The sequence below is a fragment of the Danaus plexippus genome, assembly GCF_018135715.1.
Source record: "Danaus plexippus chromosome 13 unlocalized genomic scaffold, MEX_DaPlex mxdp_15, whole genome shotgun sequence".
Taxonomy (NCBI): Eukaryota; Metazoa; Arthropoda; class Insecta; order Lepidoptera; family Nymphalidae; genus Danaus; species Danaus plexippus.
The window spans coordinates 7,234,030-7,378,208 of record NW_026869849.1 but is presented as its reverse complement, the minus strand read 5'-3'; the positions used below and the strand labels follow the sequence as shown (position 1 = coordinate 7,378,208).

Sequence of the window (144,179 nt, the reverse complement as noted above, 5' to 3'; positions counted from 1 at the left end):
AATACATAGTAATTGGTAATGAATGTATTAAGGAAAACAATTGAAGTGTTTAGAGTTACATTAAATTAAATCTCGCAAAAAAATTCATAAGATATAAGTGAAAACTTTCTGCGGTTTTATGAACCCTAAAAAAATGTGCATCGCAAGTCCATCAAGCTAGAATCGCGCTATAATAGCATCATCTTTAATCTCGTGAGTGAGGTCGTCTTCGTCCGAGCCTTGTGTACGATGTTCGTGTTTTGTAGAGAGGCTCATTTAAATGAAGAAAAGTTATATAAACATATCCAACCATTTAAGTTATTTAAAGTTCTAGCCTTGTTATATTTGGAAAAACTTAACAAACACGTATTATACAATAAATATCTGTGAACTGGTACTTTTAAAGACCCCATATTTTATTGTTCAGGTGAAATCTCATGATAAAAATGTTTTTTTCGCATGAGCAAAGAGACACGTGCTGTGAAGGATGTACGTATTTCATTTAGTTGTTTTATTTATTGTACACAGACTTATCTGGAGGACTGGAGGCTGTGGTTTTCATAGTGGATATTGATGGAGTACAAAGTTATTGTTAGAATAGTTTTTTGTCTTAATATTACGTGACAATTGAATTTTTATCATACAGGTATACTCTGGTAATACTATTTTTTCAGTTAATATTCTTCCCGAGGAACGTTTATGTCGACTCAGAGCGATAAGTTGTATTTGAGATCGTACCTGGTCAAATTCTTATGTGATATATTTCCGTCAAGATGTATTCCGACCGTTTGTCAGGTTATCTTCTGTTTTGGCACAGAGGGTAAAATCTGAGAGCAAAATTTTATACGTCTATGGTTTAGGGAATAAAAGGGCTTATGTTCCAAGGCAGTAAACTACTTTTATTCGATGCGAAGAAAGAAAGACTTCTTTTATGGTGACGCTGGAGATCTTACCAGGAGAGGCTTCCTCGGAACTGATTTGAAGCATGCAAGAGAAAAGATCACCACAGACGGTTATATTAGATTCTTCTGGATGGAAAGGGTTTGCGACATTCGACTGCGCTAGCAGAAACAAACTATTTTTATTTATTTTATATTAACTTATTCATAAATATACGGATCTAAGTTTCTTCCTTGAATTATAGCTTATAAGTTTATAATATGAAAAGGCTCAGTTGAACTAGAAAATTATTGACATATTGTGTACTTGAGTAATTTTTAAATTTGTTTTATTTAAACTCTTTTCTGAGAGTCTCCTCAAAAGGAAATTCTAATTAAGTTATAGTTACTATATAAATAACACATATATAATAATTCTGTACATAATGTATCAAACTGTATATAGTTTCGCATGTTAGCGGAAGATAAGCAAAACGAACATTAAAAATACATGGGTTTGTTATATTGTTGAGTAGTGTTGGTCGCGTGCCAAGTTATCGATTGTATTGACTTACAAGGAATCAATTAACGGGACGGGATCACACGATATTACAACAACAAGTGAAATCTGCATTTCGTTTGGCAATCCTACCAAATGAGAGACTTTCATCAGTTTTTACAATTATTGTACACAAATAATAGAAGATATATCTTTTAAACGATTAAAGGAAACTTTTGAATAGGATTTTAGAGTCAAATATATTGTTTGAGATGACCAAAACCATCGTCGAAATGTGCTTATGAATGTGTTTAATGTAGTGTGTGTGTTTTTTATGTTCTTTCGGATTAAGAGATTAAAAAGGTAATCTCTAATTTTTGGGCCCTTGACTCCTGAGATCCTTAATAGTTTACATGTAAGTATTTCTACATGAAAAGTATGTCAATTTTCGCGTCATGAATAATTCATGTTATGATTTCATAATAATAACCTTTGCAACTCAAAACCCTAATATAGTATACTTTATAGCACACCATGGTTGTAGTAAATTAGTGCAAAAAAGTGTTTTAAAATTGAGGTAACCTATAAGGAGGTTTTATCGCGATCCATTCCAGACAGTCTAATTAAATGGTAAAACATAGCAAACTTATTATAAAGTATCTTAACCAATTGCGAAAAAAATATCACTTATGTTGTTAACTGTTTGTATTTTAAACATCAAATGTGAGTGGCGTTACCTACAAAACACGTACAGAATCTTGACATTTCAGATGTCCAGTGAAAATGATAAAAAACTTTGAAATTCTAAATTTGAAGACGCTATCCGCTAGTTTGCTTTTGATTAGTAAAAAAAAAAAACTATCAAGCAGATTAAAAATAATTACGTTTAGAAATCCGTGGAACATTTTTGGTTAAAGCCTAATATGTGTGTCAGTCACTAATATGTTCAATAAGACATTACTCGATTTTTTACTGGATTTGATCAACTGTGATACATTTCAGTAACAGGATAGTGATATTTTATTGAAGTTTCTAATGATATAAGATTTTATTTCAAAGTGATTTCATATATTTTTTGGTTATAAGTTTGTAAGACTTTGACTATCTTGTCACTCACCCTTACATCGAGTTCTCGTAAAACTAGATACGGAACTCTTCATCACAAACCCACATCGGTACAACAACACGAAGATATGAATGAGGAAAAGGAATTCTCTGTATTTAATGTGGAGATAAAAAACTGATACACATCGGATGTACTCGTAACGTGACGACCGCGGTTAGCTAACTGTCAAGTCCCTTTGTGTTTTAAATCATTTACATCAAAAATTTCAAAACGGAAATCAAAACTGAATGTAACGAATAAAAAAAAAAACATTCAACATGAGTTTAAATATAAGTTTAAATATTTTCACTAACGCCACCAGTTGGCGCGACAAAGTTCCACAATTTCCATTTCAATGGCTCTCCAAGTTGGTCGTACACAAGTTATAACCTTGTCACATCAGCTCCGACTGATAAGCTGCTATATTTGCTGATGTACTATTGTATTGTGTGTCTTGTAAACTGTTGAAGTAGTCTTGTAAACTGTTGAAGTACTGTTGTTGTAAACTTAAATTGAGCTGTTTTGAAGTCCTTTTTATAACATACAAATGGAGACTTGTTTAAAAGCATTTTAGTGTAAAAGAGAATAAAAGAAAAAGTAGTTACATTTAAATTCATATTTGAAATTTTGCTTAAACTAATTTATATATGTCGTGATTTTAAATATGTTTATTGAAGAAAAGACATATTTAGGTGATAATAATACATGACGTACACCAATTAAATTACAGAGTTTAGTATTAGTAAGCATCGTTTATTGAAACAGCGACAGTTTTATAATTAATAAATAAATCATTAATACCATTGCAAAGTTTCGGAGGAATATACTAAGACACTGTCAGACTGTACGTTAACCGTATGACCTTACAGTTTTCACACAGTACGTAAATTTTTCAGAGAACCATAATATTAATAGTACTGCTAACTGCTGCTGGCGTATTTTGATTTTTCTGTGAATGGGAGTAAACCTTTCACTTTAGCATAAGTGAGCTGTTAATTAAATTTCTTTACGGACAAAAGAAAATACAAACATCCGACAAGCTATCTCTCATACACGTTGCTTGTTAAAATATTAAGTAAATGTACTTAGCGTATAATTAAGAGTCCGTTAAAGTTAATTAAGTTGAACGTAATATTTTGGTTAAAATATATAATAACATATTTAAAATGACGTCAAAGGAGTCTGTAATAACAAGATTCCAAGTTAGTAGAAAGTGGTTAGGTCACCTAAGCTTTTAATCCCAAACTTCATTTATAGAGACAACGAGTGCTTTGTGCATTATAAATTCTATTGTTATTACTTAATTCATTTTATACATTATTATACATTTTGATTTATCTTTATTATATTTAGCTCTGATAAACGTTTTTGTTACTGTTAATTGGGTAGGATAAGACGTTGTTGTTAAAGTGATAACGATGTAAGTAACTGGTCAAAGAATTTTCTGAAAGCAATTTCCTAGTCTTCACGTCAACTTGTCGATGGAAACGCTTGTGCTGCTCTGATTGTTGGAGCTGTTGGTAAAATTTTTGTGCTGTCTAATTATCCAGCTCCACAGGTGTAAACTCCATACCTCTTTACCGACTTCTCGGCGCCTTGCCGTCTAAGGAACAATGCCTGTTTGTTTTTACACACCGGCCCACTGACCGACTCTGGAATCGACCGGCGCATGCGCCAACACAGCCACACATAGTGGGGGGATGCGAGTTACAATCGAGACATATAACGATTAATCGATCCCTCGAAATCGATAAAAAGGCTTTAATTGTTGATCGTGCGATTCTAGACAACATCATTAAATATGTAATGTTTCTGTTTATCTTGATGTTAGATGTTTTGTGACTTTAATATAAAAAAGGTTTTTAATTTAATTAATTTACTGAATACCAAGGAATATCATGTTAGAATGACTGACCATTCAATGTCTATTGTCTTACGTTTATCCAATTGATTATAAATTTGTATAAAAAATTTCAAAAGCAATATAAATTTGTAACTGTAATCGATGTTTCATATGATTGTTCAGTTTGCCGAAATTTGTTATGAAATCGATGAGTTCCGTAGGGCTCGGACGTCACTACAGCCGGCAGTCGCGTCTTGCGCCGCGCCCAGCACGCGCGCCTCCACTCTCAACCCCGTATAATAACCACTAATGCGATCTGTTTACATCTATTCCTCATCACGTGCTCTAGAAACTAATGGCGGACAAACAAGCACGTCACTGACAACGCAACGACCACAAATGGTACGTAATAAACGAAGTAACGTCTTTAGGACGTCCATACTACATTAATGTGTAACTCGCACAGAACACAATAGATCTCAGATGCTTTCCAGTCTTCAACCGCTTCCACGTGTCCCGAATTAGAATTCAAATTTGTATACAGCAATCGATTATTCATTATCGTAAAACGTGAAAACCAGACAGTATTTTATGTTAACATGGTAACAGTGAATAGTTTACCGTCTCGTTCTGGCGGAGGCTCTAATCAAATCAACTGCTTATCTCTTTACGGAACCTCTTTACTTGTATATTTACGATTATTCTGAGACTTATTTATTTCATTGAGATGATGTTTATATTAAATTCATTCAATTAAGTATGAGTTATGTAGATTTGGATTGTGATAGCGTAAGTCTAAAAAGGGTACTATTAAGATATATCTTACAAGAAAATAATTTTGTTTTAATTAAATTTTTAAGAAAATTGATGACGTGTTGAAAACTAAAAGTGAAAGAAATTTTTGTAGCGGACAATCACACACGATAAAATTAACTGTATTTTAATGTTAATTGACTTGTATGAAAAGTATTAAACAGAATACGATGTAGTTGTTTACATTAAATAGCTTAAATTAATGAACTTGTTATAATTAATAATAATTTAACGTTAAACTAGTCATTAAATGTATATTTAACGGGTTACCGGTTAGATTCAACTTATATATCGACTACATAATAGTTTATTTGTTTATAGAAGTTAAAATTCATTAATAAAAGTCGTAGAAATACGAGATTTTAGAAGTCTTTTGAAGTTTATTATGAAGGTAGCTTAATATCATATCAAAATCGGTTCAGCAATTTTACACAATTCACAATATACACCAGTAAAACTTAGAAATTAAAATAAAATTATCTTATATACAAATGGAGTATAAAATAGTAGCAATACATTGTTAGCAAGAATATTTGTTGTCTTGTTACGAGTATATGTTCTAAGACAGGAATATAGTATACAAATTGTTCGTAAACTTTGACAAGTATTATCATACGTTTCATTAAGGATGTACTTTGCGGGTTATGTCTGCTGTGAGAACACGAGAGATCTGTAAAAGGCAGTGAGTCAAACGAAACGGACATGTATTAGGGGATTGTCTCTCAAGTTACAAGTATATCTTATATTATATTTTGGTTTCATATGAACATTATGTTCAGTAATTAAAAAATTTATTATCGAATTTTAGAACATTGTTTGTCGTAGGAAAAGAGAATTATAAACATAAGTTTTGGGAGAAGGTAATTGTTGAAGCGATTTCGGGTGACTTAGAAAATAGTGTAAAAAATATAAGTCAAATAGTAATTATTTTAATTATTTTATTGAGGCTATGAGCTTTTTCTTATCTAAACGTCATATTTATTGCTAGGACTGAGGCAGAACAGTTAATGCTCAATGTTCAGCCTCATTAATCAATATAGCAGGCGAATATACATCACGAAAGCCTCTCATATAATTATAGTTCTATTCTTAATATTTTTATGATACCGTCGTGAACTTTAGAAAAAACAAAACCAAAACAAAAGCATAAACAAGACAGAAAACATTATCATTCTTATTGTCTATGAGAGAACTAGTGAAGTCAAATGTAAATAAAATAGCTGTTACATGAAAGGAACATAAAATCTAGAATTCAACAGTAATATTCATTTAAATATAAGATTACCAGACGGTAATAAATAAATATAATGATGTTTACCAAAATAATATTGAAAAAGAAATTTACAAATTAATAATAAGTATTGTTCAATAATTATTCTTCTAATGTTATTAAGAAAAATAAACAAAAGGAACTGAATGTGATCTCTACAATTTATTTAATAGGAATTGCGAGGGAGCAATTAAAACACAGATCTGTCTGCAATTAATCTTAAATTTAAGACTTCTCGCGCCACCTTCTCCATCCTTGGGATACTACAAATTAAAATACATTATCATTGCTATGCGTTGTACTAAACAAAGCCCTTACGTCTTTTTCTCTTATGTCTTAACAAATAAGTTATATAAATGTTTCACAAATACATTATATCGGAGTGTACAATATAGAGACAAAAAATATTCGGTAATTCACGTAAGAAGTTTTCGTAAATCTGTACCACAACTAAGTAATGAAATGGGTGTTTATTAAAAAAGAATAGAATGGCCCACAGATCATTATTTTTGATGTGATTTATGGAATTCTATTATTCTGTCTCGTTATGAAAGATTTCATCAGGTTCTTGGTTATGGCGTACTTATATCGTAGCAAACGCTTCACCATTGAAGAGATTTCCATTGAAAAGTCCTTTCGAACGATAAAAAATTTGCGAAGACCCTGTCTTATTTTGCCCACGAATTTCAAGCAATCAAAATTCCAACTCCCTATATCGTACAAATTATTCATATGTCTGAATCAGAACTGATTTATTTTGATAAAATAATGAATTAATTTAATAGTACAAGTGAACATACAACCCTCCATCTGACAAAAATGTTTTTAATTTTTTATTAAATCTTGAGTAACTAGCAACCTTCTTTACTTCGAGACAACTTAAGACAAATTTATTTCACTAAAAGATATATTTTCCGAGTGCCCCATGTCGGACCCCATTTAAGAAAATCGCTCCGACAACATTAGTATGTAAAGTCTACGACTTCTGTAGCAACCGTAGACAATCTACGAAGACTACGAAATTATAAATGTATTGTCTTTAATTTTTAATATCATTAACATCTTTACAGAAAAAAATTAAGGGTTACCTTTCTTAATTTACAATTATTATCTAAATATTAGATTTAATATATAAAACGAAGCAATCTATGTAGTTAGTACATTATGAATGTAGGGTTGTATGGAAACCCTAGCTGGTCCAGCGAGCGGTCAATTTATATAAATGTTGAACACAAAGGTCGGAATTATGAACAATATGGCGCAATTGTGAGACCAACAATTGTTATTGATTCAAGTCAGACGTATTCTTAAAACAACAATGGAGAGATTTTGATAATATTATTAATCTATATTCAAAAAGCTGAGACGAACGTTGTTCTGAGTCTAAATATTATTTAAGATAAAAGGGATGGTCAATAACACACACCTTCACAGATCGATTTGGTCAAGGTATTGGATATCTCAAAAAAACGATGTTGATCAAAAAATGAACGTAGAAGTTTTTAAATAATTACCACAAAAACTCCATTAAACGCACACAAAAAGCCTCACAAAAGTTATTTTACATTTGATTATCTTTCATGAGATTTCTGTGAGGTGTACAAAAAAAAACGTGGAGTATTTTTAGACGAGATATGAAAAGTTTTCATCTCGTCGGTCTTAAGAAAAGAGCCGAGGCTCGTAAGAAACTTGATTTGGGAGCTATTCAATATTTTAGGCTATCAAGTCTTTTATCATTTTCATTAATAACTTCAAAGAATTAATTCGTGAATTATTACATACTAATATTCTTTTTGCTTTGTTAATAACGTGTACGTATTAATTTATTTTTATAATAGTTATGTACTGACGCTGTCTTATAACATTTACTTTAATGTAATATATTTTTTGTTTCCGAGCACAGAAAGAATAATTCAATTAGTATAACAAAACAGAGAAGTGAGGGTTAATTAGGTATTTTTAATTATACATATGAGTACAATATATATTGAATTGATAATTTATTTTAAGTTTCTTATCCTTTAATAAATGTACCGATCGAATTTTTTACGAAAATATTGAGAGATTTTTAAATTAATATTGCTTTCTACATACAAGAGCAATGTATTAAGTAGGTAATTTTCAACGGACGGCTCTTAAGCCGCGTGTCGTATGGTTGTACGTGTGTGGTCTTAGCGATAGAATAGATTGACTTATATTATGCTTGTTTATTATTCTACTAAGCTATAAACCCAAGCTAATTTCAACCGACAAGACAAGAGTAGGAGATATTAGGTATGGGAGGAAGTATTTTTGAATCTTTGCTCAGAGAGTTCGGAGGGATAAACGATTTTGATAAATCGTACATTTTAGTTTTTACCCCTTTTTGGGAATGTAATCAGATAAGTATATGAAAGAACAAACAAATATCAAAGGTGGAACTCTGACGAAATAATGTGGGACATACTTTTTTTACAAAACTGTACAGTAATTAATTTAGGGATTCCGAGTAATATAAGGTGGGGTATAGATAAAAAGTTCGAAGTAATTTTATTGAAAAACCGATAAGAAACCAATAAAATACTAAGTATTTAATTATATTAAATTATGATCCGAAGGCGTTAGTTCATGAATTTTTGTATAAACGTGTTAAATACATTTATAAGAACATACTATTACTATTTGTTATCAATGCTAATTACATTACGTACACTCGAATTTAATTTTAGAAATATAATCTAGATGTTAATTCTATCTACATAAGTAATCAAAATCTAGATTACCTTAGAAAAGGTTAGATTAACGTAGGTAAATGTATACAGGTTAAATAGTATCTTTTAAAAACATTAAAGTTAAGCACTAGAACCGCTATAAAAAGAACCGAAATGCCAATAGCGTGGAGGCGTCGGGGGTTAAAATTAAGCTGGTCACCTGCGACCTGGCCTTGACACCCAAAATACGTGCGTGTCTGCGGTAATAGGATTTCCATCTAAAACTAGCTAAACACGGCATTTGCATAATTATAAGTATCAATATAAGCTCAAATCCCTGAAATAATGGCGGAATTAAAATGTATCACAATAACAATCATCATCTTTATTACTCGTAAAAATTACTTCATGTCTTTAAAAGGCGACAAGCACAATATTTCATTGTAACAAAACGAGTTTCTACATTCTGAATCTGTATCTTGCGGCTCGTATTTTAACACGCTGCGTCCTACGACAGAACAGAGAACAGTTTATACGATAAATTATATAAACCGAAATAAGTAAGGCAAATATTAAAGAATAAAACATGTTAATCAATATTATGAAGATAAAATTGCTAAATATTCAAGAGGGAGATAACATACAATAAGTGTCATACCATCACGAAAATTGAGCTGTCTAACAAGAGACTTCATCTAAGCCTTGCCACTGCTACTAGGTATGTGTACACTGCTAAGATATTATACAACGAAATTATTTATTTTTCTAATCACCCCGGTCTTATGTTGATGGAGATTATATTAGAGTCGCGGCAGAACCGGCCAGATGCCGCAACAAAGTTGAAGCAGCCTCTGGTGGTTCGCATCTTCATTTAAACTCTATATATAGTCAGGCCATTAAACCAGTCTTCAATGAAAATAAGATGCCATTCAACCGGCGTGACCCTATTTCATGCACTTTGATAAAAAAGAGTCCAAACACTCGTGTCCGGAAATGTCGAGGTCTCTAAGTCATCCTTTGAACAGTGACTTGTGTCACAATGTTTATGAAACAAAAGTTTTCAGAATGACGTCATTAATATTCAGCAAAATGAATTACGATTAAAATTCGCTGGTAATTATAACATTCGTGGAAGAATTTATTGCTAGTGTAGAATAATTCATATAGCGGAATTAACTCCATCGCATTTAAAGATACGGAAGCTGTTTTTATAATACAAAGCGAGTGTTAGTTCATAAAAATATAAAGTTTTATGTACGCCACATTTTGTTGCCAAATACAGCGGTATGGACGATTTAATTTCACATAACATTTAATTTGAGTATGCGCGAGTTATGTTCGGCCTCGCGTGAGCTTCAAATTTGTTAATTTAAAGCGATATGTGCAATTGATGGTCATTGTCGAATGTTGAATGGGTAATGTGGGCCCTTGTGTTCAGGCATCGCTCTTTTCGTCACGTTATTTATGTCTAATTAGATTAAATATTAAGTCTTAATAAAGTGACAAATTAATTACCATATCTTTATTTTAATAAAAAATAAAGCATTAACTCTAGTAATTCAAATGGATTTTGAATAAAACACATTTTTACTAGACGTATCCCACATGAAAGGAATGTGTTTCGTTCGCTTACAAATGCAAATACTCGTTTATTATTTGTTTTTCAATTATTTATTGTCCTTGGTATTTAATAATGTGTGTTCTTTTCTACACTATATATTGAGTACAATAATGATTGTATTTGTACTTAATTTTTTAAATTAAAACCGTTTCAGAAAATGATACAAAGATTTCTGACTTTGAATGTAATTTAAAAACCGGTTGATTGATTTAATATTTATTTTTGAATCTTAAGTGATAAGATAACGAGTGAGGTTTATAAGGAACCTTCTAAGTACCCCAGTACTGAGGATGTCAATGTCTCTTATTAATATACACATATCTTTGCTTTATCGCTCAATGACGATGGGAAGGTCAGGCTCAAAAACATTTAAGCTGTGCTTAAAGCAAGAGAACAAATTCAGAAGAACAAAACAGGGACCTGTTTAATGTCCATGTAAGGTATAATTTCATAGGTAACATCCACGAAGCTGTAATCGTGTCGTGACTACATCGGAAACCATATTGTAAAGTATTAAGGACGTTGTTATTTTGCTAAGAAAATGTTGATTATACTATATTTGCTCAAGTATATAGCACTCGGAAAGAAGAATGGAAGCGGTTTTAAGTGAGAAGAAGAATTATTAGCTTAGTTATTATTTTAATGGAATTTATCAACAAAAAATATGAAGTTTAAATGAAAAGGGAAGAAAAATATGTATGACATAGTGCGAGCGTTCAGAGTTGGTGTACAAATAAGTCAACCTGCGTTATAACCAGTCACTTATGGTATCCCGTCCGTCTTGTGACACCATCTCGTCCGAGGGTCTTCGATTGAAAGAGAAGACGTGCTTTTGGTTTTAATTCAAGTAATAATACTAAAGTGAAAACAAGACGAGAAAATCTAATAGGTGTAATTTGACATTGTAACCGAGAGATGTGACTGTTGAAAATTTTTTGTTACTGACATCAAGCTCAACATTGAATTGCATGTTCCAATTCCAGGGCGGAGTAAAACTTGGAAGGATTATTCCCTTCTTTCGTATCTTGTATGCAATTTCTTATGACATATTATACTATTTTTTTATGAGCGAAAGGGGCTAAACGGGCAGACGGCCTACCTGATGGTAAGTAGTTACTGTCGCCTACGGACATCTGCAACATAAGAGATGTGGTAGATAGGTTGCGGACCTTGTTTGTGGAGGAGCCACCTGAACACTTGATGTTTGAGAACCCCGCTGTTGTAGCTTACAACACGAATTTACTTCAAAGGTCTTGATTAAGATTTATATTTCATTGTATTCTGCTTGGCCAGTGACTATTTGTTTACTTAAATAAACCACTGAACTTGGAGATGTTTTAAATTAATTTGATGAAAAGAAGCATGTTTTTCTTATATCTGGGCTAGTAATGAATTCAATTATATAGTTTTATCATCGATGTCAGAGTTATTCATAATGACATCTCAGAGAATGCTGTCTAAATCAGTTAATAAACTAGTAAATGCCAGAAACGTCGCCGCATGACCTTAAAAGTAGAACAAATGATAGGCGAGCATTTACAAAGATCACACGCCTCCCTTTTATCGTGTAGTCTGATAATTTTGTAAATCTGATATTTTATTTTAGTTATCTCTCAAATCAATAAAAATATATTATCACACTTAGTGATAGTCTTACTTTATGGTTCAATTGAAACAGTTAATAATAATCAAACGTAAATTTAGTAATTTATTGAATTCAAACAGATAGAATTACACGAAAATAAAGATGTTTTAAATCTTTGTTTAGTTTATTGCGAATATCAAACGTAAATAGTCTTGTATCAAAATGATACAGAAAAATATATTATAAGGTAACAAGTAATAAGTCAGTGAATTATACTTATATGAGTGTTCATATTGTTAAAAGATGAATAAATAATATTGAGCATTCATTATATGAAAATAACTTGACAAATAATGAATTTTTTACAAGCTGTCATGCGGAGCATGTTTCTGCTTTAGATGAGAGTATCAAACAAATAAAGAATGGATATTAAATCTCTCAACCGTAACCATTCTTGTAAAAGAAGATCAAAGATATGTTAAAGATAATCAAAAATATTTTTACATTCACATACAAATAACACCGGACCAGCTCTTTAATAGGAAACAAAGAGTGTTTTTGTCTCCTATTGTCATTTAAATTCAGAGAATAAGGAATCTTATAGTAGCTATTGAAAGAAAAGGTAAAAATGAAATCTGCTGTAAGATGGTACCTTTAAGAAATTGTCATTATATGTATAAAAATTAATATCATCAAAAAAAATTATCTTTTAAACCAAATATATAAGACTGAAAGAGTTAAAAGAGAAAGTACTTCGTATTATAACGACTTAAACAGAACATTATACTATTGGAGAACCGATCGATTATAACAGCCTTTTGAGGAGTTGGAAGTAAATTTCACTAAATTAATTTATTACAATTTAACTTATGTGTACGCCAAATATTGCTTGCTCGTTTAATTATCAATGAACTAATAATTAAATTCATGATGTAAATGTTTTCTTGTGTTAAGAGGATGTCGTACAAAATAAACGATTTGTTGTCTCATTCGTTGAATTTTCAATTATGAAATCTTAAAGTATACTTTAAATGTGTGAGAAAAGAAAGATGTAATGAATGGGTAGTCAAGAATTACATATTGACCTTGTTGAGTGAAATATTTCTTATGTTAGCCATGAATTTAGACTTGATAGATATAAAAATATCCACCGACCTGGAGACGTGATAGTTCATATTAAAATAAGACCTACAAAACCTCTGTATAACTTGGTTAAATTTATTGATAATGCGTATACAGTATTATTTAAACAAAGACAACAGCGAACATTAAAAAAAAAACAGTTATTTTTGGTTCATAAGATAAAGAATCGAATAACAAGAGACAGAATAAAAGTTCAAATTCAATAGAATTATCGTAACAATGTCGTTGTATTGTTGCAACGAGTTTTTCTCGAGTCAGAGTTCAGAGCATAGCCGAATGTAAACAAAGTTGAAAGAGACTCATTTGATTCAAAATTAGCTAAATCGCTCCAGTCGTACCGAAGCTTACGGGAACAAGGAACATACATACAGAGTAATAAGAATTTCCTTTTGAAGTTTTCCTTCTATGTATACATGTGTGCATGTACAGTGAAGTGTTCTTATAACGTTATAATCTAAATCATTCCAATGGAAGTAATGTGTTCGTAAGTCGCGTGACATCTGATCCTATTACCAAGAAACTGGACATAAAGATAGCAAGCAAGCTTTGCATTCAATTATTGCAACCCTATTTTGTCAATCTATGTTAAATACATTTATATAAATAGTCGTAGATGTAATTTGTATATTTGTCGTGTATTTTATTTAACATGTACAGACGTACAGATCGCGTTTTGTTTTATATTGATATATACAAATTTAAATGATACAAATACGAAAATCATGGTTCGGAGATTGGAACATTGTTTCGTTAAACAACTACTTATCACATAATAATATGAACGAATTACAACATTTTCGTATTTAAATTGAAAGTGAAATCATAGATGAGATGGATATTTAAAAGACAATAGTTGATTTCGTTGAAAACTATTAAATAAAATGGTAGTATTCTATTTTTTTAGATTTATAACTCTCTTAATAGAAACGTATCATAACCTGTACCATACAATGTCACTGTAATTCACGCGAAATATACAACATATGTATATAATATTGTATATTTACATACTTACGTTCAATCCAATATAGTTAATACCTCGAGAACCGATAAACACACGTCAAGTTAGGTTGAAATTACCTTTATATTGTGTTTATTACGGAGGCCAGCTCACCTTGGATGATTTACAATTCTTGCAGTCGGGTTTCAGCGTTAGGTTAGTTAGTTAACTTTGTTATTATTAAAATCTTTTTATACAAATATTGATTAAATATAAAAGCGTCTTCGTTCAAGTGAAAGAGAAATTAAAACTGAGAGATATATAAGATTTAAATGTAACAAATTTGTAATAATTTTTTTGTTAAGACTAAGTACTTTTATGATTGGTATAAAATGTTTGTGAACGCGATCGTTAATGTATGATAAGAGAAGCCTTACGATGAAACTGATAGTTTTAATGTTAGATCCGCAGAAGGTCAATTAGCGTTATTCATAACTATGCTATTATTGTAATATATAATAATATTTAATTATAGGATTTGTTATTTAAAGTTTTCGCATTAGCTGTTATAATAAAATTATAACCTGGAAATAAATACAGTTCTAGAGAATTATATTTCAAATAATATTCACGATTGCTCAAAGAGTTTTATAAAATCGAACTCAGGCATAAAACTTTTAGCAAGCTAAGGAAGAAATGAATTAGAATGTTCTAGAAGTAGGATAATAATAAAACAGGAGCTATCGCATATTTTGTTCGACAGTTGCACGTGGCATGCCAGCAGTAAGTGATTTAGAGATATTTAATATGAATCAGACATACCTATGGTCGTTTGTTATGGACTTGGCCAGCCTCCCAAACGTCACAGATAACGTCATGTTTTGTTAAACAATTTGATATTTTAAATTACATATTTTTAACTTATTCTCAAACAGTACTTTGTTACAGATAAAGTATTCTCATATTTATTTCATATCATAAATGCAACGTCCCATTTTTCTTTATATGTTTTTTTAAATGGAATCTTCCGACCTTCGCTTTTTAATTAAACATAGTAATAAATTAATTAATGTGATTACTTTTCATCGGATAAAATAACAGAGCGCGATATATAGTTAGCTGGGAACGTTAAATGAAAGTCCGTTAAATTTAAGATAACCTTCCATAGACTTGTACAAACTGTTTACTGTATAATCTTCTGAAAGGTTAAAACTAAAAAAGCACTCGGTTACTGTAGCGTGCCTGCCGCCATTAGGTAGGGAACAACCCGAATATACTCTGAATGGTTCAAAAAGATTCATTTAACTAGTCTAAATAGTCTGTATTTTGCGATGTTTTAAATGTAATGCCTTACATGAATCGGGGTAATAATGTAACCTTCATTCATCTCCACATTCTCTGCATTCTTTTTTTCAGTATGAAACGCTAAATAGAGTTTAATTTATATTTTCTCCTGCTTGTGAAGCGTTTTACGTCTCTGGTTTTACAGCGGCAGGTTTTATTCTAAACTTGAACAATAAAGGCGATCGTACGGAAACTGTTATCAGAGTCTACGGTGTCAAAACAAATTCATCTCAGTTGTATTGAATGCCAGTCTGCCATTATAAAGTATGAAGGATCATCAATCTTTTTTTCTATGGAGATATTTTGCTATGCAGTATTATATGTAGATAACAATTAATGTTATAGCAGCTTCAAGATATAATGCCTAAAAATAAAGTGTATAATGTGTATTCTAATGTGAAATATTTAAATACAAGACATAAGGAAATATGAATCCTATTACATTTGTCTGTAATAATCTGTATTTTATCCATAGGTTTATTTATTTGTTAATTTTCATTATTGCAAAGTCATAAAGAATGAAATTCCCTTGAAAACATATCCCCCATAAGATAAATTATCTTCAAAAGTAAGTCAGACGGAAACTGGGATGTGTTCCGTTTATAACTCAGGCCACGCCATTATTGGTCTTAAAAAGAAATGTTCAATATTGCCAGTCGGATTTCTAAACAAAGCGTTCTGGATTCAGACGGACCATTAGGGTTACCGTGTTACTGTTAAAATTACTTAATTCTACTTAATTGTGTTACATTTATTATTTTTTTGTTACTAACACGCTTGCCTAATTCGGTTTTTCATTTAGCGACTAAATAAGTTTCCTTTAGGTATTGTATCTTTTTATTTCGAAGATATAAAGAAGTTCCTTTATATCTTCGAAATAAAGAAATTCCTTTTTTATATTATCAGTTGAATATACAATAAATGTTCCAATGTTGTTATTACATTGGATTGAATTTTAAATTATAATTTTTTTTACATTGTTTTTCGTCTGTATTATTACGTTATGAGTATTCCAGCCTACACCCTTCGATCCCATGACAGCCCTAGCCAGTTATATAAATGTCAAAAATAGAAGCGACATGGCAACCCGCTTTACGACACTCGTAAACTGACTGCGGATTCGTTCGCGAGGGGAAAAGACCACGATAATTTAATTTATATTAAGATAATTTTTAATCACACTCACAATATCAACTAATTATATGAACGCGAAAGTTTACATAGTATATGTATGTAAACGAGTTCAAACTAGTAAAGGAGTTAATTAAAATTAACAATACAATTTAGGGAACTTAGCGTTCCATAGAATATGAGCGTATTATGTGTATGTCTGACTAATAAATATTGCCTCTAGATTTATTAATTACGGTTTTGTTTGTAGAATAAATTAAAACATTAATTACATATAAATAATAACTAATTGGAGCCATTCTCCGTTTATTGTGTAATAAGTGATTTATTTTATCCGAATATTTATCACGTATTGAGTGGGTTTTATCACTATTTTTTAAGTTCTAAACGACCTATTACCTCACATTTGTAACAAACATCATCCTCTGAAATAGATTAAACTTAAAGTAAACAGAAAAATAAATTGTTATATTTTCTGCAATGAAATACTAACATTTCAATTATATAAAGACGAGTGAGGTATATTGGAATGACGAAGTTTTCAAAACCAAACTTCACCGTGCCGGGGAAGTGTATAGCGGAGCAAGTTTGATATTATTGATAGGTTTTTTTAACACTGAGAGTTATTAGCGTTGGAATGTAACAAGTGTTTGGTATTAAACATAGTTTTGCTGGCAATTACCGCTTTGAATTTACTCTTATATGATTATGTCCTATTAATAAAGGGTTGCAAACCAATCGAGGATTGATGTGATATTTTTAAATAATTTCACTGTCATAGTAAATGTTTTTTTTAACGGTTTTTTTTTATTACTTGAATTTGCGAATAAAGCATTAACTTATCTATCTATTTCAAATACTAAAACCACAGTGTAAGAATATGTTAATGAATTAACAAACAGATTTTTCAGTTCTTCCAAAATATTATATAAGTCGTGATTCAGCTGTGGAGCTGAGTGAGGGATAGTTAGCTCACGAGGCCTTTCTCCGATATAAATAGGCTGTTGCTGAGAGAGCACTACACGACGCCGTGTTTTCATTGCCATTCTGAAAGATAAAAACTTAAACAAATGTTTTCATTTCATTTATATAATGCTGGATGTGTTACTGTTTGTTGAGATGAATCAACATTATATACAATGAACGCTGGATCTAGAAGGAACTTTGTAACGTGAGTTTGTTTAACGCTATGGAACTTTGATGATGAGTTCTGGCTGTCAAAGATTCATACAAATAACTCGATTCCAATCACTAAACAATTGTCTATCCTAATTATCACAGAAGAACTAATAAACTCTATATTTATATACTTTGAATACGGAAAGATATGTGCGTTAGTTCACAAATGAAGTTATTAGAATAATTTGCATATAAAAATATGTTATAAAACAACTATTAATTTAATTAAAGCGAAATAAAACGCGCAAAAAAAGAAGTAATTGTACGATGTTTTAATACATTAAATTAATTAATCTGACTTATTAAAATGATACGTCTGTGTACTTTTCTAACTCGGTTCTGGATGCAAATGAGATTACTATGTTAGTAGAATTTCTTTCAATATTAAGTTAATAATATTAAAAGCTGAAAAGCGGTTCGTTGTAATGGAAGTACTGGGTACGTACCTCGTTTGTTGCCTCCGGTATAAAAGCGAATTTTATTTTCTAAATGGCTGGGCTAAATGCCTTGTATGTTATTCCTCTTTTGTACGTTCGGATTTTTAAAAATACCGCCATATTTCTAACGGTTTTTGCGGGTACAGATACTGGTTTGCATTTTGATTTGAGAGCTTTTTTATTTCAGTGTTCATTTTCGAAATTATTTTATAATATATTGCCTCTTTGGTAATGTAGCAGCGCGTTTAGTTATGCGGTTTTAGATTGAAATTAATGGCTGAATGCCCTAGCTTTACGGTTTGTGTTAATTGAACTTTAAAAATAAATATTTGAATGGATTCAATGCCTAGGCCTGTTATATTTAATCGTAGTTTGCGGTCGCGATATTATTTTACAATTGAATATAAACAATTATTTTGATTGATATATTATAATTGAAATAGTTTTTAGTTTTATATTAAATGTAATAATGGGATGTGTTTTAAACTGTTCGGAAACAGAAAGAGTTATGTTGTGTGTTGGAAATGTTTCGATTTAGTGGAAATAGCGATCTAATTCAAATGAATCGTTACAACCGCAAACCTGTCGTAGTGCTGGAGCGATACGCGCTATAATAAATATATCCTAATAGAAATGTTAACGCAAATATCTCTTATATATTTAATAAGTTTTTTATTTAGCTCATTATTTTTTTATTTATTATCATTCGTTTGTTTTCAATCATATTATCATATAAATTTCTATAATACGATATTTTTAACGATTTATTAGCTCTTGGATTTTCTTGGTTGGAATTAATTATTTCGTTGTATTAAGAATAGTTTTCTTCGTTTTGTTATTGAAAATGATTAGTTAATTCGTTTAAAGATACAAATTAATAGAAATATATGATCGTAAGCAATATCTATGAGGAGAATCTAAGACATCAATGGCTATTTTAAGTAATGAAACAAAATAATATATTCCCATTAAATAAATATAATTTTAAGGCACACAAAATACGAATATAAGTAAAATTTTAGTATACAAAAATTTATTTCCTATTTCACATACAAACATCATTAAAATACTCTAGAGGTAGCTTTAAGGAGGTTATTCGCCAAGAAATGGGCATTTGATGTCGTCAGATCGAATTATCCGTCTGCTACATAGCTGCTAAGATTAGTAGACTATTTGCGTGGCCAAGAATTTGATGGGGTTTGATGGGGGTAGGGTGACCAAGTGTTACATACAGTTGTCAACAAACATGAATCTATGAGAAGAGAGTATAAGAAAATATTCACACATTGATGAAGTTCATCCGGATGAACAGAAGCAGTCAAAACACAGCTGTAATAAATTAGAGAAGAGTTAATAAGGTTTTTAAATAAGTTTTTTACATACATATTACGTTAAAATCAAGAACAATTGAATCGTCCATAGTAATGATAGATGACGGAGAATAAACGATACAAAATATTGTTTCAACTTAAAGAGCTGATTTCAATGTCGTCCTAATGCAATGTCTGAGGGTTCGTAGTATAATAGAATTTTATTTTTAATCTTAATAATGTACTCAATATATATTAAATATGTTTATCAAAACTGAGCTGGAAGAAATTAAAATTTGGTCGTATATATGAGATGAAATTAAAATTTTACAAATATCTATTCAAATATGTTTGTATAAATATATTATAACGTTTCCTCTACTTATGTATAAGCTCTTTAATGTATGTCTATTTCCTAAGCCGTTCTTTTTAATGAATATGTTTGATTCAAGTCCATACCATCGTGTAAGTCGCATGTGCTCGCCTACTGTAATATATAGGTACATAATATAAAGATGTTTATCTCAGAACGGCTCTCTCTAGTATTATATATAAACACAGCGAAAAGGCACAATTCGTATTTGCCCTTAACGAGCTTGCTAATATACGTATTAATATTATAAAGTAAATAATGAATACGAAACAAAAGTTATCTTATCTGTTCTGAATTTCGTCATCAATATTCTTTGTGCCTAATAAATGGATGCCAAGAGAGGGGAATGTACACAAAATATACGAGGCATTTTGCCCACAAAGGTTTGAACGCACGCTCTCATTATGCGAAGTAATTAATTTCTCGTACATGCTCCGTAATAAGTCGAAATCTGAAATATAGGAAGTAGGCCATTGTCGGGGTCGGAATTAAAGTTTGTTAGGTTCGAGTGTACCGACGATTTGCTCGTCTTCCGACATTCCACTGAACTCGCAGATTTAAATGTATTACATGGAATTTACGGTGAGAAGGTTTTATTTGCGTCTGACTTAATATATTCCATAAAATAACATCACAGTTTTTTCTGTTTGGTTTAAACAATGGGAGGTTTTTTTTTTCAAACGAGAGGTGTAATTAATTGCCACGGGTTTTGTTAAAACAGGCGCAATTGAAACGAATTTGTTGGAGCTTATTTGTTCATCCTTAATAAGCCGGCATTTTGTTTAGGACCCGGAAGTCTTTGAGAGTTTTATAATGTAAATCCTTTTGGTTTGTTGACCCGGACCTTGTTACTATACATTTTATTAGACGAAAAAACTTTTTTAATCGCCTGAAGAATAACTTGTTTCTATATTTTATATGACCAAATTAATTAATAAAATTGCGATTTCTTTTTTTCAATTATTTTTTTATATAGTATATTTAATTATATTACATATGTATCAGAATATGGAGGTTTGTTAAAACTTTATAATATTCGTTCTGTTTCATTGGAAGCTGCCAGTCATACAAATTTAATAATTTTTAAATAATGCTCACCTTAATTTTTGAAACAACACACATGACATGAGCTTATCGTGAGCTTATTTGCTCAGGTGTTCTAAACCTGCGGTCCTCAACATGACTGAATACATTGTTGGGTACCAACTTGAATAAACATGCCCTCTGATTACTCTTTCACTCTGATTATATATATTTTTCTTCCATTATATAAAACAAATAAATAAATATATATATATAGTATTCATCTGACCGCAGACTCGAGGCTACGTTATTTCTAATTACCTTTAATCATAAAAGTCCTGTTTGTTTGACTAGCGCGGTTCAATTTTCAATCAAATTTATTTAGTGCAAACATTGTATGTCGACACAATTTGCTTTTAGTACTATCAAATTCATTAATTGTTGTATGCTTCAATAATTATATCAGCCGCTACCGAGCGGTATTGCAAACATTATATACTATTTATTGCAAATATTATATAATTTTAATTACTTAATTACTTCATACATGAGTTATTATGAGTTCGGGCACAGGTCTTTCCATGTTCATCAAGAGAAGTATAATATATTATTATAAGAATAAAACGGTATAGCTTGTTTATTTGTAGTTTATTTTAAGTTAGAATGTTGGTATATATTCTTGTTTGTGGGATATTTGAGAAGCTCCGGCTTTACAGTAAAAAGTGAACGCGTTAATCAAGCTTAAGGATAAACCTGTTTAATTGTGCCTCGGTTGTTGCTTTAAATGTTTCGGCCGACGTGACTGGCTCCTCGTATTATAATTATAATAAAATTTAATTTCTTATTTCATTGCATTCTTTTTAATTATTTTCCTTAATTTCACTTTCATTAATACAATTCAGAATTTTAATGTATATTAAGTGTTTTCTCATAATAAGTTCGACAGAAACAGTGAATAGTTAAGTTTTTATAGACGGCGATGTTTGTGCGGGCGCCAAAAGTGCATTTTAAATTCATGTTGCTATGATTATTTAAAGAACTTAAACAATTTTTTGTTTACGAAAGCTTATAGCGCTTTCTGTCGAGCTTGTTTTAAAATGTACGTCACGTTTTTTTCGGATAACGTACGTAATATAACGAGAATTACTCGGAGTGTGAAATCCAGCTATCAATCAGGACACCTGTGAGTAATCGCGAGTCCTACATCACCTTACACGAGGCAGTTATCGCTGCGACCCATCAGACACGCCAGGAGACAGATGATACGTCATTTAAATGTATCACAATTATATGATAAATAATGTATCAGTCAGTTATTGGTAATTGCATCTATAATCAGATAAAAATCTCGTATTTGAAGCTTCCTATAGCAAGCTGTTATTATTGTTATAAAATTAGTAGTAATAAAAAAGACATATTCCCCGTACATTGTTAATAAAGCTGGTAACTTTATTACCCTAAGTTAAGATCTCGCAGGGAGATAAGAGGGGTTCTTTTAAATAATGCCTTTAGAAAGTAGTCTTAATGCGTCCCTTGTTGTATTAATAGTAGCCCAGGCGACCTAACGACCGTTCTCCTTAACGTGATAACTGTATGCACTAAGAATATATACATATTTATTCATTCTGCTTTGTATGTCATGAGCACGTACTCATTGCTATGAAATATATTTTTACCTGATGTTTAATCTTCATGTTTATATAAACACACAGTATATACCGATCTGCAAATAGTCGTTTTATTGTATTTTTTTACTGATATTAAACGGATGTAGGGCTTACGTTGCAGTAAAATACTTAAAGTGAAGCGTTGTCTCAGAGATAAGAATCTATTTATTCGTCATTCTCTAAAAGATTTATTTGGATGTAGAGTCACGAATCTTGTGGTTCTGATTTGAAGACGTAGATATTTTGGGGATGTATATTTATGGTAAAATATTAAATTTATTAGGCTACTACTTCTTGAACTACTAAACTTTAATTACATGATATTTTGTCACATGGTGTGCTAAAAAGTCATGAGATTTCCTGTAACATAAAATTAGTTTTCTTGTAGAGCCCTATAGGAGACTCAAAGGTAGATAGGAGGAAAAGAGAAGGGGAAATTATTTGGTTTGGGAAAAAGGGACGGATGGATAAGTATTTCTCTTTCACACGCGTATTCAAAATCCCCTAAGCTATCTGTCTAAGCTATCAACTTACTTGAAAATCTGCGTGCCAGCAAGGTTTTAAAAATAGAAACCATTATAAAGGAATACTAACATTAACGTGGTTGGTGCGATGTTAATTTTTAATGCATTTTATTTTTTTTATTTTCATTTAAACAATTAGTGAGTGTACATAATTCTTAAATCCACCAAATAAACCTGTCTAACTTAAGTGCAGGCATTTATCAACAAGTGTGACTTGGCGCAGGGTCGTGTAAGTTTTAAGAGTTCACACTCTCCTTACGCTATTATCAACACTTTTACTTGGATTTTTATATCAAGCTACTTTTCAATTAAGACAAATGCCAGCTTACTTTTGTTGCAAAGCTAACTTCAAATGAACAACAATTCCATACTTTGTATTTTTTATATTTCGTAGTATAACTGTCATGATACCATTTATCTGATATCCAAAGAGTGAGCTGTGTGCTGTAACTATCGTGGAGTTTATCCCGGACTCGCGTTACTGAGTGTATTGATTTCATATTTAGTTTCTAAATAATAAATTAAACTCGATATATTTTAGGAACGCGCGATAACAGATTTTAGGTTGGCTTTCAAAAGTAATTACTTAAAAGGATTTTTTGGCTGTCACAAAAACGTTAAGCCGTTTTTTTTTTGACAATATTTTTCTACCTTGAATAGTTAAAGTTTTAGAAATATATTGAACGAATATGTTTTAAAGATTAACTATGGATAAAGATAATAAAAAAAAGTAAAAAAGAAAACATAGTGAAAGGAAGCAGGTGCATGGTTTTAGATTGAATGAAAACTGAATCCGTAATAATGTTTTTAACATTGTTCTATATTTGAATGTTGATTTACGACAAACGAACTACCCACGGATATGGCTCGTAAATTGTGTCTGGAGTAAGGAGCACGCAGCGACCTAACATCAAACCAGACTATAGGCTTATGAACATCAAAATTATTGTTCCACCAGCGATTCTACTTAGAGATTGAAGTGTTCAAAACAGTTATAGCTACATCTACGTTTAGGTACTGTATTTATCAAAACTATTCATTAAATTTTAATTGACACTAAAAATTATTTGCACTGCCGATGTTAGCGATACGTTTATATATATATGTATATATAATTTGGTTACAACTTATATGAAAACGTCTTAGACATAATACGAGATATTCAATTATGACATAAATATTTCCCGTAAAAAAAAAACCGTTTTATTGGAATCGGTTTTACGGACTCCCTAATTTATATAGTACCGCTGCTAATAATGTGTTGTGTTAAATTAAAACTATTTGGTGTACATCCGATAATAATAGTTTTATTTAAATTAACACTTGCGAAAGTCGTAGATATCATTACATATTCTGCTAAATATAATTTTTCTACTATATTTATTCCGAATTTTCAACAGATTAAGTCAACCTTGTCCGTTTCCTTTGTTCGTGTCTTCAATTTAAAGCAATAAATTTACGACGTACATTTCTTCGTTAATTTAATTATTTGTTATCTGGTTTTATTGTAATTTTTGTTACCTTGGGACATCTATTTTGAGATATATTAGATGCTAATACAGATACCAAGTCATCTAAACTGTGTTTGAAGTTTAAAGTCATCTTTTATGATAAGTCTGATAAAAATGACAAGTGCAATAAAACTAAGAGGAAGGAACAATATATTGATGACCATCCACGAAACGTGTAAAGATTAAATCAGTCTCTCGTAAAGCAGACGAAACTAACACAAAATGACAACAAGCATGCATCAAGACTCAACTCAGCAAAACGTGAGGCGTCTCCAGTCCCGCTATCAAGATGGCCGCTCTCCATTTTAGATTTTTGGCGGGAGACTTGGTACTGCTTGTTTTAAATTCAACTTCCGTATCGATTATGTAAGCGATAATAAATTGAAGTTGAATTTCATTTTATATTTTCATGTATAGAAGTACTCTGAGCGTGATTTATGTTGTGTAAGTTTTTGTCGAGATTAATGTTCATCGGTCTGTGATAGAGGAGAATCAAACGGTTGAGATACATGTATCACAGTAATTCATATATTATCTTGAATCATTATTCAAATACGAAACTGACTGGAGCAGGTTTAAATTAGTTCGACGCTATTGTAAACTGTAACGCGTCTCAAATACTTCCCTGGAGGGCCGAGCCTCCCATAGATATCCTTTCAGTAAGGTTCACTTTCCGAAGTAATAAGCAATAAATTGTGTACCTTTGTTTACATAATTTAGATAGAGGTATTGCTGTGGAGATGCTCATCCCCTGGGACCCCATACACGTGGATATTCACAAATATATCTACCTCTATATATGTAGTATCTTACACACCAGTTTCTTGTCATCTGTTTATCAAAAAATCAGTTTATTGAAAACAATGTAAGTGAAGTTATAGATTGTTTACGGTAAATTTAAATCGAGACATTATGAACTTTTAACGAAGAAATTTTATTCCGTGCTTAAATTTTATACACATTATATATAGCGGAAACATATGTTGACAATGCTTTAACAGTTTTTTTACTGCATTTATTTTATCTGTATTCTAAAAAAAAAAATGCAGATTAAAAACAATAAACAAATTGTAGGTTTAATTAATGCAACCTCTTTGTCATGATGAATCGATTTGGTTTATGTCTAAGATTCAAAATACCTCATATTAGTTATTAGTATAAAAATTACATTTGATTTATTATTATAATGGTGACTTGCGACATTTGTCACATTAGTTTCATATTCATACATTGTCGTGTGCATTATGAGTGACTGATTAAATTACTAGCATTCTGTTATTAATATTTCTATGTGTGACATTTTAACTATTATTTCTTTATGGCGCTTAAGCCTTATGCAATATATTGTGTTAATAATAAATTACCTCCGTTTTAATGTGGTTCAGTGTAAAAATCGAATATCCTAGAATATACTGTCAGATTCTTGATCGTTTGTACGTTTATATATTGCGCTAGCGTCAGTTTGTAACGTAAATGAAAACAAATATATAACAATAAGTTCCATATGACATTACAAATTACAAATCTTAGTGAGTTCTCGCGGGAAATAAATACAATACAATACATTTTGCTGGCTCCATATTTAACATATGCGCTGCGAGGCATAACGTTCGAGGATTGAAAACGAACACACGTCACGTACAGTCGCAAAAATATATTAATGTAAACTGTAAGATTTTGGACTGGGAATGTGAAGTGCTTGGAAACTCCTTGGAGGATCACGGATGTAACCTCCTTGGTGTCCAATACGTTTTTTTTTTATTTATGCCTGTCATGTTGGTAACTTTGATCTTATGATATTTTAAAAATATACATTACATACATTGTTCATATAAATGTAATCTTCTATTATTCACGTGCTTCTAAGTTTGGGAAATGCACTTTTAAAGCAAGATCAACATTGAATTACAATTTATGATGTCGTTTCAATATGTTTTCTAGACTATTTTATATAAAGACAGTATATTACAATAAAAATAGCCTGTTGTGTTTATTATAAATAAATGAAAAAATAAATAAACATAAGAAACCTTTTTTGTTGTATTTGTATACTATTCATCTGGTATTTTATTATTCGTAAGGAGATCTCATCTTTAAACATATTATATATTATTTATTTATTATTTGATTGTTTGTTTGGATATGTTTATTGTTATTGTAGTCATTTTAAACACTTGAATGTGATGAATATGAAACGCCAAGTACACAGATAACGTTGAAATACAGAAATCATTACATTATATTTCTTAAAAATCTTATTTCATATCAAGAAAATGTATTTCTTATTTTAAGTTCAATTCAGTTATATTTATAGGACCCGAATGTCATCCCATATTAATCTCTCTGATAAATAATATGATACATATCTCTGTAATGTGATCATAACATGTTTGATTTTATGAACAAATCCATCCATACGTCCATCCTTATCATAGTAAGACAACAATCGTGATATCTTTAGCACATTGATGACAGAATCCAGCAACAATCGTAGTTATGAGGTAATGCACTCATTTAGAATATTCTGATGTCTTAATGACTCATTAATGTAATTGAAAAAGTGCTGGTGTGAAGTTATATTAGGGAAAATTAACTTGTAAAAGAAAATTAAAAAATAATTAACGTTTGACACAACAAAAGCCGGTGCATACGGTATTTTTATATTTAGCTTTTATTCTTCAAAGCGTTTTTTTTTTAACTAAATCACTCATTACACGTTATGGCATAAATAAAAAATTGCGTAATATATATAAGTTTGTTCAATATATCCGTTTGTATGTATAAGCAATGACAGAAAATAAGTAAGTGAAATTCTTACAGCGGAAAAGTCGGCAAGTTTCGGCGGGCTTCGGAAAGTTCAGGGAATCCCAAACATTCCTGGATGTGGAATGTGAGATATGCAGGGTAGCGATGGTTTTATTACTTGTATAACGTTTGTCACAAAGGAGAGTAATGGATATTACTGTTCCGTACAGAACAGTTTGTTACTAACAATACGGAACGCTATTTTGATCTTATGGAAGAATTCTCATCTTAGGAGTTTATACTTTAGAATAAGTAACTTTTTATATAGGAGTGTATGCCAGTGAAATAATATAAAGTGATAACTAAGTAAGTGATTAAAATTAGTTACTTTATAGTAACCGGATTGGGGTTTAAATACCGACAGTTTAAGTATGTGAAACCGGTACTTATTAAATTATTATTTATAAAACAAACCGTATTCTCCATAAAATATAAATATATATGTATATATATATAGAACTTGAATCATCTAATAGTTTATTTTTTTTGGCAATTTTCCTTGCCATATCTGGAAACGTATCGTGTGATAACGAATAAAAATCTGTTGTTATCAGTACATATTCTCGTTTCTCGGGCGATATTCGTTTGTTTAATAATTACTTCTTATCACACTGATAACGCTACAATAACTCAGTATCAAAAACATATTTCCTAACTGAAGCGCCGTATCGTACCGCCGGGACTCTGTTTACGTATTTTATTCGGTTATAATTTGAGTGTTGTGTTAGAAAAAGTTAAGAATTATCCGTCGGAATGTATTACGTCGGTATGTCCATTTATTTTAAAACAATTCATCCGTGATTTTACTTAGTTCATGTTATTTTATGCATACATTAAAATAAATTTCGGTCAACATGTGTATTTTTTTTTAACATTAGATTTATTCGTTTCTTGTTTTAGTTCGTGAATTTACAGAAAATGTACTAATATTTAATAAACAAATATAAAATATGGCGATATCAGTGAAATCACCGGTAAAAAAATTTGGCGCCGCGTATAATCTGTGTTATTTTGCGAATTTATTGCCTGTGGCCTGCGAGAGTTACGTCAAAAGCAACAAAGGGAAAGTGAGCCATGCTGCCATGAAATAAATTGCTGTCTATTTTCAATATCTATGTGCTATGATAACGACTAAGTAGCCTGTTAGTCAGATCCTGATTATAGTCAATACATACGAGTGTGTTCAAATGGCTGACAATTGATTTGCCGTGTTTGTAATCTATGGTCGTTTATTAATTTTGTTATTGTTTACTTGTCTATGCTCTGTAGCTGAATATCTACAGTTCTTGTTTTATCTGTGGCTGATTCTCTTATCAGCCTAATACAGTTTGAACTTCTATATTTGCTTTCATTTTAACTTCCGCTCAACCTTATTTTATTTATTAATTCTCACTATCTCAATGACCTTGTAAGGTTTTACAGGGAAAACAGACGGAGAAAATCTCGTAGGAATATGTTTGTTAAAATATTTCTACATCAGACTCTTTCTTTCTATTGAATACAGACTATTAATGGTTTACAGTTTATGTAATTATATATTTCCTATCTCTGAATTGTTGAGTGATTATTTGACAACTAAAGCCGATTTATAATAGCCGAGGCAAAGCATCAAATGCCTGGCTGACGGCACCTTGAGGTCTTAGCCAACTTCATTGATATATGTGGGGTACAGACAGCAAGTCATTAACAAAAACAATTATAATGTGGTTCCGTACACACGTCGGTGGCAGGCTGCGGCGAGACTCAATTAAAACATATACCTGGACTGTTACATACTGTTCATAATTATGTAAAAATATGCATACGACTCTAGTTAACAGAAATAATATTTTTGCTCTAGAAAATATTATTACATGAATAAGACGGAATAATATATATAGATATATAAATTTTAGATATTTTTGAGAAGTCTTTTGTAACACGCGTCACAGTTTCTTACTCCGTTACTTTCGAGTGTCTAAGTAAGAAGATAAATGTTAAGCTGTAACACAGTATGGCGAGAGGTTTTGTCTAAAAAATCTTAAACGAACTCCAAAATTAAATTTGTGATTTCTGGACCAGTATTTGCACCATCCGCTCGTCAATAAGCGGCGCCAGTCAACAGAGTTAGTCAGCTGTTGGCAGCTCAGAGCCTGTTGTTATATACAGAGCACGTACAAAACACAAACACTGTTATCTAATATGCATTTTACTGGAACGTCAGCAGAAAAAATTTAGTGATATTAGAAGAAGTATTAACTAAAATATATATTCCATTTATAGTTTTATATAATTTATTATCGAATATGTGCTTTGCTCTGAAATTGTTTAATATTTTATCCGGTGTTATATATATTGCGGACGGTACGACGCGTAGCGGCTGTATAACGCGTAGCAAGCCTGCAAGTTTGATGACAGTCGTAGAGGACACATGCCGGCTACGGAGAGGCTACGGAACGGCTACGGAAAGGCTACGGATTATTTGTTCTCCAACTTAAGCAATTCACACACGATCTTATCGCAAAAAGCATAAAGTCTATATTAAAGAAAAAATAAAACATCTGGAATACGTTTTATGTGCATTAGAAATGAGACCTTAAATCGGGGGGAGAAGGTTTAAGATTCTAGAACGGGGTTACTTAAGAAATAAAGATTTGTGTACACGTACGTAAAACTAAGTAGCACGTGTTATATTCAATGAATTTTGAATTCAAAAAAGGTTCACATATATTTGTTAACATGGTGTACGTTGTGTTTGTTGTGTCCTCGCCTCATTAGCTCCGTGTCTGTTAAACAAATATTTAACCATCGAAATCATAATAACCGTCTCTTATATCGTTTAATATTTTGAATCAAACGTTGCCAGATTCAATATTTGCCTATTCTATATTTATTTGATGGGTAAACATAACATAGCGTAATGTACTTATTTTTTGTGTTATCTCAATATCTCTTGTGAATAAGTTACACGTCCCTGGAGCAGCGTATTGAATGAATAGATAAGTTAGATTCATAATATGTACTATTGGACTCATAACTAGACTAAGTGAACTCTCGAGAACTTAACTTCCCCAAACCTTTATTTCACCGCTAAGTTTCATGTCTTGTTGGTTGTTATAATATATGTATGTTTGTTACAGGGCGTGTAGACAGGGTGGCGGGTTACACGCGGCACGTGTACGCGGGCGGCGCAGGCGCATACCACACGCGCGCGCCCGCCGTACCACTCAACGCTAGTGAGTACAAACACAACTATATACACTGCATATATATACTCGTATTTATTTTAATCGATTTGTTTTATATGAATTACGATTGCTTGAATCTAAAACAAATAATTATAAGAATAATGGGAACCAATTTGTTATTTTTTTTTTTATTTAAAGTTATACAGCGGATAACATTGATATAAAATGCAATAATTCGTGGGCCGTTCATATTCTTGACCAGTTTTCTGTCAATCACTATTCTCATTGCCCTCGGTTTGGTCAATTTGCTTGTCCCAGAATAATGTTATGTTGGTTGGCGTATTAACTATTTGTATAAATTAATCAATCGATAAACTCGAGACATAACAGTAATGGTGATAACGTCATTTACATAAACCCGGCTAACGAAGCGCTACATCCGACAATATTACTGTTACCTGATTATTATTATAATTCAATGTAAACCCGGTGTAATGTGCTTGTATGTCTGATGGTGTTGGGCCGCGTCGATAGTTTAAAGAAAACTATATAAATGTGGAATAATCAAATCATAAATATATAATACTGTTTTCTTCTATTTTTTTTTTAATATTCAAAGCCCACAATTTTAATATATGTATGAAAAATTTTAAATTTAGAAAAACATATTGTTTTGGTTTTTCATTTTAGATTTTTAATCCTCGAAATAAAAAGGTACATATATTTTAAATTTGACGTTGTTGTATGTATGCGTGTGTGTCTGTTTGTGGTATTGTAGCTCCCAAACGGATCGACCGTTTTCGATGCGGTCTTTTTCATTTGAAAGCCAGTTTGCTTGCCGTGGTTCTTAGCTATGTTTGTTAATTATCGATATCCGTCATCGTCAGAGTATCAGCTCTCTACAATATGGTTTGCGGCATTTTTGGCGTATGATTACTCGAATGAGTGCTTCCCGGGTGCAAGTATAATTATAAGACAATTATGTAGACATTTTTTAAAAAATTAATATGTATTTTATTGATTTCATTTCATAAAACATTTCTTTGTTTATTTTTATAAATTCCAAACTCAAATACATTTTATAAGCACCATCGCTCGCCCAACATATTACTGTCATAAAAGCTCTTTTTAGCTTCCATTATGTCAATTAAATAGCTTTTATAATCTTAATTTTTATTTACTACGAATCGGCGTCAAATGAAGACGTCAAAAGTGACACCTAAAAAAAAACTTTGACATATCGAGGCGAAGATCCATCGAAGGTATGACGAACTGATGGAGTATGCCGGAGATAACGTCAACAGTCTTCGAGTATTTGGACGTGTCTGAGTTCAATAAGTTTCACAATAAAACTGCACTGACCTATTTGCTCAGGAACTTAGGTTTCAGCTAGTATGAACTTTGAAACTTAAATGGCTTGTGTCTGTATATACTTGAATAGTATTAATTTAAGTTTTATAATGTTTCGTAAGAATGATACGAGCGTTTGTTATTTAAGAAGTATATTTTTAATATTATTTATTTTATAATCTTTATACATAACAACCTTATCTTTGATATCTGTCAAAGCATAATTATTGGAACGAATGTAAGCGATTTGATTTATCCATACATAAACGTGGTCAATGTCTTTTAAATTTTTTAAACGCTTCACAGCATGCCGTTTAATGTTCAGCGGTGTGAATATATCAATGCAAAAACGCGGCGCACGTGCGTGATGCTGCAATATATCCAAGTTAAAATGGAATGCGTTATTGCCACCAACTATCCGAGGTACAGTTTGCGGTGAACGATCTCCTCGGGTGTAATTGTTATTGCTGTATGCATCTGCAATTTGACTCAGTTTAGACGAAGATTCCATTGTATTGCATAAAGCACGGCTGTTACCTACAACCCTCATTTTAACTCCGAAATTCTGGATGTTACTTTTAATTTATAGATAATTATTCGTGGGCTAGGAATATTTGTGATTTAAAATATAAAATTTCTAAGGTAAATGTTATCTAAGTTACTTTTTATTAAATGGACTATCTGCTCATGAAAGTCCCGCCAAAATCAGTGAGGCCGTTTCAGAGATTAATCAAAATAAACAGATAGATAAAAACTACAAAATATACTATTTATATAATTACAATACAATTTCATTTATTTGTGTATATTGTTTTATCTTTCAACTTACTGGTGTCGTTTTAATTAAAAAATTATAATCAAATATTCATACTTATGTGTCATCATTACTAAGATGCTACGGATAGTTTTACTAAATCATGCCAGATATTGATTAAAAGAATTGACTCGGAGTGTACCAAAACTCTCGTTAGCTGATACATACATGGAAGGCATTTTAAATTGTTGTCTGTGACTGTCACAAAAACTGGCTTATACTGTTTATACTTAGGGACTGTTTACAACTGAACTGAGATAAGCGATAGCGGATTGACGACCAGTAAATATTGATCTCGGCTTTTGTTATTTGCTTTCGTCCAATATAGGAGCTTGTTCAACTGGTTATAAAATCGCTTCCACTTCCAGTATCACTGTAAACGCAATCCTGTAGTCTAGACTCTAGACAGCGGAATAGGCCATCAGTGCATAAACAGAGATCGGAGCTAGCGAAAATAATGAGTTAGGAACTGTAATTTATTCTCGTTAAACTAACTCGTTCTTTTAACCTTTATTGTTTTAACTTGTTTACTCATCAGAAGCCTGTTCTGTAACAGCTATTTGCACCAGAAATAAAAATTCACTAGTTTAATAGTTATCTAGTAATTAAAAGATTTAGAAGACGATGTTACTTATATGTTTAACGTTTGGATAATTTAATATTCATATACTCGTACAATTTCACAGGATTCATATAAAGCATACAATAAATATTAAACAGAATATTATATTTTCAACAAATACAAATATATAATTATATTACAGATTTCAGAACGAATGTCTTAGATAATATTGGTTTTTGTACAAATAGTAAAGAATTTTTAATGAATATATATATACATAAAATCGTTCGGAAATCCATTCAAAGTTAGGGTCAAGGTGTGAAGTTTGTGATTGCAGCACACATAGCCATGTCCCTGGTTGAAGATTCCTCCTATATCTGGAGGCTGGGTTTTAATTAAGCTAAATTAGAACCGTTATCATGAATTTGCATGAGTCTGGACCTCACCTGCCGTGTAGTAACTTATTAAACAACTGTGTAAAATAACAATTTATTATGAAACTAGGTCAATAACAAACAAACTTAATTTGTGAAGCCCTTATTTATGCATGAAATATTTTTACTTGTGTATTTATGTATGTATAATAATAGTCGTTGTTTTTGAAGCAATTCATCTTATTAACTTTTAACAAAGTAGTAATTTTGTCTCTGGTTGGCGAGTTTTTTTTTTTAATGTAGTAAGTATATGTTAACAGTGACGACAAAAGTTTGATTTATGAGGCCGTGTTTTTTTTTTATTTATAAAAAAGTTTCCTTATCCATTCACAGGTCAAGCTTCAGAGCTTAGTGATTGATGTGCTTATTTAAGCGAGAGGGGTATATGTTATCTAGGACCTTACACTTCAAATCCTTCATCGATTTGAACTAAGAGGCACGTCATTTATTCATACATATATTATAATATTGTCTATAAATGTAATTCAGACAATCAGCATATTATTGACAATTAAAAATATAAGAGAAACTGTAAATTTGTTGCTCATTGTCTTTACGTAATTTTGTTTTAATTTATTATTTTTATTTTAATAGCATATAAACGATGTGATCTTGAAGGAATTATTAAAATTTAGCGCACAACGGCTGCTCAAACAGAGATAATTTCAATGTAGATAAAGGTGTTTGTGTGTCCGTATTAATTAAACGGACGATTTATTTACTTACTTCGCTTTTCTTATATTTTTGTATCATTGAATTCTCACAAAATATATTAAAATACTTTGAATTCTAAGTTTATATTTATATGAGGACGCTCTAGTTTTCTTTGGGCCATAAATGTTTTGTAGCTTTAAATAACAAGCCATCGCTAATTCTACAATTCCTTCGGCATCGCGTCCTTGCGGTCTACCTACCTGACTTCTCAAGATAACAACTTATTTAAATGCAAAAATCATTAAATCCATACAGTTTGTGCTCTATAAGCACACAGACACACATACAGTCATAATTAAATGATACAGACATACACTTTAATGTGCTAAGTGTTTATAACAGTACCTATTGGCTGAATTGCTTTTAACTATTCAGTTTGTGTATATTTGGATCGACAACCATCGAATCATTTTATAAAAATAATGTCATACAATAATATATGTTCTTTTAACAATTTATATGACAGTTAAAATTTATATTACGGTCATAAAGTGAAAATTCCAGTGTAAATAATATTAATGAAGTTTGTAAATTATCTAAAGATATAATTTTTTCCATACAACCCAATCTGTTATAGTCCTGATCAAGTTGTAAAATAAAAACGCCTTATCACGTGGTCTTTATCTCTAAAAGATAAGATTTTACTTAAAGTTAGCCTATCAAAATATATATGCCAAATAGATAAACGATTATAATATAAAATATACTATCTAACATTGAATTATTCGACCCATCTAGCTTTTCCGTGAACATGAGTGTAGCAGAATAATCAAAACGTCGACTTAAATAAATTGAGAACCGAATCCAGTTTACGCCGGTTTAATTTGGATTTGGATAGCATTTTATATAAATGTTTTAATAAGATTAAAAACACACTTCAACTGAAAATGTTCATAGATAAGAGCCTTATTTTTAACTATACAAATTAAAAATCCAACTCGACAAGGTCTAAACTGTCATTATGATTAAATTTCAGATTTCACCAACAAATTAACTTGTATGCATAACACAAGTTTGCATCGTTTAGCATTTCCCTTTTCTTATTAAATGATCTACGTTAAGACGAAAACCTCTTCCATGGATTCACCGTGCCGATACCGGCTCCATCGCGTTGCAGGGAAAGGAGCTTCAACAGTGCTTGGGGCTTGCGACCCAGGTGTAGCGTTAAGGGGCCGTATCCTACGCGCTTTAAACTCTCACCTTTACTATTCAAGTTCCTCTTTCTACCTAACCAAATTTGAAACGAACCTAATAGGGCTGCGTTCAAAGTACGTTAGTTCTGGAGAGGCCCAAGTCTTTTAGTGGATTGTAGACAGATTTGGCTGTTATACCTCTCGCCCGCACTGCTACCGCATACAAATTTACCACAAAAATATTTTTTGTGAGTTTCTAATACTTATTAACCTTGATGGCGTGGTCTATAGGGATGTTGGTTTTTTAAAGAACCGTAAGCGTTATTAATACAACGCGCTTTAAAATTCACGAATACAGAAATATATCTGGTTTGGAGGCCGACACACGAATATCCTCTGGGATTTCATATTGTTTCTCATACGTATCCATCATTATATTCCAATCCGGAACCGCTTTAAGGATAGAGTAAGGCATGACGTTTGATTTTATAGCCCCAGTGCTGTCTCTCAGAAAAACCTACTGATCGCTCTTTTGTGGTGAATTCTTTTTGCGTTCAAGATTCATGTATAGAACATTGTTAACACACCGTGTGTAGTTCGACGATGTACACTTGTAGTAAGCGCACTGTATAAACTGTTGAAAATATAAACGTATTGTATTTTCATAAGAACGGAATTGTTCCTCAATCCGCCTAATTACTTTTTTGTCTGTGGCAGCATTGTCTGTGAGATGTATTTTATAGAATGTTTCTAATAAGGAATCACCTTTGTTTACTCCACACATGCTGGAGTCATAATACGAAGTGGTTGTTAATCTTCATAACATCGGCTAGAATCGACTGTCATCGGATAGAATCGACAATTATCGGCTGAGATCGGCTGGCAAATAATAACATTTAAAGGTTATAAATAACTATTTTATTTATATAACGAAAATAAATACTTACTGTATTTATATTGACGTACAATAAATTTAAAGACGGCATAGTCCATATGTTGTATATTATATTGGCTACCTTCTCAAATCGTTATAACACGTCTACGAGTCTATCCATAAGGTCGTTAGTCGCGTGCAACGAGCCGGAATAATTGAATTACACCAACGGTTATAGCACGGATGTGACAGTTATGCAACCGGCGTGGGGACGGTAATATGGCCCTTATGTGCTAGAGAGGTGATACACTCGCTAACGTCACACGATGCGATGCCCATGTTTGATGTTTTATGATATCGTTATGTTATTTTGTTTGTAAATAAAAAAGCAATGAATAGAATGATCGTGTTGAATAAATTTTAATTAATTAATAATATCTGATATATAATATTATTTATATATAACATATATATTTTATAAATGTGTGACTTCAAATACTTTAAATTTGATTGTGATTTTTTTTTCATGATTTTCTATTTTCATGGATAATTTGACACTTAATGAATGTGGTCTTATAACCTGTTTTATTCAATTAATAAAAATAAAAAAAAAAAATTTGGGACACGAAAAGAAACATTTCAAGAAAGGTTGTTTATGTCTCGGTAAAATAAAAATAAACAAATATGAAGAAATATAGTTGCTTTGTCATTATAAATAAACAGGTTTATTATGTTATTTATAAAAAAAATAACTAATAAAAAAATCTTATAACATATGCGTAAATCATATATGTAGTTATTATATAAATATATTATATATACGTGACACGTAACAATTATGTATTATATATATATCAATTATGTAGTCTTTATAAATAGATTTATATCGAGAGGAAGCGTTCATGGAATTGTACAATTTACCTTCATTACACATCACAGGTTTTCAAGTCACGAACAGAGAGCTGAGTTGCTTAATAAATATTCGTAAAAAACTAGCATTTTATTAGACGTCTTTACGGTACGAACAACCAAATTTATCAAATAAAAATGTAATTCAGTCATTCCATTGCATATATCTGTGCAAACACGTGCATAGATTATATTAAAACAAATGTAATGTAATGTAATGTAACATATGTCTGCCAAACGTCAAAAGGAATAGCGTGGATAACGTTCGAAGAGGAAAGAAAATATAGAATAAATATGAACAGAATAAATACATTGTGTTGCCATCGTTGGGGAGATGTGAATAATGAGCATATATTTACGTATACTATTGAGAGATTGTTGTTTAATTCACGTCATTAGCTGTAAAAGATTTTAAATTTAAGGGTACTGCCAGTGTTTGTGTTACATTTCACTATTCGACAGTTCGCAAATTTAATCAAAACACCCATTTAAAATGTGGTCTGGCTTTATATTGAGTGTGACAGTTTTTAAATTTATTCAATGTAGTTTTGGTCGAAATACCGTTTTTAATATTCAACATAATAATTATAAAGCAGCTAATTAAGAAAGATTAATTTTGATTTTAATTCTAGTACTAAAATATAATAAACAAAATATTATAAAAAAAGATGTCCAAATAACAGTGCATTTACCCCAGGTTTGCGTCGCCGTACTGCATAGGAAGCGTTTCGATCTTTTCATTAATAAAACTCGTAGTAGTGTAGTGTGACGATACAAACTGGTGTCAAGGATATCGATCATAACACAACATACAAGAGGCGCTTGGGCGAACGATTGGGATTATAAATGCTACACTACAAAAGTTCTACCAGGCGTCTTTTATTTTACCCCCACTCCAAAGCTGGCTGTAACACGACATGCGATCGATGGAGGATGAAAGTTAAGGTGTAATAAAGGATTCATTTTAAAATAAATAAATAATAGCAAAATTTATTGTCAACTTCAAGCGTCGACTAATCAGCAGAAATCAGTTTAATGAAGTAATATAAGTGGTATGCATTAATTGCTTAAATTACACTTGACATATTACAAAAATATTACATATCTTCAGTACAAGTGAAATCGATAAAACTTTTGTGGCTCTAAAATACAATTCAGAGAATTCAAGGATCAAATATAAAATCGAAAAATGCCTCGCCTTAGCACAAAACCCCCGTTATATAAAGACCTATTTTTGTAAGCGTCCCCAGTTATTGTTATGATAATAAAGCCTTAATAAATCGCCTTCTATCTCTCCAGACCCTTTTAATATCAGATACAGGTTCCGTACATCTTTTATTGCAACTATATAAAAAGCAAGATAAATGGATTAAGTATATTAGTTCGTTATAAGAAGCTGCAAAATAAACGTATGTAATATGTAAATTTATTATAAAAGTTTTTATAGTGATGCGCGCAAAAAAATAATAACACAAAACCTTTCACTAAAACGAGTGTTCGCTTGTATAAGTTTGGTAGCAATTATTATAAACAGCGCCATCTGTTCACTAATATTAGAGTCGTACTGTTTTACCTACAGCCGGTGTGAGCATGCGTACTATCGGGGCCACGGTCACTACTACTTATACAGTCTGTCATCAATAACACACACAAATACATTTGCCACTGCTGTCAAACGTGCGGCTTGTCATAATGTGTTTTAAATTGTGAATTTAGTATTTATTTAAGATTAATGTGAAAAGTGTTGAAAACGTAAGTACATTAACCATTACTTTAAATTAATATTACGTGTTAATGAAAGTTTAGACGATTTTATCGCTTAACTATAACAAAAGCCTACTTATGGTTTTAGCTGTTCTTGTATGTTTGATTTTTGGTTATGAGTGAATATATTATTATCTTGCTCTTCTAATCATCTAAGATTAAATAACTTCCTTGTCATTTAATGCCATTATTGTAGTAATTATATTACTTAGTTGTATCATTTATTGAGGTTCAAATATTATGCCGCTTTGTGTATATAATAACATCGCAATATTCTCTATATATTTTTTTCAGATTCATAATGAATATTAAAGCGGCCCTTGCCATTGGCATGGTATTTGTGGGATGTTGCTCCAACGTGGTGTTTTTGGAGCTGCTCGTGAAAGAAGATCCCGGTGCTGGTAATTTGGCGACGTTCCTCCAATTCCTGTTTATAGCCGCCGGCGGATTTTGTACCGTCGGCAAATTCGGTACAGCCAAGAGGCATATACCATTCAAGAAGTATCTATTACTCGTCGGATTCTTCTGGACGAGCAGCGTAGCGAATAATTATGCATTCGATTTCAATATATCGATGCCACTCCACATGATATTCCGAGCTGGCTCACTCATGGCCAACATGGCAATGGGTGTTTGGATATTGAAGAAGCAGTATCCAGTTCTGAAGTACTTAGCGATCTTCATGATATCCGCCGGTATAGCTATATGCACGATACAATCCAGCGGAGAGGTGAAGGCGCCGCGAGAGACTCACGAGGACGCCGCTGAGGAAGAAAAGTTAAAGTTCATTGATTGGCTGTGGTGGTGCCTGGGGATAGGGATTCTAACGTTCGCGTTATTTATATCAGCTCGTATGGGAATATTCCAGGAGTCCCTATACTCCAAGTTCGGGAAGCATCCATGGGAAGCGTTATACTATGCTCACTTATTGCCTCTAGTCATATGGTTGCCCACCGCCCCGAACCTGATAAGCCATATCAAGTTGGCTATGGATACTCCACTAGTCGATTTCCTCGGATTCTCTTTACCCAGACAAGTTCTATGGCTTATTTTATACGTCCTCACTCAAGGACTGTGCATTAGCGCGGTTTACGTTTTGACTACGGAATGTGCGTCCCTCGTTGTGACGTTAACGGTCACGTTACGTAAATTCGTTTCCCTGATCTTCTCTATACTGTACTTCAGGAATCCATTCACGTTCGGCCATTGGATCGGAACACTGCTAGTTTTTATCGGAACAATGATTTTCACTGAGCTATTGCAAAAGTTCGTATACCTATTTATACCTAAAGATAAGAAAAAGGTGCAGTAGGAATAATGAAATAGTTAATTTTATACTAATTAACATTTTCGAGAATATAACACATTTATACGAAATATATTCAGATTCAACATATTGGAAATAATATGTCGATATATGAAAATCAATTACCAGAACAAACTCGCATTATGAATTTATATTAAACTGAATGATATAATTATATCTTTTTTTATTTATTATACGTGAAATCAAAATTTCGTTGCCGTGTTCCGCGTTCTCATTGAAGTACATTGTTAATATTAAGATAACTAATTAGAGCAAGTATAGCTGTACTTAGCCGTGACTTGCATTTATCAAGTTAACTATGAAGGTCGTATATAATTTATAGATAATATAAATCTATAATGAATTTTGACTTTAATGGAGGAAATTCATTATTAATAGATAATTTATAAAAAAATATCTGTTTTAAATGTACAAATAGATGCGCAGTTCTTGTTATGATTAGAATGATAAGCTTCAGATAAAAGCCCGTTTGAACATTGGCAGACAAATGATGGATCATGGCGTTAGGTGGTAATAAAATTAAAAAATAAAAATGACGCCAACCTGGAGTTGGACATTGTTGGAGCAATGGATGAATGGAATTTCGCATTCAAAACTTGTTTTTGTTTTCTAACACACAAATGTTTTCAGATTATTATAAATATTGTACATTTTTATTATTTATATTTTATACTTTTATTATTTTGAATGAAATAAAATTTATATATTTATTGTTAAAAAAAATTATGTTCATAAATGAAAAAAAAAAATGTAATGTTATAGCATTTGTTTTTTACTGACAGTTGTGTGAAATAATTGGTTCTGCTTTTTTACAGTAGTGTAAATAACGCGTCGGTGAATTGTGTAATAAAGTTAATGTGATGAATAAAATATTCTTTACTTTATACCTCCCAAAAATTATATTACCCTATAATTTTAATCACACGGCATTTTAAGTTTAAAAAAATAATTTAAAAAAGTGTTATGGAATAAAGACTACAATTTTTTATAATTATCTATACTTACTTTGATATATATATATACCATAATTTTAAATTCTAAATACTGATGATGTTATGGAGATATTTTTAGAAGTGATAACCTTATTTTTATGACCTCACAACCCACAATTTCTTGCTACCATTTTAAGCAAAAATTAACATATACGATTAAATTAAATATCAATGCCAGGGTATCAAATCTTCGACTAACATAATTTTTGCTTCTTACAGCTCCTATTACCAACATATTAAACACAAGTCTTCTTAATTTCATTATATTCAAAAGTTACTCTCTTTATAAACAGAATATATTGTTTTTCTATGTAACAGAGTACAAAAAACCGAAGATATGATATTAAAGAAGATAATCGATCGGTTTATCAATGAATTGTATTTGATAAAGTTTTTAGAGTAACTGTAATGTGATATGCCACTCACCACCTGATAATGTTAGAGCACTCCATATTGGAAACGACATACAACGCCATCTATTGGCGAAGTATTTTGTTTTTATAGTCGGTAATTATATTGTTTTAAGTAAAATAGGACATACTTTATTAACGTCTATTTTAAAGAAAAATATTAATATTTTATTGAATGTTTGCTAAAATGCGATATCAGATGTAAGCGAAGCCCGACAATATCAGTTCAACATTATGATAATTCGGGGATTAGGCATTATTTATAAATTCAATACGCTCGTTGGTTTTTATGTTATGATCCGGGTAGGTATTTGATGCTAAATTTGAGGACACAATTGTTATAACATAATTATTTTCAACCTCCCGCCATATGCAAACTAGTGCTTTCTATATTATTATTAAAATTATACTATTCACACGGTAATATATTAATCCACACGGACACAATTTGAGTCAATATAAATATAATCGAATATCGTATTTGATTGCCATCAGATTTCCAGAAAAACCTATAAAACCGTAACCTGTTACGTAGAGAATTCGGTGCATGTTACCAAGCGTCGAATATAGCGGACTCAGCGTGTCCATTAGAATAAAAAACCGAGGAAACCGAGTTATGTAAAACAAAGAAGATTCCCTCTTCAAATCGCCTCTCGAGTGAGAACAATAGGTGTCGCGACTGTTCGTTAGTGACGTCATTAGTCATGTACGCTCTTCCTACCGAAATGGGCTATGTGGAGAATTGTTAGCATTTTTTCAGGGGATTTTTCTTGAATAAATGCTTAGATAGTTTAATTTATCGTGATTTATACGATTAATGAGTACGGCGTCATCTTCTGAGTGATTATAAACGTGTACTTACTATGGGGCATAAGGATTCGTTAATTTTGTATTTGAAAAGGTACGGAATAATAAAGCACGATCTACGTGAGCTCGTTTTCCGAATCCCGTCGGAATGCTCGTCAGACCCAGGCGCTCCCGTTACCTTTTTAAGGTGAATTCTGTTTTATACTTTTCAACGGTTCCACTTTATCGAAAACCGTTCGCATTCCAAAGTATGTAATAAAATCTCAGGCTTTTTTGACATCATTAATGAATAATGGTTTTATAAACATGTTACCGATTAAGTAATTAAAAATAAAAATATGATACTTTTGCATGTGTAAAGGTAGATCAAATAATTGACGATACAAAAGTCTTGTTAATAACAAATATTTATGGAAGATTATGTTTTAATGACTTAATTATAATTTTTAAAAGATTTATAGATAAAAAACAATAATTTTCTAGATATTCATAACGTGTAAATAGAAACGTGTGGCAAACTGGTTCCGGGATTAACCTGTAACGTGCACTAATATTAAAACAGGACATGCCAAGGTACCGTGAAAACAATAAAGCGAGTAGGAACGAGGTGAAAACGGCTAGGTTTTTGGCAACATTCGTCAAGAATGTCTGCACTGCAACCAGCGTACTGGCTTAAACGAGCCGAATTACGCACTCTCAAATGAACCTTATTCCTTCGAGATAAGAACCCAATGAAGGCAGAATTACAAATGAAATCCGTAGCAATGGTCCAACTTGTTGAAATTCCGTCGCCGTCCGGTATACGGAGTTGCCAATTTGGATTGCGCTCATCTCGGTTCCTTTTAGCTCTTATGCCTCGGGGATTAGGATTATTTTGGTTAATTCTTATATACGGGGATAGTAAACAGAATTTTGTAAGGCTTGCAGGAGGGGAGAAATTTCGCAAGTTAAGCTTTTGCTTGAGCGCCCACTAATTTTGTCCGATCGTGGTTAGCGGATAACATGTAAGACATTTTTACTTTTTGCCCGGTTTTGGGTAATGCTAGTTTTCTATTTTTTTTTTTGGAAAGCACTATATATTCGATGTGGTTTAGCTCTCACTGTTCCTGCATAATTTATGTACTGCTGACCATGTATCTTGTACAACTACATGAAATGGAACGGCCTCTCTGAAAATATGCGTGGATTTAAAAACATTTCAGCTGCAAAAATTACTTTTTTAGTCTGCTTACGGGTGATTTAAAACCAAATTCGTTGTAAAATTTATTTAAAAAACTGGTTAGGGTTTTATTCAGAGAAAAGAAATGATTTTTCTTTAAATTTTCATAATTTGTCAACAGATGGAGAACCTATCAAGTTACCGGAAAATTTGGAAAGCCTACCACGAGCGGAGCATTTTGCTGCGCAGAGGCATCGATGGAACACTAACGAGGTGAGTCGTAGGAACATATCTTTGATTCATAGTCTTCCCCTCCGACCGACCTGTATGTGCCATTGAAATAAAAACGATTAATTTTATTTGATTACATCCAGGGTATGGGTGGGGTATCAATGATACGTATAGCGAAATAATCATTTTTCAAAGCCAGTGTCCCGTTGCTTGAAACTAGTTACCAAAATTGTTATATATCAAACATACAATGTATAACACATAAAAGATTAGACAAAATATGGTGTTAATACATACCGCGGTGAGAATGACGTGTTAGTTTATGTAAATTATGAGACACACACAGTTTTCATTATCATTAATTTCGCGAACGTCACAATTTACCGGCACCACGGAGTATAAATCGTGGGCTAATTCATGCATTATGCAGAAACTCAGGAGTGTCATGAGTGTCAGCAGTGTCATGAGTGTCACATATCTTTGTATCAGCCACAACGAATGGCATTGCTCTTATATTTAAAGAATTTTGGCTCATAAAAAAATATTTATGAATTTAAATCAAACTTGCTGGTGCAAAATAGAAAATTTTCTTCGCTATATCTTCCAGACGGTACATGAAGTATGTGAAAAAATTTATAATTTTGTCTAAACAAATAAGTGTACCAAAACAACAACCTTACTCCAGTAGGGAATAATTATTTGTTGGGTTTTACCATTGCTTAACCTGTTCGTAATATGTATGCATGTCAAGATAATTTGGTTACGTATGATCTAAGTATTAAATTTTATTTGAAATACCTAAAAGTACATGTATATTTGTTCGACTAAAACATGTTCTATATTGTCCATTCATTTAAGTTAAAATTTCTTTTGGCCGATTTTATATTTTTACATTGTGTCATAATAAATTTACTAATATTGTTTGAAGTGTTTTTAAATGAATGTCTCTTAAAAGAAATCAAAGTTTAATTCACGTATATAGCTGTAGGTTAATGACCTTTATTGCACAATATTAATACGGCCTTATCCTTTACATTAGATGGCAACCATTGCATGATCCCCTGCTGCAAGCTATCTGTAAGGATTTTAGGATTAGATAGAATGAGCAGAGCTACAGCGGTCTGTAGTAACCGTCTTAGATTCTAACCCTGGGTATTAATTTAGCTTTGAAGAACTAATGTAATTTGCATGCTTATTACTCCATTTAGTAATTGTTAATTACCGCTGAGAGTTCTATTTACTGGTTTCAGTTATAAATTGCTCATAACGCTTATTTCTTGAAGACTTTGTTTAATTTTCTTTGAGACAATTAAACATTGTGATATATATGTACAGTATACATTGTTTGGTTTCATACCCCAATGTCTTGTATAAAACCACTCGAAAAGCATGAACGGTCAACTTCATAGTTTTATCTTGCAGCCAAAATAATTTTTTATTGATATTCTCAATAAACATATGAGATATTTAATTCAACAGAAGTATGTTGTGGAAGATAAAACGTATATTTCATTATAATCACTAACTTCCTTTCATTATTCTATACTGTTATTGATGGATTTCATTAACTTTCTTACATTATTTAAATTTAATAACTTTATAGAACACGAGTCCTAGTGTCCCAAAATATATTGTCTCGTCATAAAATATGATATAGGCAAAGACATTTTTTTGGGTAAAGAAAGACTCACAATAACTTCAATACTGCAAAGATATTGTGCTTGGGATCTTAGACAGGCCACGGAATATATATCTGCATTAAACACACAGAATAGTTTTAGCGATGTCGGAGCTCCGCTGACATTTTTTATCTCCGATCACTTCATCCAATGCACTCCTTTGAAAGACTAAGAATTTACGATCGTGTTTGTGGGCATCATTCTTTATTCAAGATTCACGTAGACGACGGTTTGATGCGACGTAAATATTTTTCTCTATTAACTTTACGACGAATTCCGTTCGCATATTGAGGTTGGAAGGGTTTGGTTTTTTTTTTAACTATTTACTACAATGAATAAATAAATCTCAAGGTGTAAATTTCATTGCTTTTATGGGACTTTTATTTCATAGGATTTAACATTTAATCAAATATATGTGTACGTATGTTTCCTTATTACAATAAAACTTTTGTTTGCTGTTTTATAAAATTGTATGTCATTGATTTGATGAAATTTTTAACAATAGATTATATACGTTGAATGCGGTGACCTTCCCTCGCCTTCCAACCTACGACCTTCTCCCTAACCCTGTGAATCGCCAAACCAGCAATTAATCATTATAACAAACGCCATTACACAGTAACTTTATCAAGTGAAATGTTAATTTGTGTTCCCGTACTCATGGTTCACGGCTCAGAGATTAAATTCGTTCAAACGGAATAATTACGTTTTTTATTTGTTGTTATTCGAAGTTACAAAGAGCCATCAGTGAAACTATCACAAGGTTGAATCTTAAATCTTTATAAAATACCATGAAAATAATTGTCACAAAAAATTCTAATTTTGCCCAAAAAATACTGAATTGCCTTCTAATAAATTACTCCCAAGTTTATAAGCTCGTAATTTTTATACAATCTGTTTGTCCAATAACTGTCATCGTTGAGTGGAAACTGTGAGTTTAGTTCAAAGTGATTATCGTGTTACAAAGCCCAGGGTTGATGCAACGTTCTAGTATTAAATAGGTCATCGGGAAGACCGCAAACATCGGTGAAAGGAAATCCAACCTATCAACTGGCCTATTGCAAAAAGATTCTATATTCTTCATACAATCACATTGTGTGGGTCGACTTTTTCCCTGGACGTTCCAAAATACCAGTTCTCATACTGTGTACCATTGAGATAATGAAATTATAATGTAGACTTGCTAGAGCTCGGGCTCTGTCTCTGGACAGTTGCTTCAATTTGATTCGTTCATGATCGTACCTTGAGATGAATATTAAAATTACCGGCAACTTCGGAAACTTCTTTTTCGAATATCAATGTGTTTGGAAATCCTTAAAAACGAACAAATAACAATCGGTTGGATTACGTAACGTTTATTAGTGATTGTTCAGTAACATTTCAATTCAAACGTCGCCGTAATGATAGAGTTGTATAACATAACAAAGTTTTATTTTGACACAATGATTTGAAAATTTTACTAGATTTAATTTAATTTTACTGTTCATAGGATTTTAGTTAGAATTAATCGCTCTCATAAGGACTAGGATTCTTTGAATGTAGATTTATATATCAGAACATTCTTTAAATTCAGTTTCTGCAACAAAATCAAAATTGTAACAACCGGTAATACTTTCAGGAATTCCGATTTAACTGGCGCCGAATATGTTTTTTCTTTTTGATCCTCTCATATCACACATACATGTTCATTTTAACAGTAAATAGAAACGCGAATATTTAATGCCTCATTTGATATTTTGGCGTCCAATGCACTGGTTTGTGTTGGATTTATTTTTCTATATTAATGTTTATTTTGGTTCCCCTGGCGGTGCTCCGGTTATGATTCATGTGTTTTATCTGTTGCTGTTGCTAAGTAAATGAGTTTTACACACACGTAATATAGAACTTGATACTCGTGCGATATAAGGCACGCCCGAGGGCCTTCATGAATTGGATACTGTTTGTTCAAGCAGATTCGAGGATAAGATTAATTAATGTATTGTATTGTTTTGTCATTTGTTACTTACCTATTGTTTTATCCAGTATAAAGAGTGCTTAAATGGTATTAGATTTTTTTTAAATATTGAGTAAGTGTAAAAATGTCTATGACTTATTAAAGTTTGAAATAAATGCACTGCTGTTTATCACGGCCTTATTTGCTTCCTTGACCAACATACAAGGGTATAGATCAACCAGCTTTTACAGCGGAAAACTTTTAGTTGGCAACCTCTCAACGTTCGTGGCTAATAAATGTAATCCTTAGTTCAACAAATTTGATATATACACTGCTCTGACTGTTTTAATACGAGGAGACTACACAGAGAAAATTATATCAGTGGCCAGTAAAAACTCCTTTAACTGTTGGCTTTTTGATTATATTTTTTTTTTTAATTTAAATATGCCGAATGAAAAAAAAAAGAACTCGTCTCAGAATATTGAACCGTATATAAAAAATAAATTTATATTTTCCATCAAGAATTAAAATAAATGCTGCGTAGAGATGTCTTTGATCTTTACGTTTTTGAGATTATTTCAATCTCAAACATTGGAAGTCATTTGATCTGCTCATAACATGTGCTTATAAATATTTTTAGCTGAAATTAATTCTTGACAAATTTATAATTTAATTTCTACTAAAATATCATTTATGATACTTAATACATATATTATTAACATAAAATAGAGTGAAATTAATTGAAAGAAAACATTCTTTAAACTTCATTAATATAAACTATGTCTATACGCTTGCAGCTTGTTAGTCAGATATAAAAACAAAGGATTATTTATTGTTTTTTATTCTGTATTGAGTTTTTCAAAACTACGTCGCGGTGTACAGAGTAAACACATTAGCGTTTAACAGAGCACGCTTGAAGATGACGTCTATTATATTAATGCTCCTCCGTGGTCATGTCGCCCTGGTACTTAATTTTATTTTTTTATATTAACCCCGACTCGGTTTTACTTATAAGTTTGTCGACTTTTATTCCGAATATTCTCCATTCCGTTTTATTGCACGACTCATAATTTAGATATATCTACAGACGGATCGCATTATTTTGCATAGTTTATCTCACACAAATAAATACTGTTTAAATCTAGCGAAATATTATCATTATTTCTGTATAATATTTCATTTGAATCACTAAATAAATAAATGCACAAGAATATTTAAAAGTTGTCTATAATTTTATTTTGCAAGTTAACCGCTAACTGATCGTAGACTCCGCGAACTTAGCATTTTAATTTAATACTAAGAACGAGTTTAAAAAATAATTTAAAGAGGCTCTTTCTGATTCAGTCGAGTTAAAGCGGTTATAAAAATGATATTTAGAAATTCTCCGATTCAACACTTCGCAATCGCGTTTTACTTAGAAAGTACGGCTCGTTATTTGCTCCTAGAGATTTCTCCGACCCCTACAGCGCCTCAACCCCCATTTGACCCCCATTCACCCCCTTGTTTACACCTTCCGTTCGCACCGAGCCGTTTTGGTTACGTATGCAAATTTAACGATCTGACGTGAAATATGATGAAAAAATGCGATATTTGATCCTTTATGCAGATTTCTGTCAGATTACGAAGGCGTCTACCTTTTTCATATTGTTTCGGTTAGGATTTCGTTTTTTATTTACTCTCACACTGTCTGCTTCCTCCTTTTATTACAATTATGATTTCACAATTTCGTTCGCTATGAAATTTTCTTTATAAAGTTTTTTAATCGAAACTGTGACATCATAAGCTCGCGGATCACGGCGTTGTGTGGTTAATATTGTTATTAAACATTTTATAACATTGCGTGCGTCAAAAAATAAATAAAATAAGAACGTAATGAATTACAAAGGACGTTCCTACAAAAGATTTAATTCATTGAGTATAGCTAGGATTTCAATAAATTGATACGTCATTTGATTTAGAGTCAAAGTTGTATGTCTCAGTAAGATGTTGTGTTGTTTATTTATCTTAACGTCTATGTCTTCCATGTAGGAGATTGCCGGATGAGTGCTGCTTTAACACAATGCACACCAGTATATCATATATGACATTTTATTATAAGCTAAGAATGATGGAGCACCCACTAGTCGGTAGCGAACAATAGAGAAATCAAGTCGGCAACTGCACAAGATGAGACTATTTGTCTATGAACAAATAAATTGTGTTGAACATTTTATATTCGGTTCCACAAATAAAAGGTAAATGAGAAGCAATCGATCGTGCGGAACGTTCTACTGACAAAACTCCGCTATTCAAAGATTTTTTCTGAAGGAATCCAATTAGCTATAAGTAAATTTTTAAAGCAAATAAAATATTAGAAAAGTTAGGATAACTTAAAAAAAACTTCACTCCTCATTGACTACGGCGAACTCCTTTGAACACGGCACAAGTTAACGGAACTTCTGAAAGGCCGTATAAAGGCAAATTGTTTAAAACTTACCCACCGACTATGGATCCCTTTAATAATTGATATTACTTGTTATTTTGCTCTACACGCGTCATGGAAAGTTAGCTTTGATTAATTGAAATATCTGGATCAGTCCTACGAAACCTATAAAAGTTTGTAAAGTATTGTGTTACTAAAACAATCTTAACAGTTACGAATTGTTCTCAACGGTTAATAAATTTTGATAAATGTTTATATCCGGCGCACAACGTCGGAGTTAATCAAGCCCGACTTGTCCGGCATCAATATTAAATGTCCAGGATCTCAACATTACTAATTGTTGGTGATAATTTTATTGCATACATTACCCCCTAAACTTTGTAACTGTTTAGCTAAATTAGGAGCACTTGATACATTGCGTGCTCTGAATCAATTAATTCTGTTTCAGTGCGCGCCAAAACAAATCCGCCATGTTTCCGTATATTAATGGCAACTGTCACGCTAACCGGTTAGAACCGGATAGATGTGCGATGTCACTGTCTACAACCGGTTTCGGCATATTTCTTGTTTCTTTAATATTTTACGCGTATATCTAAAGTTGGGCGCGGTTCGGCCTCGTTGATGTGTTGCTAAATGACATGATGGTTTCATAGGGATGGAATAAATTTTAAATTCTTACCGTCGGTATTGTATAAAGACTTAGTTGTATAATAAATAAAATGTAAGATTTACCATATAAAAGTCCATGTGAAATATTATAAGACTTTATGAGCTCCTCGACTATATAGTGACAAATTATTTCTACATTCAGTTCCATCACTTACAATCGGTTTTAATGGACGTGCTGAGATATTGTTCATTTAAAATTTTGATGTTTTAAAGAGGTTTTGAACAGGACGGTCATCCCATGGTACTGCAGCAGGTCGACTCGAGACCGCTGGGATTTGCGCTGTTTGATTCAATTTGATTCCATCCGGTTCCAATAATAGAAAAACCGGTCAACATCGGACTGAAACAAATAGATTCCGTACCTTAGAATTCGCCGAACAAAACTTGTTTCCATTTGTTTATACTATAGAAGTTGGAGAGATGCCAGATGGAAGAGCTGTGGATCATTTTAATGTTGCTTTCTAGTACTTAAGAATGTTAGTAAAAATACGTTGTATTATCAAAGTTACAACTTATAATCACAGCATACCACGTAAAGAAAAATGTTATCTGATTAATGGATCTCAATTTACATGAAATTATTGATATCTATATGATATGAAACTTATTCATATTATTTTATTCATCTGTATGGTGAAACGAATCAGCCGTTAAGTGAATATTTAGTTTTATAACTGTATAGTGAAGGGTTCGACGTATCTCTCAATTTTCTCGACTCTGACCGTAAGCTCTAATAGCCTTAAGGTTCGATAAAGTGTTTGCTAGAAGCCTAATCCACAAAACACGACCTTCCTGAAAGCGACGCTCCAACGAGAAAAAAGAAAACATACTGCTTTTTATTGTATACGGCTCATTAGACGCGGTGGCTCCCCAATTTTTTTGTCAAGGGACATTTAATGCTCGAGGAAATTGGACCTTAATTTGAAGGTAACTAAGGTAGAAATTCAATTAGCGATCCCTAGTTCCGAGCTCCGCTCAGGGAATTGGGACACATTTTTGTTTAGGTTAGTGTTTCTTTGTTGGACATTTTGTTTTGGAAAGTATCGGACTGTAAATTGAATGTCGACTGCTTTGAACATAAATTTTAGTGCTTTTTGTTCTCATACTAATAGCAATGATAATGTCATTAAACATGTTCGGTTTATTTCGGTTACAAATGATAATTATTTATGATTCGTATGAGTTTGTTCATCTAAATATTGTAATCTCATTGGCTCACGATAGCTACTTAAAGAGACTGGATAGGCCTTACTGTTAGCAGTGATACCAACGACTGATATATTTTAAATTCAGCTAACAGATTATATTTACGCTTATACAAATCTTTTTGTAATTTTCCATAAACATCTCAGACATAATATTTAATTTTGATGTTCAAAATAAACTTTTATATAAAATGTGTTATGTGGCCATACCATGATCAAGATATGTACAACCTCTTTTAAGTCTCATTTTCTTTTCCTTCAACTTGATTTTACGATGGCTGATTTGTCTCTCATAATAATAACTGAATGATAGACGAATTTTAAGGCTATATATAGGGTATGGAAGTGTGCTATGAACCTTGAATGTATGGGAAAAGAAATAAAATAGTGTCAAAATCATACTATATTACTGGTGCTTAACAAACACACAAAATGTATTTCTTTGTATAGACTTATTTCTTATACTCTATCTGTTGAAAAATTTATTAAAATTCGCTAGTGAATTACTTCAGTGGTGAGAAGATTATCAAATCAGTCATTGAATTTAATTATAATATTCGGGGCGCAACATTACAGGTCATATTTATAAGTAGTTATAAAAAAAATTGCTTACATTTTCATAATGACGTTGAATATTTTTGGTTATTTTGATTTTGACCTTAACGACTTATCTGTTAAGGAATAACGACGGTAATTTTCCTCTTTTGCGCGTCGAAAAATTCGATTATTATGTATGAAACTAAGGGTGAAAATTTATAAATATTTATATTCTAATTTACATTTGAATTACGAAAAACAAATGTATTTCCTTCAAACTTGCTTCGCAAGACATTTATTCTTAGAAACTGATTGCCTCATGTTTTAAGTTTCAGTGACTTCATAAGTGTGCGACGCACACCAAGCTAGCACGCTAACATTAATGATTATATTCAAAATAAAAATTTTAAACTAAGGATAAACTATAGGATGCTTGAAAATAGAAAATACGAAAAGATTCATGTTAAAGTTACATTAAAAAAAAAAATCAGTATAAACCATTTTTGAAAACAAATTAAGTACGTAGTTAATATTTCTGTAATAATAATACAATATGTATAATAGTATTTTTAATGTTATTAAAACTATTTTGAGTTAAAAATATAATACGTAGCGTGAAATAATGATAAAGAGTTAAAAGCAGAATCAAAATAAAATATTATTGAAATAACATGACGAGACAGTAGTTTTTGATGTTTGTAGCATTGTTATTTTTCATATAATTATAAAACATCATGTTATTGTAACGAATTTGTTTATTGTGTATCAGATTAAGAAATGGGGCACCAAATGTATTCCTTAATGTCTCAAGCGCAGGCGAAGCGCGATTATAACGTTGATAGTGCACTGGACTTTGTTAAATAACAATATTATGACGTAATAGGATTGAATTAATGTGTTTTGAAAAGCTTTGTGTTCTTTGCAAACTGATTCAATGTAATTAACGTCACATGCGTCGACTAGGAAACGATATTATCTATTTTTACTCATAAAGTATCTATCATTATATTTGATTTTTTTTTATCATTATTCATTATAAATTAAATAATTTTATATCAAAAGTAAATTACTCTAAGTGTGTCCGCGTCCTATGCAAATATGAATGCCGCAGAGAAAAGGCTGTTTTGCAATAAAACTCGGTACAAAACACCTTTATTTTGAAATTGGATAGACGCTAACTTAGATTTGGTGCGCGATAAAATAAGCATTTTGTTATTTCCTTTTTACTTTTGAATTGTACGTTTTGTTATTATGTCTGATATGCAACAAATACGAAGCTATGTAAATAACGTTGGGTATCTATGAAAACTTGTTCTGACATTCTCTGACGACTAAACATTGTAATTACATCGAGAACCTGAATACCAATTAATTATCGATATGAAAATTTTTCATGTAACTGCCAATTGAAAGAAATGAGATCTAAGACTTTCACGAATTATTTGTATTTTGAAAAATACAGTATTTTTAAATCTCGAAAAATTACTACCTTCTTTGTAACTGTTTGACCCATATTTTTGAAAAATCAGTGATTTAATCACTTGCATCTCTTTCACGGATATTTTGTTAATAATTTTTATTTTCCTTCCTAAATATTATTTATTCGGTCATATTAGCCTTTTTTTTTGTTTCGAATATGTTACTTGTGAAAATTATAATTATTATTTATAAAATTTCCGTTCCGTAACTTCCTTCTTCTTAGCGGATAAGTACGTCATTCATAAAAGTTAGTAAACATCAATTCCCTACATACGGTACCTCCGAAAATGTCTTGAGAGTTCTCTCATTTATATTACTTTACCTTTTCCAGGGCCAATTTTTTTGACTCTAGATTTAGGATAGACATCTGGGCACGTACGACGCTATACAGTTATTTTATTATATGGTATTTTATATTTATTTCACGATAGAAAGCCAATTAAGGTCATGAAACCAATGTATCGACCTAGACCCCGCCGAGGAAATTGCATCCGGGTTTATTGAAGAATGATTTAATTTATTCGGGATCTAATAGCTTTATGGTCCCATAAAGATTTACCTGGTCTATGTAGACACCAGATGTAAGGTATAAATATAAACGATCTTGTAATGTTACAGATAGATTTCAGTTATGATATCATTTGAAATGAGGTTAAACGTTAGGTAACAATTACAACTAACCGTTTATTAAACTCAACTTGGAGTACACAAAATGATTCACAGTCTAAACACCCTGTATTCTCGACGTATGTTTTATCGGCTGTAATTACAATAAAATAAATACACAAACAGCAACCGAAACAGCGTTTAACTGAGTAATACAGAACAATTACCGAAAACAGCGTTGCAGGCGGTCTAAGTCGTTAAACGCAAAAACCGCGAACATTTCGGCCAACTAACCGCTTGTTATATGCAAATATTCTGATATTAATAACGAGAGAACTGTACACAACTAACGGAACGCAATATCGTGCGCCGCTTGTTAAACTAATGACAGTTGCTTTAAATGATTTTGAAATTCGTGTTACTCGGTTCATTACGTTTTCTTCAGCATGCGATTGGGAAGGAATTTTTAAATAGTCCTTGGCTAAGTTAGAAAAACTTAAATCAGATGCTTATTATCATTACTAGTGATTTGGTAGGTGCATGTTATTTTCAGGTCATTGCTGTTGCGTGTTTGTTGTGTTTAAAAATTACATTAGTTGAAATCTTCTCAGTTTTTTGCTTTGACACTTGCTTGAAAAGTCCAAAACACAATAGAGAATTGTTAGTCAATCTAAGGAGACGACACAATGAACATCTCATCGGTCATCATTAAAGTCTATGTAAGCTTCTGTGAAGAGTGCTCATCTAGATTGATCTCTTCAACACGTCCGATCAAAGGCATTGCCGCCAGATTAGCCTTATCTTGCGTTTTCGGTAAAGTCTTTTGTCTAAATGTTGCAAAAAAAATATATCTAGACCCAGCAAATTCAGTGTTATGGGTTAGATTATAACAGGTTTCTGTTTGTTGTCATTTTATTTAAAAGACATCTTGTATATGAAGATTGCTTAGAAACATGACCATATTAATATAAGGTCTTTTTTAAACCTAGCAAAAGTTACAGTAAATATTACAAGTGATATAAGTAATATGTAAAATTTATATCAAGTCGACGAAGTTACTGAATTTTTTTATGAAACTATATCTATTCATCTAATTCCCTTCTAAACTAATTGTTATATTCAAATTACAATAAAACATTATCTTGTTTTGTAGGTTTATTGTCGAGCGTCCGAAATCTTGCCAAGGGCTCCTTAAGCACGTCCGCGGAGTAGGCTGGATCTTATAAGTTGTTTTATAAAAAGTTATTATTATGTATACCTACTTTATTCGCTGTACAAATTTGTATCTAAAGATCGGAATACAAGTGTTTCCATTTTTATCCAGAATAAAAAGGGTTACTTTGAAACGTTATACTATTTGTTAAGGATAAAATACATATTAATTAACGGAATTTGGATTTCTTTCACTCTGTCTAATTATACCTTTAGGCCATTAGAGATCAAAACAAAGAGACTCCTTTTTCCGTACCCTAACAACGATTAATTAAAAATTTCGAATCCCAATAGATTCAGATTGTAAGAAATGCCTGAAAGATTTCTTAAATATACACGACACGTGTGAGGCATTTAATCGAGAACTCATATGCCAAAAACGCTTTACAGCATTCTGGAAAGGACCATATTTCTGAACTGTTGCACCGATATTAAATTGTAGATTATAATACCAGCAACAACCTCCTTTGGGAAACTGGCTTTTAAGTGGCAAGAAGCGTATCGAAAATGGTCGATCCGTTTGAGAGCTACGATGCCAGAGACCGATACAAACACAGCCATCATCATCAACTTACAACACCCCCTTTTTTGGTGTAGGTTAGAACTGCAATAGAATATCTTGCGAAGACCAATATGAGAATCAAAATTTGATGTTAGCGAACAAAGAAATGTATTATTTGAAGTAATCCTAAATAAGATAAATTTCAACAAACATCAATGTGATATTTGTCAGTGAGCAAACAATGTTCAAGTTGAATCTTGTTATCTCGTCAAGTTTGCGTTATCGCTTTTAAGTTTGTTTGTAACGTGTAACTTAGCGATGCCTTCAGATCTTTGAGATGACGGTGTTAGAAATAAATGGATTAAGATCTCAGCGCTTCAGCTAACTCGTTTTACTAAAAACAGGATAATTACATTTTTATTCCAGAATAAACGCTCCTTTTCTAAGAATTTGACTCTTTGATATTCTAATGTTGAAGATGGAATCCATAATAATATAAATTAATTAGTAATTTTTTGCTCGAGGGTATTCAGGAGTTCTTAGAATTTTTTATTTATAACAGGACAAAGATAAGCAACCATATTTTATGTTCTCGAATAATATTTTTCTACATTAATTATTTTTATATCTGTGGAGGTAAAAACGTTAATAGCAAAAGCTAAATTTCTTGTTTGTGTAAGAGAGTCGTCGAATTTATCTTCCTTTTAAATCTGTTCATCCGGCACATTGTACAAATGTTTCTTTATCTAAATAATATAATATTCGTACTCACTTTTATCTTTTGTAATTCTGATAATAATTCTTCATAATAACTTTCCGTAAACATAAAACTTTCCTAGTGTCGACATGTGTTCAATTGATTTAAATTTATCCGACGGTGAAGCACTATCCTAATTCCCTTAATGCCGCTGTCAGAGACACTTTACAGCCGACTGAAGAGTCCCAAGGCTTGTTTTATATCTTTATTTATTGGTGCGCAGCCTTCCTAAAAAATAGATCAATAAAACACATTGATAATGTACAGTGTGGTGTGGAATAAAATATCACTGTTAAATTAATATATGTAACTAATCTTTATACTTTATATATGACGAATGAATAAGTTTTATATAATAAATAATCAATAAAACAATGTATAAAAGAAACTTCTACGTCGTAACACCTGATAGACATGCCGCTTTACTAGTTCTAAGTCGATTGATAAAAGTCACAAACAATACTAAATGTGTACGAATGTAAAGAGGATGTTGTTGAAAAAGTTGCCAGGATCGTATATCAAGTCCTGGAATGGACTCTCGAATCACAGTGGGACTGTCTTATACATTTTCATAGTTCTTTTTAATTTTATTACCCTCTGAATTTTTAAGCTGACTTCATATACGTTATCCAAAATTAATGTGAGGAACATTTAACTTTCTACGTAAATTTTAGACTAAATGAATAAAAAGTCATAAGTTTTATATTTTTGCGATGTTGTACATGGCCTATTTTAGGCGTTACTATTCGTTAGTTAGTATCGAGCTTGCAAATGACCGGCCTTCATTTGTTAAAATAATTTTTTTCTTTGAAATATTTCTTATTTAATATTTCTTCTTATAGTTGAGAATAAGCTAAAAAGTCTAAAACCGTATAATTGAATAAGATTCTAAAATCTTTGTCTACAAATTAATAGAGGAAGCTGGCAGTGCCAAAAATATAACATAATTAAAATATCCCAGCGAGTGCCAGACTGTTTTTATTGTATCGGACATTAACAGCATAATTTTTGTAAAATTTTTTTGGGGTAGAACGGAATTGTCTTGTCAAAGTTCATGTCGCACGACGCTTAGCGCTGGAACACTATCGCGATGTAGCGAAATTGCACTCACTTTTTGTTCAGCTGCATTTGAACATAGACTTGATGCTTCCTTGTTCGGCAATGAATATAAAGCTGTTGTTTTATCAATGTTAACCCGTCTGTGAATATTTTTGACATGCACTTAAATGTAACTACGAAAACATAATATAATTATTTTGAGTGTTTTTTTTTAATATATGAATCAATATGTTATACAATTTTAATAAAATTGCAAAGTTATACAGTCACCCAATCGCGAATGTCACGTACCGAGGTATTTGGATTCATAAATTCATGAAATAATTCCATTGCACCGCGGCTCGCGTGACCGTAAAAAATGTTTGTCCTTAATACGAATGAAGAGAGAAAAATATCGTCTTTGTGAGCGCTTAATTTAGTTTTTAATAATGAAGTTTTATGAGCTTGTTTCGCATAATTTATTTTTATCAAAAAGATCTGTATTATATAATAGTTAATTAAAAGTGTTTTCATATATTTTTGGGTGTTTCTTTAAATATTCTTCAGGTTCGTGTATGTTATGTGTAGCATTATCCGAAATGATATATGGTGTTCCGAATCCGGCTTCAAATGTTTCGCCAAATTTAAGAACCTACTGGGAAGAGCTAAAATGCTGCCTTTTTTATATTTTCACATTTACAGTATTTTATTGTTTGGAATGGTTTTTATTTTCTAAGAGATTATTTATCTCATGTAGTCTTATCAAACCGTTTTAATGGAATTGTGTATCTTTTTTCGCCAAAAAGCCGTTTCAACGAGGCTATTGATGAGAAAATTTGTAATAGTAATATTTCTTGTATATACCAGCAAGGTATTACATTTTAAGTCACCTTTAATTGCCTATAAAAGTTTTACCAAATATACGTTTCTGTTAATTATATATTTCACATTTTTTGCCCCTCGAATACGATATACATTGAACCATCACACACAATTTTATTATATAAAATTGTGTTATTTCGTATAACATAAGTTGTAGAGAGGCAAATGTAATTTCAAAACTCATTACGTATTTTTCCGTCGGCAACTAAATAATAACTATTGTTTAAAACAAAACATTTAAAATGTCAAACGGGAGCTGTAGTTGCCAAGTGTGCGTATAAACATTTGAATGAGTTCCCTCGTTTTATACTTTTCATTTGTATTCGTTATTATGTTTTGAAAATGTTTGCTATAAAGCCTGTACTTCCCGTTGTGATCTCATTTTTTTTATGTGAAAGGTGTCAAACGAGCAGACGGCCTACTTGATGGGCAGTAGTGACCCTCGCCCATAGATATCCGCAACATAGATGTTGCGTTGCTAACCGTGATTTTTGAGGAAAAGAGAGGAGTGGGAATGAGGAAATGGCAGGAAAGGGTGGGAACGGGGAAAGGGAAACCGTCTCTTTCACTGATCGGTCGAAACGTAGCCACTAAAGGCTACTCTACTCCGATCTTCTGTGAGAGGGTGTTACTTCCCAGGTCGAGCCAGCCCATGTTCGAGCTGTAGTAACTTGACCCCAGCTAGGCTCTACCACCTTCAAAATAATTTACAAATATATGATAGTTAAGCGTCCCGGAAAATTTCTAGCAAAACATGTTTCGACTCAAAATCATAAGTATTATAATACAAACAAAAGGTTCCTACTGTGAATTACATTTGCCATACATCATGACGTCTTTAAGGCAATTATGTAGAAATCTTAAAAGTCATCCGGTAAGCTATGTGTCGCTGGGAGAAATGAATTTTGATACTTGAGGAAACCCGAAACGGCGCCAAAAGTCGAATCAGAATAGTATCCTTTAATCCACTAGACCGAAATGTTAGGGACTTTCGCCGTTAGAGACGTTTTAGCGGCACAACTTTGAAACTGTAGGCCTTAAAGATGATTAATGGTGTTTTAATGGCATATTGTTTAGTTTCAGGGCGTCTTTTATTATTGCCGAGATATATACATACAGCACTTAGGAGATTGGCGATTGACCGCTTGTAATTAAGGTTAGCTTGTGGTTTTTAGGCTGTTGGAGGCGGATTAAATACCTTTTGACTTTAATAACCGCTTTTACTAAAAATATAATGTGATTCGTGTTTTTTATTTCATAATATTATTCAATATACTTAAAAATTCACATAATTTTGAAACTTTATTAGGTTTAATTCGTTTAATGTTATTGAAATCAACCTGAAAAGATTCTAATTTCGCGAATACTTAATTAAGAGTTCTCCTGAAGACTATTCCTTAATTACTGTATTACCGGTCTCTCAGGACGTGGAAAAAAACTAAGTCTGTTAAAATATTTTCTAAATGAATTTCCTTACTATTCATTAAATAAATATAATATAATTGTCTAGTTGGCATGAATTGAAAATATACATATTAGAAAAAAAACAATGCTCTTAATGAAGTAAACAGTTTGCATGATTTGAAGTTTAAATTCAGAGAGAGGCGAAACGATTTATTTTCGAAATTAATTCCCTGGAGGCACACGGTGAAGGTGTGGTCGCTACGTGTTTATAAGATATTCTTTCTCAGTTAATATTATTGATAAATTTGGTTCACCTATTTTCAAAAATATTTATTTATACTCGAATCAAAATACTTTTGCAACACAATCAAGCATTATCTGCCGCTTAGACTAAGATATTATTTTTGTATACTTTACTACAAAAATTTTATGGGATTGCAAGAAAATCTTTGGGGAAATTAGCTTCTTATATTAGGACAAGAGTAATATAAATACCATAAACGAAATTCCTAATAAAATATTAACCGCCTTCAGCCTTCAAAGTTATGTTTATCTATTAATTACTTATTTAGTAAAACTAAACCACAGTATTGTCTATAGATGTGTATTATAAATACCTTTATTGTGTGCACACAGTTCGTATTCCGTATGATTAATTTGATTCGTATAAAGCTTGGTTATGTTTAAATTACAGAATGATTTTCATTCTCCGGACTGTTATTATTTCTTTTTCACAATACCGAAGTGACTTCAATGGCCAGGTCTCGTGGTCTACGTTTTGTTACTCCGTCTTTTGTCTTTAGACATTAATGTGTAGGAATTGTTTAAACGAACTTTTAATTGCTTTTTTGAATAGATCTTCAGCTATTATAACTATGTTTTGATTACTCTCATATCTTTCTTAATGGTTTTTTTTTGTAAATATGCAAATATTGTTATCCGCATAATGCTGTAATTTATTCAAACATAATTTCAATCAGCTAGATACGTAGGTATGCATTGATATAATGTAATTAATTTAAACCGCAACGCGCTTATTTAGTGATAGTTATAACAATAATTCCAAATTATTAAGGATTTCCCTTGAAATAGGGCGAATTATTTGCTAATGATGTTTTGAACACTTTAAACGGCGTCCGTCAAATTTACCACTACAGTCAACAATGAAACAAAAATTTAATTACCTTTAAAACAATACACTTTTATTACATTCGGAACCAACAATACATTAATCTTCACATGCATATGGCTGAATAAAAATCTCGAATATCAAGGAAATGATTCAGCAATATTGGGCCTTGTTATTAGAGTGGAAGGGGCGATAGTCGTAAATCAAGTTCCCAGACAGTGATGTAGAGGATATTACAGAAGTCTAGGCGGGACCCGCACTCGATTACCGACGATCGATGTGACCCGTTTGCAATTCGCATTGTTGAGCTTTTGGGTTATTTAGAGTGTAATGGAAATCATTCATATAATACACTGTGTGAGAAACATTCGGAGGAATTACTCGGAGCGACAGCAGATTGGAACCGTTCTGTGTATAGAACGTCGTTTATGTGTGATAGACGAATGATTAATGAGTGTATATTTGATTTTTTTTACCTACATTGTTATTGTTAAATTTCACCATTTCTACTTTTATCGTTGACTGCAAAAAGTGGCTTCGCAATAAATTTAGCAACCAGCCGTTAATCGCGGTTTCGTACGACTGTAATGTATTCCGAAACAAACTTGCGTGTGACAATAGCCCTTGTCAGGTCCTGTAACGGAATCAGATTTTTTTTGAAATCTCTTTAGTTCTTCCTCTCAAATATTTTTAAATAATGAAATGGTTTTAATATTCATATTTTCGTACTTTTAAATCCTCTTTTGCTTTCTTGTCACGAAATCCAATTTTACCTAAAACTTATAAGTTACGTAATTACAAGACTACATGGAAAAAATGCCTTTCCGTGCTAAGTAAATGGCTATAAGCAAAGCAAAGTTTTAGGTTTAGGTTCTGCTATTAAAAAATAAAAATATTCTTCTGGTAATAAACCTTAACTGTGTAAAATATAAGAGCGCCTTATAAAAACTTATCTAGCAAGGAACCTTGGCTGGCTGTTTATGAGGCCGTGAGCTACAATTCACCTTGAAGTAGGCAATAGGAATGAAGATTCAGCTATCAGCGAAGCCTAAGCTTTTTGCAGAGCGGAAGCGGTCTCCTGTTATCGCTACGAAACGGCTTGGGTCGGAATTGTTTTATATAGTGATTGGACATTTTGTTTATCAATTTTGCTATTTTTTGTGGCTTCCATTTAGGAATATAGGGTTCATTTATTAAATTTATTTAAAGGTTTCTTCAGGTAAAGTGAATCTTTATTTTGTGGGGCTTTTATTTGGACTTTTTTTTGGCTGGATATAAATCATTATCGTTCATTTTCTGTTTTAGTTGAAATTTTAAGCGTTTTCTTAGAAACTCACCAGCATTTACTGACATCAAATAAAATTTGATTTATTTTACAATAGCCATTTGTGTATAATCCGTTTCAGACATAACAATGGAAAAGTAACAAATTTCACTTTGACATTTTGTAAAGATTACCAAGATTGAAATAACTCAGATACGAAATATACACAAAGTTCTATTAAAGCCAAGTCAGAATAACGGAATCAAATCTATATAAAAATGTTAAATTACTTTTGTGCCAAAAAAAAAAAATAGTTTTCAAATACATGAACTATAGTTTACAAAAAAAACTTTTGCATAGAATAATCGGATTTAATTTGCAAGTTTCAAACGGAAAAATTAAACAACTTGCACCCTTTTCATTCTAATTATATCAATATTTAATTGTTTTTAGGTCATTTTACAGACGTTTTTATGTATAGACCCTACCATAACAGCGGAGATAAAATTCTCTGACCCCAATAAAAGTGCTATAAGGACAGAATTCGTGTATAGCATTTGAAAATTCTCTTAAATAATCATATAGATGGGAATTCGATTTAAAAATATGAGTTCAATTTTAACATAATTTAATTGGAGTGTCGCCATTGTGATGTTATAAATATAAGAGTATTTTTTACATTATAATAACTAACTACATATATTCAATGTTAAGCTACGTTATATGATATTTATCAGAAATCATTCACCACACACTGTCATTAATAAGTGGGATTGAATCTTAAAATCTTATAGTGAAGGATTTGAAAGCACCGAGCGTTGCCTAAAACTTACTTCATTTGTAACCGACGCCTAGGTTCGAGGTAATATTACTCACTAATTACATTTCTGATTACTCACTTTGATCTTTGTTAACAGCCACCTCGTTAACTTAAAATAACCACGTGATGTATTAATGACGTAATGAATCAAATATTGCTTTAGAGTTTATCTATTTATGGGTTATTTAAGTGTTGATATGGGAAACAAATAACTCAAGAAAATAATTCTTTAAAGTACGTTATTTTATAAATATATAAGTATGTATGCAGGATATTCATTGGAAGTGTAATGCCAGTAATTATGAGACACTATACATGACAGGTTATATGTCGACGTTCTGGGAAAGTAAATATTGCAACTTTCTATATATCCAAGGATATATGTCGTTGGGATAACGGATGTAATTTAATATTAATATGAAATTGTTGATATTAATTTATATTAATCGCCTAAACATGGCCCTGGTGAGTTTGTTCCCTCAAATGTTTATGAAACGTACCATTATCGCGACATAGCGGGCGTGACGTCACTATTTATGGCGTCATTAGTGTTATGAAGGGCGCTGAGTAGCAATAATATCGGACCAGCGACTTCGGGATCGTTTCTACTGATGAGAAATGGCGATTATTATTAATTTATTACATTTTGACTTCCTTTAAAATTCAAATAAAATGTTATGTTTGTTTGAATATGAAATATTCGATTTTACTAGGATGTTATAACAACTTAATCGCTGTCTCTATGAATATAAACGCTTCCAAATCTGTGATTTATTTTTTAAGGGTTCTGCTTAGGGAAATTTTAACGATTCTTACCCTCTTTTGCTGTAATTATGAGCGTGTAAGCTGTAATAAAAGCATTTGATAATTTTAATTAATATTGTTCAGAAGGATCATAAATTGCACGTACTGAATGCCATACTTACTTGTTGCTTAGGAATTTCAAAGCGGCTTTAAAGCGATTGTTTGATTTATTAACGTTTTCAGTGTGGATTTCACTGATGTATTGAATGTTTAAATTTGTAAAATGGGATTTATACCGTTGTCTGTAACCGTTCAAAACATAAGGGTCTCGACCGCTCCTCTCTATAAAAACATATTTTATTTTACGCACACCGCACAACGCGCTTGTAAATGACGCCTTATGATATAGGAAAATATTCTTTACGACAAATTACAAAAAAAAAAAGAAATATTGAGTGTACATTTATTACGTAGCACGATACGTGTCGCGTCTGTTGTATGATTGGGACATAAAATATGTTAGTACGGACCTCGGGACGTTGTAATATTTTTGTGTAATGTATTTTTAACATATGTAGGCTGTATTTGTCTAGTAACGAGAATGCTAAATTAGATTAAAATAATATAATAAGCGGAGAATTTTGTAATGGAAATGATCATTAAACTATTTTGGTATCCAAATAACAGTTAAGGGTACCTACAAAGTTTTCAATATTGCGTCTCATGTACTGTTATGTACTAAAAAATTGCAAGACAAACAGATTTCCTGTGTAGCTACTTAGCTATGCTCAGATTACAGTGCGGCCATAAATAAGGCCGCCGGCTCCCGAAGTGTTTATAAATTTAAAAGAAAACTGTGTCTTATACTTCTCTAACTTTGAAATTTTTTAACTTGTTTATGTAATATATACGACGACATTTATAAAACATTTCAAACATAGAAAAAACTATAACTTTACTTGTATTTTATATTTAGTTAATACTTTATTTTGTGATGTGGATTTAATTAATAATTTTATATTGTTTCAGGAAATTGCGGCCATACTGATCAGCTTCGATAAACATGGCGATTGGCAGTCCAAGGAAGTCAAAATACGGTGAGAAAACATCCATCACAAACATAAATATCATAATTAATAGAAAGGACGAAAGAGTTTTATCGTGTTTAATATTCAGGAACATAATTATAACCGTCGTAAAAACTTTAACTTTGAAGGCACGTGCATAATGTAACATTTTAGAAGTAAAAGCGAAATTAGTCATTGTATTGCGATTCAGTCGTACAATGTTAACTCATTCCAACACAATGCTGCGAACGTTGCTCTGGAGACGGCGTAGATTTTAAAAAGACTCCAAAATCATCTGAATCTCTTTGAAACGGACTATTAAATTTCAACCCGTGAACGTAAGAGACAACCGATCATGAATTTTAATGCGCGCTCGCGATCCACCTCCACGTCGAAAAGTAAAACGCTAAAGCGGTACATGAGAAATCAGGAAAAACGTATAAAAAGTTTCCGCAGGGGCATGAATTAAAACTATCAGTAGACTTACGTCTTCTTACTTTTATACTGTTACTCTGTGACTGTACCTAATTTGGCGCCCAACTAGGGACCCGTTCCAAGTTGTAACAACTTTAAGCAAATTAAAACTTTCACCGTGACTACTGCTCTCTTAGTCTGCTCTGTTGAAATATTAACTCTTTATGAGGACGTAGTGTACTTTTGGAATTTCGATGTGCCCGCAAATTCCGGTCTTTAGTTTAAAATTTAATACGGATCTCCGTTTCGAGATATAGTTCTTCATGAATTAGATCCGGAGTTGCGGTAAACAAGTGATCTCTTTAATTATCAACGGTTGTATAAAAAATATTTATACCAACATTAACTGTTAACATTAATTTGCGCTGAATTTTGTGAAATGATTCTTTGGAAGCTTAATTTTCACTAAATAACACAATTACCGAGAAAAAAATTGTTAGGATGTTTTTGGACTTTAATTAAAGTTACTATAACTTTGAGGGATGATTACCGCTGAACATCTCAACTATTAAGATTAATTATAATTAATTATTGCCTTAATGTTATACAAAGTTTTTGAAAGCGCGCAATAACATGACTTGAACTCATTAATTAAATTTAATAAATATATTATATCGACATAACAATCAATGTGTTCGCTAATCAAGGCCGTGTCACATTGAATCACGATCAAATTAATCCCGCACTCTGAAGGCTGGATTACGATGATGCATCATTAAGCAATAAATACTATTTGACACCTTCATACTGTAATAGAATCGGAGATAGTGTATTGATTACATCGAACCAGCGGACGGCTTATAAGGAATCGAGTGTCTTTGTGACAAATCTCTCTTTATATCAGTATTGAACATTTAAATCAGCCGTTACAAGCACTTTTTATTCATGTTCTGTTGGAAGCCATAAAGGGGGTCGAAACTTTTAACCGCGAACCTTGAAACTACGCGAAAAAAAAAAATATTCAATAAGCTGTAACAAAACAAAGTAATTTCTAAACTGAAATTTAATATGAAGTTATGTTCTCTAACCACGAATGGGTCAAAGTATCGCTATAAATCGAATTGTTCTCAAAGCAATAAACTTTCGAAATAGACACAAGCTAACTGCTAAAGTCACGGCAGTTTGGACTTTTTATTCGAAAATTAATATGTAATGTTGTCATTTAAAAAAATATATTGTCCCATGAAGTTATCATGCGTGACTTTAAAATATAAATAAAACAAGACGTTCTTAATGATGTCTTAAACGGTTCTTTGTTATTTTAACAGTTAATTAAACAATATGGCTTGTTATTTAACTGACATGAATTAATAGAAGTTAATGAATTTTTTAGTCTGATTTATTTTTCTAGCTTCGTTTTCATTTACCCTAAATAATTAACACGAAGTTTAATAAAGAATTCTAAAACAAAAGCCAAATATTGAGAGTATTCATAAAATTGGTTGACCATTTTTTTTGTGATTGAAAAACAATGCCAAAAACATATAGCAAGCGATTTAATAATCGAAAATTACGAACGAAAAAGCGTTATTTATTTAGCTAATACGGTAAGCGGTGAATTCTCACGTTCTTAGTCAGTTTAATTGATGTCTTCAACTGGTTAAACAACGAGCTAATCAGTCGTCACGATAATTAACGTTCGTGATGCGAGATAGGTTTATAGCGAGACTGATGTTTCTGACGAACATTGTTTAAATTCCTCTCCTATAATATTAATATATAATAATATTTAATATCGTTATAAATTATTCTATATAATGTTGACATTTTAATATGTGTATTAATTTTTGTGAATACTCGTATAGCAAGTGAAAGTGGTATACGTGTAAATCAAATAATCATTCTTGGAACTTAATATGTTTATAAAACTGCGGACATGAAGTTCTTTAATGGCTTCCCAAGTGGACGTCTACGGAGGCTGTTAATCATTGGGACCCTTTTTCAAATCGGTTACGAGACGTGAGGGTTCCTTTAATGCGATAGACAACAGATAAAAATCGTATCTGAATACTGAATATGTCTAATTGCTAATCGATTGTTTTTAAATAAAAAAAATAATTACAAAAATAGATAATTACAGCTCTCCTTAATGAAAACGCAGTTGAAGGGAAATAATAATATGATGTATGTATACCTGTTTGGTTTATAACAAATAAATAAATAAGTCTTTATCAGACCTTTTTGAATATCGAATGAGAATACAAAAAATAAATACCTCAGTTTTATGAAATACTTCTAGTTGAATAGGAAAAACTATTATGTTTGGTAATTTAAATATGATTTTTCATCATTGTAGTGCTAAAAAATATAAATGTAATACAAGATACTTGTTGACATTCACATCTCGTCTGCACGTGATCACGGTTGCTGAAAAGTAACCGAAACGTCGGGAGTACGTAGTTTTAACAAAAAATAAAATACAAATAGTATATCCGAAAAATATTAGTTTCATTTAAATACTCGTTGATGGTCAATAAAAATTATATTTCTCATGGTTCGAAAAAAACTGTAAAATCCTTTTCAAAGATTCATTAAATCATTAATTCTGATAGGAATTTGACTTTCACATAAGTGACATCCTAATTTAGGATCTCAAGTAATAGTTTTATATAGTAAAGAAAAAATTAACAACAGTAGACCAGAGTTAAATGTGACCCTGAAAGTATAGTAACTGTTATCTTATATTTTTTATTTTAAACATTTTGTCTTATGGAATATAATTAATGACAGATTGTAATAGAGATGGAATTTATATAGAAATAACTTGAAGCGAAAAAATGGCGGTCACATTACGGTCTTGACGAAATTCCTTACTCTCAAAAATAATTTGGGATCTCACAAATATATATCCAGACAGTAAAGTGAGAGAAAAGATTTTTGTAAACCTAATAATGAAGTTTCCGTTCAAAAAACTACAATATTGAGTAATTGACATATAATTATCTATAAATCGATGCCAATCAAATATTAAGAAGTTATTATAATAGTTATCTTGCTTTTTAAACACATTGTGAAAAACCCACAAGTAACAAATAATACAACGCTGTTAAGATTTATATTTACATAAATACGTAAATAAGAATTAAGTTTCTAATTAAATAATTTATTATACTGTTACATATTTTTTTAAAAGCCAAAACAACATTTTTATACTGAACAATGAGGTTTACGCCCAAAGTCAGATACTGGCGATCTTGTTACTGAAGTAAGTTGAAATTTGGGTATTAAATATTTTGTATTGACTTCTTTACCCAACCATATAAGATGTTTAAATCCTATTTATTGAATAGACAGCAAATGGGCACAATAGATAAAATTAAAGACCAACCAACCAACGTCACGTCTTGTGTACGACAAGGGTCTATCCTTGAACCCATGTATTTAAAATTTATACAAAGGACTGGGAAAAATTTAAGCTGTAAGGCGATGTAACGCTTATGTAACTTAAAATATGATCGGGTTTTTGAAAACTGGTTCAATTGTGGAAGATACATCACTAAAACTAAGAAAAAATAATAATAAAATAATATGACAAAAATATAATGAGATCTAAGATTTTCGCGAGTTTTATTCATTTAAATGAAACTAGTATTTTTCACACGTAGTTTATCCGAAAAATACTAGTTTCATTTAAATGACAAAATTATTTCGATTTATTGTAAGAGTAAGTTTACATAAAATGCATATATATTATTGCATAATATGTACATACGAGTCTAATAAAAGTTTGTTACAAACAACTAATTGGAATATGAATACTTTCTGCAGTTATGGCGAATATTAAAAAAAAAACCAATAAATCTTCAACAATTTTATGGAATTACAAGAGAACCAGTTGTATGAAACTAGAAACTGATAAAGGAATAAAGATATGCAAACTACGCCGAAAAATTACATCCACTTGCATAAAATACGAATAAAATTATGAAAAAGGTTTTAAACATGTCCAGGAACACAAATATAAGTGAAAACTAAACACAATTAAAACGAATGCAGAATAAATAGTATTGATATTTAGGAGCTCAGGTGTGGAATGGATTGCTTAATAAATAATAAGAAGTTTATGAAATGTATCGGACGCCGGAAACAAGGCGACTGGCGTTTTCATTTACTGTTTACACCTTTTCATTTGTTTCAACTACTACTAAACCCAGCGCATAACTCAGCCCTCCTAGATGTGTAAGTCCTAAATGTTTGATGGCACTATTGAACGAAACTAGAGTAATAAAATTTGGCTATGCTAACAGATGCCATGAGTGGGTAATTCGGCTTAACTCACTCGATTCAGCTGTATCCGAAGTCAGTATTTATTACTCCGATTAGCTTGATGGAGATGGAACATGGGCGTCGCTTGACGAATTGAACCTTTAGATTAAGTGTCCTTAAATTGAGATGAAGATATCGTTTGATTGGAATTTTATGGCGCTAAGTTTGGTAGAGAATGAATAATTGTTTAACTTCCAGTCTTATTATTACACTTCTTTGATTTAGGAAGAGCTTTAATACTAAAACTGGAAATTAAATGACCTCAAAGAAAATATTGGATATTAATATTTCATGGACCAGAAGTAATACACCCGCAGTAACAGATTAGTCAACTTCTGTTATCAATAATAATCGATCCAGACGGACGTGCAGACAGACAGTTATTATAAGAATTGAGTAGACTCGTTCGTTTACGCGACTCTGCATATTCAGAGTTTAGGCTATTTGTCTTTACGATTCCATGAATATGATTTAGTTTGACAGTCCGAGAGTCCAAGAACTGACCAATACACGAGAATGGTTTTTTGTCAGTTTATAAATAGCGCTTGCTTTTATATTTCATTACCAAAATTATTTATGTCACGATTTTCCGTTGAATAAGAAAGTAAATAAAATTTCAAAGATATTATATTTGTATGGAGAATGTTGTCAAGGTCATTGTTAATATGAGTGTGGTTTTTGCTAGAAGTCCGTCCGAATTGGTTTATAAACGGTCCAATAAACGCATCCATCGATAGCTAGAACTCAATAGAGAATCAAAAATGTTCTTATTGAGGACCTGCTCTTTATATTTCGGCTTAGAGGAACCTGAAATCTTTTCACATACATATATAGGTACATATATACAACCTCTTAATGTGATGAAAACCTTTGCAATACTAAACTTTCTACAAAACCCTAATAATTTTGTAACCTAATTGGTAGCACAATTTCAAATCAATTAAAAATTATTTCCCTATTACTTTTAATATCATTTAGGGCATTTTAAAAATACAAGTAGGATTTTATATATTAGTTATAGTCAAGGGACATTTGGTTCAACAATTGATAAAAAGATCACGTTGTTGAATGTGAAAAAATTTGGTAGATTGCGAGGGCTTTTACTCATATAAATATTATTTTTAAAAGTGAAGCTGCTGTTGACACGACACTTCACATTGGAATTCAAATATTATAGAATGAAAAAATATCAAATCGAGTAACGTCATGGTTGTACGTTAAAGGCTGGTCGATATCAATGCACAAAAAAACAGATTAACTTAATTTAGATTTTTATCAACAATTCCTTTAATATTAAACGATTATTAAAGACAGTGTATGGTAAATATACTTTAAATGTAGTTCATGATTTTTACATATTATTTTATTCATTAATGAAACTTGCATATAAAGGCAAAAACGCCCTCTTAAACCTTTTTTTGTTATAAAAAGAAAAAACACAATAATATAAATTATAGATAATAATTATTTGTGTAATGTCTTATTAAAACAGTATTAAACGATTTCAACAACGGAACGTCACACGAAAGTTATTAAAAATATCAGGAACTATGTGAAAGCTCAAACAGAAATTTTGCAGTCGTCAATCGAGTTAGGGAGGTGAGGTGTTGGGATCGATGACAAGCACCGCTTTTTTATATTTATTGGACGACTTCATAAGACCTTTTTTGTGTCCCGTTTTAGGAATTTCATTTCGATGTATCACAGGGGATTTTTATAGATTCCAGTTTGTATATTTTGTGTTAAATAAAAAACTAAATTATTTATCTCAATTTAAAACTATAGTTATGAAATGTCAATGGTATACAAAAAATATTTTATTTGAAGTTAGGAATTATTCATAAAGTATTCGAATATTCATACTATTCGTAGTACTGAATATATAAACCTTTAAAAAAATAATACCAACAACTGACAATAAAAAAGTATATCAATTTGATAAAAGTGCTCTCGCAATACCACAATATCCGCTGAACCCCACCGATCCCGGGCTTCGGGCCGGGATTCGGGATTCGGGAAACACGTTCCGACGGCGCCTATAATTTGTAGAGCGGTTGGTTCGGCATTATTCGCCTCACAATCGTCGCGGGGCTTATTTGCTTGATTTATATATTTGGCGTGACGGCTTTCTATTATCAATTGTGTTGTTTAGTTCTGTGCTAGTGCTGGGTAGGGTGTAAGCGTAGGTGCTGAGAAGGTGCTCGTTTCGACTACGTAATTGGACTTTAATCTTTGAATTGTTTGTTCGCTTCTATCGGCTTGCCGTTGATGTAATTAGCTAAGTAGTTTTATGAAAGGGCTTTGAGAAGGGTCGGGCGCGCTTACGTTTAGGTTTTGATAACAGAGACTTTAGTTAGTTTGATTGGATTAGGTTTTTTGTTTGAGGTGAATGTTTGTATTAGATGTTGATGAATGGTATTATTTAAACTTATTGTCTGTGTACCTAGCTCAAGTATCAAGTTTAAAATTATAAGGATGTAATCGCTGATTCTGTCTCAAAATATATATTCAAATGACGAAAAATACGAATACAAAACAAACACTGAGTAAGTTTTTTATAATGTAAACTATTAATCGTACAATGCTTTCAAATATTTTTTATCTCAAAACATACTTGGAACATAACAAACCTAACAGAATGTGTTCATAATATTGTGTCCGTCCTGTGATCACAGAGGGATACATAGATTACGTAAGTGATCCTGTGACTTCTCTCATTTTCGCTGAAATATGAATTCGTTGCGAATCCATGTCCTTTCAAATTCTAAAATTAAATAAAACTACATATATAGCTGTATGTTGATTGGTACGGAGTGCCGAAGTCTGCCGGGAGTCGGGACGCGTCCGATATTGATTGCTCCCTGTTTTTTTATAATAATTTAATTTTAGTACAGTTGCCTGTTGTGGAATTATGACATTCGTTTTTCAGTATATTTTCTTCATTGACAGTATTTTGTGAGTTGTTAAAAAGGCTTTACAAATGATGTGAAGTGAAAAAATACTCGAAATTCAGCAAAAATGTCTGGTAAAATCTTTGTTATTATCGAATATCAATAAAAAATTAGGTGTTATAAATGATAATTAATAGTTTAACATAAATGATTTCTTACTACATATTAAATAATTCATCTCCAATGTGTTTTAATGTAAGATATCTCGTTTAATATAGTCCGTAAATCGTCAAACTTAAAGACAACTCTCTGAATTCAATTGTAAAACCTCTCCAATTGATTATAACGAGAGACAAAAAAAAATCAGTTTAATTTAATTAATAATTAAGCACTTTTATACAAAGGACCGTCGCTAGTTACATAGAATGGAAACTTTTAATCTTTTCCACCAATCAATTTGCGGGGCGATTTGATTGCACTTTCCAACTGTTACGAGCTATGCATTTTAATACAATCGTTAGGGGATGAAAGAATTCGGACCAAAATAATACTCCAAAGTAATTCCGTACAGAATAACAATTCACTTTAACGTTATCATGACCCGAATCTCTGTTGGACCTATTTATCACGCTTCAGTACTTCATATTACTCGATAATTTCCAGATAAAGTTATATAATGTTAATGTGAACGTTTATGTCTTTCATTAATTTCATACATTATTCAGAATGTTGTGTAAAAACAATGTCTCTAAGGGCAACACGTTTTACGAGTACGTTCTCTCTCAATTAACAAACCAAAATAATCTTGACTTTTAAAAACCGCCTATCAATTAGTGTCAAAAAATGCAGATCGAGCAATTTGAACCAGCGAGCTTAAACACTAGGTGACTGTCAGTTATACATATACATTGAACAGCTTTAATTTCAGCCTTGCATATTCTTTATTTAAAACCCCGTTAATGATTAACAACTGTTAATTTAATATTATTTTAATAAATATTTCTATTTAGTTGAAATTGTCTTATTATTTTTATGTACCCATACCTTAGATAAATGTCTCAGTATACTAAGGTCTCTCGCCGCAGCTGTCTTTTAGACTAATCTTAGTTTTCGCCATTCCAGTGATTTAGTGGCGAATGTCTATACGAAAATCCTCATTAAATTTATAATATATATATTTTTATATATACGTAATAATGGGATAGTTAAGAAAAAATCTTTATCTTTTAACATGAAGAGGTAAAGATGTAGCTTTGAATTAAGTATAACGTCGACTTGACAGTTGTTGGATAGATTTTCATATCTCCTGGTTAAGTCTATGAGTGGCGTTTAACAATATATATACATGTACATATATAATGTTTGTGTTGCGATTTTCTGAAGTACATTAAATATAACTGAAATCCGTTCTGAACTTGAGATCAATGGAAATTATACGATATAATTTTTTCTGCATATTGTTATTAAACCCGAAAGTCATTTCACGTGGCAATAATTAAGCTTTAATATTTTTTACTTTTCGTAATCGGCCTTCTAAGTGAGCTATTAATTACTACATGTCCTTTATTACCATTGCAGAAAGACCAATTTGCACTGGCCCGTGTTGCCCCAGTGGCAAGCGATTGTACCGACAAACGAGCTTTCTTTGAGTAATGACCTTATTTTTACGTTTCTTCTGAAGTTTGGATTTTTATTTGGTGTTTTCCTTATTTATTGACGCTGGGAATTGCTTTTGTTGAAGTTTTCATATCAATTTGATTTGATTTAAGAAGTATATTTTTCAAATGTATTAACGGATTAAAATGGATTCTGTAAAACTATATGAAAGTGTTTTAACACTTTGTTATCCGATATGTTGATATGAAACTCGAGAAAATAAAAGCTTTTCACACATTTCCCTGAATAAACAATTTTAATACATTTCTATGTTAAACGAAATATTTCATGATAGCATTATATTATTTTAATAATTATTGATATATGAAGTTATTTTATAATAATTAATTTGAAAGAACAGGCCCTATTTGCTGGGACATGCTAATACCTCATCACTTACATCACTCCTGTCGGGTGTTAAAGTAATTGTTTTGTCATATTGTAATTAGCAGGCGTATTTTGACGTAATTCCAAAGGGATCGTCTAGTAGCAATCTTTGATAAGATCAGCATAGCACGAATGTTTGTGGTAAAAATATTAGTCCATTGCTTCGTCAAAGCACATATGTTAATTGCGCGACTGGACAAAAATACACAGGGTCATCAGATGTATGGAATAAGTTGTACATAAAAGAACAAAGTAAGCAATAAATAAACGCATGTATGTAGGATGGTCTGATAAAAACGTAGATACAATATTACCAAAGGCATTCTCGGTCACAATATTGTGCTGTATAAATTGATCTTACGGCCTTATTTGTGGCGACTTTTGTGAGTTCGTTCGTCCAATTTGGAAAATATTCTCTATTGTCGGCTTATCGAGTCTCATGTTATAAAGATAATCAGTAGTTTTTTCTATTAATACAGTTGGATGAGGATATCTTGACAACGTTTTTGTCTTTCGTAAGTAATTTTTGAATACGAAACAAAAATCAACTTTTATTTTTATAGCTTTAAAGTGAAATCATCATCATCCGTATCACAATCATTCGTGATCTGATAGAGTTATGAAGCTGTGATTTTTTTTGATAATTAATTTGAAATCTTCTTTTCAATCGTAACAAGCGCCAAACAGTGAAGACATTAAACACCTAACTTAATTAATATTTCTCATAAGCACGTTTCCGTTCCATTTATTTTCTTATATAACAAAGTAAAACAGAGAACGCCCAATTAGCGTAGTGAAAACTGACAACTAGAAAAATTCCAACGTTCAACTCGTTCGGGCGAAAACAAAACAAAATAAACTCACGCTAAACTCGATCTAAGTTTTAATAATAGCTATTTTTGGTTATAATTCTTCTTTTTTTTTCCGTATTCTTGCATTCAGGCTTCACCGCATCGCATGATAGCTAAGTGCAATTAATGTTCTTGATATCTCTCTGTGTCAGCCCTTCGTGATTTCAACGTCTCGAATATCGTGCTGGAATAGCTGGCCTAAAATAATATTACGCGATCTTGTTAAGTTTTTCTTTAATTAAGTGTCAAGGTTCGTTTGCTAACTCACTCCACGTGGAAGTCCGTGTTATAAGTAATACTAAGCTAACATTAGCGAGTATGCGACTGAGATGCTTAGAATTTTTTCTATGCAAATAAATATGGTGTATAACTTGCCTTCAATTAATAATGTTGGTTTGTGTTATAAATTAATCCTATTACTAGTAATAAAACTGATATGTTGCATAGATTTTCTTTTTTTGATACTAAACGATAATAATCATTAGTTAACCAGTAACCTGTTAGATAAAGAGCATTGAAGGCTTTTCGTTTTTCTTTAAATTTTTTGTGAAGCGCTAAACACGTCCATTGCCAAATGGGGCATCGAACAGGCGACCTTGGATCAATTCCGGACAGTTTAAGTAATTGACTTTTTCAACGTAATTCCTTCTGATTTGTTTCTCTGTCACACCAATGTATTATTTATGTGTTGTTACACGGCTTCTATCCGTTCCGTGTGCCGTTAACATATTTTATACGGAGCGATTGAGATATTTATTCGCTATTTTACAAGTTCCGTAGGCAGTTTATCGAACGCCCGAACTAGTAATTTCAACGTTTTTAACCGATAAATAGTGACCCGAAATGTTGAATTGTTAGAAATCGAAGATTTATTATGCTCCTATCATGCGATCGCGGCACCGGCCGGCATGCCATTTCGCCAAGTTTTTGTTAATGTATTGCGATGCCTCATTAGTTCGTGTCGGATTTGCATTTAGCTTTTCAAACGGATTTTATTTAGTACACAACTTTATGAAAATTCACCTTATCAAGGATTTCACAGTCAGCATTTTAGCTGATTGTCTAAATTCTTTATTAGTATTCCTTTGAGTATTTTTTTTTCAGTGAGTCGTTGTATATACTTTAGCTTTAGATATTGATGCTCTGATTTTCAATTGTTATGTTAGATTTTCATTCTGAATAATAAAAATAATAAAGAAGTTGTCGTGGCGTTTACTGAGCGACACGCGCGTCACGCCGCCCGTGAAACCGGCTCCGATTTGATCCGCAAAAAAATTATAAAACAATTCCCATTTTTAAAAACTGCAAACTGAATTTCGGCATTTTTTTATGAGGTTAGATAGTTTTACATAGTGATAAAGAAAATGTACGAATAATTTTTATGTTATAATCAGACGAGGGACGAAACATATCAAATCTTTATCAATTCATTATATTTCGCTATTACCATTTACTTTATTTCAATATATTTTTTTATGTATATTGATGCTTAAATAACCAGGGATCAAGTCTGTATTGCTGATTTTGTTTGTATATATTTTTATCGTATATTAGAGATGTGTTCTTTTAAAAGACACAAATAATATTTGTCTATCACACGTCAACGCTTCGGTCTCCCAGGGGTAGTTTTGAAATATTTTTCGAAAAAAAAAACCCATTTGCTTTGAGCCTCTTACATCTGTACGGAACTCTGTAAACCGCTGGAATCGTTTTAATCTGTAACCAGCGACCGGCCGCCATAAAGCGACATCCCCCGACGATTTGTCAAGAAAACGAGCGCTCAGATTTTTGTGTAATTTTCCGCTAATACTTTATGAGAGTAGTTTTTTAAGTTCAAACTTTACGACGCCGATTGTAATTAATCGCCAACTTTTATTTATGACATATATATATTTTGCTGAATTGAAATACCTTGATCATTTTCACTTTGTCTATTTTGATTTGAACTAATTTTTATCTGTATCAAATTCAACTCAATATATTTCCGTACATTGCTGTGTATTGTTTAGATAACTAAGTAACAAGTCGCCACAACAGCCGATATAACGTCACTCTCACTAACGCATTGTTGTTCTCAACTCTAAAAATCGCAACTAACATCTTGATTTATTTGTCCAATACGCGATTTATTAGTCGACGAAAACTCATGAATCGGACGTTTTTGTGACATGAAACTCGATCGTGGCAGCAACGGAAATATTGCAAGCGTGTTTTATGGGCCGTATGAATAAAAGCTGAATTTAATGATTTTGATGGTAGGCTCTGATTACTTTTATTGTACCGGCATTTGTTTTCCAAATGTTATTCCAGCCATTTATTCCCATAAAACAATTAGCTTATTCCATAAGCGGATAGTAAATTCTTTTATTGCAAGTTAATTATTTCACGAACATACATTTTTGTTTATAATTTACAGCGTGCGATAACTGTTAAGCGTTTGCAATTTACTTCGTGATACAATTACTTAGAGGTAATTGCATCTTTAGCGCCAATTAATCGGTACACGTCATTTAATTTACACTCGATATCCACGGTAATAGAGTTACAAATCGAGTGATAATAAATTCTTTGGCACCGAACAACTTTAATTTAGTTTGTTGCACATAGGATTACCGAAGTTGCGCCTTCCCATATTAATTGTATGATATTAGTATTAGGCTATGGAACACGATAATCTAATCTAACTTTTGAGTTTAATGCTATAACGGATAATATTTTGTCCTACAAGCGCTTCGATTAATATATGTAAGGTACTTTGTCAAAGACCCGTTGAGACTTAAAGTCCTTTCAAACAGTGCTGTAATATATTCTTACTAATTAATTATATTTTTGTTACAATAATATTTCCGACTCATTCCAAGTATTTTTATATTGCTATGAGACTCCAATTTTATATTTTGAAGATTGTAGGATATTTTGCAGGAGTCTCTATTTCATATTTCTAGTTCTTTTGTAGAATATTTTTAAGTATTTTAATTTTGGCATAAAGCCGGTCAATATTTTGTGAACATAAACAAGATATGTCGACAAAAGTCTTATAGATATACAACTTAAAGAATATCTTGCTATGTAATGTACAAATTACAATCAGTTGTTTTTATAGTTGTATTGGAATTGATGACTTGTAAGTTAAGTAAAATTAACTTAGATATACATAAAACATATTTCCATATCCGTGTGTGGTAAATTTTGTTGAACGCTTGAAAGTAATCTTGAATTAAAAACGAAGTTTTTATGAGTGAGTCTTCATTTTTTATAACTGCGAAATGACGTTAATATTTATACAACGGACGTCCATTGAGTCCGTTGTGTGCATCGTAAAATAAAGGTGGGAATTTATAGTTGCACTCTAGAGTTATTAAGTTATTTAGACCATAAACTGACCTGTTATGCTCCGGGTCGTAAATGGTTTATCTTATAACGCTCTCTATTAATACTGTACAATTAGAGACCCGACTTTGGTTTTATCGTGATGACAATTAGCGTTTGTTGCGGTATTGTTTTTTGAGTTTAAAATTAACTGGTCTCTTTATGATGGAAGCTATTATTCTATATCAATGTTTGTTTTATTAAATGTAAATAATTTAAAAATCGCGAATCAATGTATTTATTTCATTTCTACTTCATCAAAACACACGCAGATAAATTTGTTCAGCGAATCCTTGTCAAGTTTGGGGTATTTGTATTTCAATAAATAACTTATTTGTAATCTGGAGTTTCTACTCACATAACATGGAATTATTTTTACTGCATGTGCTTAAAATTATTTCTATGGACATAAAAAACGCGCGCGGCATCGGGTAGCGTTCGCCGGTTTTGCGAACAGCCAAGCTTTGTTGAATCAGATTATCTGCTCATCACTCAACGCTTTGATTCGCTCACCATTAATCCACACCACACATACCGTACACTCACACAATCACTAATTACTCGTAATAATAGCCACCCTTTCTGCTCCATTTGATAATTACATTACAACGTCAATATGTAAAAGAATTCAGCTATTTATTATAGTTTATTGCAGTACATATATTTAGAATGTCACTTATATTTAGTACCTTTTATAAATGTAAATGTATCTATATATTTGTGTATGAGTATTTACTACTACCATTTGTATAAAATTTTCTATTTTAATCCAATTTTTTGAATTATTTCAAAAAATCTCGACTGACACAAATACCATTTAATTACCGTAAAAGAAAAAAAATATATATCCAATTATAAAACGTCAAAAAAAAATGCAAATGTACGTGGAATTATGATTCGAATATGAGTCGGACGTCCGGTGATTTGTTTATCTTATCGCTTCGTAATAACAGTTAATCGATAAATCTCGGAAATTGTAACGAGCCGTACTCGAACCGGCTAGACTTTCGATTTATCGAATAATTACGAAAGCAAAAACGATTTTATGATTACGCCTCCCTTTCATCGGCGTTCTTATATTTATTGTTATTAATTTTAAAATAACAGCTTTTAAAATTTATCAATTAAGAATTTCATAAATCGCCTCGATAGAACCTTAATATTTTATAACGGGTTCTGCTTCGAATGATTTGATTAAATGTGGAGCTTCAACTGATACTTGCCAAATCTGCTGCCAAATCCATTCCCATGTAATCCGTCCATCCATAAGTTGTTACGATTTGAGAATGAATGATGAATTCAATCAAACCCCGGCTTGTAAAAGTGTATCCGCTAACACAATTATTTATTTTATAGGAAATGAAAGTGGGTTGAATTATGATTTGTTTCTTTTTTATATTTATTATAAGTGTTTCCTGACTATTCAGATTTCAGTTCTAGATTTTCGGTTTGTAATAAAATGTTAAAACCTTAGTTATGAATATATAAAAAAATGACTGATTGCAGGGTGCGGCGGCGCAATTAATTCCCTTTGTAATTACATTTTCAATTACCCCAATTTTAGGCTTTTGATGTATATGTAAATTAATATTTTATTTACTTTTGTTTCAGACCAAAAAGTGGGTCTATGCTTCTGTACAGCAGAAAAAAAGTCCGTTACCGACGTGATGGATACTGTTGGAAGAAGCGGAAAGACGGAAAGACCACCCGAGAAGACCACATGAAGCTTAAAGTGCAAGGAACTGAGGTTAGTACTATCATAAGATTTTATGACTTAGTGTTCTATAACCTTCTAATATTTCACTTTGATAATTAATATTGTTGAAAGCTATTTATTTATAACACATATTTTAAATAGGTAATAAAGGATTTGTTAGTGGTAATATTTTTATTGCTAAAATTTTCATTATTATAATATTTTAATATATTTTGTATTCTTTAAATTAGAAAAATTCACACGATACTTGACTTCTTTTTCGTTTAAACCCATCTATATTTTTTTTAACTGTCAATGACATTTTAATAATGTTAAATTGTTAAATGTGAAATAGATGACTGTAGACAAAGCAAACATGACGTGTTTGTAGAGTTCAGCGAACGCCTTTTTATCTTTTAGCATATTTGATGTGTTGTATGTGAAAGTTATACAGAACATCCTTTTAGCCACTCACGTGTCAGTTACATGATATTTGTCTTTTTGCTCTTATTGTAAGAATGAATAATGTAAGACGTTCATATTAAATAAATCCATTATTAATTATCACGTTACTACAATCGCTGTGGATTTTTAGCATAAAAGTAAATTAAAATGCCATTAAATATTTCATTTATATTAAAATGTATTAGACAATTTTTTGAATATTGGATCTACTTCGTTATTTATCTTACAAGTTATAGAAAAGTATTTATTTGTAGAAGTCAATTAATTTCCAGCGTCAGTGTATCTCATTTGAAGTATGACAGCTTCAGTGGCAGTGACGTCAGCAAACATAGCTAGAATGCAAGATTATGAGGAAATTTAACCTAGCAATGTTTGCCATACAATGTTGATTGAGTAGTGTTTCCTGACTGGTATTTCGGCACGCTATCTGCTATACAATAGTTCGAACTAATGTTTTTGGCATTTGCTTTTTTTTTGGTACCACTATCTTTCTTTTCAACTTCATGTTCCAGTCGGTTGTTAATATTTTATAATTTATTATTATTTTTCATTGCATGCTTGTTTAGGCGTTCAAAGTCATCATATCGTTCTTCCTAAACATGACATTAAATGTCCGTTGGAATTATTGGATGTCTTTATTTCGTTTATGTGACACCTATTTTAAGATGACTGTATAGTGTCGTCAGAATGTGATCAAATATAATGGCGAAGAGAAAACAAAATTCCATTAACAGCCAATTCAAATAAACAAACAGCTGACCGGTACCTTTCGAAACGGTTTGATGGATAAGCAAATGAATCTACCAATTAACTACGTGATGGGAACCACTAATTGGAGTCGATCACGTGGTTTGTATATTCTTCTGTGGATCTCCAATATTGAATTCATTATTTTGGATGAGTGACACTCAAATGTTAATGAATTTGAGGACGCGTGCCCAATGTGAATCTCATTTTGCAAGGTTTATATTGTCGAGTAAGTTATTATTATAAAATTGCGCTTATCTGATGTTTTAATGGCAGCGGAAGGTCAACTTGTAAAATATTTTTGAAATGAAAAAAAGAAAACTAAAAGATTAAATTCGAATCAAATAAAATACTTGTTTTCGCTGGGGTCGTGAGTGTTGCGTATTGTATTAAATACTATGTTTTGATTATACTACATCTTGACCTAGTGAAGTGTCAGAACAATGCGCTATACTAAATTACACTTAAAATCCGTTTTAAAAACCCAAAATAGGGTACAACAATTAAGAATAATGGTAAATAACGCGTGTTATTTTGTGTAATTACGTTAAACTGTGTGCTTAATCCGTAGCACAGTTGAACACAAATTCACATACTGGCTAGCATCAGCACGCTAGTGCCTCGTACTTAGTTTGGAATTATGCCAATTATGGAAAGGTGGACCGCGACCTTCTTTGGTATCACTGGCTTTTTTGTACAGTTTTTTCGAAACACGAAGTTGGACTAATTTATTATCAAAACTTTAGACTTTTAACATTTAGTTTGTTTTGTAGAATAATGTTGATAATTAGCCAGTTGGAATCAAATTTAAGACTTCGCATACAATGCAGGCAGGCACAAATGTGGCATAAATACAAAGATTCCGAGAAGCGATAACAGTCCAAAGCTGTGCGGGAATAGCAAAACAAAGACATTTCACTCCACCTCATGTTAGTGTACCTGAAGTTCTAACAGAATAGATACCGCCGCTGTGATATAAACACTCGTTGTCTCAGATAGTTTAAGATGTAGGAATTGCCTTTACAATCTTAGCCACAACACAGAGCAAGTTAAGGTAGAGTTAACATTTGTAACAATACCTTTAATGACGTGAAAGATAATTTTTCTCTATAACAAGTATAATTTTTCTTAAATTGTAATACGTTGTATTTCTTTTGCTATTTCCAAATTTTTATTTTCTCTTTTGTCTCATTAAAAAATATCTTCGTTTATATATAAATTACACATGAAAATCAAATGTGGTATATTACACCCGTTTTTGTATGTATCTCCCTATGCCGATAAATTTTTTATTTCTTTTTTGTATTTTATAAAATATTTTCAAGAAACTTAATTATAAGGTGTTACTTACAACCACTAATTGCAATACCAAAGCATCACATGCAATACGTAAATTACAGAGCAAACATTTTATCTTAAATTCTTGGAAAATCGTTTCCATATTTTATAAGAACCAAGTGGAATTCATAATAATGCAACAGTCATAGCTACTGTAGCATGTGTTAATTAAATGTACAAATCTCTAGGCTTAGTTATAATTAGGAAATGATAATAGTATGTTATTCATTAATAAAAAGTTATATTGTCTCGTAGCAGTAGAATCATACATGTCAACAATCAACTCAGTAATAAATATCAAATAGGTATTTGTACGGACGTTAAATATAGAATTTTGAATAAAATGCCATCGATTCGAGGCAGACATCATTATGAGATAAAATGGCCGTCTGCTTCGGACTGCGCTTGAATGCCGGGACTCTAAAATATGCCCAATAAAATGCATGTTAAGCCATTATTCACTCGTTTATCCAAACATGAAGATTCGTTTATAATATTTCTTGTCATTAACACGTAATGAGCTTGAATTGTTATGTGATATAATGTTTCAGTTATCACACTAATGAGGCAATAAAATTTTATTACAAAGCAGAAAGTTTAATTAAGAATGGCTTATCTATTTCCTGTTAAAATAAATTACATTCAGTGAAGTTACAAAATAAATAGACAAGATCCTCTTATTTTTAAAAGACTTAGCAACTTACCTTCAAAGGTTCTTATTCCTATTAACGGAAATATATTTAGTCCGGCGCCCTCAGCCGCTCAACTTTTAACGAAGGCACTTCATATCACGTGGGACTGTTAAATAATTTTGTGAACTCGAGTAGAGTTACGCCGTAATTAATTTCTGTTATTATTAAAAAAAAAGATATATTATTAAATTAGTTGCTATAGGTTTTCTTTATAAATAGCGAAATATATGAAATGAAGTAATTCTTCTAGATTTATTCTAACTATTGTTTTGTTATATGAATAGTAATTTAAAATGTCTCACAATAGTTAAGGTCAAATCTAGTATTAAGATTGAAATATGATACAAGTTTTACTTCTAATAAAAACCTTGAAAAGAAATTATCGGTGAACCGCTTTGGTCGAAGAAACTGGTAAAACATATAGAATTTAAGTGGGACATTATGAAAACTTGGATTTTCAACGTTGATCGTCTTTAATGTCTGAATGAAATGGCGTGAAAGACTCCATATAAAGTTTCGCCGCCTTTCCCAATTTCTTTACCACTGTGTCAGTTAATTCGATAATTATTTTCAACATCAAAGCCTAAATTTTTTAGACAAAAGTGATTAACAACGTATACGCATTTCATTTTAATTTTATGTTAGAACTGAATGCTTAGGGTTCTGTTGAATTTATAAGTACTTCACGCATAAGTCTCCTTGAATAGAACTAACTCCAAGTCGAGTGGTGAACTCGTTCGTAATCATTGGGGGATGTGATTGAATTTTACGGAAACCTTCGAATATTTTTACATAAACTAGCAGCGAATCCAATATATCACGCATCGTGATTTTCAAAAGTTTTTTTTAGAAAAAATATAATTGAACCCCTTGTACTCTGGTTACCGATCAATCATAGTTTTATTTAATAAACAACTTCACGTCACTTCAAAGTGTATGTAGAACCTTACATGGGTATAATGTAAAACATATCTACCGTGAGCGTCACCATAATCAGAAACACAAAACAAGCTAAGCGTGATTCTGTCACTATCACGGCTGATTTGGCGAGCGATAGCGCTTACGTAAGCAAGGTAAGCTGGCGCTGCGCCAGAGTTAACAGCTATTGGTCTGAAAACAAATGCTTGGATCTACTTGACCGATTCTGACAATTGTTTGGGAGACACTGTATTAATTTGAGAACCGCTGTCATCTATACTGATGGACGTTCAGTGGCCGACGGTTTGAATGGGCCTTCGGATAAATCAGTCAACATCGGCCAATATTGAAAAGCATCGATTAAGTTGGTTTAAGTATGGAGAAAACTCGACGTGCATATATTTTGTCTTTGTTGATGGTACTTACTATATAAGAGTAAAACAGGGTTAAAAAAGAAGTTAAAATTTCTAAAAGGTTTTAAATGCATAAAAAATTCGAACTGAATTTCAACGTTATCGTAAAGTCATACAGGAGTTCGATAGTTGATATCCAAATATTCCACAAGATCATTTTACTACGACGTTGCTCTCATTCTGATATTTGCAAAGATACTTCTTAGCTTTGAGTTAGAAGGTAGATAAACAGATTGGCGGACGGCCAACCCAGGGTACTTCCAGCGAGAAATGTCACACAAACTCAGAGTCAAATAACATTTTGCAGACTCCCTGAACAGGTGGACACGTCTCTGCTTTGCCGAAAGAAAATTCAGCCGGTCACAGGAATGTAGATGCCTTTTTAAAAGGCAGCGGATTTAAAAGTGAATTAGGTTCCACAACACATGATAACAGTATGGACATTGATAAATGAAAGGATTTAAACGTTTTTTAAAACGAGGATTTTATGAAAAATGATAGCCTCGCCAAATTCCTGTTTCAATTTGTCTCACATTTTTATACTTTTACCGTTAACAGCTATGAGCTTTGAGTGAGCATTACTAAAATTGTTTAATGGATTTCAATTTTAAATGCTTTTTAAAACTTACAGCTGAAAACCCCGAAACACTAACGAATATGTTCAAAGATCTTGTTCCCCACAAAGTAGAAGTACTATAGTTGATTGATCGAGATAAGAAAACATCCTATGATAAATTACTCCAACTATAGACCGACTGCTGAGCGTACGTGATATAAGGGAGGATGTGAGATTCCACTTCAAATTGAAATCTATTGATGAAATTGTCTGAGTGCTTTTTGTATAGACGGAATATAAATTGTAAATTATAAGTTTCGAACAGTCACTTATTATTAATTACGTTGTGATTTAGCATGTATGGAACGTTATGTTTGGATCTTATATTATTTTTGTTACGTAACTTTATTTATATTCGTATCAAGCTCTCTAGTTAAACCAGTCAACAGTAGAGAGAGTGTATGTAGTTTGTTTAATTTTCTGATTTGCTGTTTTGTCATTGCATATATTACGGGCACACTATTTGTGCAGTTGTTTATGTTAATAGGACTGCCTTGTATTGCCAACTATTTTATTTTAGTTCTATGTTAAACTAATCATAAATTTCATTCGCGTTGTAATACGAATTTATCATTTATAATGTTAAAAATACACAAAGTATTTTTTCAATAAACTATAGAGTATTTGAGTGCTACAATTTAATAACATATCATCAATGAAATATTATTTAAATTCTGAAATTTCTGTATTTTAGTAAAAATAAAAAAAATAGTAAATCTTTTAGAATTAATAACATTTTTTTATTTAATTCACTACCGTAAGGTTAAACGAGATAAATATCACGAAAGGGAACGCATTGTGCCGCTGGCGTGACATTCCCTCAAGGTTTATCGAATATTTGTGGGTCAAAATATAATTGGAGATACAAGTATATGAGTTATGGATCGAAGTATCATGATTTAAAAATTAAAAAAAACAGTGGTCTTTATTATAGTGGGGGATAAAATATTAATAAATGTATAACATTTCTAATAAAATAATTTATTTATATAAAAGGAATTCTGATATATTTACATTGGTTGTAATCAGAGGTGAGTGTCAAATAAATCGTCAATTCAGTTTTCTCAGACCTATTTTGCTATATAATATTCACACGAGATCACAATTATTTTCTGATGCTCTTAAGACAAGAAAGATATTACCAAATATCATTTTGCAAGGAATAAAACTAATCTTATTTTTTTTTCTATAACCTTAAAATCTAACATCGAATATCGGAATGACCCGAAAATTCAATATAAAAATCGTTATTGGGCTGATCATGACGAAATACGACTCGTAGCGAGTTAGATCCATCCAATTGGCAGGTTAACATTACACACATTCTATTGGATTGTCCAAATGAGGCAATTGTGTGCTTTTGTAGGACGGTCATTCTAGATCGGCTGATACAATGTACGTTGCATTGGTCTATTCTGTAAAGAGAATATGATTCTTAAGATACGAAAACTTACAGTGAATAAATAACAGTTGTCTTGAATGTGTACCGGATTTTCTTTTATTTGTGTTGAGGAACTAACAAAAAGCTTTATGCAAGGCTTTGGATAAAATACTATTCATGTTAGGATTCCTGCATATAGTTTCTGAAGCCTTTTTGCATGACCATTTTAAATGACTATAACTATCTGCTAACTAAACCACAGAAAGGCTCCGGTCGGATAAGCTCTGGAATTTTCCCATTTGTTGACAGAACTGTAAATTTAAATCCAAACTGTGGTATTTTTCTTAGTGCATAATAAAGTTCTTTGGTGTTATAAAAATATTAATCTTACATATTAAGATTACAAATCCCCACAGGTGAAAGTATAAACGTAACATTTATTTATATCAATTAGATCGTAATTACATTAAAATTTTATCTAAAAAGGCATCTATAAATTTTTATTTGCATAGAGTTATTAGAAACTAATAACATTTTTTTTTGTGTTCGCTTATTATTATATATAAGGAACTAAAAAACACTGCTTTCATTTAAGGAAACGACCTTCAGTTTATGTAAGGGAATAAGAAAATAACTATCCTAAAAGGACAATAAAATTTGTAATTTAAACTGTTATGAAGCCAACATTAAATTATACCGATGTGAATGCCATGTAAACATGTCTATTCACTTATAGCTGCTGGGTGTCAACACGTGTTGAGAGCTCTCGACATACTCTCGTATTACAGACGAATTATTTGATGAATGACTTATAGTGAATATGTTAAGTTCACAAACCGGCCTACAGACAACTAATGTGTTATTGTTTGATACATCGCAGCACATAAGTTATTAAAATTGTAATGCGGCTCAAAACTCGTAAAGAATTTCAATAAAAATATTCCAATAATATTTCGAGCACGATTCCGTGCGACCGCAATTGACTGTCGGCAATTTAAAGTTTTTACACTCTAAGTGTTAGTTGGGTGAGGGCATCTAAAATAAATTTAAAATTGTAGTAGTGGTCAAAGTCGCCACGTGCTCCTGATACGTGGATGGTTGGTGCTGAATAAAAGATTCCGGGATGACCGCTGAGTGCCGGCGGCGCGGAGGTCTGCGTCACAGGAAATTATCATTAGCTACTTGTATTAGCTGAATTAAATGAGATGTAGTTCTATTAATAACAACATGACATTTACTTTAAAAATGATTTTTATTTTCTCAAACTCATAAAATTGTTGATATTAATATTTTCTTGCTTTTATACTTTCATAAGATGCTCGAATTAAGTTTAATTTATTCAAATTATAACCCGCTTAAGCCTATTGAATGGGCAACAGCTTACTCGGAGAGGCTTTCTAGGCAACGAAGTTAGTTGAAGTGCCAATAGTAGGTTACCCTTGTTTTAGGCCACTGTAAGCTTCTCTGTGAGAGTTTAACAAATTGTCTAAGCTCGTTCGATTTAATGGAACACTGTGCTCTACTAATTGCTCTCGTCTATAATAATTATGATTGACAATATATCGATGGAAAAATTATGTAAACAAACGATGTATTGTTTTTGATCATTAAAATATATGATTCATAAATAACCAATAAAGCTCACACGGATAAACTTTGGTGAAAATTGCCAAAATATTTATAACGAGCTGTGAAAGATTAAAGCAAATAAAACTGAACTTTTCCATTGAAATAACGCGATAAAAGTACACAGATGATTTAATAGCTACATTCGTGTATACAATTATTGTTCCCTGAACTATTTAATACACTTGCAAAGCTACAATAATTTAATATTACACTATGTCATATTTTTATTTTTTTCAGAATGTTTTCTTTTTAAATATTTATTATTCGTGACTGATGCGTTCCCTCATTACTCTATATAAATATGTTTTTGATATTAGTAAATAAAGATTTAAAGAAACATTGTTTAATTTATGTGGATTAAAATACGGAGATGTAACTATTATTTATTTCTTTTTCAGTGCATCTATGGTTGTTATGTGCACTCGGCAATTCTACCTACTTTCCATCGGAGATGTTACTGGCTTTTGCAGGTAAGTTTATAAATTTTTATTAAAACAAAATTATTTACTCACTTCCATAGATATTCTCATTACTTGGACAGTTTGTAGTACACAAAATGAATTATTGAGATGATATCAGTTTGTTTGATGTAAATGGAGTTAGATCCGAGCTTAAGAGATTTACTTTCCTCAAATTTCATAAAAGGAAACTTGAAAAAATTAATTCAATAATGTCAAAATAGCACTTCGAAAGTGGTCGTAACTTTCCAAATTATTATTAAGTATAGAAAAAGCGTGATATGTATTTTACAGTAACAGTAACTCTTTAGTAGATACTCTATAGAGCACAGTATATTAACATGCTCTTCGTTTTGAAGTAGGTGAAGTTATTTTATTATGATAATTTAGTAAATGTTGTGAATTTATAGGAAAGACTTAAGATAGCGAAAATATGTTCATATAATATGATATAATGTAGTTTGTTTTATTCTTTGCTTGATTCTTATATTAAATATATTATTAATATCATTAACTCTGACGTTTATTGATGAAAAACTCGAGGAAAGTAAAATGTATATGATACCTTATTCTCACTCGAATGATTTTTAATGTCCGGCTTGAAAATTCTTTTGAAATATTAGCATACTTTTGGCTTAACACTGTTCCTGTTTAGTAATAACAAAACAATCAAGTTCATTAATATAAACTCTAATTTATAATAAGATGATATATTTAAATTATGACTAAATACTTATACTAAAACATTTCCCGTTCCAACTAAGATACGTTCTGAAACACGGTTTCGATATTATATCAGGATATAGAAAGAAACGCGAATGAAAGTTCCCGCATCAATATTTGAAATTTATTTTCTTTCGGATTTTTGAAATATTAGTTGAATCATTCAAACTTTTACCGATATAATATTAGAGATTACCAATGACTTGGTATGAATACTGAAGTTTAATATTATCCTTTATTTTTTTATTTCTATTAACGGATTTATAATCTGATAAATTTAGATTTTTGAAATTAGATTAATCGTGTGTATAACAAAAATTAATCTCCTTTAAACCGTATCAACGTAAGCTCGCTTCATATTAAATAGAAAATATAAATAAGCTATTAATTATATAAAATTCATGAAATCAAACGAGTTTAGATCTCTCAGATATGCTAGGAATTTTAAATCATCTCAAAATCCTCAATAGATTTCGGTTTACGCCGAAATGTGGACTGTATGTAATTGAATTTCTGATAGCACCGATGCATCCAGCCGTAGCCAGTAACAGGTGTCAATACTTGTGACGTGATATAACATTTATATCTGTAACTGTACACGTTAATATGTATGAGACGGCGAGCATTTATTGCTTATAAACGGATATTAGGCGTTAGCAGTCGCTTCCATTGGAAGCGGCCGATTATTGGCTGTTTCGGAATATTTGTGTATGTAAATCTCTGGATTAAGTTCACCTACGTTACACAGGAATCGAATTATCACAGTGTAATTTGAATTTAAATTTGTTTTAACTTCTTTATCATGCTCTACTTAAATGTCTGACTCTATAGTATTGACAAAATCAGTTTAATTTTTGACTAAAGTTGTCGTGTTGCGAAATTTAATTAACATTGCGATTGTTGTTGTTATATAATATTTAATCGATTTCATTTTGGTAGTCACAGATTTTGAACAAATAATTTTATACTGAGAAGCTTTAAAACAATACTTCATCGCTAAAAAACCTAACCTTTCAGATACCCAGTGAAATCTTCTTCATGTAACAACAATAAGCAAGTTTTAATCTTTTAAATCATAAATCTAAGCGAACTTATGTCCCGCTGGATCTAAACTCCACTGGCTTCGGTTATGGACATAAAAACAATAAAGATCGAGGGTTGCTGATATCTCAATGTTAGATTTTAAAGGATTTTAATTTTAAATTACTACCGGTTATATTTCAGATCAATACTGATGTTATTTTTTATTAATGTTTGTCAGATTTTGTTGTGTTTAAGATAAATTTAAAAAAGAGTATAATAGTCGCGTATAATAAATATAATAGTGACGTATTTCATGAATTGAGAGCCAAAAAAATAAGAATTAACGTGTGGATGTGGTAATATATATTTTTTACGTGTAACAATAAAAGAAAATTAATATTATGTCCGTGAAATCTATTACAATGCCTCATTATTTTTTTAACTCATTTCCATCCACCGAGTTCCTCCTGATTTTGTAATATTATATTCATACACTGTTAAGTGATAATTTTAATTAAGTGATAAAAAACCACGAAATTTGCAATAAAGCACACGTGCCCAGTAGCAACCCTGTCCAGCGGCCATTACATAAATAATTCCGCCATGTTTATTGCCGCCATTTTGAAGACAAATGGTTAGTTATTACGGCGCACTCCGTTTTACATTCGCCGTTGCCGTTGAAAATTAAAATATTGTGTATTACTTATTTTTCACTAACTGCGTGTGAGTCGATTTAGCGAACGTCCTGTATGTCGGGAGGCTTTATTCCTCCGAGAACTGTAGTTTTTAGTTTTTGCTCGGCGTCGGATCCCCCGGGGTTTATGAGGTTGGATATTGCTCGTTATACCACATTTCGTTTTAATGAATGGGGTGCTTGTACTAAATCTTCGAGCATCACTTCACAATCTAGTGTTTATTTTAATATTTATTTATTGTTATGATCTCTGTTTATTATTCCTTAAAAAAATTAATGGTTCTGCTCACACGATTGTTTTTATTTCCGTTATTTATTGGCATTTTATTTAAATCTCTTTGGATGTGGGGTAGCATATCACTTTTAATGTTTTGTGTTCTTTAATAAACAAGAAAAACAATCTAATAATTTACAACTTCTACTTATTTAAACTTCCAATTTAAAACTTTGAATATTTGTTATTTTAAATGGTTTGTTTCGAAGAAATGTTTCAATTTTTTTTTTTCAATTCAGAATCCCGACATAGTATTGGTCCACTATCTGAACGTGCCGTACCCAGATGACAACAAGTTGGCTACCGTAGCCCCGAGCCTCGCGCTCTGGGCTGATAAAAAAGAATGGACAAAAGACGAACTCGTCAGTCAATTGAAGCCAATGTGTGAGTAATTTTTTTAATATATTCTAATAAAAAAATAAAGAACTACTTCATAATAAATTGTAAATGATAATTAAAATTTACAAATCACATAATGCGAGTTTTTTTTTTCTAACGTTTAGCCTGGGTATATTACATTAGAGTTTTGATCAAATATTTTCAGAAGATTTTGCCTGGTAGAGTAACAAATCTCCATAATTCTTTTGGATTTAACAAAATATTATTTTGCAATAATTGAAATTTATTTATTCTAAGAGGCATCAGAAAAAAGTATACAAAAGACTTTCTAGACGTAAAGATAATTATAAAGTTGATTAAATAAATAACTTCAACGTTGTCTTAAAAAATATTTGATGCAAAAAGAAATTAATTTAAAATATACAGATACTCATTCATATAATGTATACTTAATTAAGTCTCGCTCAGAAGAAAAAAATTAAAAAAATTGTTGTCTGATGTTCATAAATGTAAAGCACTAAAAATTAAAAAGCAACAAGCAAACTTCGCCCTTTCATTGAATATTTATGAACAGGGTGGGTGATAAAATAATTACTCTATATTAATACTGATCTTAATTGATGTGGATCATTATGGCCATGAATTTGTAGGCGCTTAATGCTAATTACCCATACTTTTGCATTTTAAATTACGCTTAAAATTATTATTCGTGGTTATTGAATTTGTTTACTTTGTTTTCGTTTTCAGTCTTTAGCGAAGATGAACCGGACGTAAATAGTGACTTGGAAATATCTGTAAGTATTCTTAAGAGTATATGTATGTGATTTTAATAATTAATTTATATGAACACGAAAATAAAAATTCAAATTTAGGGAAAAATGTTTCAGACAACGGAGACGGTGGAAGCTATTGTTGGTCAGTTGATGGAGAAGCAAAGAGCAGCGAGAGCTGCTGCTTTGGCTCGCCAACTTGAATGCGGCTGCCCAGACTCCACCTGCCAAGATTCAAGGACATGTGCTCACCCAATGCGGCGTATTCAAACAGCAAAGGCACCGGCTTCTGACCATCATGTTTCCTCAACTACTGGCCCGTCACCAAGACCAATGGCTCAACCACCACGACAGTACACCAGAGACCATAGAGCTACGACACAATCGTCACCGTTACTGCTATCGCTGGGTCAGATACAAGGTGGTGGGGGACTTCTCATATTAAATGGCACCAGCAACAGTTCTCAACAGCATTCATCCTTAGTTTCACCTCTGTCTGTTACATCATTTGTTTGCGAGGAACCTAGAGACAGGTATCGTCAACAGTACAAACCGACATTCGTCCTGAAAAGGGAAATACCGGATAGTCAACAAAACACATGTTTGACTAATACTGAATCAACGTTTGAAGTGGAGAGTCGAGTTGAAGAAAAAGTTGAAATTGAAACTTTTGATCGAAAAATAAAGATGGAACCTAGAAGTAGAAATAATATAATAGCTAGTGCACCAGCGACGCCGTCACGTTACCCAGACTTGGTGGAACGATTGGAAAGTAAAATTCATACAGACCATTGTGAAGATACGCTGGTTTTGCTTGGGACTGATGCCCATTTGGAATCATCCAGTGGGTTTTTCGATGAAACATTGGAGCTATCTCACGAGGATATACAGAAGACATTGTCAGCGAATATGCCAACATGTGAATTAAATAGAAGTGGAGTGAGATCAACTGAAACCGCCAATGTGATGGTATCGGGAATAGATACTATGGACTTTATAGAGAGTTGTGAAGCTGTCGCTTCCCCTACACATGTGGTTGATGATAATGTGTTTGTAAATTTAGATGCTTTTGATATGCTCGGTGACTTTCCGGAATTGGAGGTATTGGATCCCAGCACTATATCTACTAATCCCGCGGTATTTTTCGGTCCAAATATATGTTTTTTAAATATTTTTAAGGCTAATATTATATAACAAATTATTATTTTTGCAGAATCTTTGTGGAAATTCTCCTCAAACGGAGGAAAACAACGATAAAATGCAGACTGATAGTCCAAGGGAAGGTGCACTTAGCATTACTGACTATTCTCCTGAATGGGCGTATCCTGAAGGTGGTGTCAAGGTATTGGTAGCTGGGCCTTGGACGGAAACCTCCGATCAGTATACCATTCTTTTTGACAACTTTCCGGTACCTTCAATATTGGTGCAGAATGGTCTACTTAGATGTTATTGTCCAGGTTGGTAATAATTTATTTTAACCTGCTAATAACGAAAATTTAACTGAATATAATATTTTTTAAATCATTTAATTAAGAAACATTAAATTAATATAATAAATGTACACATTATTGATTCAAAATAAGATAATTCGAAAAATTCTCCATAATATTAAAGAATTTTGATGATTATTTTTGATTGTATTTTTTTCAAATTACAGCTCATGAGGCCGGGTTGGCAGCATTGCAAGTAGCTCGAGCTGGTCGCGTAGTATCTGACACGGTGGTGTTTGAATATAAGGCAGGTCCAATGTTGGCGCCGTCCTCACCCGCTTCAGCGCCGCTGCCTTCTTTGGATCTTAGACGATTCTCGTTGTTGCAGCGTCTGCAGCGGCTGCACGGGCGTTTGCAACTGAAGACGGAACCAATGGATGATAATAACCAGGTAGATACTTAAAATTATAATTATCAATGTATGTGCTTTGAAGTTCTTGAATTTGTAAAAAAAACTAGCAAATAAATAAGTTCTGTTTATAAACATATGAACAGTCTTGATTTAAAATTATAGTCTATAATTATGTCTAAATTTATTTAAGATTGATGTTCACATTTTTTTTTAAAGTTTTGGTCCCAGAATGTAAAATATGTAAAAAAGAAACAAAGGAAATGAATCAGCATATAAATTTACTTCAGGTTGAAAATAAAAATCTTAATAATTTTTAACTTCCTTAATTTCAGATTGAAGATGTGCAGTTATATTCAAATCCAAAATTTGAGGATCGTCTCGTGGTCTTTTGCCAATTTTTAAGTAACCGGTCGTTCGGTAACTCCGAAGGATTCACTACGGAGCCTGGTGAAGACAGTTCCACCATATTACATCTAGCTGCAGCTTTGGGTTATACGAAGCTGACAACAGCCTTGTTGAGGTGGAGACAGGACGATAATAGCTTAGCTTTGGAGAAGGAAGTTAATTTGGGAGCTAGAGATAGCGACAATTGTACCCCCTTGGTGAGAGTATTTTACATTATTATAAGTTACTTAGTCCTCATCTAAATCGTAATTACATAATAAATTTCCTAATAAATATGAATATTTTGATAAAATCTTAATTGAAATATATTTAACCGACTTGTTTATAAATTTCTGTTCTATAAAAATCCCGCATTATTTTTATTTTACAGAATTGTTATATAATCTCTAAATGCGATTGTACAATTTGTTGTATAATATTTTTAATAAACTCTGAATGATAAGGATGCAATGAAACATTAATATCGGAAAGTTTACCATTCAATACATGAAAATTGTATTTTTAGAGTTTTTTTTTGTTTAGGAGACTGAGGAAATCTTGTACGAGGTTTCATTTGTCCATTCTTCTTAGTGAGCATTTTGGATAAAGATTTTTATTCCTGTTTTCTTTATAGATGGTAGCGAGCGCGCTCGGTCACTCAGACACCGCGTTAGTGTTGGCTCGCTGGGCGGCGGGGACGCGGCGGGAGGCCGGGGCTAGAGCGGCGGTTGCTGCAGCACGGCGCGGGGGGCACAGCACCCTTGCAGCTGCCTTAGAGAGAATACAGGGGGACTGCGTGTTCAGAAGACCGCTCAGGTCACTACAGAGTTTCAAAGCTTTTAGTAATTAACAGTGATATTATCGATACCTATACAGTAATTTTAATTTTAATAAGTCCCGTCCGTCTAGTTTCTAACTGTTTACATTCTTATAATTTTTAAAAAACTGTTAAAAATTAGAGCAAAATTAAAACTTCGCATAACAATGGAATATTACTACTATTTACACTATATTTATCTATAGACTACAAAAATTTTTGTGAAAATGCAAAAAGAAGAACGAAATATCTGTTTATATTTCCAGTTTATCTCAAAAGAATAGAGCTGGCAGTTTGGAGAGTAATTTAGTGAAACGGCCCTCCATCGACAGCGGTATCAACATGGCTGATGCCTTTAGATCCAGTTCAGCTATAGACAAAACTGACACTAATTCGTCCAGGTATACATTAATTATTTATTTGGTACAAGCGCCTGACGTTTATTGGAAGCAACTTTATAATGTTGGTTAATTTAACTTTAAGATGGGAACGAAGTATGTCGCTTCCACTGGACTCGGATACCGAGGACAGCTTCGGTGACATGAAACTTGGTCGCAGGATGGACCTAGCTCTATGTAAGTTGATATCCATTATTCAACATAATTTTATAGAAATTTAAATTTTCATTTGCAAACGATTATTTATTTTCATCGGCACGGCGCCTAACCTTGGGAGATCGAAATTTTATTATCCCAATATATAATGCGTACATTATATTAGTAATGTCGACGTCGTTGGCCAGATCATTAAAATCAATTGTAATATGAATATAACGTAATATATTATATATCAAAGCAATATATCCTGTAACTAAGCAACAGCAAAAGCTGTATATAACATACGGGATATACGCTATACGATAGAGCTGAATCGACAGGCGTTGTACCAGGCAAGACGGCCCGCGCCAGCCCGACGGAAGGGCAGACATCGCACTCAGGTCAGTACTGAAACGGTATAGGCTGGTCTGGGCTGGTCTGGATAGGTCTGGTAACATAGGAAAATTGTTTTGGTCATGAAAGTTTTAATTGGCATGCTACTAAGTCTCAATTGGCATTGGTATCCCTTAGACGATCAGTGAAACTGTTCTATACCATTTCAAGTCGCCCTCCGCTCGAGTTGTCTATCGATGTTGTAAGTGTTGTAGTTGCATGGCCACTCCGGCCTTTCCTCTGATACGTCGTCTTCCTGTCGCCAGTGTAGCAGTCGCTATGGTAGACCACTTGTAGATTCTTCTATATCTGTATCCCATCGAGCGGAGATGCCCTGGTGTTGTTAGTAGTTACATTAAGTTAAACCGATCAACGAGAATTGTATTTGCAATTATTCGTTTGTTATACTTTTTATATACAACAATTCGATTTGTTCGGTTCGACTTATTCGATGTTGTCCATCGGTGTCGCTTTCAATGGTTCGTATTGGTCTATCCACTATCACTGAACCTCAGACACAACAGTATCGATATCTTCAAACAAATATGAACATTCAAACAACGTTGTAACAATACTTTTAACATCACCAAACGAGAACACTGCATGTACGCTATGACGCTTGCATGAAACGATATTTATGTAAAGGCTTTTTATGTGTAGTTAAATAAAAATTTGCTATATGACGAGGTGAGTGCTTTCACAGGTTTTATGATATGGCACAAAATTTTTATTATTTATATGTATATCGGTGTATTCCGTGTGATGCCTTCTCGAGCTGTTTTGTAGACGAAGCAGCATTTTTCAAAATTTCATTGCATTGTCTTATTAATTGGCTATAATGTTAGCGCTAAATAATATTTCTCTTCATTATGAAGAGGTTCCATTATTTAAAATATTTCAGGGGAGCAGGATGACCGTGTCTTCACGTTGGCTGAGCAGATTATAGCCGCTATGCCGGAGAGAATTAAGGTATACATTCTGACAAAACTACCTTGTTCTGGTGTAATTGTAATACTCTTTGTCATGATTTTAAGAAAAGACAATTTTATTAAATTTACAAAATGTTATTATGAAAAACAACAAACTGCTTAAATTCATTAATTTTATTTATTTTTTGTTTGATTTATCGGTATCATTTCCAAGGATACATTTTTAATGCATTCCTTTAATGATTCATGTCAATTGTTTAGGAAAAAATGGGATCTATATCTTCCCTTCATGTATGTTTTTATAGAATGAGGGTATTCTTTCGTGCGACCTGGACAGCGGCGCTTGCAGCGAGGACGTGCTGATGGTGCCGTTGTTAGATGACGCTTCAACCTTCAGCAGCGAGTTCAGTTTTGAGTTTTGTGATAACACATACAGGTGTGTTGCTATTTGTATCCGTTCATTTTAAGAAGGATTAGTTTTGGTGAGAGTGTTAAATAATGTAGCTATAATGAGATCTAAGATTTTCGCGAGTTCTATTCATTTAAATGAAACTAATATTTTTCCGATAAACTACGCGGATTTTTATTATTTTAAAAAACTACATAATCCCGTGAATGGTGGTGTGATTCACATCTCATCTGCCCGTGATCACGGTTGCTGAAAAGTAACCGAAACGTCGGGAGTATGTAGTTTTTTAAAATAATAAAAACCCGAGTAGTTTATCCGAAAAATATTAGTTTCATTTAAATAATGTAGTTATGCTTTTCAAATGTAAAAAAATATGTTAGTACATTACATGAAAGAGGGAATTAAAGTAAGTAGAAAACATATTAATGTCACGTATTAATGAAGTAATATACTCATTTTCATAATATGGTATTCATATTTTTTCTGACTATTTTTTCGTTGTAGAAAGTGCCGTTTTATTCGATGTTTAAAATGTCATATTTTGATAAAATATCTCGGAAAGGATATAGCTTTAACCTGATAGGCATCCAAATGATGATGAAATCTTACTCTGAAGTGAAGATTAAAAACAATTCCTTCGAATATTAAGATGATAGAACACGTAAAGACAGACGTGAATATTAATAAACTAGCATTTGTAAATATCGGGTGATTGACCTGTAGTGAGGCACTAACAGAACGACCACGTGGCACAAAGTCATTTAAATTATATCATAGTTATTTAAATTTTAGTCACTATGGAGGCCTTAAGTATTTAATACAAAATTAATGAAAACAATAATGTTTGACCAGAAATTTCAAAATCTTCCCAATTTCTTTTTTCGTAGACTTAAAAAAATGGTTGCTGTGCTGTTGTTTATCTAAGGTGGAAAATATGTTATAGTTTTGCAATAAGTAGAGAGAATGGATTTTGCTTGTGTATACAAGTGAAAGTCGCTGATCTGTTTTAAGTGTAAAAGTCTACATTGGTAGGTGAAGCAAGAGTTTCAGTTCTTAATATACATATTTCTATAACATTCTAAAACCAGTAAAACATGTTGTACCCTATCTTAATGTAAGCACCTCTTTAATAAATATATACATATGTGTTATCTGTTCTAGATACACTGGGGCATCTACTCCATCATCAGGCTCCGTGTCTCCAGGCTCTGCGCTGTCTCCTCCGCCCTCTTCACCCCTCGCTCCCGCCTCTGCCACTCTACAAGAGTTCCTCAACACGACGCACTTTTCCAGCTTAACTCTAAACGGTCAGTTTAGAGTTACTTATATTAACATTTGGCCTGAAATTAGTAACTCACGATTGTTATCTGTATGTTTCCAGGTGAAATATACCAGTTTAGAAAAAACTATATAACTGTATATATAATAATATTTACGTTTACTATGTTCACTTGGATGGAGAAACAATTTGTGATAAATAGAAATTTTTATTTTTGAATCTATCACGACTAACTATAAATAAGAATCTATACCCAAAGTAATATAATTCTACTGAACTCTTTCCTAACACATGTTTTACTTCGCTATCCTGTGATATTCTGTATTTACTCTCATTTGGGTAGTTTGCAGTAAAGTATAAACCAATTGAAACTAATACTTTTCGGATTACTACGCGTATTTTTTTTTTATGTCCATTCGTATCTAGTCTGCCCGTGATCACGGTTGCTGCAAAGTAACCGAAACTTCTGGAATAGTTTTTAAAATAATAAAATACGCTTATTAATCCGAAAAATGTTAGTTTCATTTAAATGAATTCTCGCGAAAGTCTAAGACTTCATTAACTATATTCTATCTTTCATATTCTATTGTATTAGACCGGGAGCAGCGCGAGTTATACTCAGCGGCGATCACGATCCAGAAGGCCTATCGTCAGTACCGCGGTAGACAGTTGCAGCGCCGGGCTGCTGCCGCTGCAATCACCATACAGAACTGCTATCGTCGATACAAACAGGTATGTGGCGCTACCTGGAACAGCTGGCATCAGTGACCCAGTATCTCCTCAAAGTATACTTTACAGTAAACTGTTGGATTTATACCCTTTGGTTTTTGATGTTGTTCTATGGAAACCTTTTGAAATGTGATATTATAGATGCCTGATGTTACTGTGGCAATGTATTTGAAATAATAAGAACTTTTATTGCAATTGTAGATTACATTTGAGAACTAATATTTATCTTATATTCCTATTCATGGCGTAGCAGAACTATATATAATTTTAATGCAATTAATGTCATTGATGGTACAATAAAAAAGTTCTAGAATGATTTATTCTACATTAATATATACTATATAACAATACTATGCAATTTAAGTTATCCTATAATAAGTGCAAGACGTATGTTCTAATTCAATTTAATGGCTGATTTGAAGAAGTCATTATCATAATTATTATATATTGTTTCTACTCTTTGATCATTTATAACATTATTTAATTCTTTAATTTCGATTTAGTTCGCGTACTTGAAGCAAATGCACGCAGCGGCGACGGTTATCCAACGAGGATACCGCGGATTGAGGGAGAGACGGCTCAATAACACCAACTACGTCAAGTCAGTACAGTTTCTTAATTCTATAAATAGTACTGCATGAATCTTCATTATAGTTACAAGTACAAACATTGATACATTGAATTCGATACACTGATTAGATGAGATCCAAGACTTTCGCGAGTATTCATTTAAATGAAACTAATATTTTTAGGACTACTACGCGTATTTTATTATTTTTAAAAACTATGCATACCGATGTTTCGGTTACCTTGCAGCAACCGTGATCACGGGCAGACGAGATCTCGTCTGCGTCCGAAAAATATTAGTTTCATTTACACTGATTAGATGATAAATAATAGTTTACAATGTTAATAATGAAAAACAAGAGACTGAGAGAATGACTCGGTTACTATTAAAGGAATAATCTGGAAGAAGTTCAAATAACATGTCCCAAACTATAGGACGTTTGAGCTTATAGACCCTTTTCATTATAAATAAAATCATGTAATAATGAAACTGTCTGTTGCTATGGAAATGGGCGGATTATTCGTATTTATTATCGGCTTATTAATTTCTAGTGTCTTTTTTGTAATAAGTTTTTATATGAAAGTTAATTAGAATATTTCGTAACGAGGCTTGCGATAATTTGTATTATAAAATTAAAAATTTTCGAGTATTTTATTGTAAGCGTACTTAGTAATCGTGACAACTAACTGTTAATGATTTTAAAACTTTGCGAGTTGTGAAGACGAATTCAAAAAACCGATAGGAAATATAACATATACATTATACACAGATGCTTTGGAGCAGGTTTAGTGTACACACATATGTACAATAAATTTAAATAATTTGTTTTTCATAATAAAATAATTTCTTTTATTATTTCAGTTTAAATTTTTTAAGGTAATATGAGTTCTGATGTTAGTAATAAAAATCTTATAAAAAAGAAAAAAATCTTCCTTATTTAATCACAAAATATCTCGTAATGTTTATGATTTTTTTGGAAATTAAAAACACTCTGAAATATTAATTTTTTAAAACTGTAAGTAAATTATGTAAACATAATAATTTTATTTGTGTCTAATGGATTATTGCAAACAATTAAGAAAAGTTTGTCCTTAACTTGAAGAGGAACAAAAAAGACACACTTAATTATTCCCAAATTGAACAAAGATGCTGAATATACCTACCAAATCACGATAAGATTATTATATTAGCTTGCCAATATTTTTTTAAGGTTTAACAAATAACAATTCATTTATTTTCAAGTGTAAAGGAAGATATTTCTTTTATATACGATTTTCGTATATATATATATATATATATATATATATATATATTTTAATCCACACCTCGTTTCGTTAACGACAGTTTTGCGTATTTTAAATAATGTTGAAAATAAAAAGTCCTACTTACTTACTTGTATTAAAGTCATGTCTGGTGGTTTTTCGCTCGTATCTTCATAGCTGGATAAGTAAAGAGACCGGCTTTTTATTTAATATATTTTGTAATATTATTCTATATTATTTCTTACTGTTACCAGGCGAACATACTCTCAGAGGAGACAACACCAAGCAGCGAGGAAAATCCAACAGTTCATGAGGCAAACCAAGATCAAGTATGTACTATATATAAAACGTAAAACATAATTAATAGGAATAGTACCTATATACTTTAGTTACTTAAGGATTTTCCCTTCAAATGTTTTAGAATAGGGACACCATTAATTTTCAATTGGTGGTATATATTTTCATATTATTTTAAATCTTCTCTTTATATAAAAATAAAATTATAGCTATAAATGCTATAATACAAATAAATAAATGACATTAAATTAAAACATATTATGATACATATATTAAATATAATTTCAACAACTGAATGGTGAAAATCTAAACAAAGGTTTCACAGAAAAGGCTTTAAAAAGAGGCATTTTAATGTTAAGTTTAAAAATCTCATTGGATATGTAGAATGTAGGCTTTACAAATAGGTTATGTATGCTCTTATTTAGGTATATATATATATAATAAATGAATAACTTTTATTGATGGAGGAAAAATACATATATAAGTCTTGTGATATCTGATTTGATGCCATTTAAAATAATGTTATATCATGCATATGGGTATGTTGGTTTAGATAACAAAATTATTATCAATGTTAATGTCACCAAAATTATATATTCCCCTAAAGCGTCCCGATGATTGTAGCTATTTAATGAAAACTTTGAGAACTACAAAGAAACAACTAAACTTCGCTAATACCAAATGAACATTCCCAACGTAATATTCTCATTCACGCTTTTTTAACAGAAATATAACCCATGTATAGCGTGAAAACCCTCCTATGAATGGTCTAAATTATTTATAAGACACTAATATAGCGACATCGTTATTCTGGTGAACTCAAAGCCTCTTTCAATAGATAGGGGATAAAAGACTATGAAATGTATGAGGAATATTGCTTTTGCTGTACAATACACCCCTTTTGTAAGTCAGAAGTACGAAAGCTTTGCTATTGTACTGTTTGTTATTACATTTTAAGCTTATACTTAGATTGTAATGATTGTATTGAAAAATTTGTCACTTTTGTTGAGGACTTTTTTTTATTGATATTAATAATTTGTTTGTGCTGCTAGTACTTGGGAGGAATTCACTACCAACGTAAGTTCTTCTGTGAGACACGTACTCACTTCTTATTAACATTATTTGCATTCGTATAACAGACAATGGTTTAACGTAAAAAAATATATTAATGAAGATTTTTTTTTGTTTTCGTGTCTTGTTAATTGAAAAATGATTTATTTCAATTTCTTCAACAGTATTATGTTCTTTTCTTTATTTATGTAGATATATTCTTTTTTTAATACATAAAGAAAAAAACATAAAATTTTGTTAAATAAGATCGAAAATGACGGGGAAATGCTTCCATAAACCCTTAAAAAGGTTATTGCTTCGGTAAAGAAGGGTTGGTCCTTTACATTATTTAAAAAAAATATGCTCTGAAACAATATCACGCGCGGGTTTAATGGGGAAGCGCGTCGAACCTTATGGGAAAATAAATCTCTACCCCTAACAGAAAACCCTTGCTATTTATAAGACATCTGATTAAAAATTGATCTGGTTCTACAAGAAGCGTTCCCAAAAAGTATAAATCGAGAAAATACATAAAATGGTACGTCTTTATAAAGGTTGGCTATGTTAAATTATAAATAAGAATCAGGACACCTTTTTCATAAAAATATGTTTTTAAACTGAATTAAAAAAAAATCAAGCCTCATCTGGCGTGTTTAAGACAGTGTTACTAGAAAAGTTAGATTCAAAATTTATAAAATTTAATATATAAATAAATCCAACTTATGGTAACCCTGTTGGCAGGTTGCAGAGAGAGCGAGCCGCAAACGCGAAGGCGGCCCTGCGCTCCCCGGATGCCCACCAAAGCTCGTCGCAGCCCATCACCAGTACACCCAATAGGTACTGAATTGTTAATATTGGAATTACAACCTTAAATTAAATTTACTTCATCTTTGAATTACTAGCAATTATACACATAAGGAGTACTAATTTAAAATTTGTATTCGAACAAAAGATACTAATGATAAAATAAAAATAATCGTCGACCCGAGGGGGATTAAAACTGTGGGTGTCTCAACAAATAAGTCATGTTAACATCGCTGGTGTCGGCGAATTTTTTTGTGTGTTTGTTCCCTTTTAGTTATAAAATATATATTTTTTTCTTTTAGGATCATTGACTATCTAGCACCTGAATCACCGATGAACGCAGATGATGACCTTCTGATCGAGCTTCTGTTTAAAATGTGACCTGATTTCAGAACATCGACTAATTCAAGCGCTTTAGGCAATTTTTTAGTTTTCCACGACATATTTTCACGAGGACAGTTTGATCATCGGCTTGCATCAGAATTTACAATTATTGTTTACATCTTTCATAGATTATGACTATTTGAAAAATAATTTTATATCTTTGTTTTTAAATTACGAATATCTTTTTAACATTCTCAGAAATTTCGTCTCTAATATAAACCACTGCTGCCTCGATGTTCACATTTCTTATGGCATCATAAACTAAATAGTTCTCTTTAAAATTTTCTAGAGTTGTGACATAGTCCAGGCCTTGAATTTGTGAGTCAACTTTAGTTTGATACTGTTCCTGCAACATCCCTCAAGAACATCTCACACTCTTGAATAATTTCCATACTTTCTATCCATACTTGATTAATATTTTATTTTATTATCTTTAGAAACGTCTCGTTCATGTTTTGGCCTTAATTTTGTCTTGCGTTTAACTCTTCAGGTCATAGACAGGGTTATATTTAGTATAAATTTTATCGTATTTGTATTATATTTTCATAACGTATTTTTGAGAAATTTGTTTAGGGCGTTTATTGGAATCATATTTTTGAAAAGTCTAAATTGATTGTAATGTAATTTTCTGAGATCATCTGTAATATTTGCGACCTTCTCGAAACCCATCGACGGCACAATATTAAATTATGAACATTAAATCTGATGAAACCGTAACTAATTGTTTTTCCCCGCTTTCAAATGCAAGGTTTTGATCGAGTCAAATATTCCTAGCTTTCACGGTGGATTTATGTAAGTAGGGTTAAGTACAAATTCAAATTATTAAAATGCCACTGTTCTATTAATGTAGTTGCACCTAGCGTATAATACAATAAACCCGACGAGCTGTGAGTATTTTGAGATTTTATCGTATTTAAGAAAAATACTTAGTTTTACTATTGGTCTAAAATTTACCATGTAGGTTTCATTCCAGCCTAAATAGATTTATTCTGTTTTTGTTAACGCAACGTTACTTAGGTTCCTATGCCCAATGATAGATTTACAGATAGTTGATATATTCTGTAGTTCTAAATCTTGTTGGACGGTATAGGAACTATTTCGTTAAAGAAAAATAAAAAAAATTCAATTCTCCCTTTAGATTCATGATCAGTAAGTTCTGATTTATTTCATTATTTAAATCTTCAATATAGTTGACTTCGTTACGATATTAAACTTCGTTAATATTTTCGGATCCCCCATCCCTAGTTCCTACTTCAATAACTATTTAAATATTTAATAAATTATCAATACAATTTATAATTAGTTTACTAGATAGAAAACTTTTGTTTTAGATCCTCGATAATGCTAAATGCCATATTAGTCTAGCATACATGAAAAAATAAGGTTGTGCACCACTTAATATAGAAATAACTACCTAAATATTCCCTTTTTTCTGAATTCTCTGATATTTTAACGTAGATTTATAGATAATAGTTTAAGATAGAGGTAATCATAGCTTAACATTAAGACGACGTGCTGCCGTCGTGATATTTTTGATTCGTATTTTTATAAAGCAAAAGTTACGAATGACTAAGGTTGCTTTGCTTGTGCAGGGCCGTGAAATGATTCTCTTCTCAGTTTATTAATCACCTTATTATATTTACGTTCTTATAGAATTTTCCTTCAACAAACAATAGGCTTGATTTTAATTCGTTTCGTTTTCAATACTATTATTCAAATACTTTGAAATCTTAATATAAATTCTTGCAAACTGAACTATATTTTCTTTGAAAGGATTTGAAAGGCCCGGAGATGTCATATGAAGAGGGCGTTAGTGTATTATTAAATTTTCGGGGTTCTGAAGCGTCAGATTGGTATATACATATGTTTTTTATTTAAGATATTTCATTATCAATTGTGAGACGTTTGAAAGTTAGTAATATACTAGCAGCTGTGAGAGGTAACTGATGTGAAAACGCGACGCAGTTCGAGAAAAACCGTCCAGTTGTGGCGGCTTTTGCACCCTCAGGTGGCGTGAAGGCAAAAGTCGCATCAAGCGATAACAACTTCAACATCCCCAAGTATAGGGACGCGATTCGCTTGAAGGCACGGGGCACCCGAGGGCGCACGAATGCAACATGTACATTTTATATTTTTGGATTGCTAACTTTAAGATGTTATATTTATATATGTATACGTAGTGGCGGATACGAAACCAGTATTTCGAAATGTATTGCGCCAAAAGTTTTGATGTATTAATTTTCCAATAAAATTCTCTCGTTTTCGTTGTCAAATGAATAGTTCGTTTAGCTAGTGGTCATGTGTATATTTTTGGATAATGTGCACGATTGCTTTCGAAAGCCAGACGATAAATATATAAGGGAAGGCCGTCAAGTACATTGTTGGAGAATATTTTTAATGGTGACGCAGAACCTGAACGCTGAAAGCAATAATATTTTTGTGGTACAAAATTACTCCGATTTTTAGAAAAAGAGTATTTTATTAACCACGCGGTCGTCATGGAAACCGGTCAAATCATAGAATGCTTTTAGTGCCGCCGTAGATTGTGCTCCGATATCAACAAAAAATCTAAAAACAGCGTCCTAAGATTGTATTACTTAAGGGGATTTCATTACATTTTATCTGCCACTCGATTGCCGCTCCCTAGAACTCGCTACCCGTTGATTTGAACCGCGAGAAACTGTTTTAGGCGGATCATATACGAGAATATTTTAATTAGTTAGCAGATTCAAATAGATATTATTTTCTTAGTGCCATACAAACTAATTTTAGAGAGGTTTACATAAGCAGATTCGGAAATCACTAGCGATTTTAGTGTTTTGTAATAAAACGTGTGATTTAAAAAAAAAAAACGATCGGAGCACATGTTTATGGCTCGCGTTAGATTGACCACGGCTAAAAAAATAGTGCACTAGATGTAGGAATAGTTAGAGAAATTACTACGTATATATAAACGATATGAAAAAAAAAAGAAATCTTGAAATCTATACATAGAATTATAATATTAAATAAATTTAAACTAATACTTTTATTATAACAAGCTTGTTCACATTATAAAAAAAACGTATTTAGATATATATAGATGTAATGTTTTGGAATGGGACAAAAGGATATGGAATGAGATTATTAGTGAGAGTAGGGGGGCGTTATTAGTTTTTTGGGACTACTTTTTTACAGAATTTAATATCAGTGTTTACATAAAATATATTGTGTAAGTATTAGTAGTATTGTTTTGTAGCTAAGACATCGATTATGTATTGCCAATTTTGTATATTTTTTAAATTATTTAATATCTATTAATGAATAAGATTATTTTGAAATTAATTGAAAATGTGTAAGGCTGTGGTGGGTTTTCCTTGGAATCGGTAAACGAATTTATTACTAAATTTATTTTCTGTTTATGTGAAAATATACTTTTTATTTATTAAAAAAAAAATATTACTTTTGACATTCAAAGATTTTGTGTTATAGTCGTACATTCCTGGTTTGATGTTTGTTGTTTGAGTGTAATATAAGCCGGTTGATTCGTATGTAAATTTGTAACTAAAATTTATTTTATGTAAACACACCGATCGTATTTAGTTAATGTGTTGTTTATGCTGCGCCAGAGGCGGTTTACTTTGACATTGTGATATGGCTTAAACGGATTTTGTGTGAACCAATATCGTTTATAGAATAGAAACTGCAGTAGCTCCGTTCACTCGACGAGTTGACAAAGTTTTTCAAATCGTTATTTTAAGATTTCTTATGAAGTTTGATCTCAATATGTGTAGTTTTTTTTTTTTTTTATTAAAATAAATACAATCTTAAGTTTGCTTTAAGCCTAAATATAATATTGCATATCAATTAGATATTATATAACTTGTTTTTATCTCCTTGTTGTGTTAAATATGAATTTCGCAGCCAATAATTGAGTTGATTTTAAACCTTAGTTATTTCATTGTTTTAATATTATTATTTCTTCAATGTATGTATGTATTTAATGCTGTAAACCTATTTTCGTAGTAATACAAATACTGTTGCTTGAGATTTTTATATAGTAGCGTAAACATATTTGATAGCAAATTTTTAATAAAGTTATTTTTTTATTATATAAATACTTATCTTTATTTGTATGCGAAATGTAATCGTTAATTAGTTTCTCTTCATTATAGAGAGTGTAAAAAGTTGTTATGTACTGCCAGTTTGAGGTTCTAACACCAAATAATGAGAGTCGTATGTAAGTGCGGGAGTCGCTCCTGCTTGTATATAAATATCCGTTACGATAAAATTTCCCAGTTCCGTTTAATTCCCGTTTGTTTGAAGTTATCGATACGGCTTTGTTTTATGGTATTTGAGATTTTATTCGTCAATATTTATTCCGACCAATCACGTAAGTGGAACGTCGATTACAAAAACCGCGTTACCGCATCCTGATTGGTCGTTTAAGATACTAGTCTGTTTTTTTAATTAATAAAATTTAATTATACGAATTAGTAATAAAATGATTAAAGTTCTTTATAAGTGCTAATTATTGAATTTATTTTAATTTTTTTAGTTATCTTTATTTAAAATTTATTGTTTTATCGAAATCATTCATTAAGTTGTAATTGCAGATTTGTTACGTATTTCTTTGTAATATTGTACGTTCTTAATTAGTTTTATTGACAAAATTTTTCTCGCTTATATAGGTAACTGTAAAAGTATTACTGATATTTTTCTTCGCGTTTACTTAAAAAAAAAAAATGTAATCAAATAAAAAGAACATACAATTTTTGTTTTTGGACTCGGTGACGAAATGATCATATTCGCTGTATTTTTCATTCTAATATTGTTTAAATTCGCTTCACAATATTATGTCTTGTAATTATTTTTATATTTATGTATATAACATGAACTTTTCAAATATTAGTTTTAGCACAAAGCATATGACAGCAATCTATATTTGTCTGTGATTTAAAAATTATCGCGTGTATGATCATTACGTAGTTGGCTATGGAATAATAGATCGTATTATACTACGGAAAAGGTTGAAAATCATGTGAGAAACGGTGTTACATCAAATAATATCTAGATGTATTAAAACAAAATAATCTTCCTTTGTAATTATTATAATCTATAAACACTACAGAATTGTGATTCAAAGCAATTTAAAATATTACTGCTGATTATTTTTCTTGTTTTCATTTATATACCTTAACCCTTTAGTATATAAAACGACTTATATATTTAATGAATAAATAGAAGATTTATATAACAAAAATTAATTATTCATCTCAATGGAATAGAAGTTACGTGTCTGTCACTAAACACAATGTCAAATGCTATAAGGTATAAACGTTATTACATTCCTAAGTTAATCCCGGATCGTGTCGCTTCCATTCAACACGACACTGGCAGAATATACTGTGCATGTCTTTGCACGGATGAAGGCCACATTTTAAACAGCCTATATAACATTCTCTCGATATCGGATTGGTATAAACATTTTTATATAGACTCATAAAAATATTCATATTAGTAAAACAAAAGAAAATATATATCGTATCTCAAGTCACAAGGTTAGCCTGTTTGAATTCCACTTTGCGAAGGCTAATTCTATAAACTCTTTCCAATTCTGTTTCCATATCAGAGACCCTTCAGAATTCACAAATTATCAACGTAATGTACAGCTGACATTTCCGTACATTGGATACTTAAAATTTAACTCAGCCGTTACAGTTTAGGCATCAATAAATTGGCTAAGCTATAAACTATTTTAACGAAATTACAAAGCAATCGTTCGGTTAACGTCTAGAATTTAACGTAACTATTATTAACAATTCGATTATATTTTACGTTAACCGTCAATTATGCAAATGTTTGTCGTGGCCTACAGAATACAAATTATAAGATATTGTTCCAATGATTAAATAAACTTTATTTATAACTTACGCAATGCTTACATTTTATCACTTGATTATATTAAATATTGATAGTTTGAAATAGGACTCTTGAATCTCAAGTATGGGTTTTCCTGATGGGTGGTAGAGGAGGTACGACTGGTGATATTTTGTATGGTGGTTGCACAAACATAAAATGATTTTGAATTTGTGATGGATCGTTAAAATTTGTTTGTGGGAACGTTAGGTCAGCGATGCGTGTGACCAGAGGCGGTTGTTCTGGTTTGGATGCAGGGTGTCCGAAATATTTAGCGTGATCGTCTATCCATTGCTGCACCTGAAAGAAATAATAAAAGTGTTATTAATTAAGATATCATATTAGCCGTTATCACCTCTTTCGCATAGAACAGATTTTTTTTTACTTAAATAAATACCATGAAAAATATAAATATGTAGAAAATGTTTTTAATTAGATTAGCACAGGTGAAAGTTTTCTCAAAATCGGACAATCAGATATTAGTGGAAATAAACAGCAAAATTTTTACATTTGTGCATCACAACAAATAAAATATTTTTACTTACATAATGGCATTTGCAAGGAGTTGCACATTCTTGAGAAGACATTATGATTTTTTTTATAATTTAAATTCCTTGGACTATTTTCAATCGAAAACAATTTAAGAACGTTATTTCTTATATATAACTTTCTTCGTGTGCGTCTGAACACCTATCTCTTCAGGTTGTGTTTAAAAAAATATTTATGAAGCATTTTTATATAAAAGTACATGAAATCATTAACTAATTGACAAACCCTAATTTTGTGTATCGTCAAATTTAATTTTGGTTCTTAAAATTAATGAGGTAGTTAAGTAATTATTTAAGTAGGTTTAGTCTTTTTAATAATTACTTCTCTATAAATAAATCATTCTGAATCTGAATACAAATAAATAGATTTGCGTTAATGAGTTTGTTTTTTATTGGAAGTATTTCTTGGTAAAGAGCTTAGAGGTTCAAAATTACCTTTGTAACCATGAAGATTTTATTATATATTTTTATACGAATGTTTTTAAAGACATGCGTAATAGATTTTAATTAAGAGTATTTTAATTATCTTTGTATTTATACAAATTTATTCTTTGTTAAATTCACTTATAGTTTTAGTTATTTTAATATGTACAAACATATTTGTAGGTACTTTTATAATAATATACAGGCCTTGTTCCTTTGTATTAAAAACTTTTAATATGATATTATTTTGTAGGTCACTTAAGTGCCTTTTGGGGTTTCACGTCACAACTTTTATCAATGATTTGGGAATATTTTAAGGACATGTTTTGCTTTTACGGCGTGCCAAGTAATTGCTTTTAAATTATGGACAAAGTTTGGTTAAGCCTAATGAAAAATTATGTAAATCACGTAATAAATAATTATTTTTATTATCACCTTGATGTATTACTACGTTAATATTTTTTTAAATGTTTTATTTTAATTCAAAAACATAATTTTATGGCTTCGTGAGTGTATTTAAACCGATATTTCATTATAAGCATCAGAACGATCCGAGAATTATTTTGAAATGTTGCTTGAAAATTTTCACAAGTCCAGCTTTCAATTAAACTGAGAATTCTCAGTGTAACAAACGATAGAATAAATGGCAATAAAAATAAGTCTTACCTTTCAACTTAGGAAATCGTAAAAATAAAACCGGTAAGTTCTATACAAGCAAAAATATTTTATCGACGAAAAGGTTTACTGAGAGTATTATTTTTTGGTAATGTTAGGTAAGGTATTGTACCCATGTGTGATATATCATTGGATTTAAGTCAAAGGAAAATGACGACATTCGCATGTGCCGTATCAGCAATAACCATCGAACATTAATACATATTACTTTTTAGCCACAGATTCTCATTATACTTAATGGAATCAAACAACTGTTTGTTTGGAGAGAAAACCTTTTCGATAACGTAACATACGTGACTTCCGCCGAGAGTATAATAATCTAGGACCCGTTCAGGTCATAATTCATACACAACATATAAACATGACATTTCCTAAGTATTTTTTTCACTCACTCCTCTAGCTTGCACCATTTCTTAAAGCTATCAACACAAACCTTTTCAACGATGTCGTCTATTAAAATTCTAACTTTATGCATATGGGGTCCGAGTCCGCTGATCGCATCTACCGTCTACCGTTTAAATATAAAAAAGTTCCAACATTATATAAAAGATATCGGAAATGTCTCAAAAGGTGGCGTATGAGTTAGAACGATTTGAATAAAATTTTTGTATTTTTCTTAATATCAGTGTTATCGAGTACTCAATAGCCACTCTCATACACAAGGTTAAGAAAAGTTTTTTTTTTCTAATATGGGCTTAATCCGTGCAAAGACGTGCACAGTACATTCTGCCAGTGTCGTGTAGAATGGAGGAGACACGATCCGGGATTAACTTTTGAATGAAATAAAATTTTACTTCCTCGACTGAAGTCACAATTAGGAACTTTGTTAGTGGATCTAAAACAACACAAATTCAATTAGATGCACAAAAAATGTTGTTATGACAATGAAAAACCGTCACAGAAGACATTGGTTTTTCGTTGAGAATAAAAGGCTATATCATCGAATAAAAGAGTCTTCCATCGAGTATACGGCTATATCATTAGTATCATTTTTATTGTTCCTTCATAGAGCCATAGTTTTAAATTATAAAATTTATTTTCTATTAATAGAAAAAAACACGGAATATCAAGTTATATATAGAGAATAATTTAACAACGTCTACTTGAAATCAAAGCCCTACATCAAAAATAAAGCCCTCAACAGAATGTCAATTAAATTCGTTAAATGAACAAAGAAATAATGAAATTGAAAAAACGTTCAGGATACTGTCATTATGTAAGCTTTACTTACTCACATATACGAATTCTCATGTTACAGGGACATTGTGACTTTTGTCTCATTTTCATTAAATATCACTAAACGACATATTCCATGTCATTATTTTTAAGAACAACAAACGAAAAAGAAAGTACCAAAATTATACGACAGAATCAAACAGTTTATGTTTATTATATATTTTAATCTGTGATTTAAAACAATATGGTCATTAAAACATATCTTCGCAGATATTTCTTAAGTCTCCGCAGTTCCATTTTAAACCTCGGTCTGGTCTCCGGTTGTCATGACAACAGCACGTACTTCAGATTGGTGTAATAGTATTTGATACTAAATATGTCCTTTTTTAAAAACGCAAATTCATCAAACGATCTCTAGCGTCAGAGAGTCAAAAAGGAGGTTTTATAGTCATTCTATCATTCAACATACTTCAGGGAGTTTTTGTAATTATTAGATAAATATAATATTATATAACCTTCTTTTGTTTCAAGCCGCTTTTTTTAACTTATTTTCTCTTACTTATCCCACACAACAATAAAATCATATCTCAGAAACTACACTTATATCGGAAATAGCTTTGTCTTTCTTTAATAATCTGAATGTGATACGTTTATTTATTAATGTTGTGTTTTGAAGAAATATTAAAAATAATTTATAATGATGTTTTAAAGTTACATCAGGAAAGAGAAAATCTACAACTAACCCCGCCAAAACTATTTTAAAATTGGAACCAGTGCTCCTCCTAAGCGGATTTTTCTGCGAGCTACCATTATTTTGGATACCAAAGCGACTTTATGGTGTATATATTAAAGTCGAAACTGGAATGGTAGTGTGTAGTTTTTAAATTTGCGTTAACCAACAAAGCCTATAAGAACAGAGATTTTAAATAAGGATGGCAGCTTATCCGGTTGGGCAGTATAGTGTGCACCTGTGCAGCTTCGATTTTAAAAAGTCGATTCGATCAGATTGATTTGAAGGGCGGAGATAAGGAAAATTGCTTTCGGCTTAACCTATAAACGAATGCGTATTAAAGAAGTAAAACATATCTGGTATAAGTTATTAATTAAATTAATTACTGTCTAAAAATAATTATATAATGTATAATTCTAGTCTAATAACAGGTATTGTCTTATTTTATAATGAAGATAAGATTAAGAAGACTAAAATTATAAACTTGACGTAGATAATAATAGAGAATTATACAACATATTCTCAACAAGTGAGGTTAATTTTCAAATATATTAATGGTTTTTTAATTTAAGGTGTAATTAGATTATATGTACTTGTATATAAAATATGATAAGCATCAACTTATAAATAATTTATACAAAATTCATAAATTAATACAAAGATATGTAATAAAACTATAATACTGTTTCTGAACGATGCATTTTAAGACTATAATAATATTTACTTTCAATCATACAAGTACATTGATAACATTTCACATATAAAAAATTCAGAGACCTTAATAAAAACGAAATACGGTACATAATATCAAAGCTCGTAGCTGTCACAGCAATATTCAGAGTTGTATAAAGTTTCTAATCTAACTGTATTTGTGATGTTTCTTCGAACGTAAGGCCTTTCACGCTCAATTTGCTATGTACATCGTTCAAGTTAGCGTTGTAGTTTGGAAGATAGATTTTTATGTTTTACTTTAGGGCTGTTATAGACAGTGTTGGGATAATGGCCGATGAGAATTTAAGTTTGACGTACTTAACTCACTTAAATTGTGTTCTATCTTAATTTCTAGACAGTCCTTGTTACAAGTATTTTGAAATGTTGCGAGAGGTAATGTAATTTTAAATGGAGGCATGTAACATTCTATATTATTCTATACTATCCTTTACTATAATGATATCTACAATTTTCGCATGTACAAATTTAAAAGAAACTAAGTTTTTCGTAAACTATTTCAATTTTATATCTACATAAGTGAAGATATATAAGATATTTCGTCTCGTCTGCCCGTGATCACGGTTGCTGTAAAGGAACCGAAACGTCGGGGTCTTGTAGATATAAAATAGTAAAAAAGCATAGTATTAGAAAAACTAAATTTTATTTATATTCTATAATATGCTGACGTGTATGTGGTTAACATATTATTCTGAGCCACTGAAGGCTGTTACATTAGTATCCAATACATTTGATGTTCGTTCATGCTCACGGATAAACAAAGAAATTAGAGAGAGGGCCAAAAATCCCGCAGTATATGTTGTGTACGTCTCTGCAAATTGATGATATATGTGACCATCACCGAAAATAACCTGTTTTCGTAACCCGAGAAACTATATTTAAATAAATGACCGAAGCTAACAAAAACATAAAAGGCTTTAAATTATATTAAAATCTGATAGAATAAATATGCTACATTATATTTCATTTTAAATCCATAAAAATGTTCGATTTACATTAATGGTTTGTGAATAGAGTTCGTTTATTATTTACAGTACAGTTTATACGTCAATCTCACCTAAAAGAATGCTCGTCACAAACAGCGATACAAATTAAGGGTACATGTTCAACAGCCTCGGATATCTCATTTCAATCAATAGGAGGGGGATATGTTTTTTAATATACTCGCCTTAGATTATCGGAAATATCCTATTATCCTATCTTATAGGGTAAAAGCTCAACTTGTCACATACTCGTAGCTGTAAACGTGTACATTAAGTAGAATGTTATTGGAAACGTCATGTCAATATCACTGAACCAATCACGAATTAAGTACTACAAATGTGTGGTAAAATAGTTTGAAGGATGGTTTGAGTTTGAAATAATTCATGAAAGACATATTTTTCAGAGCGTCGTGTCTAATCGTTGTTTAAATAACGTATTTGTATTCATTTAAAAATAAATACAAAAATAATATGATCCATATTTAGAACGTTAATTTTAATAGTAAATATTATTACACATAATATGGAATACATAATTCAATTATCGCTCGGCAGTAAACCAACGTGGCTCGGTGACATCTTATTAAAAAAGAACGCCCAAAGGTCGCTTGGGATAATTAAGCCAACGTTTTTATTGTAAATTGAATTTTTTTTTTACACCACCGTAAATTTATTAAACGAGCCAACGGAGCTCTTAATTTTTACTCTGAATTTCTTTTAACACAAATCGGCTTTTCTATTAAATACTTCGGTAACTGCTCCCCAGATTTTGTCTTGTGAAATTAATAAGGCGCCCGCCATTTTGTACACGTTTTGGCAAGCATTACTTAACCACTTAAACGAATTATTATTGTCCTTGTCAATGAATAGAATAATAGATCTCTTAGCCATCGAAAATTTTGATTTTAACACAAGAATTATTCTCTCAATAATATAATTTAAGATTGAAAAACATTTTTGAATAAGAATTTTCGTTGAATAAATAATTTTTTAGTCAAATAAAATGAGGTGTCGTAAAAAGCTTATAAATAAGACTTTCGTAACAGTTTGCCTTTGTAACAGTTTATTAGTCCCTTGATAGTCATATTTGATTTCACGCAAAGGCAATGTTTTGCTACTTAACGTCTTACTGCGGTAAGTTAAATAGCACACAGGGGATAGCACTCGAATTCAAATTAACTTATAAAATGCTCATTACATCGGGTTTGTTGGTGATGTGTATTATTCTCCGTCTGTACTCTGTTTTACTTATAACAAATATTGAGGACTAAAACGGAATAACAATAGGACTATATTACCTTAAAATTATTTATTATGTGCTCACTATATAACTATAACTTTATCTCTGTTATTATTATATAGACAAAATACATGATATATATCTTAAATATTCAATTGACTGTCATTATGTGTTATGTAAAATTGCAATTTGTAATAAGAGCCTGGATACTTATAGTCCACAACATTCTACACTCGTTCCAAGCAATCATTTTGATTTCTTTGAATCAGCCTCGAACGTTTCCCTCGAGGAGAGAAAGCTTAACAATATTACGCGGTGTCTGACATGATAAGGTCAGTCTTCCTACGTGTCCCCTGTACTTTTACCACCGTATTATAATACTGTAATAAATTTTAATTTATGTGACAATAAATGTTGACGTCTAATGTTTTATTCAGAACCTGATTATAATTTTACTGGCTCGTAAAATATCACGGTACTTCTGATGGCGTTTTACATAGAGAAATATTGAGATAGTATAGGTTATTGTTTAATATTATACGTGTCTCAGTTAGTGAATTGAATATTTATACCAGATAAACAAATAAGGGTACGGAACCAACTAGAGCGGATCTAAAAATAACTGGAGACTGAATATAAACAAAATGCTAAAGAGACAAATCCAACAATGGCTTCAAGAAATACATCTAAAAGGAAGCTTATTTCCTCAAAGTGAATTCTATTCTGAACTTGTCTTTATCAAAATCTCTGTTTCGGTATTCGGACCTACAGATTTATATGTAAGCCAAGACAATCAAATTATTCGTTCGCTTTTAATAAAGATATATTTTGATCGTTAAAATTATAAATATTTAAATAAAAATTTCAAGGCTAGGTTTTCAGAACTGTAAAGATCCAATTAAAGATTTTGCAACAAATATCAGTTTGCGAATTAGCAGATTGATGCCGGGCGAGTCGGGGTTCCTGAAATCACTGGAATCTTCTAACTCCAAAACAGTTCCCTGTTTATACAACTATAATTTAAATGAAAATTTAAGCAAATAAATATTGTTATATAATTTAAGTTGCAAGAATTTTTTTTGTGAGTAAATCCATAGGATTGTATCTCTTGAATGTTCAAATAGGGTTCTAAAACGAAAATTGTCGGATTCATCATTTATCAATAAACATTGAGTTTATTCTTTAGACATGTTGGTACATTAATGTGTAACTTCCTCTGAAGGCTGGGTCTGAGCGCGTTCTAATGCAGATGGACAGGCTTTTAAAATTGAGAGCGCCACGTTCACGAGAAAAACATTTGTATCCATAATATTGTACCAAGCTCTCTATATATGTACCATGGAAGTAACTTTTACTTTATATTATGTATATTTTATGTATTATTAATTCATTAATTATTTTGGAGGTGTCTAAGAACTGTTAGAAATAAAATATTGTTAAATGAGTTTAAACAATGAGCACATAATATTGTATTGTGGCTTTCAAAATTGTTTAGTCCTCATTTAAAGTTCACTCCTTTCCTCTTTAAAAATATAGGGCTATTAATTAATAAAAAACATTTTTGTATGCCCTGTCATTGTATGCCACAATTAATATTTAATGTATTTTGTCCGTAGAATTATTCATCTCGTTGTCTCAAAGTTATCATTGAGTTGTACGTGACCCGAATACCAGATTTTTGCATATTCCCATTTCACACTCCGTTACCGTACGACTAAGGATCCAATTTGATGGCTGACCAGATATCAGGGAAAAATGATTCGACTGAATCATGAAAAACTCTTGAATGTTAGCCATGCTATTGAATTTGTCTTCCGTGTTGAAATATTTCATGCATATAACCATTTTTCTTTCGTGTTCACACAATTTACGAACAAGAGCCTTTAAATGCGTTACGTTAGATTTTTTTTTAATGGAACTTCAGCATTATTATTGGATTGATGAAAGTATCCAACTAGAAATTCTTTAAATAGGTACATATTTCATTAAATGAGTTAAGGGGGTATCCCCCTAATAATCCCCTTATTTTGGCACTAACTCGAAAATTTTAAGTTTTGTCTTGTGCCAGTTCCCAGAAATTGAGCAGCAATATTACTTAACAAATTTTTCATTTAATATATATTTCTATTTGATTATAGATTAAAAAAATGTTATCAATATAAAACGAATTAACTTTCACCAAAGAAAAATTAGAGTTATAATTATAAATCTAACGCCAAAGTTTTAATTTCGTTTACATCTTTGAAATATTTAAGTAGCTCCATGGAAGTTTGATATTTATATTTTGTGGTTCTAAACTTCGAGCATTAGACTTTGTTTCAAACAATGAATATACCAGAAAGGGTGAACTTTTAATTTAAGACAGCGATAGTAAAATTAACGGCGTCTCTTGAATATAACAAGTGTCCTTTCAGACTAGCATTCTTTTCCGTAACATATAGGACTATTTTCATATTACCAGATATTAGAAGTTGTAGTAATACCATCCTCTTATAGATAATCAAGGTATTGTAAGTGCTGTACGTTAGACTGGCAATTAATTAAAAGTCTTATTTTCTCAAACTCTTTCTTCTACTTCTAGTACTATTTTTTACTTATTCATTATATGACAGTTATAGTAGAAGCTAGGGAATTCTTGGTTTTAATTTTCTATGCTAAAGGAAATTGTGTGAAAAGCCTCCTGAACCGTATGAAGAAAATCATTCCGTTGATCATATACATACATATTTATATAAGTTTAAGTTATCTTTTAACATGAATCAATAAAGTATATAAAATATAACAAGAATTGAAAATAAATTACATATAAATGTTATTTGAGAAAATAATTTTCAAACCTTAACTACATTTGTTTTGTTTTATTATTTCACTTGTATTTATTACATGCTGAAGATAGCTCGAGATGAAGGGATATACGCTGTGGTTATACTGGGAGATGAGTGTGGGTAGTTATTCGACTTTAATTCCCACCTTAATATCGGTCGCTGGGTATAAATTGTTTTTAAAGACATAAAAAATATAAATTATGATATATAAAAATAAAATAAGACAACGTTATTCATAATTTTACTATAAACTAATATTTTATTTTCTCAATGCACTTGTGTCTGGTTAATTTTCAATTTAGGAAATATTTTATTGGGAGTCATAAAGTGACTTTTAGAATGGTATTATGTAATGGTAACATGTTGAGTTATTACAACTGAACTGTGTGCTCTCATCTTAACAATCCTTGTGGAAATATTTGTAATTGGATAAACAAGATGGGGCAATCTTCTAGTTGCACGAACTCAGTCTCAGAACTATGGATAATTAATATAATACATTATTAGTTCAACTGCCCGAAGTAGCTTTTCCTCATTCACCGTGACTTGCTGTGAAATGATTCTTCCTATCTATATTTATTGATTTATCTATATAGAAAGATAGGAGTTTAAAGGAACAAATTATAGGCTTAACAATGATGTGTATATTAAAAAAAATTATAACATTTAATTACATTTCATAATATGTATGTTTTATACTCCTGTCATAATTTGGAAGAATATAACATATATACATACATATATATATATATATATATATATATATATATGTATGTATATATATGTGTGTGTGTGTGTGAGTGTGAGTGTGATAGTATATTTTTATATATCTACCGTTTTGATATTATTTGCTTGAATATTTAAGGATTTTATTAAATTCATATGTAATTCATATTACAATACCATTGTAATATCTTCAATGTATTTCGTATACGTTACGTGAGATTACGTAATCGCCTATCGTATTGCGACATATGGTAACTAAATTAGAATTAGCTGAGCGTACATCAAGACGACAGAGTAGGCTTTGGCATGCCATTATCTATGTTATGTAGCACAGTATTAACTTCAATGAGGTAAATTCTATCGATAGTTTAAGAATAATGTATGTCTGTTTATGTTTTCCGCATCAGATACGATATGACAAGCTCATGCAATTGGAGGCAAATAAACCTGGGAATTTCGCTTATATTTTCACTGCATATTCTCCGATACCAGACCATACATTATTTTATTATGTCGCATTAAATTAGTTAAATTACATATAATGCATGAAACTTTAATGTCGGCAATGTACCGAAATCCTTGCTTATCTGAATCAAACTTTAAAGTCGGGGAATAAAGTTTAGAATTCCTTATGCTCTCCATAGTTTTCCCGGACTAGATTTAACAGCTGAAGCTCAATGCATAATTCAACGCCTCTCGTTTATTCTTACTTCGCTAAATGAATTAAATTTTCCTCATCCTTTTTTTCTCATTTTATACAACGCACACGTGGAAAGCTTTTTGTAATAAAATGTTTGATATAAGGCTTATAGATTCAGATGATTTTGTGCTTTTTTTGGTAAAGATTTAATAAATATATTGACTTTTTAAATATTATTTAAATTGTTTGAACTTAAAATTATTGTCTTTTAAAATGTAAATTACCATTTCGACAGTTGGTGTATGCAAAGAAACCAAAATTTAAATGACTAAATTAAATTTTAATTTAACTACAATAGAATTAATTGGTTCGACGATATTGTACGAAGGGTAAACAAATAGTCACAAAATATTCCAAACAGAATTTTAAAACTAAAAGGTCAATTCACACGGAACTGCCGAGTCAGACCCGTGTAGAGGACAATTTTACTTAGAAGTTATAGAGCGGTCTCCTATTACACAGTAATTATCTTATTGTTTAATTAACTATTACAGCAACCTCGCATAACATGAACAGATGTAAATATTGGTTTAAGATGTAGAGAATGTTGGTTCTCACGTTCATGAAGTAACCTCAGCCCTCAGAAAAGAAATTAATGTTATTGGGTTCTTAAAAGCCGCCAATAATTGAGGGATGGTTTGAAATGAAAATTTTTAACATGCACGGTATTTTCCTAAGTTTAAGTGACATTTTTTTATAATGAAGCTGGTGTTACGGAACATTATGAATTAATTAACAGGTATTATAATTCTGATTTATTTCGTTTCGCTCTTGAAAATTATATTTAAGAAATCAATGAATGTGTTTTTCACATTGAGAATTTCAATCTTATCTAGGTGATCGGGATAAAGTTATTTTTAATAAATAAAATCGACACTCAGCCAACAATATCACCAAAAAAGGATGGCACGGTTAATTCTGAACGTTTTTCATACAAAATGAAGCTATGACAATAATTTACCGATAATTTAATGTCAAAGTTATTATAAATGGCAACAGCTTTCTACTTCATAAGGCTATGAGCAAAATTAATTAAATCTAAACTAATAATAGGTTCTCATCGGAGCTTTTAGGCTTCTGATGAATTTAATATCAGAATAAGGCTCATTAATTTCGTTTATGTTACATTACGGTGATAATATTTAACACTAAGAATTGTCAAGTTGATTATAAACTTTGAAACTGTCAAAGCGGTGTCCCCGGATCCCAGGATCCCGGCTTATGAGCTTGCTACCCGCGGGGATCACCTTAATCCGTGGCCCGAATCGTCTCTCATTTATCTTGCATCTAATGGTTTTAACATGCACAATTTGCTTGGTGACGTTGGGTTTTATATGACTTTATAAAGACGATAAAAAGCCTTATGAACTTTGATTACTATATGGTTATGAAATGTATGAATATTAAGATTTTCTTCTTGTAATTTATAGTATATAGTTCAGTTCTAAAATGTCACCTTAAACAATTTAAATGTGAAATTAGCATTATTAGATCTCTCACATTGTTGAAAAGTCGGAAAAACAATAAGTATGTAGAATTGGTTTTATAAAATAACGTAAACAATGAAATAAATTTAATACCAACGTGAAATAAAATCGGGTATTTATTGTTAACTAGATGGTGGTCACGGCTGCCGATACACTATTGTTACATAAAGCCGTAAAGCTCGTTATGGGAAGGCACAAGTTTGTTTTTCTGTTGTTGTTAGTGAAGCTAAGTAACATGAACCGAACTTTAAAACGATCCAATTAATGTATAATATATGTGAAATAATGCTATTAATTATATTTAAACTGATTTACTCATAATTATTTATTATTTTGTAATCTTGCATTTTATTACTTATACTGAACTGTACTTACTTTTACAGAAAGTTAGATGTGTGTTTACGTATAAATGAACAGTATCTCAGTTCGGTTCTTGAACTAACTTAAGTAACTTACGATATGCACTAACTTAAATTTTCTCAAGCTACAGCAGCCGCAAAAATCCTCGAAAACCAGCCTTTAATATTTCAGGTAATACACGTTAAGCAAGTGCCTATTATTGCCTATCCTATTTATCGATCAAACACTGGATTGGAATACAGTATTTCGAAACTTCTCACTGAACTTGGATTAAACCAGCGTTCAAATAGCTGTGAGACATTTATAAAGTAAGATCTCATATTAAAGCCTAATATTTGAATACTTTTTAGTTGAAAATTGAGTTATAATTGATTGTAGACACGATAATATCACAGTACTGCCGAAAAAGTAAAAATTTATCAAATGAATATAACAACATTATAACGACAGTAAAATTAATCCAAACGAAATATATAATATTATACTCTTGGAGGAAAACTGAAAACATGCAAAATATAGACATTGTGTTAAATATGTAATAGGTTTTTTTACGATGAATCGTGTGCTAGATATATCGTATAACCTAAAAACCGAGTCTTAATCATCCGACCGGTTCGGTCAGAGACAGTTGATTAAAGCACGCTCTAATGCAGGTCCGATAACGTGCACGCTTTGAGGTTTCAAACTGTAGCATAATTCTTAATTAGACCAACTTAAAAATAGGAAGCTCGGGCAGCAAAAAACATGTTCGAAAACTTCCTCTTACTTTCGACCTGCCTTTATTTAGTTTCCCTTTCACGTGTATTTTATTGGAGACGAAGCAGTAGTAATGCGACGACTTCATAAATACAAAGATATTACGCGTCCGCTTTTATTCCATGCATAATAAAACGCCGTTTTGTGAGGCGCCGTTTTATACTTATAGTGGAGACAACCTGGGGTCTCTAATTCATCGCTGTGAACATGTAAAACAAATGCTTTCTCATGAATAATTCTGTACTATTTACTTTTCATTTCAATTAATTCTCTTGTCGACAGATACGCGAACTATTTCGATGACTTTAATAAAAGCTGCATCCGAATGTAACATGCATTATTAATTTCGGAGCACAGATAAGAAGGCAATACCTTGTTAAGACGCCATCTAGAATGCGGAATGAAAACGTAAATCAGTAGGGAGATGATTGGTTCAAAAATTTAAATTTTTGTTTCTTTGCATTCAAATTGTCATTATTCTAAATTATCGAAGCCTGTGAATTTTTAGATACTAATATAATAACTAGGGCGGTGACTGTAATATCAAAAATACTTTCCTAAAACAACGTGTCAAGCTTACGTAACTTGTGATAAAAAATATTGATATCACTCGATTTTCATATTGAACTGTATTTTCTTCAACAATTAAATTTGGAATTCTACCAATGTAGTCAAAAGGAAATATCGGATCCGTGATGTCAGATGGTGTTTGAAAACTAAAGCTTTGTACAAAAATTTAACCTTTGATATTTATTAATATAAAGGAAAAACGAAAACCACAAAGGCGTATGGAATTCTGTGCAAAAATCCGTGCGGTTGAACATAATCCTAATGTATTTGTAAATCTCTATGCTTTTAGTTCGGTTTTATGGTTAATATTTTTCAGATTCAGTGAATCAACGTGGATTTGATTTGAATTTTCATAAAATATGAATTAACAGAGATTAATAAACAAATTAACAATACGGAATATTGCTTAAAGAATTAGGAATTCTTACCTACGACCCTGCGGTTGCAGTAAAACTGTGCACCTTGTAAATATTGTTTGAGTTTATTTCTAGTATTTTCAATAACTTTTGAATATAATGTAATTATTAAAATTGTTCCAATATATTTTGTTAATCAAAGAATTTTTTTATCATATCTCCGAAATACATAAGTCACATTACGAAACATTGGTCAGCTTAAAATATTTATAAAAAAAGTTGAAATCCAAACAAAAATTAATGATTCGTTGCAAATTAACCATTTTTTAAAACATTGGTTAACGATTCTGGTCGATTGTTCAAGCGTAAGCAGAAGTGACCCAATACGGTTCATAGGGGGCTCTCGTTAATGAATAAGATAGTGAATTAATACTAGCCATTATTTCCGATTAAAGACTTTGCTAGCGGTCTCCCTAAATAGAATGTGGAGCTGCGCTGAAAGGAGAATTAAAGTCACAATATTTCTCTACTTACATAGACTTAGGCGTCGTCACGCTGGAGTATCAGTGTCTAATACGAAAGCGATCCCGTGGCACTCTTCGAGGCAATGAAGACAACTGATAGGGATTATTGAGTAGTGAGGGTAGCGGGTACTGAGCTCTTACCGCGAACTCCTTCCATGGGTTGGAAGAAAGTGACATATCACGTCCCCAATACTATGACTTGTAAAACGATAGAATTTTGTTGGTGAGTGTTATATGGTACGATACTAATACGGATTGATGGGTAAGGTGAAGAAATGAATAGAAAATTAATACAACATTTCTTCGGCATACCATCAGACAGGAACAAATTGAATTGTGACAGAAGAAATTGTAGTTTTTTTCATAATTTTTAACATTTTGTCATTTTCAATGGATCAATTTAAAACAGCCTTTGTCTACAGTATGCTTCTAATAGAGTTAGCTTTAATAGCAAAAACTAAAAACAGTTTTAGAAGGTATTGGAAAGGTCGAAGACCTCAGCTAAGAAATTCATTATCTCGTGTGATCTTACATTGGCCTTGCACCATTCAATTATTTGCTTAGATCAACTTAAATCTTTAAAAGATATCCTTTAAGTGGAGTGGGTACATGGAAGATTTAAATGAAACTAATATATATCGGATATACTACATTTTATTATTTTAAAACTACATAATCTCAACGCTTCGGTTACTTTTCAGCAACCGTGATCACGGGCAGACGAGATGTGAATACGCGTAGTATATCCGAAATATATTAGTTTCGTTTAAATGAAAAAACTCGCGAAAGTCTTAGATCTCATTACGTAGAAGATTGTCAATCGTGCTCATAAGTCTTCTCTTAAATAATAATTAATGCAATATTGCATGACATTTATAAACTTCATTCACATTAAACATAAGCTCGTGTTTATTTAATTTTGGTTAATATTTATATCTTAATATTGTAAATTGAAACTCAAATCAACCAAATATATATTAATGATTTCAATCGCAATAAAATACTCGAAGGTTCAATATCAAATGCAATAACAAACGTGTTGGGATGGGACACTGAAAATAGTGTTCATTAATTAAATAATGATTTCGTTTCGGCGTTTTATGGTGTAACTAATTACTTGTAGAAAATTAAAACCTTTTTAAATGAAACATTTTGACAACGTGAAAGCGACTGTATTACATGCTCATAGAGATCAGTTTCGTCCATTGCTAATTATATTGGCTGTTGAAGCTTCGCCAGCCGTTGCTTTTCTAAAAGAGGCACTAACGATGCGGTTAAAGAAAATTGCCATAGTTTTCTATGCCTTAACCCTCGATGACTAAGCAAAGAGGATATCAGATCTGAAAGTCTTTTTAATTAGTAGGGTAACATCAAGTATCGAATAACATTTTAGTTTTAAGACATCCAGATTGTGTGAAAGCATTTTCAGTTTTAATAAAAGTTTTTATAGTAATTTTTATTCATGGAATTATACGTGACAACTGTTACATTTGAATGAGATTGCAACTATAAATGATACCTTAAATTAGTAACTGCTTCTATTTTAGTGTAACGGGTAACAGTGACGTCACTGATTGGAGTGTAAGTGAATGAACTAAACTGAATTTATGAACGGTTATGCCATCTTAGCATATACATACATGTATTAAGGACTATAAATTATTATTCTTATTTATTAATAATTATATTGGTCGTCGTCAGAGCTTGGTTTTAATAGCTATGATCACATATATTAATTAATCGTAGGCACTACACTTTCAATGCTTTAGCAGTGAGAAGCAAAGTATTCTGGTGATTCGTCTGTTTTATTAAAAATTATTTATATTCTATCGAATATATTATTGTTATAAAAAATATGGATTATCATTATTTTAGTCACATGAAAGAAGGTTAATTATGAAAGTTCTCGATAAAGACAATGTTAGATATAGATAAGGGAGTGATAAATTAATAATAACTTTCCTCTCTCTATCTCGGCTATTAAGTGAACAAACAAATACACTGTAATGGGGGTTTAGAGTCACCAAAGTTAACAATCAAACTGGGGACCAGATACGAGTTCAACTATATCAAAGTTAGCATCCGTAATCCAGGGAACAAATTGACTTAGCTCTTGAAACTTTCCTGAGTATTGAAGACGGGATAGATTCTATTGTGGTCGTTACGACTTATTTGTGACAATTTACATGAAAGTATCGCTTATACGATTTTTATATCAATAGTTGTTTTTGTATGTTTCTTTATTGCTATATTGCTCGGTAAAAGTGTCCTATATATTTATCTCTATATTTTTTATATTCACGAAGTCAGAAATTAGTTTATACCCGTTACAAGATCCCCGCCTCCTTTGGGTGTTATAAGAGCATTGGACATTCTCTCAAAATTTATTATAGCAAAGAAATTCCCCAACTAGTGTTGTAATAAATCTTCCGGTTTATCAAAAGATGAAGGTTAGATAGGATGAGATATTGTAGGCCATTCCTGTGGGACTGCTGTAATGAAATCCCATTTGATGAGATGCGACAAAGGCAATTCTTGGATTATTCCATAATGAAGTTTTTTTTAATATTGAAACCTTGACTTTTAATCATGAAGTTAGTTTAAACTTTAAAATATCTTCAGGGAACTTATGATTACTTTTGATAACTGCTTATTGGAAAGGATTTTTAGATTTATGTATTATGATTTATTTTTGAAGATCTTATGGTAAATTTAAATTTCACATCAAATTGCCATGATAGATAGTTTTTATGATAAGGATAAAATATTTAAAAGGTCTTTCATATAATTAATATTATTAGGAATTAAGTTAATATGAATTCATGATAATTTTTAGTTAGCGTTTTTATTATTTTTGCGATGAATTTATCAGCCTGGTTCATCAGAGTCTTGTTTAATATGAAGAATGCGAAAAACTTTCACGACGCCCATTTAAAAGATTTCCCTCCGTAATGACCGCGAAAATAAGAACACAATTTTTTCAGTTCAGATTCGGGGAAACAAATTTTATGATATTACTCCGCCGGTGTCGTGCTAATATTTTATGTTTTTTTTAGGAATAATTTTTTGTTTAATGAGATCTATTATTTGTTTTTTCATTAACTCAACTTTATAACGAAATATTTTTATGTAATCATTTATTTATTATATTACACGCAAAAAAAACTTAGAAGATGACTGAATTTTCATAAGAGAATTTCTTAGTCTTTAAAAATAGTTTTTGATAAAATGCTACCTATGTAAACGCGAGGTTAAATAAACCTTTTAAGTCGACGTCACAAAGTGGCAAATATGAAGGAGTTAATGTATTTGCACTCTTTCCACTGAAATGGTCGGAGCAAGCATTTTAAATGTAAGTATCCTTATCTCACAGTAACACGAAGAAAGGGAAAAACTGCTTGTATTATTAATAATACTTTTTCATACATTTTGATGTAATATTATTTGTTTTTGTAAACATTAAAGCAATCTTTAATATCAAAGAAAAATATGTTATATATATTTTTTCTCTCTTTTTCAGCATATAGTGATTATCTTAAACTTTTATTGAGGTTCTAGTAAAATGTTCATGTAAGTAGAAGAGTATTTAATTTATTTCTGTCTGTGACATCCAATTAATGGGTGGAGAAATTTCGTTTATTTTCCTTCATAGCTTCAAATCGGATCTTTTTTATTATTTTTCTGGTTTTTATGCAATTATGTTTGAACCAAAAAAGTGAGCTTGTTGTTTGTGGAATGTTATAAGCAGCGTATACTTTTTTTATACATTTAATTGGGTATTTGGCTTGTAGTTCTCATTTGTATTTAATATGTATTCCGGCGCGATTAAAAACAAAAAAAAAATATTATTAAGATTTTTTTTATGTTTAAATATATTGAAACAGATAAACAGTATTTTTAACTTCTTATATATTTCATTTCTTACATTCAAGTAATGCCGAATCAGGGACAGATAACTTAATAAATCAAATTAGAATGAGCCGAACAGAAAGTCTACATGAAAGCAAGAAAAGTAAAATAAGATCTACTTTTAATTTTAAATAAAGATAGATGCTATACGATTCACGTTCCGCTTGCTAGCTTTGTAAAGGCAAATGGATTTTTTTTTTAATTCAACTTACTTTTGTATGAACAGTTGATTGGCCAAGAGAAGTTTCGAATCTAGTTTAAAACTGCAACTTTCCTTATATATCGAGTCGTGCTATCTTAAACCAGTGTCGTTCGCGACTCTGTGTCTTATTTGCAATCATCCAATTACACTAGGATATTTGTTGCTGGATTTCATTTAAGTTCATTCTGTCGACTGTTTATTGCACCAAAAAGGTTATTAACATATGCTAATAACTACTTATTTTATATAAAATTGATTGTCATACAATTAGAACTACAAGTAATATTGCGTTTATCATCCTTCTGATGATTTTGTATCGTATAGAGAGATCATTTGATTTTTTCAATACTCATTCAGTCAGTCAGTCAATCTGTTTGTAAAATTGCTGGATAAATATTATAAGCATTTTATAATAACATATTTTTTATTTGTAACAATAAAAATCATAGAACCTTATTAGAATGAATATTTCGTGATTTACTGCCATGTTTAATGTATATTTTATTGATTATAAAAATAAAAAAATCATTCAATAGGACTAAACATTATTTATCAATTTCTTTATTTAGTTCGGTAGTCTAACAATAATTACAAGTTAAATATTATAAAAATCAAATAAATGTGCCTGTGCGTGTTTGTGTGCGTGTACGCATGTTTGTTAGTATGCGTTTGTATGAGTGGGCTTGTATGGGTTTGTGTGTGTGAATTTGAAATCAGTGCTCAATGCGACTATGTTATTTTAACTCTCATATTATGTTGATATTCATAGCAAAAAAAAACAAAACAAAAACTTGCTTGAACCTTCTTTATACTCGTATATTTAACAGTGTGCATTCCAGTTGAATTAACCAAAAACCAATATATATATATATATATATATATATATATACATGTTGGTTTACACGTTTAAATCCAACTTTCATTTGCCGTACAGGGGTAAAAGTATCCGAATACGCTAAGCCGCTTAGAGGACAATTATTAAGTAGACAATCCGACCGGAGTTTCATAATGTTGTTTTTGATGAAATGTTATATTCTATTATTTAAACAACATTTACGTTTCAAAACACTTTTGTTATGTCATAAATAAAACCTCTTTGGCTGTAGAACCTTACCAATTTACCAAAATTTTTTTTATTCTGTTTTCATTGGTAAAGATTTTAATTATTGTTGATATCATTATCTTTAAGACTTGAACAACAACAATACTACTTTCTAGTATTTGTAAACATAACACGTGTCATTAAAATATACCATAAAAAAGCTCAACAAAACTGTTTTAGTATACAATAAAAAAAAAAAAAAAAAAAAAAAAAAATTATTATACAAAAGTTTTGTCATTGTATGATTGCAAAATCATCTGTTTCTTTGGTACATATGACAAACTATGTCTGTCTGATTATAATATTTTTCTGCGATTGTTTATTTATGATTGTTTATTCTGAAATTCTATAATTTTCACTTGATTATAGAGGAGTTTGAAAGAAAGTAAAGGCCGTATTTAAATAAACATTCCCAGTCGAAAAATGATATTCTTTTTTATGTTAGACAATTTTTTTCTCGGATGAACTAATATGAAATAGCAAATCATTTCTATTATCCTAAAGTTATTCAAAAGACAATTAGAAATATTATAATGTATTGTGGTATTGAAATAATGAACATTTTTTGTGAACGAAGCTTTGTATAAAATCTTATTTAATATAAAGTGATAGGCGAAGGCTATATAGATTCAGGCTATTGTATAGCAAGTCTACTAAACCCAAGTGTTTCAATTCCTATTTATTAAGGCCGAGGGAGGCATTCGAGATCCCAAACTGTATATTTTGAAATGAAATCAACTAAACTCATTTAGAATACCCGTCAGGGATTTTGTTTTGTTAAAAACGATTATTTGTCTGTGATTTTCTTTTTATTCTAAATAAACTGTCAGCTATCAGTGTTGTAACATTACGTATTATAAAACAGAAGAATAATGTTCAATAAATGATATAGATATAGTAGTCCTCTGCAATTGTTTGTCATAGAGATACTTTTAAATAATATTATCCAACTACCATGGATTTGGTACTGGTGATATTGAAAACTATGTGAAAGTGGTGACGGCGATTAAAGACATTTTCAGGAACTTATTTGATTTAAAGAATCTATGAATCGCAATGTTGAAGATTGGTACAAGATGGGAGTCAAATTTAAATTTTGTTATCTACATGTAAGTTTACTAAATACATTTTACATCAATTCTAATAACAGGCGAGGTTACAGATTAATTGAAATATATATCAAAATATAATATAGCGTTTGCAAGAATTAGTGAAAAAAAGAAATTTTACATAATCAGTTGCTATAAGCCTCATCCATTCACTTTTCATTTTAATTATTTGTTTTACTAAGTGTTCAAAGCCAAAGTTAATAAATCATACGTGCAATACTTACGGTCAGCGTGTGTTCTGAAATTAATAGTTCAATTGAAAGAGTTAAATTTACACAAAATCAACATAATTCTCTTGGTGGAATATATAAAAGTTTCCTTAACAAGTGTTAAATTAGTATTAGTTATATATTTATAATAAGTTATAGTAAATAGATTGCACATCAGATATAAAACTAACCACTCTGCCCCCAAAACTATTATTGAATAACGGCTTAAAGCTTATTCCAACTAAAACATTATTTTTTTAATTTTTAATTATATTTTTAAAATATTATTACATACCAAAAAAGTAGAAATGCAATATTATCCATCGATACATTTTAACGATTTTTTCCTTTTTATTTTCTATTTGGCACATCGGAATAGTTTAAGTTGCATTATCATTAATTAATATTATATATTGTGAGATTTTAGTCAGACAGATGAAAACTCCTACGGCGCTTTACTAGCGCACGAACAATTTGAACAATGATAATAGTTATTGCAGCATCCACGTCTTGGTGTATTCGCTAATGCACGTTTCTTTAATGTCCGTAATAATTTAAGGCTATCTAATTTAATTAAACGCTTAGTGCATCTGAACACTTTCCTGATTTCTTGTTTTACTTTAGTCAGCGCTACTAACTAACATACTTTAATAACATACTTTTCAGGATTCAATTCACAACAATTAGTTTTGAATTTTTTTGGAAAGATTAGATAAAAAAGATCCTTGGAAAGAACTAACGTAATATAATCTTTACAGAATAATTTCCCAATTACTTATTTATGAAATTAAACTCGTCTATTTAAGCAACAAATCCTGCCCGATGCGATTGTTTCAATCTTCAAAATATTATGTGTTTCACATCGTCAAGTTGAACAAAAAAATTATTGATTTATCTTATGGTCTTAAATATCAAGAGTGGTAAAAAATCAGAAAAGAAATGCATAAAAAATTCAGCAACGATTACTTAATACAATCTTAATTTTGTGTTTCGTTTTTAAATTTAATATCGAAATATGAGACAAGTACTTCTAATACATAACTTAACCTCACTGTTACAATTCATTTATCTCAGCTCTAAGAGTATTGAGAGTGGTAATTTTTTTTTGGCAGATATATAATTTTAAAGTTACTATATCAAGCTTAAACATTAATAAATATTTGTTTTACTAGATGTAACCGATTGTATTCCGAAACATTTAAAATTAATATGTTTCATGGGTGGCTACATAACATTTTCTTTTATAACTGCTTATTGTAACTAGGTGGAATATGTCATCGTTAAATAAATCCTGCACTTTGACATCCACTGACAAGAGTATGAATATAAAACATATCTATTTGGTATTCAGTCTGATTGCGAGTAATTCTGAGCAGAAGAATTTAAAAACTAAAATTCTGTCTCACAACTTATTGATTGGAATCGTAATATTAGTATTTGAAAATAACTTATCGAAAGATCTGTCACTCAAAAAACATGTTCTTTCGTAAACATAAAAAAGCGGAATAGTTATAGATCGGAGTAACGTACTATTAATTTGTTTAAACTATATCAAAAGAGAAGAAAAGAGAAGAGAAGAGAAAAGAAGAGAAGAAAAGAGGCCTTATAGTGCTGTTACATGATGGCGAAACCACCGGAAATTATTAATTTTTATATGTATATAATGATTTATAAAATAAATAGTTGTTTTAAATCAAAACCATTTGTTTAAAGGAAAATAAATAGAATTTTCAATAAAATTTTATATATGTTTCAATAAAAAAACAAAAGAATTAAATAATTTACCTGATGGTAAAAGTTGCTGGTTGCTGTCAAATATTAAAAAAATAAAAAAAAAGTAAAACAAATCTCATTAGTTAAATATAAACTTTCCATGTTCTTCGATTTTTAATAACTGTATGTGTGTTTTATTCTTGCAACGTGAAAATATGCTTGTAATGAGCTGAAGCAATTTAAAAGAGTTAGCTTGAATTCATTTTTGGATTTTAGGATATTATCACTCACGTTAACGTTATGTTATTTAAAACCGCTTATTGTGTGAAGGCGGTGTTAAAGTTATTATTTAATGTCATCTATCATTAAGCCTTCATTAGTCAGACGCCATCTAAGGGACAATTAGTTGATGTAATGTGTTCGGTAAGCTAAAGGACGTATTATCGTATCGTAAATGGTTTAAGTATTAAGTTATTTATTACTTAAACCATTAGTGAAAGATCTAGTTGTAGAGATTTGTTACTTTTGATATTATAATAATTTAAAGCTGTTGTTGAAGTATAAAATATAATGCGTATGTAATGTTTAAAGTTAACTGCAGTCCTATTTTCAGTTACAAGTTAAACTTACTCCATATTTCATAATGAAATATCATTAAACTAGTCTCGTCTTAAGATGAGATGAGCAGACTCTTAGACTATTATTATATATAACTAAAGTTTTAAACGTTCTTTGTCTTGCTTATGAAATTTTTCCTTCACTAAAAAAATATATCCCACGATACTATAATCAGTAGGTTACTTAATGTGTTGATTGAATTTTATTAATAAACCTGTCCTATTGACCAGGCTAATATGTCCTTATTTCTTTGCATAAGTTTATGTGAAAAGACATTTTCAATATTCGATTTCTTGAGAGCTTATTAATCATTATAAAATAATAAAATCTAAAATATTCTAACTCATAATTTTTGATAACTGAACTGATTCGTAGTTAAATAAAACATTTGAGTGTAAATATAGGTCACATCTTACTAAAGCCAGAAATTTAATATAGGGAACCTTAGGATTTTGTGGCACATGAATAAATTTATAACTTTTTAAATAAACTAATAAGTAAATCAGTCATATAATATTCATTAATTTTAAACATAGTTTTATAAATATTTTACCTTTAATAATATAAGCTAAAAGAAGAATTGTTTGATTGTGAACATTAGTATATTTAGAAAAATAGATATTTTAGTGCTTCTTAAATATTCTTTATCCCTGTACTGTTTTACTGATTGTAGTTCAAATAATGATTGAAAAACATAACAGAAAAATTAATAAAGTAAAGAAGAAGAACAAAAGAAGGGAATCATATAATTTGCAAGAAAGTAAAACTTAATGTGACATCAGAATAGTAGAAATTAAAAGATAGATGTATTTCTCATCCCAAATAAAAACTGAACATTCATTATATCTCCATAAAATAAAGCTTTGACAAAATAAAATGTTTGAAAGATTTAGTGGATAAAATTTCAAATTCCATTAAATCTCCGAAAATGAAGGTATATTTCCCTGTTTTATCTCAAAGCTCCAATGTTTTAGTAAATCCTGAGAATGGATCGCTAAACCCTTTGAAATACAATAATTTCAGTCCCAAAATAATTGATTCTGAAGAGGAAATACAAAGTGTCTGTGATGACAAAATACAGTGGATTCTTCTGGTGTAATTATTTATTGAATATATTTTCTTCTCTCATTAATTAACTTAATATTCAAATAACTTATTAAGTGCCCTATAATTGTTGCTTATAATGTCGGTCCATTAAATCATTAAAATATTCATAATGACCTCTCGCCGTTTATATTAAGCCGGTGATATTTGTTCCCATATTAATATCAAACAGACAAAGATGTGTATGAAGAAATATATTTTTAAGGTTTAGTCCGTGAAAAGAAAAAAATCACAGACTTAACTAGACTTGACAATTTTTATAACTAAGCCCATCACCATCAACTACTATAATACTTTCCTAAATTAAGACCTAAGCCCATCACCATCAACTACTATAATACTTTCCTAAATTAAGACCTAAACCCTTTTCATACGTGCACAGAAAGCAGAAGTGTTAAATTACATTACGTCATATTCTAAAAACTAATTGCAAATTTCGTCTAGATCCTCTATACAATTTATAATGTTTGAACAAAACATTTAATTACCAAACTTTGAACACTGATAGCTCAGTTAACGTCAGGACAGATCGTGTAATCCATCATTTGAAATGTTATCGAAGAATTCAACCCTCAGTTAATGTAGCAACACTAATGCGCTATTCTGCGTCAGTGTTCGGATAGATGTATGCAGAGTATAAATAGAAAATTTGAGCTCTATGTTCCTTAAACATTGTTAAAGCAGCTGTTATGTTTGTGTCTATAATCAGACATAAATATTAAAAAAAGTAGAATATGGAAATTGGATTTGTGCGTGTATATTTGTTTAACTTGTCATGTTCACACAAACACTATATCTCGTCTTCCTATAAACGCGATTACTGCTATGTCATCGGGACGTCGGTTTAGGTAACAAAAATAAAACCAATGCATAAGAGAAAAATTCTTAATTACAGTTTTATTTTGCTTAAAATATTAATTTCTTTCACTACAAACTCATCATCCCTACCGAAATTACATCTATATCTATAAAAAAAATGCAAAGACCTCTTCAATATATAATAATTCTTGAAATCATTTATTGATGATTTTATAAACACTAAGTATATGATAAATTAAAATAAATATTTGATGAAATAACAAATACATACATAACTTAAACAAATATAAATAGCTAGTGTTACACTGAAATAGATAAAATGTGAAGTAAGCGTGAGCCGATCGTAGTGTTAAATAAGGAACGATTATGTGAAAGTAGCAGTGCATGTGAAGGGGTTAATGTATTTGCACGCTTTAGCTTTTATTATAAAGACTTGGGAAATCGTTTAGGAGTTCTATCTTTTAGTAACTTAAATTATAGGAAAAAGATAACTTAAAAAATATATATAAATAAGAACTAATCCTTTTAGTATTATATTATTTGCATGTGTTTTAGAAAGCCTTTACCACAATTATGAGTCCTGTAATACTAGGCCATCCTAAATATAAAAAAAATATTATGCATATTAATTGTGAAAATGAAATTACAGTAACAGTTTTCTTACTAGTATTCATAAAATATTATTTTTACTATCAAAGTACAAATACAATTTTTAAATGATAATTAACGTAACAAAGAAATATACTTGTAAGAAATCCAACATTTAACTAGAACAACGCAAACAATCTTTCCTAATTATAATCATTGTCTAATTAACGGCCGCGGGCTAATTAGTGACGTCAATCTCGCAAACAGGGGTTCGTGATATAAACAAATAGTTGATTCCTGATTGTAACTCAGAAAGAAAATGGATGTTGTTTAAAATTATTTATTTATCTGTATATTTGATAGATCTGTAAGGTTTTGTTTTAAATGTGATGTATAAGTCATGGAAAACAAATTTGAGCTGTATATAATAATCAAAATTGATAGATTTTAAGTTTACACGCAGTTTTACACGTGTCCTAAAGTTAAAACTTTGACTCCATCTCTCGTAAGTGACTTGATGTTTTTGCAATCAACCCAGTTTTCTTATTTTATAGACTAGCTTTGACCTTAATTATGATTCTCGTGGAAAGTCTGACGCTCTATGAAATAAAAAAAAATGTGATAAATATTTAAATTTTTTTTCTGTTTCACTTCTTCACTACTTCATGAAGTACAAGACAATATTTATTTCAGAGAGAGATGTCAAAATTCATATTTAAGGTTTGCTTTATGATCGGCTGTTTGACATTATAATAATTTTAAATTTTTTATCAAAATTATTATGGTATTATTCATTATTTTTATAGAAATATTTTGTCGAATAAATTAATTTTAATCATTTTTTATTTTTAAAATTTTCATAGTTAATCATACGATTAAACGTACCTATTTATTTGTGATCTTGTATTAATCAAATTTAACTAAAAGGATTTATAAACGGAATTTCCACTTCGTGCAAATATAGCTTCGAATGTATTAAATGGAGGCTTCTACGGTAATACATTTAACAATGAAAGGTGGCAGTTTTATGTCCAGCGAGCGTTTGTCCACCGAAGCAGTCCTATGTTTTATTCAACACCACGTAACTCTGCGAGTTGAATCCATTGGTCGACAGTGAAGTTTCAGTATTGGCACAGTTAACACTTTAAGAAGAACTCGTTCCTACATTATACATAGAGTATATATGAATATATATCATCATAAATTTAAAATCAGTTCTCTGGATACTGATGACACTGGTTTGTTCGTTTCTGGTGAATACTTATTTCACTCGAGTCAGCTGATCCGCGTGTTAGAAGTGAAGCATAATTTATAAATATAATAAGAATTAAGTCATAAGCTTGCCAGTTAAACAAGAAATAAGGGAACAGATATATCACGTTGTTTTATATTAATTTTAAAGCGAATCTTTTATACAGAATTTCTGCTTTCAAAACATTTTCTTTACAAAATTAATTTAAGACTTGTACGGTATATGAGTCGGTTATGATCGTTTTACGACTTAACTAAAGCTCTTTTATCTTCTGCTCTGTGCGTTGTAACAATGTCTATTTTTAGAATATTTTGGTTTAAGTTTTCTGTTATGTAATAAACTTTTTCCTTGAAATATTATTCTTATGAATTTATTTATAATATTCGTACAGTGTTTGATTTTTTATTCATTTCAATCGTTACCATTTAATTAAATTGGTATGTAAAATTAGATGAAGTCTGATTTAAAAACTAAATTATACAAGGTTTGGTTATTATTAGCAATAAGCAATGTTTTATTATGATTTTTATTCTAAAAATTAATTAATCAAATCATGTCATTTATTCCTCCTCTAAGTAACTTACCTGCTTACTTAGTAACATATAAATAATAGTTAAAGTCATATTTCCAAAATTAGTAAAGCTGACAGCTGAAAGACCGTTAAAATATTTTTAAGTAAGCAGTCCCTAATGTATTGATATAAATTATATTGTTTGTATTTTTAAGAAATTTTCCATTTCTTACAACAATATTATATTAAGAAATCTCTCAGATTAATTAAAAAACAAACAAGGCCAATTATTGAAAAAAATGTAGGTATGCGTTTCCAACTATCATATGAACAAGACTCCCATCAGATATATAACAGTTCTTTTTAAGCAATCATAAATTTATTTTTAATCTATTATAGGATATATTTATACGTGTATATATATTTACATACATATAGTGCAGTGAAGTATCAAATCCTGCCGTTAGAGTTACGAGTCACGTAGAGGAGTTGGAGCAAAAGTTTTTAAATGTCGACGCGAGGAAAGTTGAATTGTTAGCAAGTTTGAGAACTTCATTAATTTAATTCATTATTTATTTGTGGACCTTTTCCATGCGACCTATAAGGCTCCTGATCCAATTAAGAAACAACCTTATTATTTATTTATAAGGACTCATATTATTTCACAACAACTATTATACGGATTACATAGGGTGGCAACCAGACGTTCCAGGAAAACTAAGAAACTTACTTGTATGTATGTATATTATAATTAGAATTACATATTATAACTTATAACCTATACCTAGACTACATGATTGCCCCGATGTCAGGATAGCAATACCATTCCATTGCTTGTGTGGTATCAGGAATCCTCTGGTTGAGTCAGCAACGTCACTCGTAATATGATATTTTATCTATACAACGATCTTGCCCCGGCGATGCTCATTTATTTTTTAATATTTTGCGCGTACGTAACATATAAGAAAATATTATTGTGACATTATAACTGTTATTAATAGAAATTTTGACTTTGTAAATAAAAGGCTAAATTTTATTTTTATACTTTTTTTGCTGTCACTACTAAGTTATTAACTTCAATACTTGTACTACATATATAGAGTCAGAAAAAGGTTTTACAAACAATGTCACATAAACTCTTAAAATAAAACCCGTAAATATTTAAACCCTTTATATAAAAGGTACTTTGTATAATAGTCTCCTGTGGAACTCCCAATATTTAAAAGCAAGCCCTATGTGGTTTAAGTTACGAGTACTTCTACCACTTTTGATTTAAAAAATAAATGATAAGAATTTAAGCAGGAAATTTTTATATACAATTTGTCACAAATAATGTATGGTAAATGAGGAAAAATAGATTATTTCGAATAATTTACAGATTAAAGTATAATTATTCCTAATAACAAAGTTTTCGATACTAGCCTGTGTTACTTGTCAAAGGAAATCTGAGAGCGCTGAATAATATCTGTAAAGAGTGCTGGTTTGTAAATTTTTTGGATATATAGTCTCATTAAAGAAGAAGCTGCCTACTAGTTGGTATGATAGATGCCGCAAGATAGCAGCTTCAATACTGTGCTATGTCAAAAGTGATAAGGCTTTCTTGCGATATTAAACCAACAAACGTAGTTTTGCAGGGTTGCCCTGGTTGAGGTCAGTTGCATGCTTACTTCTCATATACTGTTTCCGGTATAGGTTGGATAAGATTATTCGCTAAAGATAAAGATCCTTTGAAACCGTCTCCGTTACAATCTTGACCTTTTATATTGATATTACGAGTTATAACCAATTGTTAAAATCATTGTCATAAGTCACAGAAGTTATTAAAACAAATGAGTGGAATATTCAAAATCAATTTAATTATTGAAATAATAATATAGCTATCATATATATACATAACTATCTTGCAAAATGCCATAAATATCTTTAAGTTTCTTTTCACAAACACATGTTGTTTTCGTTAGTAGAATGAAAAAGAATAAAGGAAGGTATAATTGTCACTATCTTTGACTATTTTTTAGGCTTTTGAGGTTCTCGAATGTTCTTTAGCGATCTTTGATATAACAACTTTAAGCGCGACATCAAAAACATATCAGTTTTGTTTTTGATTACGTAAAGATATAAAAAAGTCTTAAACCACTTCAATGACTCCTTTATTATAATAATATTCCAAGTCCATTTTTGTGTAAATATATTTATAAATGAAAACATTTTTCGCAACTACTTTTAAGGTCGATACATTATTATAAAGCAGTGAAAGGAACGTTTACAACTCAATTCGTATTTTATTCGAGTCTTAAAATTGTGGTGACCAAGTGATATATGTGCTGAACTTTCAATGGTAACATGGCTTTAAACGATGATGTAATAATTTCATTATATCTAAAACTCCGGTGTTACTGTTTAAGTACTTTTTCTGACAATGCAACTAAACGATTTAATGTTCATCTAGCCTCCTTAAAGCATTTTTACTCGTAGTTTAAATAGTTAGATGAAAATGTATATACATTTAAATGTGTGCAAGCTAAAACCTTAGATATCATTGTTGCCTTCATATAGCCTCTTAAATTGTTCTTAATATGACGCTTAAGATAATAACAAAAAAGTAAATACTACAATAAAAAAGAAACAGATTGAATGCTATTTTTAAAGGCTATAAATTGTCAAAACACGAAAATATTAAAGCTGGTATATTTACTTGTTGTCTGGCGTCATGAAATATTGTTACAAACGATTTCTGAACTTTTCTCACTGCCTCAATTTATCGTCTTGATTGTTCTTCTTCCATTTCTATAAATCCGTAAGCATTTAATCGACACCCTGAGTCGGGCTTATACTTATTAAAAATTAAACTAAATGGTATACTAGGTTGGTAAGATACATTATAACATATTATTATAACATATTGCCCTATTTATTGATCGCTCGTTTGTGGTTATTTCTTTTTGCGCTCTGGATACCGAAAGACTAACCGCTTCACGTATGATTTCAAGAACCCTATCGTTTCGAAGCGAGTATGCTTAACAGATCCAACTGCGTCATCTTTTTCACCTTTACCCCATCTTACTAAATTAGTCTGATCTGGGAGAGTCATTTGAAATCATTGAGATTGGAGTCATTGAGATAAATTTTGGCAGTACTGGTGACCAATCATGAATTGAGGTGCGCTATTTTGTGCTAATGGGAGCAAGAAATCTCCTATGCCTCTAACTAGTCACTCGTTCTGTTTTTCTAAACTTATTGTAGGTTATCTTATATTTAGCATTGTCATCTTGCCGATTAAAGGACTTAAATTTATCTTTTGATTTCTTACTTGATCCTAACTCTACCCTGTTACTTTGCGCTCCTATCATAAACTGCTTATGGAATTGAAGTCTTGACTATAGCTCTGTGGCATCTTTGTATTTTGGCAGCGATGTAACGACGTCCGCAGTATATATTTCTTGGAAACTCTTAAGTGATTATAGAGCTCCGATGGCCTTTTTAGATTCATCTCAAAAGTATTGCGTTCCCTGTATAAAGCTCAGCCGTTAGCCTGAGCCCGAGCGACAACTTCAACATCTTTGTGACGCTCGCATATAACTAAGACAAAAAAGTTTAATTAAACTCATAGACAAGGACAAGCCAATTCAAACGTGATGTAAGGTGATTTTAGTTCCAAGCTATTTTGACGTTACTGATCGGTTGTTTATCTACCTTGTTAAGAATATTTAAAAAATTAACTACTATTCCTTCTAAGGCTAGAGTTTGACCTTTATTATCAATCTTACGACCGAGAAATTTAAATGGTGCACTTTCCGTAACGCTAGAAACGCATTGACCACCTAACAATAATCCCGGTTCGTATGAGGTATATCTTGTATTCTGCCTACCGAGACCCAGACAGTGACATTTGTTTACTTCGTCAAATAGTGCTTGACAGTGTTCGGGGTTACGTGTCAGTATTGCGAGTTCGTCAGCGAAGGTTAAAATGGATTCTGTGTATTTATTATGAAATAAGAACCGATTTCCCTATTTTAACTAAAAACTGATATTACGAAAAACAAATTACATTCTTGAAAGAGTTTTTAAATTGATTCTTAGTGTATTATGGATTCAAAAACAAACTAGATTTGTATCCTCTCGTATTTGATACTGACATGAAGACGGTTTTACATTATGAGATGCAGAAGAACGACGTATGCATATTGGATTTTAAACTGAAATTTGTCAGATTGATAGAAGGATGTAGTTTCACTTAAGTATATTTTGGTTTATATATTATACTTTTAAAAAATACATAAAATAAGTAATTTATTTCAATGTATTTGATATTTTATCATGTTCAACATTTTTAATAACTTTAACACTAAACTCAATTCGCAGAAAACACAACGCCTCACATGCGTTGTAATGTTAAAGATTTTTTACTCGAAGTCTCAGCTGAAATAAGGCGGCCCTTTTTGTCCAGATAAATGGGAAGCCATTTTGTGGATAGCTACACCCAATGTTTGTGGCTTTCACGATATGGGATAAGGTACCTTTAATGAACCCGGATTTTGATGCCAAAGATTAAATGATAAGTAAAAGTAAAAAGATCCATGAAATTTTGTTGTCATAGATCGTGATAGTACAATTTTTTGAAAATATAATCGAAACTAATTTACTTTTCTTTAAAAAAAAACATTCTTGACAAAAAAGTGACATTAATATTAACCCTTTTCACATGAAAATTGTTATAGAACCCATGCATGTATATTATCATTTATAAATGACAATATACATATATGGGTTCATAAGGTTTATAAGAATTATTTGAAATGATTTTTCCTATTTCAATTATATAGTTATTATAAGTTTTGTAACAAAACTATATAGGTAATGTAAGTTAAAAACAAATAATAATAAATGGTTATTTCATAAATGTCATTTTTTATAACAG

The 144,179-nt window shown here is 31.1% G+C and overlaps 2 protein-coding genes across 3 annotated transcripts; both read left to right on the top strand.

Moving 5' to 3' along the window:
* The first annotated feature begins 28,321 nt into the window (after positions 1–28,321).
* Positions 28,322–110,569, top strand: LOC116770344 (calmodulin-binding transcription activator 2). 2 transcript variants are annotated; one of them, XM_061527809.1, is made up of 23 exons: positions 28,322–28,436; positions 30,790–30,885; positions 44,268–44,359; positions 65,629–65,696; positions 81,172–81,307; positions 89,854–89,925; positions 92,867–93,011; positions 93,714–93,760; positions 93,839–94,873; positions 94,950–95,193; positions 95,394–95,617; positions 95,911–96,180; positions 96,597–96,778; positions 97,046–97,180; positions 97,263–97,354; positions 98,610–98,677; positions 98,943–99,073; positions 100,208–100,353; positions 100,921–101,057; positions 101,558–101,655; positions 103,139–103,213; positions 104,973–105,068; positions 105,338–110,569. In XM_061527809.1, exons 1-23 carry the CDS (start codon positions 28,424–28,426, stop codon positions 105,414–105,416), a joined length of 3,681 nt encoding a protein of 1,226 aa, XP_061383793.1. In that variant the 5' UTR covers positions 28,322–28,423; the 3' UTR covers positions 105,417–110,569. The 2 variants fall into 2 exon arrangements, with proteins under 2 accessions (XP_061383793.1, XP_061383794.1); XM_061527810.1 differs by lacking the exons at positions 98,943–99,073; positions 100,208–100,353; positions 100,921–101,057; ... (2 more) ...; positions 104,973–105,068; positions 105,338–110,569 and having other exon boundaries at positions 97,595–98,662.
* Positions 39,225–41,588, top strand: LOC116770346 (UDP-xylose and UDP-N-acetylglucosamine transporter). The gene is made up of 2 exons (XM_032661785.2): positions 39,225–39,379; positions 39,686–41,588. The coding sequence occupies exon 2, from the start codon at positions 39,693–39,695 to the stop codon at positions 40,701–40,703; it is 1,011 nt and encodes a 336-aa protein (XP_032517676.2). The 5' UTR covers positions 39,225–39,379; positions 39,686–39,692; the 3' UTR covers positions 40,704–41,588.
* Positions 110,570–144,179: the final 33,610 nt, after the last annotated feature.

Coding starts and splice junctions, on each gene's coding strand:
- LOC116770344 (XM_061527809.1), top strand. Junction 89,926..92,866: donor GATGTTACTGGCTTTTGCAG/GTAAGTTTATAA, acceptor TTTTCAATTCAG/AATCCCGACATAGTATTGGT. Junction 101,058..101,557: donor GCTATCGTCGATACAAACAG/GTATGTGGCGCT, acceptor ATTTCGATTTAG/TTCGCGTACTTGAAGCAAAT.
- LOC116770346 (XM_032661785.2), top strand. CDS start 39,693: ATGAATATTAAAGCGGCCCTTGCCATTGGCATGGTATTTGTGGGATGT.